Raw genomic sequence first — 144,179 nt, forward strand, 5'->3', positions numbered from 1 at the left:
AAAGGTGGATATACACTGTACTAGTGCCGACATTGTGCATGCTCTGTTGCCTGTGTCTATGTGCCTGTGGTTCTGTCAGTGTGATCATGTGATGTATCTGACCCCAGGAATGTGTCAATAAAGTTTCCCCTTCCTGGGACAATGAATTCACGGTGTTCTTATTTCAATTTCCAGGAGTGTAGTTTGTGGAAAATGATAATTTAATAAATCGAAAAGGTACGTTTAATTCTTTGGTTATTTTAACTTCTCCCTTGTCTGTGTCTCGGAACATTATTGGACGTGCCGTGATTTGTAGGCAACTCTGTATTCTGGGAACCAGTAAACCCTGCACCATGGTCGGTCTATTTTGAGAGATTAATTTCTGGACTTTGTCGAAATTAATACAGTACCTGGACACTGATGCTGCAGGGTGAAAACGCCAAGCACTCACTACAGCTTCTCTACGGCGGGCTATTATAGCTCTGACTATTTTAAGAATTTTCAGAGTCAACGATCGCTGAAATTTTGCCGAGCCATTCATTTCAGTTGCTGACTTCGACATCGAGAGGCAAGCAGAGAATGATTACGGAATGTTACTGCCTAATCATTTTGTTTTATAGACTTGAGAACTCAAACAGAAATTACGTTTATACCTTGGATTGTGGGAGATATTTGTGTTAAAGTATTGGGGAAGCGACTTCCGTCGCCCAAAAGTTTTCCGTTCAAGTGACAAGATATTATACAGTCACAATTAACTTCAGTTTAATGGGGAGAGAAGTTAAATTGGCAATCACTTAGGCCAGGACTCCGTGTATATTATTTGTGTGTATCTGTTTCATGCCACGACGGAACGAATACTGCTGCTACGACGTAGGGTGCAGACTACGCAGGTCCATCACACGCAAAGTTCAGACCAGAACCGCGACGAAGAAAACATGTAAAGGCACGACCTTTCTAACCAATTATCTTTCTGCATCTTTTACGCCACCAACTTGATTCTTGTTGTGAGTAGAAGTGGCAAGGACTCTGTTGCTGTTCTATGTAAAGAATAGTTTTCCATTGTCGCTGTCATTCTGTAGACGAACTTCGGTAGCTGTAGTTTGTGAAGCGCTACGAGATTTAATTGCGTATTAAATAGTGATTCAGTTTACTGACTGTGTTAATCAGAAAAGTAGAGATTACGAAATTGTTGGCAGCATTTCATGGTTTTAACTAGCACGCAGTTTAAAATGCAAGCGGAACAAGAAAGTGAAATGCAGTCAGCTAACTTAACGGACGCTACAGACGACCCCCTCAGCTGCGGCGCAGGATCTAGTAGATCCTCAGCACCCGCGATTGAGCCCCTCACTGCAATTATGCAAACGCTTAGTTTGCTATCTGATAATATGTCTCATATCATACAAGCTCAGTAACTACGGCACAAGCACAGTCAAATACGGCGCAAGCGCAAAAAGATATGGTAATTCAAGTCGATCAGATGGCACAATCGCAGTCAACCATAGCACAGGCGCAGTCTGAAATCCAGACACAGGTTGACTTAATTACGTTGATCGTGCTAAATCAAAACGAAATGCAAGAGACGATAGCTGACCTTATGAGAAAGCACGAGGCCACTTCGAATCAGTAACAAGAATTGCGACAGGCTCAAGACAAATTTCCGATAGAGATCAAAAACACAAGTGATGCTGTGGGTGAAATTATGAATCGACAGAATTAAGCAGAAGAAACAGTTGCTAGCCTCAGCAGAATAGTGCAAGATATTTTCTCAGGACAGGAAAACAAAATCAAAGAAATTTTTGAGTTACGTAAGCGTTACTTTTCGTATGAGATCGATAACTTGGCAAAGGCAAAGCAACAGCAGGTGATAGATCACAGGTGGCGTGAAATCTGCTGTCTCATACTTATCTGCAGATGAATGGCCAGAAGAGAATTTCTTTAAGAAAGGATTGGAAGGTGTTAAGACTCAGCTAGGCTCCTATTTTCAGAAATTGAAGGAGCAAATCGAAGAATCTATTAAGATGACCAAAGGAAAGCTAGAAGAGTATCGAGGGGGCGGTGAACTGTGGTAGTAAGGTACATGAAGCTCCACGACAGCAAACTTCGGGCGACGCATCCAGTTACGGAAATCCAAACGTGTAATCGCCATACTATAGTCCCCCATATAGCCCAAAAGAAGCCACTATGGGCGAGTACCTGTATTCTACAGCTAATATCGAAGTAAAAATGCTCGAGTATCGGCAGTTTCAGATATTTAATTTCGATGAGGGGACGGTAAATCCCGTAGTGTTCGTGCGAAGCTTTACCAAGGAACTGGACTGGTACACAGAAGGTAAGCTATGTGTCAGGCTATATCCAAGGAGAAGGTGCACAATGGGCAACAGACGCATGCGAATCTTGTCGGTAAAATACTGGTCGCACGGAATTCAACAAAGGTTGCATCAGGAAGTATTTAATCCTGAACAATTCTTATTCAAGCAAGGGACGTTAAGAAAGTACTTCGAAAAGTATCGCAAGAAAAGTCGTTACTTGGACGACCTGTTACCACAACAGGATATATATAGAATATTAAAAGCTAAATTACAGGTCAGTGTCAGAAATCAGCTTGTTAATGTGTCAAGCGAAAATTTGGAGGAATTTTTTTCTGCGTTAGATTCGATCCACTTGATTCAAGAAGACATGAAGTCCATGTCACGATTGAATAAATTTTATAATTATCACTCACAAGTGGCCTTGGAAATGGTAATAATGCACAAAGTACCAACCACATGGATAAAGCACATCCAAGCAATGTGCCAAATGGTAACCCAAACAATAGTTGGAAGAACAAAAATGGAAATGCTAGTGGCTTCCGACCGGCCAGAAACAAATTTAATAGAGGTGACCAGAGTTACAATCCAGTCCAACCTAATAACCAGCAATCATCAACTAGTCAGTTTTGGAACAAAAACTTGCCTCAACAGCAACAACAGAATCAGCCGCCGTTTATGCCAGGAGACTAGCACATGCAGGCGCCCATAATTACGGAGGTAACAGACAGCGCCAATACGGGCAGTGACGCGTGTCCAACAAACTAATCGTGACCGCCACGAGCCCCAGAGACGCGGTCAGGGATTCGAATAGGGGTACGACCAGCTGTTGCAGATGCTAAGGTATAACGATGCAAAGGAACTGCCGGAGGACTTGTGTGACGATATTTATCAGTGTGACAAGGTTTATCCTTTCGTGCCATTGTCGAAAATCCTTACTACGAGGCGTGTTTTTTAAGTAAGTACCGTTCTGCCACACCGCGGCCGCAGCGATGCGGGCGGCGTTCAGCGCATGCGCACTGGGCACCTACATCTGTTGTCTACGCGCTGACGCCATTACAGTCTGATTCTTCCTTGTTTACGTTGTGTGCTGAGTGTTTAAGATGCCTCCGGTAATCGTGAGTCCCGCCGACTGTGAAGTACGAGCTGTTATACGATTTCTTAATGCTAAAGGCCTAAAAGCGATCGATATTCATTGCGAGATCTGTGCGGTTTATGGAGAAAACTTTATGAGTGATGGAATGGTAAGAAAGTGGGTGAGACCATTTAAAGATTGCCGCACAAATGTGCGTGATGAACAACTGGGTGGGCGTCCTTCGGTGGTTAATGAAAGTTTGGTGCAGGAAGTGGACAATAAGGTGAGAGAAAACACACTCTTTACGATTTCCTCCTTGTGGGATGACTTTCCTAATGTTTCTCGTAGTGTTTTGTATGGCATTGTGACCGAGCTCTTGAATTACCGAAAACTGTGCGCACGTTGGGTACCGAAAATGTTGATGGATGCGCACAAAACCAAACATTTAGACAGTGCATTGACTTTCCTTCAGCGGTACCACAATGACGGTGATGATTTCTTAAGCCAAATTGTTGCGAGCAATGAAACATGGGTGGCCTACGTCACACCAGAATCAAAGCAACAATCCATCGAATGGCAGCATTCAGATTCACCCAGAAAAGTGAAGTTTAAGCAAACAATTTCTGCCTGGAAAATCATGTGCGCAGTTTTTTGGGACAGAAAAGGAGTATTGCTTGTGGAATTTCTGCCTCGTAATGAGACAATCAATGCAGCAGCTTACTGTAACACATTGCACAATCTGCGCCGTTCAATTCTGAACAAAAGACATGGCAAGTTGAGCAAGGGCGTCGTTTTGCTGCAAGACAATGCCCGTCTGCATGTGGCGAATCAAACCAAAGATCTCATCACATCTTTTCGATGGGAAACTCTTAGATCATTCTCCGTACAGCCCCGATCTTGCGCCCAGTGACTACCATCTGTTCCTGCACTTGAAGAAACACCTGATCGGTCAGCGATTTCAAGACGATGACGAAGTCAAAACAGTGGTGATTCAGTGGTTAACAAGTCAGGCAGCAGACTTCTATGAGGAGGGTATTCAAAAACTGGTACAACGTTATGGCAAGTGCCTCAATATTGACGGAAATTACGTAGAAAAGTAGAGTAAGGTACAGGCTTTCATGTAAAAATAAAATTATTGAGATATCTTAGCACGTCTTTTTTCTATTTCAAAACGGTACTTACTTTAAAAAAACGCCTCGTACAATCGAAGAAGTTCCAGGCACTAACATTAGACACGGGAGCTTCGGCAAATGTGATATCGCGTGCTTTGTTCCAAAAAGCTACTGCGAAAAGCAAAACTACCAGTTTCGCCAGTGGAGAACTGGAGAATTAGAGGAGCCTTAAGTACAAGTTCCCCCAAGTATTAGGATGCGGATACATCTGAAATTGTGAAATGCACCAATTACACATGCGTGCCTGACTGCTGGAAAACTGACTGTGGATTGTATCCTTCTCATTACTAGCATACGAGAGAGGGACGGAAGCGTCGACTTCTCAACGGGGAAAGCGAAATTTTGTGTTGACGGTGCTTTAGTGGAGGTAATACGGAAAGGAGGAGTACATGAGCGGTACAGCTGTACGGCCCGCTTAAGCTTGACCGTCACAAATAATAAACGCCAAAAAACGTTTTCCCAGAACACAATGAAAGTATCTGCATTTTCAGATCAAGTAATCTATAAACGCAGTTGCTACGAGGGCTATGCCGAAAGTTTTTAGCAGCCCATAAACCGTAAGGCGGAGGACAATGGGATTGTTTTCATTCGAAAGAGCAATGTTTTTCAACCTTGGGACGTGTGCACGCAGCCCCTGGCTAGCAGTGATCCCCCCAACAGCGTGGTAAGAAAACACAGGCAGTGCTGAGTCAGAGACGGTGCAGGATGAAGCTGTCGTGCCGCGGCTTTCCCCGCCATGATTTTTTACGATTATAAAAAGGGTTTAAGTGCCGAAGAATGCCATTCTTCTTTACTGCGTGTTTTTGGTGAAGCTTCCCCTTCTAGGGCCACAGTTGGAAATTGGTTTCGCGAGTTTTCGAGGGGTCGGCAGTCAATTGAAGATGAACCTTGTCCCGGTCATCCAACAACAGCTGTGACTCCTGAAAACAATGATGCTGTGTGGAAAATGATCAAAGAAGATCCACATCTTACATTTTGCGACATTGAAGGGATCCTAAATATTGGATCAACAACAGCACAGACCATCGTTCATAGCCACTTAGGCCTTACTAAGAGATGTGCCCGTTGGGTGCAACATTCCCTGACAGAAAGCCAAAAGGAAGCGAGAATGGACTGGTGTCTTTTCATGCTCGAAAAATTCAATGGAGGGGAGTCCCAAGAGACCTACAATATCGTCACAGGTGATGAAACGTGGGTCTATCATTATGACCCTGAAACAAAGAGACAGTCTTCTGTGTGGTGCTTTCCAGGGGAGGAACCACCCACAAAAGTTCGACGAAGTCGGAGCTCTGGAAAAAAGATGGTGGCAACTTTTTTCACAAAGATCGGGCATCTCACCTCTGTGACCTTGGACACACGTCGTACAGTCAATGCTGAATGGTACGTGATGACTGTCTTCCAAAAGTCATTGCCACATGGATGTCGCAGCATCTGAAGTCCAAGAGTGGGCACCTTCTGCTGCATCACGACAATGCATCTACGCACAGGGCTGCCAGAACGATGGACTTTCTGGAGAAGGAAAAAGTGTGAATGTTACCCCATCCCCCCTATTCACCTGACCTGGCCCCCTGTGACATCTTTCTGTTCCCTAAGACTAAGGAAAAAATTCGAGGGCAGTGATTTTCATCAGATGAAGAGGCCATTGTAGCATACGAGAGTGCACTAAGTGACATCCCAAAAGAAGCTTGGACTGACACATTTTCTAAGTGGTTTTGGAGAATGGAAAAAAGTATACATGCTAATGGAGAGTATTTTGAAAAGTTGTAAACTTTTTTTTGCAAATAAATATTTTTTCACACATTCTGTTAAAAACTTTCGGCATAGCCCTCGTATAACTAGGAATAAAATTACTGTTCCAATTATTCAGGTGTGTATATACATATGAGAAATTAAATGAACCTATTCACCTCACTGAGGAACAGCAGCAGCAGTTATCAAGCCTCCTATTATCTCATTCGGATGTTCTGAAGAAAAAGCCAGAATTATCAAAGGATGTGTGTTGTCACCTTAATGTTATGCCACATAGGACATACTGTCACAGCTTCTATCCGGTTCTCTGCTGTCGTAAGGAATTTGAGCTTCAAAAATGGTTCAAATGGCTCTAAGCACTATGGGATTTAACATCTGAGATCATCAGTCCCCTAGACTTAGAACTACTTAAACCTAACTAACCTAAGGACATCACACACATCCATGTCCGAGGCAGGATTCGAACCTAGGACAGTAGCAGCAGTGCGGTTCCAGACTGAAGCACCTAGAACCGCTCGACCACAGCGGCCGGCGGAATTTGAGGCAATTGCGAATAACTTGCTTTGCGTCTGAACCAAATTCATGCCTGCTGAATTGATGTTTAGAAAAAAAGAAAGAAATGGATTCGTAGATAAATCTCCGAAGACAGAAGATACTGAAATACATCGGGAAGGGAAAATTAGACAAGCTCTGGTTAATCTCACCGAGATGGCCAAGATCAGAAAAAAGGATTACGACTTCAAACTCAAACGGATGCAAACATTCAGCATCAGTGAAAAAATGTTGCCGCGAACACATCCGCAATCCTCATTATCTTCCGAAAAGAACCAGAAGTGGCAGTTATTGTACACTGGACCATTCATAATTGTGAAGGTTCCAAACACTAATGCGTATTTAATGGCGTATCCAGAAATTTGAAGTATCAGAGGACTGTATCCCCTTCAGGATATTAAGAAATATCATGTGAAGTGGTTAACCATGCGAAAAGGGCTATGATGATGCAACTCATAGTGATTAGGAATTAGGTAATGAGGAGTGATTAAATATAAAGTAATTGTGTTTGGTGTTGGACTTTGACGCACTCATAGTGAGATCAGAGTTACTAATAAGTAAGTGCACTGCATGTAATGATAGTGTTTATCTAGTTAACAAATTAATTCTTTTTATTGATGACCAAGTTAATTCTTTATTTTTATGATCATAGAATGTTTTCATGTGCTTTATCCACTCAGGTTCATGCATCATAAGTTAGTCTTTTGCGTGGGAGGAAATGTACCTGAATTGTCTGAACTTACCTGAAGGAGGTATTATGACTTACAATGAGGTTGAAATTTTAGGGACTTGCAGGAATCATCGATAATGAACAGTTTAAGTTTGCTGCATTCTTGCCACTTAGTGTAGTTGCAAGTTGGTTGGTAGGTAAGATGTAGATTGCGATTGGTTTGATGAATTTTGCTTTCAGAAAGATGAAATCCTTTATATATGTTTGCATAATTTATTTGATTTCAAATAATCATGAATGTAAGAAGAATTAATTTATCTATCTACTCTAAAGTGAATCCAGATTCGGACGTGGTTTGGAAAGAAATTAAGAAGGCGTAGGAGTTCGAGAGAGAAATGTGTGATGAAAGAATAGAAGTGGCGCGAAGGCAATATGATTTATAGTCTTCGTTGAAAACATTTCCCTAGTGAAATATTCACTTTGGATAAACGAAAAATTGTCTTGTCTTACTATGAAGGATGATATGGGATATCGACTCACAGAGAGAAGGATTCCTAAAACGAAGGATGATCTTTCTTGAATATCGGCTCACACGAAAAATTCGTATATGTCGAGTTACGTAGTATAAGTTAGAGAAAGTATTGGATGATCTGCCTACTTAATATAGTACAAGAACACCCGAATGTAATGAAACGATCATGAGCAGTGATTTACTTTGGAAAGACTTATTTAAAAATAGGTAAAATCGATTGTATGAAGAGTACACAGCAGTGGATCATACCTCTTCCGAATCTACTAAATTCGTGAAGAATCCGATAGAGAAATACGCTACTAACTCGTTCTTTAGCAGTATCTAAGGTAAAATGTCCGACTGATCCAATGTCTGAAATTATTTCATGTCCTGTTGGTCCTATCTGGTGACCTGAGGTTCGATATCATCCTACTTTCCTACAACCTGGTTCCAGGTTCCCGCAAGAATCGTCCTACATCACACTCCAATAATTCCAGTCAGCATCCAGCCATCCATCTGCCGACTAACTCCATCCAGCTCCATCAACATTCGTCAACTTCGTCTATTCAAGCCAAAAGATTGTTATTTTGTATTTGTTCACTGAACTGTAAACACACAAACTAGTTTATGCCATACCAATAATCTGAACATTCAAATTCTTTACCAAACGAAATTAGTTAAGATTTTAAAATATCCAAGGCAATTAGTACATGCTATTTTAGTTTTCTGTGTGTAATTTTCAAAATTTTAAGATCCATGTTGCCTATATATCGCAAATAGGTAGAGGTTCATTGTCATCTTGCACGGTTGTGTGGTAGAGCTAGATATAAGCCTCTCCACACGCCGGCCGGGGTGGCCGAGCGGCTCTAGACACTACAGTCTGGAACCGCGCGACCGCTACGGTCGCAGGTTCGAATCCTGCCTCGGGTATGGATGTGTGTGATGTCCTTAGGTTAGTTAGGTTTAAGTAGTTCTACGTCTAGGGGTCTGATGACCTCAGATATTAAGTCCCATAGTGCTCAGAGCCATTTGAACCTCTCCACACGTAGAAGTCAGCAACCTTGTACCAACCCATACTATCCTAAAGAGCATGTATAGAAATTCTTTGAAAATAGTTAAGGTACCAAATTTTGGCCTGTTTGCAAATGAACATGCTTAATAGTTATTCATTCTCAGTAAATTTATAATTTTGAGACAATCCCTTTTTAATTGGTAGCGATCAAATTTAATTGGCATTTGAAGTTTGTTGCTACCACGAGGGGTATTTGTAGTATCACCCTTTTCCTGTTACTTTGTCTCCTTAAGCGCAAATGTTTGTGTGTAACTGCGCAAGTGATCTACTGTATATGGAACAAAGACTCGTTACGAAAGAAAGAGAGAATCTCTGCCTCATGATATAAAAACTCTGGATATAATGTGAAACATTACGTGTGCTGCTTCTGATTTAGAAATTGCGGAGAGTATGATCGCAGCGGAACTGTAATTTATACTTGGAAGGATAGACAGCATTGGTCGTATATTTTTGTTTATTATCGCAAAATCGATTTTCTGTCACTTAGTGACAATCTTCAGTGCTAGAAGTTAAAAAATTTTTCACATTACGATCAGAGCGTATAAAACAGAAAATCAAAATTACATCTGCATGTGAACATAACACTTGTTAGGAACATACCTGTAATATATAACTTAAATTAGTAAGCACTGGTGTCAATAAGCTTACGGGATCACATAGACTGAGGTCGCTGTTTACATGCACTTGTCCAGCAGACCTCGGTGTGACGGGGCTTGACACGCCCTCTATGTGACATGTGCCACGTGAAGACATAGTTTTACTGGTTTTGCGAGATATTAACACTAAATAACTCTTGTGTATTTGTGAATCGTGCAGTAATTCAAATTTAAAATGTACGTACAACACATAGCAGACGACGGGGGAAGGAAATATCTAAAATACATTGGCGTATTGGTTTAAAATCTTATAAAACATAAAACAGATCGATGATAAGTTGTCAGAGTGTAGGACATATAAAAGAGCAAAAGATAATGAAAAAGAATAATAAATGAATAACATGAAATGAGGTGTAACACAGGTTAAAAAAAAAAAAAAAACATAATACCCACCATCTGGCGTGGAAAGTTAGAAGTACAACGTTCGTGATTTACGTAAAATGTTACGTTAAGACTAAGAAGTCAAATATATAAAAAATAATAACAGTACGAAACTGCCATTACTTAATAATTACAATGCCGTGAAACACAATGTTCATTACAAAAATGTTTGTAGGTGTGGATAAACAATTTTATCATATTTAACCGACATGCTGATGTACGTCTCGTTTGTCCCTTTGGGCAAGCTAGCAGTGTTATAACAGTGATTATAGTCTTCCGCATAAGCACTGGGTCAGAACCCATACATACATGACATCAAATATACACGGTTGCTTACTGTAAAACATAGCCCCATCATTTGGCGTGGGAGGTTAGAAGTACATCGTTCTTGATTTACGTAAATATTACGTTAAAACTGAGAAGTCAAATATATAAAATAGTCATAGTACGAAAAAGCCACTAAGTAACAATTCATATGCCATTAAATAATATTCAAAACAACAACAAGTTTTGAGGGTGTAGAGTATCAATTTTGTTATCATATTTAACGGCGTGATAATGTACATATCCTTCGTCCCATCACTGGTTGTACACTTCCGCATAAGCACTGGGTCAGAACCCATATGTACATTCACATGCTGTCTATCCTTCCAAGTATACCCATTATCTGGTCGTAGTGCACAGGACACTATGGAACTGTAATTAGCGGTATTGTTGGAAGCTGCCATTTTGAATACGTAATGTAACTTGATTTGATTTGGTTAACTATGATATTTCATCTCGAGCAAGAGGATAATGTATCCTGAAATGTACCTATGAAGCTCATTTATAGGAAACTATAATTTCGTGAATGGGAACCGTACGTTTGATTCTTTGGTTATTTTAACTTTTCCCTTGTCTGTGGCTCGGGATATTATTTGATGTGTCTTAAATCGTAGGCAACTTTGTATTCTGGGAAATCAGTAAAACCTGTGCAACGGTCATTTATGCTCTATTTTGAGAGATTAATTTCTGGACTTAATGGGGAGAGAAGTTAAACTACACTTTGACCAGCCGACCAAATTAAGACCCACAATGAGACCTTTCCAACACTATCAGATGCTGATAACGGAGTCTCACATGAGCACACGGCATCCACGTGTCCTTCAGTGACCACTCAACATCTCATGCTGTTCGTGTCCCCTTATGTATCGTACCAGACCTGGTAACAACGCTAAAAACGATCACTAAAACGCTCTACCTGTCACAGAGAATGGAAGCTGTAACCATTTACGTACCCACTGACAGTATGTGCACGTATGAAGTTAAATCTACATCCGACGGTGTTTTCTATGTGCTTAACATTTTTAGGTCAGGCATTATTCGTTCAGGTACAACATGTCAATATATAATCCCAAAGAGATTAGAGCCCACACAGAAGCATACCGACAATCCTTCTTTCCACGAACAATACGAGACTGGAATAGAAGGGAGAACCGATAGGGGTACTCCAGGTACCCTCCGCCACACACCGTCAGGTGGCTTGCGGAGTATGGATGAAGATTAGTTTTACTAAAGTTACATTTTACATCAAATGATTCTTATTATAATAGGGCTGCTTCAAAAATACTTTGAAAGGATCTTTGCTAATAGCTGCACTGTAACTGGTGGCAAAATTAAGCGGAACTTACAGATCTATCATGGTGCAGTTCCACCGAATCGCAATTTAGAGTCGTGCGCTAATGATTCTGCAATATTTTTTAAGCACTTGAAGTAATATATCAGTGAAAAAAAGATTGTACATGTTCTCATACGTTCATCATGTTCTGTTGACCCTGTCAACAAGGGGAACTATTAGGAATGTGGACTGAGTCAAATTACACGTTAACGACAGATTAGGTAACTTTAATTTTGAACTGTATAGGAAACAATCTTATCACTACTGCTTATCACTCTTCCGCCATTTCAATTGAATTTGGTAATCAGAAAGAGAGCTGCTGCTCTTAAAAATGCTGGCACCATCTCAGGCCGTACAGCTGCTCTTGCTACTGGCTTACTACTTACTTGATTGCAATGGTATACTGCAAAGGAAATGTTTACCCGCATCCGTAAGTACTGAGTCCTATTTACAGCATGTTACTACTTCCCAGACATCTTTGCAACGAACGCTGCTGTTTGCCACTTAGCTTACGTGCTACTAATATATTCAGAAAACATATAGTGAGATTTTTGGGGGAAATTTGTGTGTAGATGGAGAGGATAGGCTAATGGGAAGTGAAGGTCATGTGTCTATTGCAGTGGGCAGACTCAGTTCCACCGAGAGAAACTGAATTGCATGTGAGATTGTTTGGGCGAGACTCAGTATCTAAGAGTGAGGTACTTCTATCGACCACACCACACACCCAAACGTAACCACAAACTTCAGAGAAATACTAAGTTCTGAAGGGACCCAGGAATCTGTGGTCTCTAAAGGCACAGGATGCTGAACTCTGAAGGTGTTAGCGGAGTCCACTGAAACACCCGAGGGCGCCTGTGATACAATATTGGCTGTAAATATGTTTATTTTAGATTCATGTGGCGGCAGCACACATGGCCAGGAGTTGCTGACTCTGCCAGCTCAGTGGCGCCTATATTACAGTCTGAGGCCAGAGACCACACCTTCAGCAGGGGCACTGTCATGCAGGATGCCAACCCAGAGGTTTGCAGACATTGTCTGCTCAGCCAGGACGCCCGCAGTGGTGAGAGTTACTGTACCAACATGTTCTCAGAGATATCAGAGTTTTCATCCAGGTCAGTAGCCCACAGCTCCGCAAGGGATGATGGTAACCATGCAAAAGTATGCCCTGGCTTCCCAACAAGAGGTGTCCAAGACTTTGGTAGTCGCTCACAGGTAGAGCTAGGGTAAACAAAAATACACCACACTGATATTGTGCATGCCCGACAGCTAGGGAGAAGGAAGGAAGATGGGGTTTAATGCCCTGTCAACATCGAGGTCATTAGAGAAAGAGCACAAGCTCTAATTGTGTCAAGAATGGGGAAGGAAATCGGCTGTGCCCTTTTACGAGAACTATCCTGGCGTTTGCTTGGAGCAATTTAGGGCAGTCACGGAAAACCTAAATCTGGTTGGCCAGACATGGGTTCGATGCGTCATCCCCCAAATGTGAGTCCAGTGTGCTGAACACTGCAGCACCTCACTTGGTCGCAGCTAGCAGGTCACCTTCGATTGATCCCAGTGGGATGCTGGTTGACGACACTCAGATCTTAACATCAGTGGTAGCATTCCACGACAGTATAGTGCAGCAGCTGTCTCAGTTGAAGTGTCAACGCGAATGTTTGGCAGCACATTATGGAACAGCTTTGGTGTGGATCCACTGTAACTCTCAAGACTGTCACACCAACCCATGACGGACTGCTGACAACTGAACATAATCGAATATATTCTTTGCAAGTCCCAGTATTTATGCGGGCTGGCTGATGCTGATAATGTTAGTAATCTGTGACGATGACCGAACTTGGCCCAGTTTTGTAAGTTCATCAGCACTTTACACCTTTCTGTGGTGTCTCAATTGTGGCTTTCAGTTCTTCAGCTTGGCACTTTCTGTCACCAGGCTCAAAATCGTCATTGCATCAGATTTGTGTGTTATGGCATCTTTCAGTGCTGTCAGAATGACATTACGATGTCCTCCGTTGTCATACCTTACCCGTCAGCAACAATTAAACTACGCAAGCTTTTAGTCGCACCTCCATTGTTTCAGTTTAGCTTTCTATTTACTTGTACACAGTAGAACGTGTTGTGCGCCTTGCCGTCCGAAAAAGATACGTCGTTTCGAGGATAGCTGAAGATACTGGAATATTTACGTATGGCGGAATTGGTTTATATGGTCGAGTTTGCGAGAAAAACGTTTCATACAAAAAAAGTTTCAAATACACCAGCTTGTCAAGACAAGTCTTCATATCGCAGGAACGCAGAGGAAAGGACCACGACAACTTCTGACAACAGCGAGTTGCAGTAGCAGGGATTTGTCCAAAGGTAACCAAAAAAGTCTGTTTAAAATAGATATATGTGAAGCCTTCACTGCAAGCAATATTCCTCTTCGCAAACTTAGAGAACCTATCCTCAAAGGCTTAAATCAAAATATACCAGATGAATCAACACTGCGTAAAAATTACATACCGACAATATACGTAAATATTCTGGAAGAAATACGCAATGAACTCAAGGACAGCATTATCTGGATTTCAGTTGACAAAGCTACAGACACATGTGTGCCTTACATTGCAAATGTAATTGTTATTTTAAAACAGCCTTCTTCGTATTTGGCAGCCTGCAAAGAACTTGACAAAGTAAATCATTCTACGATCGCCAGATTTGAGAATGTGGGTATTAGAAAAGTATTTCTGGAATCTTCTGCAAATGAAAGGGTGTTTGTGTTTATTTCAGATGCTGCTCCCTATATGATCAAAGCAGGAAAAGCTCTGAGTATTTTATCCGAGTTTGATTCATGTGACGCGTTTTGCTTATGGAGTACATCCCTTTGAAGTAGTACGTTCCACGTGTGTGAATGTAGATAAACTGATTTCATCCACAAAGGAAGTGTTTTTGAAGTTCCCTGCTCGCACCAAGACCTACAAAGAAAAACTACCAAATGTGCCTTTAGGCCGGTATTACACTATCAAATTTCTTTGTCAAAGGTTTGATCAAAGATCTTTGACATAGCGCTAGAAGGGGGTATTACACTGTCATCAAATTTTTCGTCAAAGTTCAAGATGGCTGACAACAACTTGTTATTAACCGCAGCAGTTGTATGTACCGCAATTGCATTGTGTGCACATGCGGAAAAGAAGTGGGGGGAAAAAAGGAACCATACATACGAGGTTGACAGTCTTAAATTCCTGTGATTACAACTTGATAATAAATTCAGTTGGGAGGAGCACACCACAGAACTGCAGAAACGCCTTAACAAATCTGTATTTGCAATTCGAGTGTTAGCAGACATAGGCAACATAAAAATGAAAAAGCTTGCACACTTTGCCGACTTTCATTCCATAATGTCATATGGTATAATATTTTGGGGTAAATCTTCAAGTCAAACAAAAGTTTTCAGAGTCCAAAAGCGTGTAATACGTATTATTTGTGGAGTAAATTCACGGACGTCCTGCAGAAACCTCTTCAAAGACCTGGGTATACTAACTACTGCCTCTCAGTATATTTACTCCTTAATGAAATTTGTCCTAAACAATATATCTCTTTTTCCAACAAACAACTCAGTTCATACATACAATGCCAGGAACAAAAATGATCTGCACAAGGACTTAAAAGCACTTTAGTTCAAAAAGGGGTCCACTATTCAGAAGCACTCATCTTCAATAATTTGCCAGCAAACAAAAAAAAGTTAGTTACAAATAAAGATCATTTTAAAAGGAGCTTGAAAGACTTACTAGTGGCCAACTCCTACTCCATTGACGAAATTTTTAATACAAACAAATGACGTATTTATTCATACTATTAGTATTGTTATTTCAGCTTAAAAAAACTGACATGTTCCACATCCACGAGGATCTCCTCAGCACGGATCTATGGAACGAAAAACTAATCTAATTTGGGTGAAGCCGAGTGTTTTACGACGACACTATAAAAGCATTCAACAAAACTTGTTACATGAGTTTACAGTGGAAGACGTCAAGTCGTACATCAATTACTTAAGAATGCATGAGCATACATTTCTGTATGTGTTCAGTGAAGTGCATCCTCATATCACAAAGCACAATATTCACTTAAGAACTGCTACATCTTTAGAAGAGAGGCTCACTGTAACACCCCAGCTAGCACTCAAGCTTATTTCAAGGTGGATATTGAGTTTAGGTTCAGTTGAAAATTCAAGATTGAAAAATCAACCTGTTACACAGCTTATTTCAAGGTGGATATTGAGTTTACGTTCAGTTGAAAATTCAAGATTGAAAAATCAACCTGTTACACAGTTTACATCAAGCTGTAAAAATTTAGCTTGAATTAAAATAATTTTCCCAAGCTCGAAATAAACTGTAATTTCCCTGGAAGGCTGTACAGAAGATGCGCGCGCAGCATAGCTTCCATAGACGTCCACGGGAAGCGCCACAAGTGTTTATAAGCCTTGCAGTTGCACTGACTCTGCTAGGTTTACGGCCATTTCATTTTTGTAACGTGCGTTAATGATTGTTGACTGTTGTGAAGTTTGTTTTATACTGGAAAATATTTCGGAAAAGTGTTTGGCGTCCCCTGCCTTACTGCTACACCGGGTCTGAACAAGATATATAGTGTATTACAGGTACGCGGTGCATTTTTTCTCTAGTGGTACGTTAATATTACAAATGTTAAATATTATTACGTAACGTAAAGAAATATCATATTCTTTTACGTAGAAAAATTGAACCTGGATGAAAGTGAAATGGATTACCAGCTAAGAAAACATATTACAAGTTGTTCAGCAAAAAGAGGTCGTTTTAAACTAGCTCTCTAGTACGTGGCACCAATAAATTAAAACTTAATGTTATTTTACCTTTTTTAAAATCTCGCCTTTGTATATATATCGCCCTATTACATTTGTTTACTTGTAAATACTTGCGTGTGTCACACCATGAATGAATAATCATGAAGTGTGAAAAGTTTCTTTGCTAATACAAATAGTAATGACATGGTGAACGGGAAAAGTGCATCAAGAACCAGTCACTACATAGGTGTCAGTCTTTTTTATTTACGTAGCTTTGACTGGTCTTCAATTGCTCTTAATTTTGTTGTTCCCTAGGTGAAATAATACTGCAAGGCCTACTCGTACTTCTTACTTTTATTGTTACGCTATTTGTAATGTGGCTGAAATCTAGTAAAAGGCAATATTAAAATATGACAAGGAGAACATTTTTTGTTCTTTTACATTTCAGTTCCACTGAACTGGTAATTTCTTAAATTCATTTCGATTTCATCTTTTATTTCATTTTGATTCAGTTTTACTCACCAAAATATAATTGTGGATAGAATAAAACGTCTACATTTTTCTAAACGGTAGTTTCCTTATAAGCTTACAGTATGAGGTGTATGATTTCAAGTAATTGTTTCTTTATAATTCAGATTAAATGGTCCTGAAACTGTTAGAAATAGTGATGTGTGGCTTCTTCATTAAGTCATCGCAAAATTACCCAAATGTCATCTTTACTTTCAAAATTTCAAACAAAAAGTTATTTCAAATTACTTTAAAAACTGTTTTGAATGAAGTCACCAAAAGCAGCTGCTTACTCAGTGACGTTTATACTAGTTAATGATTCTTACTACATCAGTGAGTTTGAAGTTATTTTACTAATCTGGGGCATAAATTATATTTAGGTTGATCAGTTTCAACTTTTTACATTTTTTTTGTTTAGGTATGGCTAACATTTTCTTTTACCTGTTACAGGAGCATTATACCAGCAGAAGTCAGCGATATTTGATCCTGCTCTGGTCTGTGTGCTGGGGCCGGAGGGGCTTCAGAATAATTAAATTTTAAATTAAAACAATTTTAAACACTTTGAAAATAAAATTTTTTAAACATACATGTCTTGATAATTTTTTTCACACCATTTCCATTCTGATATTTATTTAATTAATTAGGTTCAATAAATTCAGATTAATAATAATGTAGCTTAAAACAAGCTGTAAATACCAGGCTGTATTCCATGTGTGTAGATACAGCTGGAGCCAAACTTGATAAGTCAAGCTTGAAATATAGCTTGAACTCTGCCAACTTTGATGTTTGTTTCAAGCTTGAATCCAACTAACAGGCCTGAATATTCCAGCTTTGATCAAGCTTATAAACTTGAACTTAACATCTGGAAACAAGTTTGATACCGGCTTACTGTGCTATCTGGGACTCCGATTCCTTGCTACAGGAGAGGGTTATGTTAGGTTAGGTCAGGTCTCCAATTCTCTTAATCTATATTTGTATTCAGGGTGCCTCACGTTGTAAAGCACCTCATCAGCTTCATACATCTCTATTAATTTTGTAGTTGTTGGCACACACCAATTGTATTTACCGGCAATGTTTATAAAAACACTACAGATGACAGAACGCTGCAGCGATGCTAGCGCTCCATGTGGTAGCATGTCACATTGCAGTGAACAGAAGACAAGCGATTTCTTTGATCAAATCTACAGCGAGGCCCTAGATTTGATCAAATATTGGACGACATTTGACAAAGTTCCTATTACACCATCAAATATCTTTGACAAAGATTTTTGACAAAGAAATTTGACAAAGAAATTTGTTAGTGTAATACCTGCCTTACATCCTGAACCAGTGGTAACTTGTTGGGGTACGTGGGTCAAAGCTGTGTTTTACACTGAACTTTTCGAGGCCATTAGAGGGTTAGTAATCGACTTCGATAGTCCAGAGGTTTTGGTAGTGCAAGGAAGCTGTTAATGATTCCCGTATTAAAACAGACGTGAATAGCACTCTTTTTTCCCCATATACCTGCAATTATTAAAAAGCTTGAAACACAAGGCTTGGCGTTGAATGAATCTATTGAGTTAATGAATAAAATTATTCTAGTGGACTGCTCATTGCAGGAGATATTTCCAGGACAACTTAAAAATTTGAAAGCATTTTAAACAATAACCCAGGCTTTGAACTCTTGTGCCAAATTGATAGTTTTATTAATGTAACAGGTGAACTTTTACCAGAAACAATAAGTGCCAATATAGCACCCAAATTCAAATACTGCCCAGTTACCACAGTTTATGTAGAACGGTTCTTTTCTGTTTATAAAAAATGTTCTGAGTGATCGAAGACACAATCTTACTACCGAACATTTGGAACAGTACTTGGTCATTTAGGTTTACAATAGCAGAAAAATGTAAAGTAAATTGTAACTGATGCTTTGGTCCAATGGTATTAATTAAAAGTTAATGCTGTGCAAAAGTTCATGTTTGTATGTTGTTTTTGAGCATGCCCTTCTGCGTGCGATATATCTCTAAGTTGGTCCTGTACATATCGACTGTTTCGCTGCGACTCACTCGCATCGCATCCGCTTGTTGCCTACAACAACAGCAAAGAAGGAACAGCTCTTGAAACGCGGTATTCGTCCCCATTTTGCAAATTTTTAGAAAATCCCAGAAAGGCACCTCTTCCTAACCTGTACCAGAAAGTATTCAAAAAAAGATTAAGCATTTTTCGTGCATAATTGCATGCATATTTTAAGGCTTTTATGATGCATATAATCCTGTCTCTACACATTACATACATTTTTCGTTGATAATGATGTGCTGTACACACATTATTTAGATATCCATGAAAACTGGTTCCTAAGATACTTATTTTTCTTCTTTCTATGTTGCCTCTGTCGACTCCTTATAATGCTAAAACAAATCCATAGTTTTATGTTACACTTTTTGTTCCTTATTTATATTAGTAAGCCACACAACAGTTATATATAAACTGGTAACTATGGAAGATTGGAATTTTACATTTACAGGAGAAGTAGAGTAGGCCTACACATACTGCTAGCAGAAGAGTGGCAACACTGGCGGTTGTAATTCTTATACTCATGTGATAACGTTGTTTCTCTCAGTATTGTTAGATATAATTACTATTAAAAACAGTCTTGATCACGATTTATTTAACAAGGTGACCGGTTTCGGGTCATCTTCAGACCATTGAGTAGGAACCTCTTTCTGTTGGAGAATCACTACTGAGTAGTGATTCTCCAACAGAAAGAGGTTCCTACTCAATTGTCTGAAGATGACCACAGTAGTGGTCGAAACCGGTCAACTTGTTAAATAAATCGTGATTAAGACTGTTTTTAATAGTAATTATTTATAGGACATTTATCACTGCTGTTCCCGTAATGCATTCAAAAGTAATTGTTAGATATGGTGGAACATTTGTTTCACAGAAATTCGTCCTCTCTGCGATGCTGTAAGTTCATCCAATGAATCGTAGGCCGGGGGTTCAAGGAGTTCTTTCTTGAAGTGGGGTTTTGTGCTGGTAACACTCAGTGGTATTTCCGGACAACATAATACAGGGTATGATAAATTGATTGTAATCTAGTGATGGTAGCTGGAAGGCAAAACTGCACTCCTGCTGGACCACGGTTCGTATCTTTTATCACTATACCACTGTATCGTAATTCTATTTTTGTTATGCCTTTGGGTTTTCCAATCTTAACAGTTCATGATTACGACTTTGGTGAGAGACTGAATAAACCCATTGTTCTCCCAAGTCCACACTTCTCTACAACACACTGTGCTTCTGTTTTCCCTAAAAACATGTGTCAGTGCGTTAGTCTGTACTCTTCAGACTGGAAAAATTGTAAAGCTTTCACTCAGACATTCTCGAAACTCATCAAGTGAGATGAGAACGTAAACTGCCTTCTGCTCCGAGATTATTAACACTTTTTGAAATCGTACTTTTATCCACTTGCCTTTAGTTCCACCACTTCACTGGATATGGGTGAACTGTAGAACTTTGGTATTTTGTATTCATGCCCACTTTTGGCAATCTGATTGATAAGCGTAGTTTTGCTCTATCAGGAGTGACACAGTTGCTATTAGCAGAATAGTGCTGCATTGTTAATAGTGCCACACGTCGCAGTTCTGCAGGAAATTTCTTTTTGCCGGGCAATCTCTTAATCCTGGTAATTGTTGCGGAAGGAACAGCGCAGAACTCAGTTTCCCAAACTGCATCTTGCAGTTTCACTACTTCCATTCTTGCATTGTTCAGGCTATTAGCCAACACATGCAATATCCCAAGTATGGTCATTTGTCTGTCCAGTTCACCTAATGGAATCTGCACTCTTTCTAGGTTATTATTTATAGTGTGCATGGTATTTCACATGTGCTACACTGATTCCATAGTTAGCTCCTGTACTACATAGACATTATTTAACAGAATCTACTCCGTGTTTGACAGCTGCATAGTATGCTATTCCGCTATTGTTTTAGTTGGTGTCCGATATTACCTGTACTTGCTCCATTGAGTTCTTCATACTAGTGTCTGTGGTACTACCTGTTAAATGATTCATCTGTGGCCTCAATTTACCATATGAGAGTAATTCTTGGTCCACACCTCACAATCTGGAGAACAGTGTTCTAGAATTTTGAGGCTGGTTCTGAATTGTATTCAGTACTTCTCCCCTGACGAAGTGTTGTCATATCAAAGTTACAACGATCCTCCTGCCTAAAATTGGCATGCACCTAAAAGAAAGGAATCATTATCAGTTCCCTCTCTCTTCTGGAAATGCGTAAACATGGGAAAACTGTAAAAATAACTTCTCTTCTAATTTCAAATAGGGGAGAAACAAAATTTCTAAACCGCATGATACATGTTACACCAATAAAATTATAGTAACACTAACAAAATATTTCTAACATGAAGACCTTATCACAAACTATTTATCCCAATTTCTGAATGTGTATCCCATCAAATAAAACCACAGTATTATGTTTTACAACCAATACACGAGAGGGACTGCAAGAAAGTTTTCTATAAGAGCCAATTAGCCACTGTTTTCATTTGCTTGCAATATCAACAGAAATTATGCATCTTCATATTTTCAGCAACACTAGATTAAGTGATAATTATTTGAGAAAAACCACCAGATTTTTGCCATGGTGCTAATTGCATAAATCTGGCACCAGACGCATTTAAAAAGCACCAGATTGTAACCCTGGCTCGACCAACTGCGTTTTCGCTGCTGTGAGCTGAGTCCCAACCAGCTGAAATGGTGTATGAGCAGTTATGATCATTTCTGTCTGTGTGTGACCCCGTGTCTTTGCAAATCCCGAAACTGTCAATCAAATGTTCAAAAATTGTACATGGGAAATAATTTAAAGACAGTGCTCTCTGTGAGAATCGTCATCAGTGCAGGTGAAAGTAATAGAATGAACTATATAAAAGCAACTATTACCATGTACAGTGGAGACAATAAACCCTGAAAATTAGTTACTTCTTATTATTGTGTATAATTCACAGTTCAGAGCATTTCTCCACTGCACTAACAACTAAACTTCCATCTGTTACATATTATAATATAGTTTAAGTTGGAACCAACAATGCGTTAAGACCATGAGCTCATGAACACAACAAGTTGCAAATCCCTCATCAAGAACACAGAAAAATTAAAAGTATTCAGAAGCATGCAACTGAAATCTTTGCTTTGAAGAGCAGTTACTATTTCGAAATGAATGCATCAGATATCACTGCTCAAAGTAAAAGTCTGCTTCAAAACAATCTGAAAAGGTACTCCCCAAATGCAGTTTGCGTGCACCCTTGTATAGGGCAAGATGATCTCCCAATTGCAATGTGTACAAGAGGTTTTCATTCAGATGGGCATGGCTAAGCAGAACGAGAGGTTAGGATTATATGGACAGGGAGGGGTGGTAGAAAGAAATGGACTAGAAGAAGATTGTAATAAATAAATACCTGAGTAATCCTATGTACTTAACTGGTTATCTATGCAATTACAGGTAAGTATTGTTAACAAACAAACAGCTTTTTTAAGTAAGTATTTTTATCAAACAGTTAATGGGAAGTTCGAAGAAAAATACTGTTTATTTCATAATTTTTCAATAAATTAGAATATTTAGTCCGATTCATAACCTCAAACAGTCAATTTTAGAATTTCGTAACTTATTTTTAGTGTTTAAACGGAAAGTGGAATCAAGATTGTGAAAGTTAAAATTCGTTAATTTTAGAACCAATGTGAAATTATTATTAAATTCTAGAAGTTTTTGTTATTGTACAGAAACGATTTTATACGAATTACAAATGAGTGCAAACAAATGACAGTGTGAAAGAAGTACATTTATATAATTAAATACGACCAAAAGATGTTGAAGCATCAACTTTGCCTATGTGAGCCAGTATGAGTGTGTCTCCAGATAGCTCGAGCAATGTGCATTATGACAAATGAAATCATGAACATACATTAGTGGAATCAATGTGTTTACAACTAATGTACTTGCAGCAGACTGAAATCGGAGGAAAGAAGATAATGCGTAATGAATGGCAACATCAATGACAATTTGTCCCACTACGCAATACAGCAACACAGTTAAACTCTCATTATCGTACAAATTATAAGTGTGTAAATATATTTTCTCCTTAGAATACTATGCACAGAGGAAATTTATATTATCAGTCATTCATGAACAGTGAAATTTCATCCTTCACCAATAGTTAAAAGCTATTACTTACACATGTAGTATATGTCTCAAACTTATCATTGCATGGACATATGAAAGACATGGATTTTCACCACCTTTGTAGCAGTAGTTGGTGATGGGTTAGGTTTTTGTTTACAGCATGAAATGATAATGAATAATCAATCATTTCATTAAAAAAACAACAGCCTTAAATATAAGTATTCTATGATATAGAAGTTAAACTTATTTGTCTGTAGATGAGTTTTTACTAAAACAATGTGGTGCCTTAGTTCTACTTAGTCTGCTGTGTGAAACGTGTACATAATTATGGAATCAGTCTATTCATCTTCAAGTGGAATTTTAAGGCACTTTTGAGTTCAGTACCTTCAAATGTTCATCTTCATTGAGACCATTTAACACAAGACACTTTGGCATTAAGTATGTGCATCCTTTTTTTTCCACCTACCCAGAATGCAACATTTCTCGTGCCTTGGCTCTAACCTCACACTTTACATTCATCTACAGTCCACACTACTGGTGAAGTAGTGATGTCACGTGAGCCTGAAGTTGGGTACAGACAGCTCCCAAGATGGTCACTCCTTAGCGCACTCTTACCTTATTAGCATTTTGCCCACATGTGTGTTACTTCAACCAGTATTACTCCAGCAGTAATAAGAATTAGCCAAAACTGAAAGAAAAAAACTTTTATGCTCTTGACAAGGGTTAGTATGTAGCAAGCATATTCTTACATCTGTCTAAGGCATTCTGATACAGTTGACCATAGGATGCCACTAAATAAGTTAAAATCATTAGCAGGGAGAGATGTAGTCAATGACTGTTTCGGATCACACTAGCAAATAGGGTACAAATAGATGAGCAGTTTAACTTCAGGTATGACTCAACGTATGGTGAAACAGTTACATGGGAGTAACACATGGTGAGGTATTTGGACCAACACTGTTCCCGATATATATAACAACATAACCAGTAGTGCTAGTCGTGAAGAAAGGTTTCTCTTTGATTACAGAAACGTTGTAGTCACTGAATGAACAAGAGAAATACTTGCAGTGAAAGCAAATCAAACCCTCAAGGAAGTTTACAACTGGTCAGTATGCATCAAAGCTAAATTAAACATAGAAGCCATGAATTTCAGTTTGAACGGAAAAAACACTTCACTGTATTTGCTAAAAAATTTCTTGCAGTGCATACTGGTTACACACACACACACACACACACACACACACACACACACACACACTTGCCTGAGGGAGGACTTGAACCTTTGCCGGAACCAGCCGCACAGTCCATGACTGCAGCGCCTTAGACCACTCAGCTAATCCCACGCCGCTACTGGTTATCAGTTAAAGCAGTGTGAATACAGATAATTGCAAAATGAATGTCATGGTTCTGTAGCACAAAGAATTGGCATAGAACAGCAGTATATTACATCATCTCATACACTCAGACATATACCTCGCATCCCTCTTATATCCACAGACCGTGCCACTGCACGTGTGACCACAGATAGGCCTACACAAAGGCTAGCAATGTTTGATAGTAATGATCTGTGCATATATTGGATTGCTGCACTGTGGCGACCTCTCTTCAAGTTGAGTAAGAAAAACACCTGATCCATACTTTGTCTGAACAAACCACCATCTCGCTTTATTAAATTCTTTGCCTAACAAATTTCCACTGTTTCCTTTAGCACAAAGTCCTATTAACATTAAGTCACCTCTAGAATTTCGTCATCATTATACATTATAGTGTGACCAGTGTCTATACAGTGCTCTGCCACAACCCATTAATTTGGCTGTAAGATGAATGTACTTTGAATGCTATGTGCATCTTTCATCTTTCTGAGTTTTGCAAGGTATCTTGTAAACAAGTGATCCTTAATGGAAACCAAAGGTGTTGTCATTAGTGGAAGGCTTTAATTTGCAGTTTGTGAGGCTATGTCCTAAACTTGCGAATGTACCATGTGTGGCAGGGAACACATGAATTTAAATATGTCAACTCGTTCCTAAAATCTTAGTACCTTGCATGTCAGTTGATAGTACTCATTCATTTCAAAAACTTTCAAGTGGGAATGCTCATCCTACAGATTACTCATCAGCAATGTTATGTGCGCTGTGAGCCAACATTCTGAGAACACCTATTGTCTGAGAAAGGAAAATACCACGACGGCTCCTTTGAAAGGGCAGAGCCTATTTCCTTACGCATTTCCTAATCTGAGATTGTGCTCCGTCTCTAATGACATCATTGTCGACAGAACACTGAAAGCTAAAAGATAGTGGAAATTATTTAAATGTAAATACAATTCCATATGACTACTTCTAATAAACTGTATGTCACACAGTGCCCTCGTCATTGTGATGAGTCACCCTGTTCGTGAAAGGAAAACAGCTCTCCTTGTCAATTTACACTGCAAATTTAATGTTTTGTGGGTGAAATTTACACTATGTGATCACAAGTATCTGGACACCCTCAAATACATACGTTTTTCATATTAGGTGCATTGTGCTGCCACCTACTGCCAGGTACTCCATATCAGCGACCTCGGAGCCATTAGACAACGTGGGAGAGCAGAATGGGGCACTCCGCAGAACTCACGGACTTCGAACTTGCTCAGATGATTGAGTGTCACTTGGGTCATACGTCTGTACGTGAAATTTCCACTCCTAAGCATCCATAGGTCCACTGTTTCCAATGTGATAGTGAAGTGGACACGTAAAGGGACACATACAGCACAAACGCGTACAGGCCGACCTCGTATGTTGACTGAAACAGTCGACAGATGAAGAGGGTCATTATGTGTAATAGACATCTATCCAGACCATCACACGGGAATTCCCAACTGCGTCAGGATCCACTGTAAATACTATGACAGTTAGGCGGGAGGTGAGAAAACTTCGATTTCATCGTCGAGAAGCTGCTCGTAAGCCACAAATCACGCCGGTAAATGCCAAACGACGCTTCGCTTGGTGTAAGAGTCGTAAACATTGGACGATTGAACACTGAAAAAGCGTTGTGTGGAGTGACGAATCACGGTACACAACGTGGCGATCCGTTGGCAGGGTGTGGGTATGGCGAATGCCCAGGGAACATCATCTGCCAGTGTGTGTAGTGGCAACAGTAAAATTTGGAGGCGGTAGTGTTATGGTGTGGTCGTGTTTTTCATGGAGGTGGCTTACAACCCTTGTTTTGCTTGGCACTATCACAGCACAGGCCTACATTGATTTTTTAAGCACCTTCTTGCTTCCCACTGTTGAAGAGCAATTCAGGGATCGTGATTGCATCAACGTGATCAAGCACCTGTTCATAATGCACGGCCTGTGGCAGGGTGGTTACGAGACAATAACATCCCTGTAATGGACTTGCCTGCACAGACCTTGACCTGAATCCTATAGATCACCTCTGGGATGTTTTGGAACGCAGACTTCGTGCCAGGCCTCACCGACTGACATCAATACCTCTCCTCAGTGCAGCACTCTGTGAAGAATGAGCTGCCATTTCCCAAGAAACCTTCCAGCACCTGATTGAACGTATGCCCACGAGAGTGGAAACTGTCATCAAGGCTAAGGGTGGGCCACCACAATACTGAATTCCAGCATTACCGATGGAGAGTGCCACAAACTTAAGTCATTTTCAGACAGGTGTCCAGATACTTTTGATCACATAGTGTGTTTAGTTTAAAAAATTCATGTCACTCCTCCTCACCATAGGGGCACACTACAAAGATGTCCTTAACTTATCTACAAACTAGCAGCGTCCAGCACCTTTTACTCAGAGTCACTTGTAAACAAACTGATCAACAAGGTAACAAGGCTCTGTCCAAAGCTACACTATCACTCTTGAAAAATACTTATTAAATAAAAGTATGTCTAGATCACAATATATTTAAACAAATCTGTAACCTCTTTATCAGAGCTTTTGCCAAAAGGAGAGAGGGAGGGAGAGAGAGAGAGAGAGAGAGAGGGGGGGGGGGACCATAATAAATAAGGAAACTACATCAAAACTTAATAATGAATCATAATTATGTATATGATGAGTATACTTTCTGACAACCAGCCTTTAAAACAAGGATATGTTTTTGCCACTGTCATAATTGGAGAGTGAATGTTACTCACTATTGGTCCCATAGGAATCCCTTACTTATGGATTTTTGGGACGTCTAATCTGGCTCTTGTTTATCTAGGGTGCATGCACAATGGCATGGTCCTTGTGTTTAAAAGGATGGAGGAGTCCTTTAGCTTCAGTCCACTGGCTCATTCTGAAGATATGTCCAAAGTATCAGATAAAGAAAAAGGTGGTTTATGGTTGCACAGCCAAATTCTAATAAATCAGAATGTCATCAGCTTTTTGTGCTATCAGAATCCTATCATCAGTGTGTAATAGCCTGATACTTTTAGTTACATATTATTCTTACGTACTCTCAATTTTTATCTCTGAAATTTTTTTCATGGGAACAAGAGTGCAAAATTAAACAATGAACTTCAAAAGAAGACTGTAAGAATAGTAACAAAAAGATAGGAATCTAGCTTATTGTAAAAATCTTTTCATAGTACTTGGGATAACTATACTATGTAAATATATTTTCCAATCAGCTATAGAAGTGAAAAATATTCTAGATAATTATTGTACCAACAGCCTTATCCATGACCACAGAAAGATATCTAAACTTACATTTAGCGACAATAAACACAGAACTCTAAACAGCACGTTCTACCAAGAATAAAATTACAAAATAAATTGGCAGAAGGAGATAAGGAGGTAACAAAGTTATCAAAAATAACATTTAGAAAGTATCTGTTGCACAATATGCTCTAACAGTGAAGGGTTTATAAGAGAAGTCAGTAGGGTCTGATGAAAATTTAACGTAAGTAAATAACAATAAAACATCTCTTAATTCGTAAGACAGTTTTCCACAATTTATTTTTCTTTTGTGGAAAATCTTAGACCAAAGCTCTCCAGTGCATGTTTCTAACATCTCATCCTCTTTCTGAGCTCAACATCTCGTTAATTCTTGTGGGATACTCACTCAATTTTTCAGACACGTAAATAGGAAGTTGCAGTAGACAAAATGGAAAACATTCATTGTCATGTTCCTTTTAGTGTGAATGCTGTGCATTATAAAATTGTGTGTGTAATGCATACAGTTATCAGTACTGGGAAATTAATGTACAGTGTAGCAACAACTTATTACACTATTAGGTAAGTTTTCTGCAAGAATATGTACGCAAAACTGAACGAGGCTGCATTGCTTTAATTGCACTTATTTTGTATTCGGAAGGATGAAATCTCCACCAGGCCACCATGAATTACATTTTTCGTTTTTTCATTAAATTATTTCTGGAAAGTGCTTCTGTAAGGCCACAGGTGATGAACTTTCTAATGTTAGTCAAACTAGAACCGTAAGTAAGTTACATATACACACATATGAAACTGCTTTTATTCTTTAAGTCATATACCAAGGCATGTCGAATATCCTTGTAAAAGTGATCTGTGGGATAAATTTGGACATTAAATACGTAAAAAACTTTTATTAGAACTTGACATACATGTCAGAAACAGTGCCTCTGAGCTTTCTAACTGAGTTTAGATACAATTTTACAGACTTTTATTTATGAGTAGATATTTCTTAACAGCAATAATCTACGCAAGTGTATCTGAGAAGCTCTCGTCCAGGAGACTTTGACGTTCTAATTGCTGGATGTAGAACCGTGCCGACTAAAGAAATGAGCCTCCATATGGCAGAGACCACAGGCCACGTGAACAGCCCTTCTAAGGCTGGTTGAGCACTTCGAAGTTGAAGCGGCAGTTCTCGAATTCGTCGATGTACTCCTGGCCGGGCTTGCCGTCGCAGGAAGGACCCAGGTAGTGGATCAAAGCAAAGTCGTGGCAGTCCACGTTGTCGTTCTTGTTGCAGTCCTGGAACAACGATGCCGTGAGTGCCATAATATTTACTTGTAAAAAAACTAATGTGAGCAACAAAGCTACAATCGGAAAATCTTTACAGTAGCACTTTGAATTAAGGGTAGTGATAGTGCCTAGAAAGGCAAAGGGGAAGTAGATTTTTCTCATTTAATCGACAATGATTCCAATCTCAAATCCTATGCCATTGCACTTAACGTGAATGTAGCTACTATGCTTATCAATGAAAAGGTACCCCTAATACCACGCCACTAGCTATGTGGAAACTTAGAGAGGTAGGCCATAGGACATCAAAGCAGCACATGCAGCGTGTTAGTTGCTACATGGCTGAAGCTAATTCCATTCCTACATGCCTATACATTTAATTTGGAATATACGAACCTTTATTTGCTGAATATCCTTTTTCGTCCCTAAACTATGTATTTTCAGTCAGTCATTGTGGACCTAATAGCTTTCTTTTATGGGGGGAGGGGGGGATCAGAAAAAGTGTTTCTATACTTCGTTTAGGAAAGCTAACATATAAAAAAATCTGAAAGTAGTTTCGCATTAGCTGGTTTTTGAAAACTGAACAGTTATACTTTCTACGCTGACACAGCAATAACAATGCCTAACTAATTCACGATACATACACTAGCGAAATACCCCTTCATTTTTCGTAAGCAGCAATTTACCCTGTTAATGTCAAACAGCCAGTCTGTAAATGAAAAAAAAATGTGATCTGTAAATTGTAAGAATTACTGCAGTCATATCTCAAGATACGAATCAGATTTGACACGTTAACTAATCACTGCCAGGTATGAAGGAAGTGGTCACTGGGAAAAAGAATGTAACTGTCCGAAGACTGAACTCAAGGTCTTTGGACTGGAAATCCAGCACTTAGCCACTAACGAACATCCTGAATTATTGCATTAAATACGCACTAAATGAGTTATTTCGACTACGTTTGTGGGCCAACTAATAAAATAATCATGTGATAATCGTTTGGTAGTAACATTGTGCTTTTTATATTCGTTCTTATGCTACAAAAACACAAATTGTACTCTGAAACGCTGAATAGTCTAACAATAGTAGACAACGAATTGTTATTGTATAGGCATTTCTAATGTATTATCACAGCACAAAATACTTTATTCACGCAGAAAGGAATAATTGTCTATTTCCACAAACCACCTTTACGATTTGCGTCTTCCATGTTAATTATAACCACCAACTGTCTGCGTCTTCATTTATCGGACATACTAGCGCCATGAAGTCAAGTTCATTACAGTTTTTGCAATCAATAGTGGAACAATCTGGATCTGTCCTTAAAAATTACGAAATTCATAATAGTTACGTTTTTTATAAATTACATGGATCAAAATTTAGTCTACAGAAAGTGGTGTGGAAATCAAATGGAGAAATCATCGCTGCAAATTCGACTTGCATCATCATGATTCTTTTTGATTAGATTAGATTTACTTTCATTCCAATTGATCCGTAGTGAGGAGGTCCTCCAGGATGTGGAACATGTCAGAAAAACAACAATACATGACAAATATTTACAACTAAAACAAATAAGCTAATGTACCATTCCACAGGTCCTAAGTGGAATGATCGTCATTTTTTAATGAACACAGAGTCATTTTACAAATACTAATGCACTGAATTTAAAATAAAAAAGTTTTTTATTTATTTATAAGGTAATAAACATGTAACAACTACTGTAATAATTATTTACAATGAACACATTACTGCTCTGAAATGGTGCAGAAGTTAGATTATACTAACACACACACACACACACACACACACACACACACACACACACACACACACATATTTTCAGTGAACACATTACTGCACTGAAATTCTGCAGAAGTTGTGTAGTACTTATATACAAATCAGCTGGTTTTACTAAGAAATTCATCAATGGAGTAGAAGGAGTTGGCCACCAATAAATCCTTTAGGCTTCTCTTAAACTGAATTTCATTGGTTGTTAAGCTTTTTATGGCTGCTGGCAAGTTATTGAAAATGTGTGTTGCTGAATAATGCACACCTTTTTGTACAAGACTAAGTGACTTTAAATCCATGTGAAGATTATTCTTATTTCTAGTATTGATTCCATAAATTGCACTGTTGGTTTGAAAAAGTGATATTTTTAATGATAAATTTCATTAAGGAATAAATATATTGGGAAGCAGTAGTTAGTATCCCTAGTTCCCTAAACAGGCTTCTGCAGGATGTTCTTGAGTTCACACCACATATAACTCTTACTGCACGTTTTTGTGCCCAGAAAACTTCAGCTTGGCTTGATTAATTACCCCAAAAAATAATCCCATATGACATTATGGAATGAAAGTAAGCATAGTATGCCAGCTTTTTCATTTTTATATCCCCTATGTCTGACAAAATTCGCATTGCAAACAGATTTGTTAAGACGCTTCAGCAGTTCTGTGGTGTGCTCCTCCCAGTTGAATTTATTATCAAGCTGTAATCCCAAGAATTTAACACTGTCCACTACTTCTATCTTCTTGTCATCGTATGTTAGACATATACTCTTGGGACACCCCTTACAAGTTCTGAACTGCATGTAGTGTGTTTTTTCAAAGTTTAGTGACGAAGAATTGGCTAGGAACCAGTGATTAATGTCCACAAATATTTTATTGGCTGATCTTTCTAAGACTACACTTGATTTGCTATTTATTGCAATGTTTGTATCATCGGCAAACAAAACAAACTTTGCATCTGGTAATGTTACTTATGAAAGGTCATTGATATACACAAGAAAAAGTAAGGGCCCCAAAATGGAACCTTGTGGGACCCCACATGTAATCAGTTCCCAGTTGGATGATGCCTGATAGCTTGATACATGTCTCTTTCCTAATAACACCCTTTGTTTCCTGCCAGAGATATAAGATTTGAACCATTTTGCAGCATTTCCTGTTACACTATAATATTCTAGTTTACTTAAAAGGATATTGAGATTTACACAGTCAAATGCCTTTGACAGATCACAAAATATACCAGTTGCCTGCAATTTTTTGTCTAATGAACTAAGCACATTTTCACTGTAAGTGTAGATAGCCTTCTCAATATCGGAACCTTTTAGAAATCCAAACTGTGACTTTGACAGTATGTTATTTGAGATAAGATGGTTATAAAGACGACTGTACATTACTTTTTCGAAAATTTTTGAGAATGCTGGCAACAGTGAAATTGGACGGAAATTTGATGCTATTTCTTTATCTCCCTTCTTAAACAGTGGCTTAACTTCAGCATATTTCAGCCATTCAGGAAATATTCCACTAATAAACGACTGGTTACACAGATAGCTTAATATGTTACTTAGCTCAGAATCACATTCTTTAATTAACTTTGTTGATATTTCATCATACCCACTGGATGTTTTTGATTTTAAAGATTTTATGATGGACATTATTTCTGTTGGGGTAGTGAGGGTCAAATTCATATTATGGAAGTTACTTGAAATGTCTGGTCTAAGGTAATCCATAGCAGCATCTACCGAACCTGACAACCCCATCTTTTCAGTAACAGTTATAAAATGTTTGTTAAAAAGTTCTGCAACACTATAAACATCTGTCACCAATGTATCATTTACTCTTAATGCTATTTGTTCCTCTTCATGTCTGGTTCTACCGGTCTTCTTCACTATATCCCATATTGTCTTTATTTTGTTATCTGATATGACTATCTTTTCCTTGTAATATATTTGCTTTGACATCCGTATTACAGTCTTTAATATTTTGCAGTATTTCTTATAATGTGCTGTAGCATCAACATTGGAAATGTTTCGGATTGACAGATACAGTTTTCTTTTTGTTTTACAAGATACCCCTATTCCTCGAGTAATCCATGGCTTCTTTGTAGACTTTGCTCTAACCTTGGCAAGTTTTGGGGGAAAGCAGTGTTCGAATAAGGTAAGCACTTTATTAGCAAAAATGTTATATTTTTCATTCATGCCATGAGCACTGTAAACATCAGTCCAGTGAATGTCTGAGGAGTGTCCTAAAATAATCAATTTTTGGCTTACTGATTACCCTCTTGAGCTCAGATTTAACAGATTTTATATCCTGTTCAGTATTAACATTTAACAGAAGGAACTGCATGTCATGGTCTGAGAGGCCACTGACTATTGGTTTTGTAATATAATTTTGTTCATTGGACTTTTCTATAAAGATATTATCAATGGCTGTTTGTGAGCAAGTGGCTATCCTAGTGGGGAACTTTACAGTGGGAATTAAGTTGAATGATAGTGTTAGTAACTCAAATAAGTTCTTATTGGGAGAGTCTTTAGGAAATCTACATTGAAATCACCAACAACCACTATTTCTTTGTTTTGGGTTGTTAAATGGGCCAGTACAGCTACAAGGTGGTTTACAAACAGATTAAAGTTACCTGCAGGTGCTCGATATACACATAATATTATGAAGGATTTTTTGTGAAATTCTAATTCTGTTGCACATGCTTCCATATGCTGTTCTAGGCAAAATTTATGAATGTCTATGTTCTTAAATTTATGACAGTTCCTAATGAATGTGGCAACTCCTCCTCTCTCCATTTCTGATCTACAAAAGTGAGATGCTAACCTAAACCCTGTAGCACTTAAAAGTTCTATACCAGTGGTCACATGATGTTCAGAGAGACAGATTATGTCAGCTGGGTTTGAAGACCTAATTCATCTATGCAGATAGTTAATTCATTAATTTTATTTCTCAGTCCTCGAATATTTTGATGCAATAAAGATAGTTGACATTTCACATTGACTGAGTTAAAATTGGGTGGAGTTAAAATATCTGCTGACAGTTGAAAATTCTTAACCAACGGCTGTTTATGCTGATGTAATAAGCTGGAATTATGTTTTTTTGATTTCTTTCTCAAACTGAAGGTTTGTCTCAGTTCTAACCTCTCTTAAAATTTGCTTTCTTTCTGTCCTCCCTACCCTAAAAAAGGGTCTTTTCTGAATCCTATAACCACTGGTATTTTACCACTCATGACAGTGCCTCCCCCCTTTAACTTTCCTGCTATTTCCCCAGCCAATTTACCCTTCCCCTTCCTGTTGAGGTGAAGGCCATGCCTAGTATAATCCCACCTATTGAGAGAATCAACATGAACCACACCAATGTGTCACCCCACACCCAACATGAGCAGCCGTTCCAGCTCCAAATTAACTCTTGACAGAAGAGTTCAAATGAGGTCGGTCATGGCGCCCAAGAACAGATACAAACTCAACACTAGTATGCTTCGATGCTGGTGCAATCTTCGCCAGGTCACACTCTATACTGTACCCAGGATCTCTGTCAATACTGTTACCTGCCCCACCCACTATAACCACGGTGTCTTCCTTAGTGAAATCTTTGCAAAGTGATCCTAAATCCTCTGTCACCTGCTCCAGACCAGCACTAGGTTTACCGAAGCTAAATTAAATAACATGAACAGAGTGCACGAAGATCTACTGTATTTCTGCATTCCAGTAATTATGTCACGAAACATGTGTTGGGATTTGAGCGCTATGTTACGCTCATATCCCAACGGAGCTGTTCCTTGAGTTTCTGGACCTGTGTTGAAGTTGGAAATGTTTGTTTGTATGTTTTTATAGGATACAGTTCTGGTTTCTTTCATCAGCACTAGTTCTAGATTACGTTAGTTCCTTTCAGGTGTTGACTACGCTGTCGGATGCCCAGGGCGGCAAATCTAAATGAGGCCTGCTGTCTACTTAGAAACTGGTGTATTTGTGTTTAAAATTTGTAAAAAAAAAGAACCAGTATAATGGCTGATAAGAAATCGAGTATTTATAATACGTGTTCTTATACTGTAGGAACTGTTATATATACTGCTGAAAAACAATACCCTAAAAGGACTGATTAGTTGCACCATGGTACAAAGCGTGATTGTGAGGGGTTATAATGTTACCGATTCCTTTACCACGGTCATGGCTCTCAGGATGCCTGTCTGTGCGTCCTCTGATTTTGCAGGCAGTAGCTGTGCTGAGTTTAGAGGTTAACAGTGTTTGCAGCATTCATTCTAGGATACAACGATGTCCCATCGAAGAGTTCGTTCTCGTGTTGAACAGTGTCCGCTATTTGAACGTGGCCACACTGCGGGCCTGTGGGAAGCTGGAAGAACGTATCGACGGATATATCGTGCTTATCTTCCGCAGTACACACTAACTGAATTGTAATGAGTGCTCCAGCGAGTAACAGACAGTGGGTCCTACAACTAATTCTCATCTTGATGTAGAAGATGAGAACGAAAAAAATATAAGTTCTCTGCGATTCCAAAACCGATGATGCTAGAGGGAACACATGAGAATGCATGAATTCGAAAAAGATTTAAGGAATGACGCGGCACTATCGTAACCTTGAACCCTGGACAACGCAGTATCCAATCCATGTTTTTCCACCTACTGTTCAGTATCTAACTGTATCCTCTGCTGTTCTCTACATTTAGTTTGCATACGTATGGAGCCTCTAACCCCAAACCGCCACAGATTCACTGAAAACATTCTGGCCTTGTTAGGAATTTGATTACACATTCTCTGGTTCTTGTGGGCTCCAAACGTCGCGGCTGCCGAATGAATCTGTGCCATCTTAGTTTGAGGCAAAACATGGTTGATAATTTCTACACAATTCAAGTAAATGTAAACGGCACGTTGCATCACAGCTGTTTGCTCGATATTGCTAATTATGTCTCTGGTGAGACAAATTTCTGCAGTTCGTTAAGATAGTTGAATATTAATGCACTTAAAGACACGATGATGCTGTTCTGCAGTGCCACGTCAAACTTTCCTTCAAACACTTATCTGTAGCTCGGCACGTCTTGTTTCAACGCTAAGCGTGCTTATGTTACCATTAATTAACCTGGTTTCCAGAAACTGATGATAATGAGCGTGTTTGTTTCGGCCTTCCCAAAGACTGAGACAAGCATTAAGGCCTTCTTGCACGTTCGTTTTAGCTCTTAACTGACGGCTTGTAGAACTTCACTTGCAGCGAAATTGATCCAAATATCGTTACCACAGCCACACCATCTGTAATTAACACTGTCAAAATTTCGCCTCGCGGTGCCAGTAATATTCCAATCCAATTCGACCGACCTTTCGTCACCAGTATCGATAAAATTCCTTGTCCACCTACACGGGCTCTTCATTTTGTTAGTGATAGTTCGATGATTTACTATTTACTTTTATTATTGTCTGTTTTACTTTCATTACTTTTTATTTCTCTGTAACATCCTCAACGTAGATACTATTCTCACTATAGTTTGAACAAGTATCTTCGTTTAGCACTTCTTGTCCGCCCTAGTACTGTGCATTCGAACACATTTGAAGTAAGGTGGAACTCCGTACACAGTTAATATCTGTATATGTGGCTTCTTTCAGATATGTCCAGAAGAACAGAATCCATTTTTGATCCAGCAGGCATTCCGAATTAGGACGCAAATGAATTACAGACATTGGCAGCGAGTGGGCATTGATGGAAATAAATGGGGAAAGTTGGTTGGTTGGATTGGAGAGGGGACCAAACTACACGGTAATCAGTCCCTCCGGTCTTGGAATAACTTATACCGATAAAACCTCACACTGTAAGAGGGAACTACAATGGCCATAAAATTACAAATTGTTGACAGAGAAGAAAGGAAGAAGGCGGAAGAAGAGAGGAGGGAAAGAAAGTGACTAGAATGGGGCATGAAGGAAGAAGCACAGGTAGACAAGAGACACTCAAGATAAAACAGACCCCATTAAGAAAGGAGTGGGAAGGCAGAGGGCAGGGATGAACCACCAAGCCCAGTCGAAGCCAGTCGAATCAGGGCGAAAGGGGGAGCAAGCTGGCCTGCCATCCCCTCCACCACTGATAAGGTTGAATGCCCCAGCCTTAAATAAAGCGATAAAAATCCCCATCACGAAGAAATCGTAAAACTAGATCAGCAGCTGTGGCATTGTCAGCTAATGGCACAGGTAGCGAGTCAGGAAGGCTAAAAGTCTGTCACAGAGCGGCTGAGTCGGGACATTCCAGTAAGAGGTGAACCGCAGTCAACATTGATCCACAATGACAGAGAGAGGGGTCCTCACAACGGAGGAGATAACCGTGAGTCAGCCAAGTATGGCCGATGTGGAACCGGCATAGGACGACAGAGGCTTTACGAGAGGCCCATAGGAGGACCGCCACATAGTTGTAGAATCCTTTATCGCCCTGAGCTTGTTAGGTGAAGAAAGAGTGTGCCATTCTACATTCCAATGTCCCAAATCCTGACAACATAATGCCGAGGAAAGGTCTATTTCTGGAATTCTAATAGCAAGAGAGGGCCCATTAGTAGCCAATTCAGCCAGTCGATCAGCACGTTCATTGCCAGGGATCCCAACATGGCCTGGGGTCCCAACATGGCCTGGGGTTCAAATGAAAACCACTGAGCGTCCACGTTGATCAAGGAGAGAAAGGGAGTCCTGCATAGCTATGACCAACGGGTGGTGAGGGAAGCAATGGCTTACAGCTTACAAACTGCTCAAGGAGTCACCACAGATAGTGAAGGATAGTCCTGAGCAGAAGGGGACATGGTCCAGTGAGCACAAGATGGCTACCAGTTCTACAGTAAAAACACTGAAGCCATCTGGCAAGGAACAAAGTTCCATGTGTCTCGCTTAGGTATTAGCATAACCAGTGTGACCAGCAAGCATGGTGTCATCAGTGTAAGTCTGAACCCTGGAACTGAGGAGAGTAGAATTGGTGGCAAAGGGCCTCCAGAGGGACAGAATCCTTTGAATTGATGGAGAGATCAAGACAGCTGTGGTCGAGAGACACACGATGGAGGGGTACATGTGTGAGCAGAGAAATGAGGCGGTGAAGGGAAGTGTTGGAGCTCAGAAAAGAGCGACTGAATGTGGGCAGCCATTGGTAAGCCCACACTGTGGCCGCCGCTGCGTGAGGTTGATTTTCATGTATGAATAAAGGAGACCATAACTAGGGTGCTTTGCGGTGCAGCGAATTCGGAGTGCGTAAGATATCAGCTGTTGTTGGCACAAAGCTCGCAGTGGTGAAATCCCCGCCTCTGCAAGAAGGCTAATCATGGGGCTAGTCTGGAAGGCACCACTCGCAAGTCGTACCTCACAATGGTGGATGGGGTCCCTGGGCCCCCTGTAGACGGCGCCCATAATAGAGGAAGTGATGTAGATACAAAAAATCGTCAGCATACAAAGAGGGGGACACTGTCGGCCCAGCAGCCGCCACCAGTACATTAATGGCGACGAGAAAGAGGGGGATGCTCAGCACAGAACCCTGTGGACTGTGGAGCCCCATTTTCTTGCCGATGGGAAGTGCTGTAAGAGGAACCAACTTGGACCCTGAAAGAGCGACAAGAAAGCGTTATAGATAAAAATGGGCAGGGCGCCACGAAGGCCCCATTCGTGAAGGGTGGTGAGGTTGTGGTGGAGCCATGTGATGTAGGCTTTATGCAGGTCAAAGAAGACTGCAATGAGGTGTTGCCAATGGGCAAAAGCGGACCAGATAACACAATCCAGTGGGCCAAGTTATTCACCATAGAGCTGCCACAGCGAAAACCGCCTTGAGTCGATGACAGAAGGTCGCAGGATTCAAGGATCCAAAACAGCCACCAACTCACCAGGCGTTCAAGGAGCTTGCAGAGGGTGTGGGTAAGGCTAATTGGACGGTAGCTATCCAACTGAAGAGGTGGCTACCTAGGCTTCAACACAGGAATAACATTGCTTTCCTGCCACTGGATAGGAAATACCCCCCCTCACTCTATGGACGGTTGGAAAGGGTCAGTATACGAAAGTGGCTAGCCATCGATAAGGGCTGGAGCATTTGGTTATGTATATGATTCAGTCCAGGAGCCATGTCGGGACAAAGGGCGAAGGTGCTGGCGAATTTCCACTCGCTAAATGGGGCATTATAAGGCTCCAAGCAGCGAGAAACGAAAGACAAAGGCAGTCGTTCCGAATGCTCTTCCAGGAGAAGGAACGTGAGCAGAAACTGTCGATGCAGAGGCTTGGGCAAAGTGTTTAGCGAAATGCTCGGCGACAAAGTCCGGATGGGTAAGGGCAACACCATGCACAGAGATTCCTGCAACGCCAGTGGGAGGACGATGGCCTAAAATTCGCCTGACTTTCGCCCAAACTTGTGAATAGGGTGTGTGCGGTCCTATGGCAGCCACATATCGTTCCCAGCAAATCTGTTTCTAAAATTAGATTAGGTAATGGGCCCAGGCGAGGAATCGTTTAAAGACCAGAAGGAAAGCAGTATAAGGGTGCCACTTGAAGCATTGAAGAGCACAATGGCGGTCTTTTATGGCTGCAGGAATTTCCGGAGTCCACCAAGGCACCATCTTCCGATGAGAGGAACCTGAGGGAGAAGAGACGGCTGAAACAGCTGCGGAAAGAGTGTCAGCAGTCAAAGTCTGTGTAGACTCATAAATACTACTATGTGTTAGTACAGGGGGGATGGTAGCAGAGGAGAAGGCACCCCAATCAGCTTTAGAGAAGGCACACCTGGGAGGGTGACTGAGCAAGATCTACTGAAGGAAGGTCAAAACAATGAGGTAATGATCGCTGTCACGTAAGTCATCGTGGACACCCCAGTGAATGGAGGGAAGAAGGCCGAGACTGCAGATGGAGAGGTCTATGGCAGAGAAAGTGCTGTGTCCCACACTAAAGTGTGTGGAAGCGCTGGTGTTTAGGAGACAGAGGTCAAGCCCAGTCAGAATAGCTTCAACTGTCCTGCCCAGGGCAGTAGTTGTGTGACTACCACAAAGAGGGTTGTGGGCATTGAAGTCCCCTAGAAGCAGGAAGGGAGAAGGGAGTTGCTGAAGGGTGGTTAGGGCAAGGGATGTGGGCAGCCTGTCAGGCGGGAGGTAGAGATTACAGGTTGTGATTGGAGTGGCCAGATAGACCCTGACATCAATTGCTTCCAGAGTGGTATGGAGGGGAACCTATGTACAAACAATGTCCCTGCAGACCAAGGTGCAAACAACACCAAAAGCCTGCAAGGGGCCAATTCATTTTCGACAGAAAGCGTGGAACCCCCGAACGGTGGATGAGTAAGAATTGATAAAATGGCTCTCCTAGAGAGCAATGCAAGCAGCAGAGCAGGAGGAAAGTAGGGGCTGCAACTTCAGCAGATGACACAAATAGCCATTACAATTCCACTGGAGGATTCTCAAGCTCGGGGCCCCATGCGCGCCACACACGTACCCACAATAGGAACTGTGGGCCCCCTGGGGAGAAGTGGGGAAAGTTGAAAACTTGTGCCGGACCAGGGTTCGAACCCGGATCTCCCGGTCCGGTACAAATTTTCAACTTTTTCCATTTATTTCCATCAATGCCTGCTCGCTGCCAATGTATGTAATTCATTTGTGTCTTAGTTCAGCAGCGAAGCCGAGGAATTACTTCTTTTATTAGCCACTTTCATCTGCGGGATACCATTTTGTTAAATTCTCTAACTAACTATTGGTACACACAAAATGAATAAAAAATTGCGCAATGCCGCCGCCTCATAAGTTATTATCTTCTGGTGCATTTTAGTGAATTAAGACTTACCGCGTCGGTTAACAACGCTAAAACGACGTTTTTATTACTTAACGAAATAGCTCCTTCATGTCCTTTGGTAGTCTAACACACACACACACACACACACACACACACACACACACACACACACACACACACACACACACACACAAAAGCTGCATTTTTCATTTATTTTGATAATAGAGCGACGTACCTTGCCGTACCGCGCCATGTAGAGCTGCACGGTCTCTAGGGCGCAGAAAGTGTGTGTGGTGCAGCGCTCGAAAGCTGGAACACGAAGCACACGTATTACACGTCGCTTATCAATAACAAAAGTAAAAATGTGATTTCAACGGATCTCCTCGGGAAGTGACTATTTTCAAAGACGCAAAGTATGAGCTATGAGCTGTATACAATATCGTCCCCATCAACAATGGTTCTCTTTGACAGCTATTGAGTTACCTGTATATAAGTAAGACATCTGCAACAACAACGGTGAGTGCAGCCAAACGAATGGACGCAAACTTTTTGTTTAAAAAAATCGCTTGATATAGTTCAAATACATATGTATATAAAGTCATCATCAGTATGAATCATATACGGTTTCCCGAGGTTTGTATCCAGATTTCGGTACCTGGTATTTCCCTGGTCAAATGCGCTGCACTGCTGTGTGTTTCTGCAGAGCACGATGATGTCATCACAGACGTTTCTGAGCCCACGAAACGGCCCCATATGTAGTTGATATACAAATATCTCCCAGCTGGGAGTGTAGAACAAAGGCTAAAAAGGAAAATAAAAGCTCTGGATCATCACTTACAAAATACAATGAATCAGCCTTCCTGACAGTACATTAAAACCACCTCCCTGATATAAAACTTTCTGGCAGATTAAAACTATGTACCAGACCGGGACTAGACCCTGGGACCTTCGCCTTTCGCGGGCAAGTGCACTGTCGCTGAACTATGTAAGTACGACTCACAAACCACCATCACAGCTTTACTTCTGCCAGTACCTTCTCTCCTACCTATCCTAGTAGTTTATGGAACAAAGTCAGAGCCCACACAGTATCTTAAGTCTTACCACATTTTCTTATTGTCTGCTGAAATAGAGGGCATATCAACTGAAACTAATCTCTGCCCTCCTCCTATGAATACAAAACACATTTAGGTGAACTGTGGCGAAATGAAATCTGTATGCCAGTAGTGCCACACTTTTGAGGGGCCTTCTGCCAAAGGAAGGAACCATTGGCCATTGTGCTGTGCCCTATTCCAAGGCGAGTGCAGTGTATTTTGTCCCAGTGGCCGGACATAGCCGATGTTTATTTCACCGCAACTTACTGTCTGTCACTTCCATCTACTTTTCTCATCTAAGCATACCTCAACAGCGAAAAGAAATCATGTAAGGGTACAGGACAATTTACATTTTAGACACATGATGATCTTCCTTATTTCAGATGAGGATGTGAGATTAATTTTTATTTCACTAAATAATTTCTGTATTGCTTCAGTTTAATGTCCTGCTATCTGTTCTGAACTATTTGCACATCAATTTTTTAGAAGTAAATGTTAATAATTTTCTAAACATGAATTGACTTTTACAATGATCCAATCAGCATTAACAGAAATAATGTAATATTCTATGGCTTCTTTGTCTGTCCCTCTCTTTACCATATTCTATAAAGATTTGATTTTATTGCTGATCTGTTTCCAACAACGATGTGCATGGTATAGGACTTGCAACAATTTCTTGATATGTTACAGTACTGTTTGCATTACGCAAGTATTTGTGGGCGTTTTGTGCAAGCGTTTTTTTCGTTGTGAGGAGTCTGATACCAATAGTGACCCATGGTTTCCTTAACGAATTCCCATTATTCCATTTAATACTCTTTTATGGAAATTACTTTCAAAAATTGATACAAAATCTTTAATAAATGTCTAACTTAGAGCTAGCAACAGGCTCATTGTGAACTTCACCTTGGTCACAACTTTTTAAGCTTTCTTTAAAATCTTCAGTAGTATTATTTTTAATCAGCCACATTCGTTTCTTTTACTGTTTCTGGCTGTACATGTGGCTATGTTAGCTAATGTGACTAATTGTGCATCGTGAGCTGACAATCAGTTTACCACACTACAGTCGAACGTTTTTGACTTTCGCGCGTTGTGTGACTATTTATAATGGTACTGCCATCTTGAGCAATATAAGACTGCAAATTTACGAATGATGCTACATGATAGGTAGCTAATTGGACCTTTATATTACTTTTCCTGTCAGACCCCCTCAAGAAATTTACAATACAATCAAGGTAATTTAATAATCCCTTGATTGCAAGTGATTCCGCGGGTAGTATGGTAAATTGTTAAACGAATCTGTAGGATAAACTCAGGGAAAACTACTGAACAGCGAAGTTAGTCCCTCTGCTACCCATCTATAATTATAGCCATATAGTTATGTTCATGAAAAATTTCATTAAAATTGTAAACATACGTAGAAGTGGTCTCCTGTGTCTGTCCCATGCCAAGTGTCATAGGTTATATTCTGCATGCCGTGCATCCGTAATCTAGCCGGAATCGTACAAATGCACTGTAAAGCTGCAGCGTGGCTCAGCTTCCATATGAAGCCGTCGTTATCAGAAGGATTTTCTGTTTACGTTGGTTCACATGTCCTAGGGAAGTAATGACGTACCACTACAATCTGAATCATACCTGGTTAGCACAGTACTAATCGTCTGATAAATGCCTTGATTTTAATTTGTAATGTGAAGTTACGGACTGATAGTTCTTCCCTCAGATTATCGTAACTGGGTACTCCATATGCTACGAATGTTTATAGAAAAAAAAATCACTTCAACTTCATCTTGCGTAGGGTACAGCATTCCACTTTTCTACAAAGTATCAGAACTATATATCGTGTGTATAAAGTTTGACGTCTCATCTTCGGAGGCAGAGCATCAGCTTAGCTTGAGGAGAATGGAGTAAGGAAGAAGCTGTCGTCATTTCCAAGGAACCACGCCAGAGTTCCGCCCTCAGGAACTAAGGGTAATTTCAATTAACGTAAATGTGGATAGCTGAAAGTAAATGTGAGCCCGATTTTTATTTAACGTGTGTTCTGGGTGTCTGCCACTGCGTCATCCACCTCAGCAATACTTTCAGGTAAAGCAAATATAACTTTTTTTTTTGTTGATAGCGGATGTGGTAGAACACCGACTGTTGGTTGAAATGAAAAAGGTTCTTCAAGGAACTGCAACGATTCACGTTTTTCTGTAACGGTTTTCTTTCAGATAACAAGAAAAAATTCGAGTCATTTCGAATAGGTACAGACTCATACGAGACAGGTACAGTTTGTTGTGAAACCTATCTACTTTCGTTATGTTGACGGGACTACATGTTTAAAACAGGTGGTAGGCATGAAACATCGTTCGAAATTTTACTGAGTACTTTCTCCAAAAATTGTTTCGAACAGGACCCCATACGACGTTTACGTGGTTGCCGTAACATCCTCTACCTGTTAACAACAAACAATCCTGATGCTCTCTATTTCATCATAATAGGTACAGAGATTGGTGACAACATGGTCATTATAGCTAGACCTAATACCGTAACATTCAAATTCATCCAAAATAAATGCAAATACAACTGCATAAGAAATTTGATAAACATATGCCGGACGCCTGCCTAACATACAGTCTGTTTCTTTCAAACTATGTAGGCGTAGATCAGATGTTACTTAAATTCAAAGAAATAGAATTGACAAAAAACGTGAGTTTCATGCCAATCAAACATTGAGAAGCGGAACAGATTCTCCATGGTACACTAAACACGTCAGAACAATACCACAGAAGAAAGGGATGCCCTGTTTAAAACAAAAGAAAAAGCAGAATCTCCAATATGGCCGACGTTTTACAGAAGCTCTAAGTTTAACGCAGACTTCATTGTACCCCGGGTCACATCAGCACACTAGACAGGAAATAGGAGTAATCATCTGAGTTACAGACCCATGTCACATTTGCAATAGGATTTTGGAGCACATTGCGTTCTAACATCGTTAAACACTTAGAAGAAAACGATCTGTTGATACATAGCCAGCTCGTATTCAAAAAAATACCATTCTTTGGCTCTTTATGAGAGCTATCGACAGGGTATCTCAAACTGGCTCCCTATTTCTAGATTTCCGTTATGGTTTCGAAACTGTACCTTGCCAAGTGGCTTGTAATAAAATAGCATGACTATTGAGTATCGTCTCAGTTGTGCGTCTGCGTTTGTGATATCAGAAAGATCCCAGTTAGTAGTAACTGATGGCGTCATCCACGCTGCCTGATTTGATATCTGGCGTTCCAAGAAAGCGTTGTAGCCACTTTTTGTACTCCATCTGTATAAATGAGCTAGGAGACAATCTGAACAGATCGCAGTCTGTTTCCAAATGGCGCTTTCCTTTACTGTCTAACAAAGCCATTAGGAGATCAAACTAATTGCAAAATGATTTAGACATAACATCTGTATGGTACGAACGGTGGCTATTGTACCGAACTATATAGAGTGAGAGTTCCTCCAGGAAAGTATTAAAAAATTCCATTAAACGTAGGTTACACGGTAAATCACACATACATGAGGGTTGTCGAGTCAACTAAATGCCTGGGAATTACAATTACAAACAATTTAAATTTAAAGCATCACATAGAAAACGTTATGGGGAAGCCGAACCAAAGACGGTTTATTACAGGCAGAGAAATTAACACGTATCTACTAAAGAAACTGCCTACACTACGGCTGGCCGTTCTCTTCTGAGCATTGTTGCGCGATATGGGACCCTTACCAGATAGGATTGACTTACCAGGTAGGAATGACGAAGGACATCGAAAAATTCGAAATATCAGCACGCTTTGCATTATCGCGAAATCGGGGAGTGCTACGGACATAATACGCTAGCTGAGGTGGACATCACTAAAAAAAAGCTTTTTTTCTTTGCACCGACATCTTAACACGAAATTTCCTTAACCAGCTCACCCCTCCGAATGATGTTTTTAATCCTACCTAAATAGTAATTGCAGTAGAATTAGAGAAATCATAGCTTGCACGAACATATTTATTCCAAGTGTAGCAATCTAAACGCTCTGAAAATGGCTCTATGAACCCTCTGCTAAGCACTTTAGTATGAATGCAGAGTTGTTATGTGCATATTGTTAGTATCGTTTGGTTCGACACATTTTGTGTAACGTTTTTCAGTGAGTATATTCGATACTAGCAGTGGGATAATCCTGTTCTGTGGTCTACACATTTACCACGCATGATTTCCTTACAAGGTAGGATAGAGGGAGTCGCACCGTGATATACCTGCTGAATATGGTGCTTGTTTTCCCCACAGCCAAAGCCCCGTGTGGGCATGTGCACTATCCTGATAAAAGAGGACTCTTCTGCACCGATCAATGTACACTGTGCAACACAAAGGATTACTTTTTCGGAAACCCGTATGCGACGTCAAAGTTTGAAATTTGGCTCAAAGGTACCTACAGTCTTCCTCTGTTACTGGTGCAGAAGCATGGCGCACCCCGACCTCACCCTCGGGATCGGCGAAGCTTCAACAGCAAGGTGTCGATACATGCAAGGGGGGGGGGGGGGGGGGGGGGGTAAGGAGAGGCTGGAGCTCAGAAGTTCACGTGAGGTCGAAGGAGAACGAATGTTGTCACGTTGGCACCAAGCTTCACCAAAATTCCGACCAACGCCACCGCGGACCTGTCGCATGATGGGAGAGATCATCACACCCCTTCTTATGCAAATTTCACCACTTCTTTTGGCGCGCCTGCGATGGAGATCAGAGCCGCGACGCACAGCGTTGAAAGCAAGCTGTTTTCTTATGGCTGGCCGAGGAAAACATTTCAGACACACCACCGCTCAGATCTGATGCGGAGATGGGTCAGGGGGTGACATGAAGGGCGTCATTGAAACCACCACATTCCTTGGGGCATTGATTCCTACACATCTTGCAGTCGTTAACGATAGCTCTCAGTGCGATAAGCAAGAGGACGACTTTCTCGACATTTGACACTGCTTACACCAACACCGACCCAAAGGAAGGTCTCGGCCCTTGTTGGTGACGTCACGTCAGCTAGGCACGGCGAACGCCACGTCTGTTGCAGGCATACTCATAATGGTGGTGTCTTCCTCTCTGACACAGGAAAATGTGTAACTACTGGCGGTAGTTGACCAACACACATTGTTCTGAGAGATTTCTGCAATCAATTAATTGTGCAATTCATTACACTTCTTTACAAATAATGTACTCCTGAACTTAAATTTCCACCTGTTTTAAGGATTGACATACAAAAATAACTTCATGGTCCAGCAGCAACAGAATTCGTGTTTTTTTAACTTATTTGTAAATCTGAGGAAGTTACGTTTGTACTGGGTTGCTTTTACAAGAAACTGTGAACATATTGGTGCTTTTCTTGTGGTATCTTGGTTGACTATGGGGTGAGGAGCACTGAATGTTAATGAAATATCTTGCGATTGCACACGTTGGAGGAGGGGGTGGCGGACAGAAGAAGAGGCAAAAGAGAGATACTTGTTTTATCAAATAAAATTTTTTTATCTTATAAAGTTTCTCCTTCAGTTGCAAGAGGGGTATATTGATCTTTTCTAATGCGCATGTTTAAAAAAGTTTAAGTTCAGCAGTATTTTCGATGTATGAAGCTATTTTGTTTCCTGTTTAGAATTCCTTTCGTTGAAAACGACTGTAATCTAATGACTGGCAACAGTTGGACATTTACACATGTAAATTAGTTAACATTTCCAGTGACTATGTCAAACGGAAATAAATAAAGGAACTAGTTCATTGTAAGGGGGTTGGCGTTTGGGGTAAGTTTCGATAACAAAATGGATCAAGTAAATATAGTTACTTGAATGTAAAATTTTCGAAGCTTGCAATGGGGCAAAGCATCTTCTCATATTGATCTACTTTTGTTTCGACAGGATTCAGTAATAGAGAACTATGATCTTCATTTGCAGCTTTACGATAGTAAGAAAATCTTTCATCTAAATAAAACTGCAGAATCCAAAACAATACCAAACTTTTGTCCAAAAATAAGGGATTTATAGTGATAAGCACTCCCAGGCGTTTCTGCCTGCAACAGACCTGGCGTTCGCCGTGCCTAGCTGACGTGACGTCACGAACGAGCGCCGAGGCCTTCCTTTGAGTCGGTGTTGCTTACACCCGCCGGACGATTCAACACTTCTCTGTTGACATTATAGGCCAGCAACTCCACTGGTCATCATCGCATCCCCTTTGATTGCAGTGCGACTGTAGATTTTGCTCTGATGTTCAAGGTGGAACCACTGAGGACCATTCAAAACCATTCGACGAAATCTGAATGTGATCCAAAGCGGCAAAGGGTGGTTATGCTTTTTCAGCCTCCTGTTTTGCGCCCTCCTGTAGCCCGACCACGGAGGGATGCGACATTGCCAAACATGTGAACAAAAGGACAAAGGGTTCGTCTGAGAACATGCAGTTGGGCAACATCGTCGGTACCAACCGCCCTCCTTTGTTGAGCACTTAAAAAATCGGCCTGTACAGTGATAAGCCACGACGAAGTTACAGGTGCTTGCATGTCGCTAGTGGAATTGGAGGTGTCAGGGATTGTGTGCTTGCAGGCGCCTAGGATTCCGTCATGGCTTGTCTAAGTACAGGCTGATTTTTAAAGCGCTCACCAAAGGAGGGTGGGTGACACCGAAGATGTTGCTAAACGGCGTGGTCTTAGAGTGATCCTTTATTCACAGAAGTGTCAATGACCACCATCCGATGATCACGCCACAGAAGGGCACATGGCTGAAAAGGTGTAAGTAACGTTTGCTTTTCGAATCACGTTCCAATTTCTTCCACCCTGTACATCAGAGCAGGAATTGCGGTAGCGCTACACTGCAAAGGAATGCAGTTCACGTTCTGTAGATAGCTGACCCACGATGTCTCAAGAGAAGGGTCGTAGAATATTTAATTAAAAGTAATTTAATATATTTATTGAAGTTAATTTACGACAGCCAGGAATTGACTCCAGGCAGTTCACTTGTCAGGCGAACATTATGCGACAGAACCATACACAATGTCGAAAACAGAAACTTGCTTTGGGTATCACTCTGGAAGCACTTCTAACATTCTGCGTGATGTCTGTTCTACACTCCTGGAAATGGAAAAAAGAACACATTGACACCGGTGTGTCAGACCAATCATACTTGCTCCGGACACTGCGAGAGGGCTGTACAAGCAATGATCACACGCACGGCACAGCGGACACACCAGGAACCGCGGTGTTGGCCGTCGAATGGCGCTAGCTGCGCAGCATTTGTGCACCGCCGCCGTCAGTGTCAGCCAGTTTGCCGTGGCATACGGAGCTCCATCGCAGTCTTTAACACTGGTAGCATGCCGCGACAGCGTGGACGTGAACCGTATGTGCAGTTGACGGACTTTGAGCGAGGGCGTATAGTGGGCATGCGGGAGGCCGGGTGGACGTACCGCCGAATTGCTCAACACGTGGGGCGTGAGGTCTCCACAGTACATCGATGTTGTCGCCAGTGGTCGGCGGAAGGTGCACGTGCCCGTCGACTTGGGACCGGACCGCAGCGACGCACGGATGCACGCCAAGACCGTAGGATCCTACGCAGTGCCGTAGGGGACCGCACCGCCACTTCCCAGCAAATTAGGGACACTGTTGCTCCTGGGGTATCGGCGAGGACCATTCGCAACCGTCTCCATGAAGCTGGGCTACGGTCCCGCACACCGTTAGGCCGTCTTCCGCTCACGCCCCAACATCGTGCAGCCCGCCTCCAGTGGTGTCGCGACAGGCGTGAATGGAGGGACGAATGGAGACGTGTCGTCTTCAGCGATGAGAGTCGCTTCTGCCTTGGTGCCAATGACGGTCGTATGCGTGTTTGGTGCCGTGCAGGTGAGCGCCACAATCAGGACTGCATACGACCGAGGCACACAGGGCCAACACCCGGCATCATGGTGTGGGGAGCGATCTCCTACACTGGCCGTACACCACTGGTGATCGTCGAGGGGACACTGAATAGTGCACGGTACATCCAAACCGTCATCGAACCCATCGTTCTACCATTCCTAGACCGGCAAGGGAACTTGCTGTTCCAACAGGACAATGCACGTCCGCATGTATCCCGTGCCACCCAACGTGCTCTAGAAGGTGTAAGTCAACTACCCTGGCCAGCAAGATCTCCGGATCTGTCCCCCATTGAGCATGTTTGGGACTGGATGAAGCGTCGTCTCACGCGGTCTGCACGTCCAGCACGAACGCTGGTCCAACTGAGGCGCCAGGTGGAAATGGCATGGCAAGCCGTTCCACAGGACTACATCCAGCATCTCTACGATCGTCTCCATGGGAGAATAGCAGCCTGCATTGCTGCGAAAGGTGGATATACACTGTACTAGTGCCGACATTGTGCATGCTCTGTTGCCTGTGTCTATGTGCCTGTGGTTCTGTCAGTGTGTTCATGTGATGTATCTGACCCCAGGAATGTGTCAATAAAGTTTCCTCTTCCTGGGACAATGAATTCACGGTGTTCTTATTTCAATTTCCAGGTGTATATCGTGTCTCCCCACCACTTTCGCGCAACGACGCTCTGAGCGTGTTTTTTAGGGAATTGACTAGTTTGAGCCTGGGACCTGTTGCTGGTAAGGAGACGTCAGACCACACATGACATGTAGAATTCAGAAGAGTTCAGTGAGACTAGCGATGATATAACCAAATAATTATTTCAGTGTCAGCTCCACTGCACTCCCTGTAAAAGAATCTTAATACTAACTAAATTTAGTGGAAGGGGTTCAAGGCTTTCCTATTTTTAGTTAGCTGGTAAAAGAACGTCGAAAAAGCAGTTAAGTTTACCATTGGAAATTTTATTCTACTCACAGAACATTGTTTATAAATTGCACTATTGATAAAAGGAAATGTTTTAATAAAGGATGGTAAAAACCAACTGCATTCAACAAAAATGTGAACGAATATTCCCTGAATGGGTTTCCAAGTTCTACAATGGATCGAACGATGACCTATGCCATATCACATCTACAATCTAGGTTTAAATTAAGTTTCACAAAAGAGACAACTTACAAAATGGCCTACAGTGACCCTCAATTATCTTTCATTACTTATCTAACTTGCCATAAATTACAGTGGCTGATGTGGCTTCTCAATAACTATATAATAGAAAAATCATCGCGTTTCAGATTTTTACTTCAAGTGGCAAATGTGAACACCATGAGCTTTAATTGACGATCGACACTAGTATTACGCAAAAAGGGGGTGTAAGAGATGAGACTTCTGCAGTACTGAGTGAAGCTTTATGCGCTGTTATGCGGCATCGCGTGCGTTGATTACCTTGTCGGTGTTCGTCAGGGGGCGGCAGACAGCACAGCTCCGCTCACCTCGACGTCTCTGAAGCAACTCCCACCTAACTTCTCCTTACTACAATTTACCGAAGTTGGTTTAAAAAACTATCTGGCTGTGTTTTCATCTGACCAATCAGGGTCTCAATGTTAACCTTAAGCTCCACCTACAAAAATTCTGTCTATACAATGAGAAACGTTATACTTTTCGTGGTGGGGGAATGTTTCTGAAGTTTGCAACGTAACAGAGACGCGAAAAAGTCTCACGCTAAAACTTGCAGTTGGGGTGGTCCTAGCGGTTATCTGGCGACGTGGGTGTCTGTCCCTTATCGTAGGGCCTCCCAGCTTAACACGGTTGTGCTCTCGGCTTCTGTTCTCGTTTCTCCCGTCGGAACTGCGTCTGTCCCACGGTGGGAAGGTATGACATGCATTTAGGCATTCTTGTGTTCGTCTGTGGTATTCCATTTGCTCACTCGTTACTCTTATTACTTTGGTTAATTTAATGTCACGATTTATTCGGAGCTATGTGACATACTACTGGATTTGCTTATCATGTCAGGGTTTTCATGGAAGGTTTTGGATTTGCCTGACACCTTACACACTGTTTTCTCGAGAATTTTGAGAGTCGAATGGGCCTGCTTCAGGAATGATATTTAAGCACTGAACTTCACGTACCGGAAGTAAAAAAAAATTTTGAGTAACTCACCATCTTCGGCATCCGGCGAGGTCCCCGGAACAATGGGTGAGCCAGCATCGAGCCAGTACGGCTTGGTGATCTGGAAGAGGCCGCACACGCCCTTGTTGCAGCCCAGCTTCGGATTGCACTGCGAAGAGGCCTCACAGATGCACCCGTAGCAAGAGTCGAACGTCGGGCGAGTCACGTTGGTACCTGGCAGTGGAAAGTAATTATGAATATGGGCGCTCTCAGCATTTGTCGTGCTCGAAAACTCCTTTTCTGAAGGAGTGTAAGTATCTAAATCAAGTAACTTCCTTTAAGCAATCTGTCACTGTTCGCTGATGACTCTGGAGTGTATAGCAAAGTGTCATTGTTGAGTGACAGTAGCATGATACATGATGACTTTGAATTCCTGTTTGGCGTGAAGAATGCGCAGCTTGCTCAAAATGTAGAGAAACGTGAGTTAATTCAGGAGAGGGAGGGAGAGAGGGAGAGAGAGAGAGAGAGAGAGAGAGAGAGAGAGAGAGAGAGAGAGAGAGAGAGAGAGAGAGTCGTGTAATGTCCGAATACATTACTAGTGGCGTACTGCTTGACAGTTACGTCAATGAAATATATAAGCGCAACGTACCAAAGAGACATGAAACACAGCTAGCAGCCAAGGTCGGTAGTAAGAAAGGCGAATGGTCTGTTTCTTAAAGGATGTCTTCTATGTCTTTTGAGTTGTACTAGAAGCTTTACTTACCTAAACCGGTTTTCGGGTTTATAACTCATCATCAGTGTATTTTTTTTTTTTTTTGTGGTTTTAGGGCGCACAACTTCAATGGTCATTAGCGCCCAGACTACGTTAGGAATGCACCGCGATGCACAATTTTAAAACAGCAACTAAAAGGGAAAACACGATAAAAGACAGACTGACAGGCACAGGATTAAAAAAACAGCATAATCAAATGTCCTTAGAGAGGTTTGTCAAGTTGATAAAACGAAGAACGCGAGCAGCTGCTCGCGGGTCATCCGCTAAAATGGCATCTAGAGCACATGGCAGGCCAAGATCAAGACGCAGTGTGTTAAAATCCGGACAGGACGTTAAAATGTAGCGGACCGTCAGCAATTGCCCACATGGGCAGAACGGCGCCGGCGCAGCCGTCAGCAGATGGCGATGGCTGAACCGGCAGTGTCCAATTCGTAACGGGGCCAAAACGACCTCCTCCCGCCGAGAAGGACGGGAGGAGGACGTCCAAGCCGCGGGAAGAGGCTTCAAGGACCGAAGCTTGTTGTCCGTAAGTGCAGCCCAATCGGCATGCCACAGCAATAAAATGCGCCGACAAATTACCCTGCTAGAATCTGACGAAGGGACACAACAAGAAGCTGTCCGAGGCTGGAGGACCGCAGCCTTGGCTGCGGCATCTGCAGCTTCGTTCCCAGGGATACGGACATGGCCAGGAACCCACATAAAGCTAACCGGAGAACCGACGTCCACCAGCTGCTGAAGAGAGCGTTGGATCCGGTGCACGAAAGGGTGAACCGGATACGGATCACTGAGGCTCTGGATGGCGCTCAGGGAATCGGAGCAGATGACATAAGCAGAATGTCGGTGGCGGCAGATGTAAAGAACAGCCTGGTAGAGGGCAAAGAGCTCAGCTGTGAAGACCGAACAATGGCCATGGAGCCGGTATTTGAAACTTTGTGCCCCAACAATAAAGGAACACCCGACCCCGTCATTGGTCTTTGAGCCATCTGTATAAATAAAGGTCATATTAATGAATTTCGAACGAAGTTCGACAAAACGGGAGTGGTACACCGAACCGGGGGTAACCTCCTTTGGGAGCGAGCTGAAGTCAAGGTGAACGCGAACCTGAGCCTGGAGCCAAGGTGGCGTGTGGCTCTCGCCCACTCGAAAGGTTGCAGGGAGTGAAAAATTAAGGTGTTGAAGGAGGCGACGAAAGCGAACTCCAGGGGGTAGCAGGGCAGAGACATACAACCCGTATTGACGGTCGAGAGAGTCGTCAAAAAAGGAACGATAAGACGGGTGGTCGGGCATTGACAGTAGCCGACAGGCATACCGACAAAGCAGTATATCGCGCCGGTAGGTGAGTGGCAATTCACCAGCGTGAGCATGAAGACTCTCGACGGGACTAGTATAAAACGCTCCGATCGCAAGTCGTAAACGCCGACGTTGTATGGAGTTGAGGCGGCGTAAGATGGACGGCCGTGCAGAGGAGTATACGAAGCTCCCATAATCCAGCTTGGAGCGGACGATCGACCGATATAGACAAAGTAGGACGGTTCGATCCGCTCCCCACGACGTACCACTGAGAACACGGAGGACATTTAGAGAGCGGGTACAACGGGCAGCCAAATAAGACACATGTGGAGACCAACTAAGTTTCCTGTCAAATGTAAGACCTAAAAATTTTGTTGTCTCCACGAATGGGACAGCAACGGGACCGAGTCGTAAGGACGGTGGGAGAAACTCTTTGTAGCGCCAGAAGTTAATACAGACCGTCTTCTCGGCAGAAAAACGGAAGCCATTGGCGACACTCCGGGAGTAAAGACGGTCAAGAGAACGCTGAAGACAGCGCTCCAGAAAACCTGTACGCTGCGCGCTGCACTAGATGGTAAAATCGTCCACGAAAAGGGAGCCTGATACATCAGCTGGGAGGCAATCCATTATTGGATTGATCGCTGAAGGCCCCATGTATGCATGGTGCGGAGAATGCCCGCCCTCCAACAGGTGTCGTAAGCATCTCCAAATCAAAGAACACAGCCGCGGTCGGGCGCTTCCGCAAGAAGTTATTCATAATGAAGGTCGACAAGGTAACCAGATGGTCAACAGCAGAGCAGCGCCTACGAAATCCACATTGTATATTGGTAAGTAGGCGTCGAGACTCGAGCAGCCAAACCAAACCAAACGAGAGTTAACCATTCGCTCCATCACTTTACAGACACAGCTGGTAAGCGAGATGGGTCGATAACTGGAAGGCAAGTGCTTGTCCTTCCCCGGCTTAGGAATCGGGACAATAGACTCGCGCCAGCATGCGGGAACATGCCCCTCAATCCAGATGCGATTGTAAGTACGAAGAAGAAAACCTTTACCCGCAGGAGAAAGGTTCTTCAGCATCTGAATATGAATAGAATCAGGCCCTGGAGCGGAGGACCGTGACCGGGCAAGTGCGTTTTCGAGTTCCCGCATGGTGAATGGGGCATTATAACTTTCACGATTCGAGGAGCGGAAGTTAGGTGGCCTAGCCTCCTCTGCCTGTTTGCGGGGGAGGAAGGCAGGGTGGTAATGAGCGGAGCTCGAAACCTCTGCGAAAAAGCGGCCGAAGGCATTGGAGACATCCTCAGGGGCCACAACGACGTCATTCGCGACAGTCAAGCCAGAAACTGGAGAGAGGACCTTAGTGCCAGATAGCCGGCGCAGGCTACCCCAGACAACAGAAGGAGTAAAACTGTTGAAGGTGCTTGTGAAAGCAGCCCATCTGGCTTTCTTGCTTTCTTTAATAATACGACGACACTGTGCACGTAATCGTTTATAAGTGATACAATTCGCCACTATAGGGTGGCGTTTAAAGGTGCGTAAAGCACGTCATCGAGCACGTAAAGCGTCTCTACATGCTGCGGTCCACCAGGGGACCGGTACGCGACGTGGAGAAGAAGTAGTGTGAGGGATGGAATATTCAGCAGCAGTGAGAATGACTTCCGTGAGGTGTGCGACCTGACTATTGCAGCTTGTGAAGGTTTGATCATGAAAGGTCGCCCTGAAAGAGAAGAGCCCCCAGTCTGCTTTGGAGATGGTCCAACTAGATGAGCACGGAGAGGGGGTATGCTGCAGGAGATGGATAACACACGGGAAGTGGTCGCTCGAATATGTATCAGAAAGTGCATACCACTCAAACCGGCGTGCAAGTTGGGTAGTACATATAGAGAGGTCTAAATGGGAATAGGTGTGAGATGTGTCCGAAAGAAAAGTAAGGGCGCCAGTATTGAGGCAGGCAAGATTGAGCTGGTTGAAAAGGTCTGCTAACAGGGAGCCCCTCGGGCAGGATGCTGGAGAGCCCCAAAGGGGATGGTGGGCATTGAAGTCTCCAGTTAACAAAAATGGTGCAGGTAGCTGAGCAATAAGGTGCATCATGTCTGCCCTGGTAACGGCAGACGACGATGGAGTGTAAACGGTACAAATAGAAAATGTAAAAGTGGGGAGAGTAATTCGGATGGCAACTGCATGCAGGCCAGTGTGCAATGTGATGGGATCGTAGTAAATATCATCCCGGACATGCAACATAACCCCTCCATGAGCCGGAATACCTACCACAGGGGGTAGGTCAAAACGCACAGACGTGTAGTGTGCCAAGGCAATTTGATCGCATGGGCGTAGCTTCGTTTCCTGGAGGGCTACGACGAATGGACGGTGCAAGCGGAGCAGCAACTTCAAGTCCTCTCGGTTGGAGCGAATGCTGCGAATATTCCAGTGAATAAGTGCCATCGTAAGAAGAGAAGGAAGATGAAAGAAGGGGTCACCTCGAAGGCCGCTGAGGGCCTGGCTTCGAGCGAGCACTGCCGCCACTATCAGTACGCGGACACTCATCATCCATTGGTTCTATAGGTTCATCAGCCATCTTGGTAAGATGGCCGGGAGGGGGTGCTTCCTCCGCCGGTGAACGGCCAGATGTTCGGCTACCAGCGGTGCGTCCAGGCGAAACGGATGACGGGCTGGGGCGGCAACCGCTGGGTGGCGCAGAAGAAGAAATGCGCCGTGGCGGAGAAGGAGAACTGTGCTTCCTATGAGCCTTCTTGGAAGGTCGTTTGGTGGAAGTAGTGGTCGATGGCTGGGAGGTCGAGGTACGTAGGAAGTCTGCACGGGACGGTTCCTTCTTGAAGGCCTGTGCATCTGACTTCTGGGTCTTCGTCTTAGCAGAAGCTGATGAAGGGGCTTGTGTCTGTGGGGTGATGGGAGGAAGAGGGGACGTCGACCGCGCGATCTTAGCACTGGCCGAACGGACGACCGTGGTGCTGAAGGTCAGATCGCATGTCTGGGTTGCCACCTCCCTGGTACTCCGAGGAGAGGCGAGGTATTTCCCCGCTGGGAGCAGCGTGGGCTTCCTACTAGCAAACAGCTTGCGAGCAGCCGAGGTGGACACTTTCTCTTTGACCCGAATTTCTTGGATACAGCGTTCTTCCTTATAGATGGGACAGTCGCGGGAGGACGCTGCATGGTAACCCTGACCGTTCACACAATGAGGAGACGGAGGTGGACAGTCACCCTCATGGGCATCCCTGCCACAAGTGACCCATTTAGCCGAATTGGAACAAGACTGGCGAGTGTGATTAAAACGCTGACACTGGTAGCAGCGCGTAGGTGTCGGGACATAGGGGCGAACAGAAATAACCTCGTAGCCCGCTTTGATGCGCGATGGCAGCTGAACACTATCAAAGGTCAAGAAAAGTGTCCAGGTCGGTACAAGGTCATTGTTGACCTTTTTCATGACCCTATGGACAGCCGTCACGCCCTGCTCAGCGTGGAAAGACTGAATCTCCTCGTCAGTCAATCCGTCGAGGGATCTAGTATAGACCACACCACGAGACGAATTCAAAGTTCGGTGAGCCTCCACCCGGACAGGGGACGTGTACAGGAGTGTGGCTCGAAGCAGTTTCTGTGCCTGAAAGGCGCTCTCAGTTTCTAGTAACAAGGTACCATTACGCAACGTGGTACACGACTTGACAGATCCGGCTATGGCATCTACGCCCTTCTGGATAACGAAAGGGTTGACAGAGGAAAAATCCTTTCCGTCCTCAGATCGAGAAACGACGAGGAACTGTGGGGCAGGCGGTAGTACTTTTGTCACTGGTGGCTGGTCATGTTTCCGTTTGTGGGCAGAAGTCGAGAGAGAAGAAGAAGAAGAAGAGAAATCCATTGCGGAGGAATCCCCATGATTGCCAGCGTCTCCGATGGCGCGCTCCTTCCTTGTGGGGACCCTCTCAGAGGGCACTCCCGCCTTAGGTGAATGTTTACACCTCAGGTCACACTTCCCGAGAAACAGACGGAGGGACCAATCGGCATGGTCAGAAGGTATCAGCTCAGGCAATCACCCCTCCCCGGGCCTGGCCTTTACCAGGGGGTACGTGCGTGCCTTGCTCGTCTACCCAGTGCGGGGAATTACGCGTTACCCCGTCACCGGCTACGCGTGCGAACGCGTGGGTCGGCCTTCAGGCGCGCACAGGGAGGAAGGAAGAAGAGGAAAAGGAAGAGAGAGAGGACAGACTGTCTCAAACGCCGAGGCGGAGACCAGAGAAGGCAAGGAGAAGGAGGCAAGGAGAAGGCAAGGGAAAGAGTAAGGAAGACAGTGAGATGGAGAAGAACAAAGAAAGGAACCAACCAAAGGAAGGAAAAAACGAGAGGTGAAAAACCAAAAAGACCACAAATATAGGTCGTGGAACCGTCCGTCTCCGGACGCAGGCGCTAACTACCCCCTTGAGGGGGATGGACTCCTTTTAGTCGCCTCTTACGACAGGCAGGAATACCTCGGGCCTATTCTAACCCCCGGACCCGCAGGGGGAATCATCAGTGTATCTCGTACAGAGGAACAAACATCTGAATATTTGCAGACTGAAGCGACAAACCAAAATTTGTACCAAGTCAGGACTCCCACTGACTAGGCAGATGTGCCACCCACTATGCCAGCCTGGCACATTGACTTTGCAAAACTACAAACACTACCCTAGCATGCCTTCCTCCTCAATCCAAATTCCCATTCACGCCTAAGCCCAATTGGTACTCCCCCTAAATTAGATTAAAGCACCTATATCTGCGTGGTATACCACGGTCGAGAGGTAGAGTCTTAGTAATCAAAAACGTCCTCGCTACCGGGTTCTAAACCCCCTAGCGCCTAAATTTTGATTAATGATCAGCATTGGTGGCCGAAGACTTCCGGCATAAGAAGTCACTCTCATTCTGCCAACGGCCTTGTCAAAGACGGTGGAGGAGCGCACAGAGATTCAGGGCACACTTGTCCCTGGTGTGGGAAACTGCCCTATAGGCAGAAGAATCAGCAATGATCAACGGCATGAGGATGCAGAAGGCAGTGGAAACCACTGCACTAAAGAGACATAGCGTTTATCCACATGACATGTGACCTGCAACTGAGGAAGTGTCATGATGATCTCTCCATTGGCAGAAGATTCCGTAATGGTCCCCCATTCGGATCTCTGGGAAGGGACTGCCAAGTGGGAGGTTAACATGAGAAAAAGATTGAGTAACCAACGAAAGGCTAACGTTCTAAAACTCGGGGCGTGGATTGTCAGAAGTTTGAACAGGGTAGGGAAGCTAGAAAATCTGAAAACGGAAATAAGACAAGGACTTCTGATCGGATGAGTATAGGGATGATATCAATAGCAGCAGAAAATGGTATAACGGTGTAAGACGTGTAAATTTCTATTGTCTACTGTCAAGCCACAATTTATGAAAGGTGTTTATATTTTATTAATAGGATTAAGTAGGAATAATTAATATTTGTCATGTTGGAAATAATTGTGGTAGCAGGGAATGTCTGCACCAAAGTATTGTTGGAAGGGGAGAGCACACATTGATATAATTTTAAAAAGGGCAGGAGAGACCGCGTATGGATACATTTTAAGAAAAGAGCGGGAAAGACCGCGCATTGATACATTTTGTAATTGTAGCAGGGATTGTCTGCACCAGAAAGCATTATTGGCGGGAGAGACCGCACTTTAGCGTTCGTATGAAGTCAGTAGTAAGCGAGAAGTGAAGCGAGTCGGTAGCAGGTCCGAAGCGACAGGTTGAGAGGAGTCGTGTGTGTGCGCCAGCGACCAGGTATGATTTAGAAGAGATTATAAACGGATGTACAGAGACATCAACTATTATCATAAGAGGAACTAATATAATTGAAATATTTTTTTGAGAAACTCAAGACTACTGAAGGTAGGTTTGCACAATGCTAGTTGTAAGATTATTCTAAAAAGTAAGTCCCATTTGAACGTTTGTGAAATTATTTCATTCAGAATGTAATTAATTTTTGCCAGCAATATTGCATTACTTATTATAATCCATCCCAAAAACCATCAATGTAAAACTTTGCAAAACTTTATTGTTGTCAAGAAAAAGTTTAACTATGAATTACGTAACTTCAGTCAAATTAATTAAAGAATAACGTCAGCTTTACTGTTAAAGAATAACGTCAGCTTTGGTAATAAAAACAGCCACTTATGACAGCATCTAACAGAGTATAGTAAAACAGAGTAAGTATATGTTTCGTCGAAATAATCAGCAAATCACTTTTAGTAAGTAGCATTTAAATTTGTATGCGAAGATTGAAAAAGAATTAATTTCAAAGGGAACATTTCATTTGTTATTATTAAGCAGGAGACAAATCCTAAGGGAAGGTTTCATGGGTTATTGAAGGGAAGGTTGCGTACAAAGAGAGAGAGATGGTTGGTTGGTTGGTTGGTTGTTTGAGGTTTAAGGGACCAAACAGCAAGGTCATCAGTCCCTTGTTTCAAATATGGTCCATTCCGCTAATGGGACATCTCAAGAAAGTCCGAACAATAACAGGGAAAAAGCTAAAAACATAAAAGGGCAGTCATGTTGTCAATGGTAAAAACAAAATGAGGGAAGTCAGCAGGAGAACGAACCCAACGCTATGCTGAAGCAGCATAGGCAAGACCACCTGTGACTTAAAAGGTGCAACCGCTAGAATGTCGAAGTACGTATGGGAAAAGGAGACTAACCAATCCTTAAAAAAAGGGTAAACACAGAGTAAAAGGGGAAGAAAAGAGGATCTCGGTCAGGGAGGTGAATCGGGAATCTCCGAACACGGCGTACAGTGGGAGACATCCAAACACTCACCGCCCTGCCCCAACACCAGAGAGACATTAAAAACCTTAAAACTGAGAATAAAAACCACTTTCCCGGAGGAAACCGAGAACCAGAGAGACCATCCGGGAATCGTCAGCCAACATCAAAGGTAAAGTGTGGGGGAGTCTGTACTTAGCACGCAGAGCCAAAAGAAGGGGGCATTCAACCACAATGTGGGCTACTGACTGGAAGGCTCCACAACCACAAAGTGGGGGTGGCTCATCACGCAAAAGAAAACCATGGGTCAGCCTGGTATGGCCAATGCGGAGACGACTCAGTGTGGTCGATTCCTTTCGGGAGAGGCGAAAGGAAGAACGCCACGGGCCTGGTGTCACCTTAATCGCACGAAGTTTATTAAACAGGGGAGTAGCCTCCCAAGAATTGGCCCATGACTGTGCGAAGTGGGATTTGATATGAAGCCGTAAATCCGCTGCAAGAGGGGTTACAGAAAACGGGGGGTAAGTGACTGCTCCCCCAGCCAAACAATCAGCGAGCTCATTACCTGGGATACCCACATGGCCAGGGACCCAATGGAAGTCAATGGAACAAGCAGCACGGTGAATATCAGCGAGATGGTCATGGATGGCAGAGACCAAGGGATGGCGCGAAAAAACACCAGTCAATAGCAAGACGGCCACTCATCGAGTCGGTACATAACAAAACGCGGTTGTGTTGGGACTGTTTAATAAAGGTAAGGGCCTGGGAAATCGCCATCAATTCCACAGTAAACACCCCACATGTTGGTGGCAGCAGATGATTTTACGTTCCAACAGAGGACGTGAAGGCATACCCCACATGATCAGCAGATTTAGAGCCATCAGTGTAAAAAACAACAGCATCCAAAAACTCCCGTAAAATTTGGCGGAAAAAGTAACGGAACACCACCGGGGGGATGGAATCTTTCGGACCTCTGCGGAGATCCATCCGAATTCGAGGCTGGGGGGGGGGGGGGGGAGCGGAGGGAGCGAGGAAGACAGGACAAAGAAGGAAGCTGAAAATCACGGCAAAGAGACGCAAGGCGGAGCCCAACCGGTAAACCCGCCCGTGGGCGGGAGTCGGGTGGGCGACGTCCATGGTCTGGGAACAGGATAGAATAGGAAGGATGAGTGGGAGAGGAACGGATAGCGAGTGCATAAGACACCATAAGCTGGGACCGCCGAACAGAAAGGGGGGGGGGGGGGGGAGATCCCAGCTTCAAGCAGGAGACTATCAACAGGGCTAGTAGGGAAGGCACCAGTGGCCAAACGGATACCATGATGGTGGACTGGATCCAGCACGTGCAGTGTGGAAGGAGCAGCTGAACCATAAACTTGACAACCATAGTCCAAGCGAGACAGAACTAGAGCACGCTAAAGACGGTGAAGGAGGGAACGGTCCGCACCCCAAGAGAAGTGGGCAAGGAAGCGAAGGACATTTAGTTTATGGAAACAGCCTACCTTCAGGAGTCTGATATGGGGCAGCCAAGTGAGCTTGTTGTCGAAAAGAAGACCCAGGAAACGAAACTGTGGGACCACAGGCAATCGTTGTGCATCGAGATAGAGCTCTGGATCAGGGTGGATCATAGTACGGCGACAGAAGTGGACCACCCGCGATTTTGAAGGAGATAATTGAAACCGGTGTGAGAGTGTCCATGCAGAGGCACGCCGTATAGCTCCCTGGAGCAGCCGTTCTGCAGATGCCATCGAGGAGGAACTAACAAATGCAGAAATCATCCACATACAGGGCAGGGGCGACCAAGGGACCGACAGAGGCCACAAGTCCATCGATAGCAATGAGGAAAAGGACACTCAAGACAGAACCATGTTGGATGCCCGTCTCCTGGGTCCGTGGAGAACTAAAAACAGTACCAACTCTAACTCTGAATGACCGATGGAACAGGAACTGGCGGATAAAAATCGGGAGTGGGCCCCGAAGACCCCACTGATGAAGGGTAGGTAAGATGTGATGGCGCCAGGCCGTGTCATAGGCCTTGCGAAGGTTAAAAAACACTGCAACCAAATGGCGGCGCTGGGAAAAACCCTGCCGAACTGCGGATTCCAAGCGGAGTAAATCATCGATTGGAGACCATCCCTCTCGAAAGCCACACTGGTAAGGGGACAATATATCCCGAGATTCGAGGACCCAATTGAGCCGACGGGCTACCATCCGTTCAAGTAACTTACAAACAACATTGGTCAAACTAATTGGCCGATAGCTGTCAACAGATAGGGGGTTCTTACCAGGCTTAAGGACAGGAACCACGATGCTATCCCTCCACTGAGAAGGGAAGTCACCCTGGAGTCAGATACGGTTATACACCCGAAGATGATGTTGCCGTTGTGGAGCACTGAGATGTTGAAGCAGTTGGTTATGAATGGAATCTGGGCCAGGGGCCGTATCATCAGAAGAAGATAGAGCAGAAAGAAATTCCTATTCAGTGAAAGGTTCGTTGTAAGATTCTGACTCACAAGGGGTGAAATATAAGGTGGAAGCTTCAGCCCACTGTTTCTGGTGAAGGAAAGCAGCTGGATAGGAGGCTGATGCTGATGCCACTGCAAAATGGGTCGCAAGATGTTCTGCAAGAACTAATGGGTCCATACAAAGGCCATATGGGAGGTGAAGGCCTGGGAGGGTGGACTGCCGATGGCAACCTTGGAGAGAGTGAAGTGTAGCCCATACCCATGACAGAGGGACAGTAGAACCAAGGGAAGAAACGAATCGTTCCCAACATACCCGCTTGCTCTGTTTGATTAAATAACGGGCTTTAGTGCAGAGGCGTTTAAAGGTAGTAAGGCTGGCTACGGATGGGTGCCTCTTAAAGTGTTGCAAAGCTCGACGGCGATCACGGATGGCAATGGCCGTACTCCACCATGGGACTTGCCGGCGACGAAATGGCCCAGATGAGCGCGGGACAGCAAGGCTAGCAGCGCGAACAATCGCGTCAGACACGTCACGTAGGACGTCATCAATACAACCCGACAAAGAGGGAGAAAACACGACCTGTGCAGTGTATAGAGGCCAATCGGCACGTTGGAAAGACCAACGAGGTAACCTGTCCACCAGGGAGCGGGAAGGGAGCGAGATAATCAACGGGAAATGGTCACTATCACAACGGTCGTCGTGTGGCGACCAGTGTAATGAAGGGAGGAGAGAGGGAGAAGAAAGATAAAGATCAATGGCAGAAAAGGTACCATGACCAGCACTGAAATGAGCAGGGGAGCCATCATTAAGAAGGCACAAGTCGTGGTCTGCAATAAACTGGTCTACAAGAAGACCTCGTCTAGACGGAAAAGCACTGCCCCACAAGGGATGATGAGCATTAAAATTCTCAAGGAGGAGGAAGGGAGGAGGAAGTTGCTGAAGAAGGGCAGTTAAGGCAGCAGGTGTAAGAGCCCTGTCAGGAGGGAGATAAAGATTGCAAACTGTGACCGCAGAGTCTAAGTGGACCCTAACAGCAACCGCTTCCAATGTAGTTTGAAGAGGAATCCACGTGCTAGCAATGTCTGTACGGACCAACGTACAAACGCCACCAGAAGCCCGCAGGGGTCCGACCCGATTTCGACAGAAATCACGGAACCCACGGAGGGTCGGTGAGTGAGCATCAGTAAAATGAGATTCCTGGAGAACCACACAAGCTGCGGAGTAGGACGAAAGAAGGGATTTCAATTCCGAAAGGTGACGATAGTATCCATTACAATTCCAGTGGAGAACCACAGAACGATGATTTAAATGGGGGCTGAACACGCTAAAGCCAGTCATACCGCCGGGTCCCCACCAGTCACCGACAAGGAGGGGGCGACATCCATGAACGACAGGTCAGAATCCAGTTGTGAAGTCGGGGAAGGGACCCGGTGAAACCAGAGGCTCTTTGTCCCAGGACTTATGTTTCTTCTTCTTTTCAGGCTGAGATCGAGGAGGGCTGTGTGGCATAAGGAGCCAGCTGCAGAAAGATCAGGAACAGAAAGAGACCGGGCGACCTGGGGGCCGACAGACCGCGGCTCTCGCGGTCGTCGCGCGGCAGCAGACCTTTGGCCTGGAAGGTGCCGGGAAGGAGCCTCCCGCGAGAGGCGCCCTTGACCGGCACACGCCGAAGGAGTGGGACACTTCTCCGGCTGGGGAGGGGGAGCAGCGGCCAGAGGAGAAGGTGTGGGAGCCACATGGGTGGGGGGGAGGAGAGGGGTCCGGGATGGGGGTAAGGAAGGGGGAGGAAGGGGTGAAGATGTAACCAAGGCGTAACTAGATGTCATGGACACAGGGTGAAGGCATGTATATTTCTTATGGGCCTCTGTGTAGGTTAAACGATCGAGGGACTTATACTCCTCTATCTTCCTTTCCTTCTTATATACTGGGCAATCTGGTGAATGTGGAGAGTGACTACCATGACAATTTACACACACAGGAGGGGGAACACAGGGACTCCCCTCATGGAGTGGACGTCCACAGTCACCACAGAGAGGGGCCTGTGAACAGTGGGAAGAAATGGTTCAAATGGCTCTGAGCACTATGGGACTCAACTGCTGAGGTCATTAGTCCCCTAGAACTTAGAACTAGTTAAACCTAACTAACCTAAGGACATCACAAACATCCATGCCCGAGGCAATTCGAACCTGCGACCGTAGCGGTCTTGCGGTTCCAGACTGCAGCGCCTTTAACCGCACGGCCACTTCGGCCGGTGAACAGTGGGAAGACGTGTCCAAAACGCAAGCACTTAAAACACCTCATAGGAGGTGGGATGTACGGCTTCACATCACATCGATAAACCATAATCTTTACTTTCTCAGGGAGGGTATCCCTTCAAAGGCCAGGATAAAGGCACCAGCATCAATGCGATTGTCCTTAGGACCCTTCTGAACACGCCGAACAAAGTGAACACCCCGCCGTCCGAGATTGTCCCGAAGTTCCTCATCAGTTTGAAGGATGAGGTCCCTGTGAAAAATCACACCTTGTACCATATTTAGAGACTGGTGGGGGCTAATGGACACAGTAATTGTGCCAAGATGGGTACAGGCACAAAGGGCCGCAGATTGGGTAGCTGAAGCAGTTTTGATCAGCAATGAACCTGACTGCATCTTGCTCAGGGAGTCCACTTCACCAAACTTGTCTTCAATGTGTTCCACAAAGAATAAAGGTTTGGTATTGGTGAAAGTATCTCCATCAGTCCTGGTGCAAACTAGATAACGGGGGAAAGGTTTCGCCCCTAGCCGACGGGCCTGACCCTCTTCCCAGGGGGTAGCCATGGAAGGGAAGGCCGAAGGGGCAAGAGAAGCAGCACTTGAAGAATCAGTTCCACGCAGAGAGACGGCCGCAGAAGAACGGGCAGAGTTTTGGACCCGTATGCGTTTCATGTGCATAGCGTCTGCCCTGATACCACCCACTCCGATCAGGGGCTCTCCTCACAGGCGCCACACAGCCACAGCAAGGGCCGTCTGGCACGGCGGCCATTGCCGGGAGTTCTGATGCTCCAGGATGACGAGCAACCACTCCAAAGCATGCATGAGGAGGTCACAGCTCAGGTATCAGAAGTGTGATTCCTGTGTGTTCAGGGGGCTCAACCAAAAGGGTACATAGCGACCCCACCACACGGGCTGGCTACCGTGCTGGCTATGCACCCTAGCATCAGACAACGACATGAAAGAAGAGGTGGAATGTACTAGGAGGGCGCACGTCGGAGACACTAGGTAAGGTGCTCTTCTCCAAATGGCTCACACTACGGAGGAGAAATTTTGTAATTGAGGTCAAACCCCGGAGGGGGACCAAGGAATGCCAAAAGGAGGAGGAGATTACGCAACAAAGCCGAATTGTAAAACCATGAACCAGGAGGATAGTGGGGGCCAACATAAGCAAGGACACCAAAAGAGGGAGAGGAGAGGGGGACGGGAAAGGAGCAAGGAGGGGAAGGGGAAGGAAATGCAGCCCTGGAGAGAAAGAAGGCTGCAATAGCTCGGGGCCCCGTGCTCGCCACGCACGTATCCACAAAAGAGTTGTGGACTCCCTGGGGGAGGGGGAGAGAGAGAGAGAGAGAGAGAGAGAGAGAGAGAGAGAGAGGAGATGGGAAGGTTCCAACGGGAGTAGGACTCGTTATGAATAGAAATGTAGGGCAGAGAGTGTGTTATTATGAATAGTTCAGTGACAGCGTTGTTTTTATCAGACTCTACAGGAAACCAACACCGAAAACGATAGTTCAGGTATACATGCCGGTGAAGAGATAAAGTATATGAGGATACTGAAAGGGTAACAGTACATAAAGAGAAATGAAAATCTGAGTCATGGGTGACTGGAATGCAATTCTAGGGGAAGGAGCAGCAGAAATGGCTACAGGAGAATATGGGTTTAGGACAACGAATGGGAGAGGAGAAAGACTAATTGAGTTCTGTAATAAATTTCAGCCAGTAATAACGAATACTCTGTTCAAGAATCACAAGAGAAGAAAATATACTTGGAAAAGGCCGGGTGATACGGGAAGGTTTCAGTTATATTACATCATTGTCAGACAGATTCCGGAATCAGATACTGGGTTCTAAGGCGTACCTAGGAGCAGATATAGACTCGAATCATAATTTAGTAGTGGTACAGAGTAGGCTGAAGTTTAAGAAATTAGTGACCAAGGATCAATACTCAAAGAAATAGGATACGGAAGTACTAAGGAATGACGAAATATACTTTAAGTTCTCTAAGACGATAGGCACAGCAATAAGGAATAGCTCTGTAGGTAGTACAACTGAAGAGCGACATCTCTAAAAAAAAAGGCAATCACAGAAGTTGCAATGAAGAAAATAGCTACAAAGAAGGTATCTGCGAAGAAACAGTGGGTAACAGAAAAAAATACTTCAGTTCATCGATGAAAGAAGAAAGTACAATAATTTTCACGGAAATTCAGAAATAAAAGTCGCTGAGGAATGAAATAAATAGGAAGTGCAGGAAAGCTAAGACGAAATGGCCGCATAAAAAATGTGAACAAATTGAGAAACAAATTATCATCGGAAGGATTGACTGAGCATATAGGGAAGTCAAAACAACTTTCGGTTAAATGAAAAGCAAGGGTGATAACATTAAGAGTGCAACGGGAATTCCACTGTTAAATGCAGAGGACAGAGGGGATAGGTGGAAAGAGTACTTTGAAAGCCTCTATGAAGGGAAAGATTTGTCTGGTGTGATAGAAGAAGAAACAGGAGTCGATTTAGAAGAGAGAGGGGATTCACTATTAGAATCAGAATTTAACAAAGCTTTGGAGGACGTACGAGCAAAAATAAAGCAGAAGGGATGGATAACATTCCATCAGAATTTCTAAAATAATTGGGGAGGTCGCAACAAAACGACTATTCACGTGTGTAGGATGTATGAGACTGGCGACATACCATCTGACTTCCAGAAAAATATCATCCCCACAATTACGAAGACTGCAAGAGATCACAAGTGCCAGAATTTTACAATCAGCTTAACAGCTCATGCGCCAAGTTGCTGACAAGAATAATAAACAGAAGAATGGAAAAGAAAATTGACGATGTGTGTGATGACGATCAATTTGGCTTTAGGAAAGGTGAAAGCACCCGATAGCCAATTCTGACATTGTGATTGATAATGAAATCAAAACCAAAGAAAAAACACGATACGTTCATAGAATTCGTCGACCTGTAAAAAGCGTTCGACAATGTAAAATGATGCAAGATGTTCGAAATTCTGAGAAAAATAGGACTAAGCTGTAGGGAGAGAAGGGTAACACAGTATGTACAAGAGACAACAGGGAATAATAAGAGTGGACGACCAAAACGAAGTGCTCGTATTAAAAAGCGGGAGACAAGGACGTAGCCTTTCGCCCCTACTGTTCAATCTGTACATCGCAGAAGCCATGATGGAAACAAAAAAGAAGGATATCAATGATACGATTCGCTGATGACATTGCTATCGTGATTGAAACTCAAGAAGAATCACATGATCTGTTGAATGGAATGAATAACGAGTACGGAGTATGGATTTAGAGCAAATCGAAGAAAGACAAAAATAATGAGAAGCAGCAGATATGAGAACAGCGAGGAACATTATATCAGGATAGATACTCAAAAACTAGATGAAGTTGAGGGATTCTACTGCCTAAGCAGCAAAATAACCAATGACGAACGGAGCAAGGAGGGCATCGAAAGCAAATTAGCAATGGCAAAGAGGGCATTCTTGGCCAAGAGAAGTCTACTTGTTTCAAACATTGGCCTTATTTTGAGGACGAAATCTCTGAGAATTTACGTTTGGAGCACAGCATTGTATGGTAGTGAAATATGTATGGACTGTGGTAAAACAGGAACAGAAGAGAATCGAAGCATTTGAGATGTGGAGCTATGGACGAATGCTGAAAATTAGGTGGACAAAGGTTAAGGAACGAGGCGCTTTTGCGCCGAATCAGAGAGGAAAGGAATATGTGGAAAACACTTATAAGAAGAAGAGACAGGATGATAGGACATCTGTTAAAGACATCAGGGAATGACTTCCTTGGTACTAGAGAGAGCTGTAGAGGGCAAGAACTGTAGGGGAAGACAGATATTAGAATACATCCAGCAAATCTTTAAGGGCGTTGGTTGCAAGTGCTACTCTGATACGAAGAGGTTGGCACAGTACAGGAATTCGTGGCCAGCCACATCAAACCAGTCATAAGACTGATGCCTAAAGAAAAAAAATGCCTGCGTTTCAGGCAGGATTCCCCATTTCGTTCGATGATGAGGTGCTATTCAAATCCAGTTGGAGGGACTCTGTAATGATGTTATTTTAGTGGGAATACCAAGTGGGCTTAGGCGTGAATGGGAATTTGGATTGAGTAGAAATGCATGCTAGTGTAGTCCGTGTTTTCTCCTCTCTATCAGATGCCACTGATGGATTACAAACCCGAAAACCTGTTTTGGCAAATAAATATTTCTAGTGCAGCTCATGGTGTATAGATGTCTTGATAAATACCTGAAAGCTGCTGAGCACCAAGCATTCAACATTTTTTACAAGGTATATTTCGTTTTAATGTGACGTAGCTCATCTGTGAAGGGGACCGTGTACAGAACACTATGTGTATGTGCAAAAAAGGAATTTGCACCATTTTTCGGAGACTACATTACTATAGACCCCCCTCTCTCACTGTCGACCAAGTTCCAAGGTTGGGGAAGGGAGTACAGTGCTGAATGATCGTTTGTGGTAAAGACAGCCTTACCCCTCATCGTCAAAAAAGGTAGTTGCTTCCCCAGGATACAGAGAGCTTAACATAGGTGTGAATAATGTACGGATCTGTCCCAGATACAACAGTGTAATTGTGTTATATATATTAGAGTCTTGCATGACCGAGTAAACGAGCACAAAATACGAAATGGGGCGAGCACACCCTAACTGGATAGACTGCCCGCACTAGTTCTAGTGACCGAGCATAGATACCGTGACCGAATACGTAGCACGTAACTTCGAACACATTACACGTGTCATTATTCGTGTGGTGTCTCTCTCTCTGTAATCATGCAGCGCGAGGAAGCCAGTGCAGTAAGATGTAAGATTGAAACCAATGTTTACACATTGAAGAAACTGGAAGGTCTAAAAAGCCTAGTATGGAGTAAATTTCTGTTGGTTGTAGACGAAAACAGTGCGTCTACTGGATACGTATCGTACATAAACTGCTCCACATTATCGTGTTTACAGTCGGGAACCACTCATTTAAAGAAACAGTTGCAAGAAACCTCACAAAAATACAGCTCCTTCACGGATATCTGCAGTAATAAAAAATAGTATTACAGCAAAGTGTGTTGCCATGTGTGCTACAGATATGAGACCTTTTAATGCTGTTTCCGGTGAAGGTTTCAGAGAACTAGGCCAAGAATTAGCACATCTAGGTGCGCATTATGGCGAAGTTAACGTGGCAGATGTCATGCCACATCCCTCTACTATAAGCAGACATGTCAAAGAACGAGCTGATGCAATACGAAACAGCATAATGCCTTCTGTTATTGCAGAAGTTATTAATAAAATATGTGCTGCGACAGATGATATGTGGACTGGTTCGCAAAATCTGGTGCACTATTTAACGCTTACAACACATTACATTAACACAGATTGGTCTGTTGTGAACAATGTTTTATTTACAACAAAATTTGCCGGGAGTTAAGAAGACGGGAGTAAATATTATGATAGAAATTGAAGAGAGGATGGGTGATTGGGACATTTCGCCGGACATCTTGCACACTTTTCTTTTTTTTTCTCCGACCAGGGTGCCAATGTAATAAAGGCTCTGGAAAATCACGAAAGGATTCCTTGTGCTGCTAATTGTATAAACACACACTTAGCCATAGTTTCAATGAAGATAACTTATTGCTAAATCATGCCCCGAACATCGCATCAACAACACTGCAAAATGCATTATAAGGTACATTAAGAGAAGTAGTCTCTGCTCGTCTTTGAAATCATCCTTGAAACTAGAGGCCTACACACGCTGGAACAGCTTATACACTATGCTCGAATCCTTACACACTATTATCATAGATCCTTCAAGTACTGTGTCATCACCACCCAGAAAGAGTTCCTTTCAAGGAATGGAGGAACAACAGATCATCCGCAGCAGATGAAGTAGATCTCTACATTTTAATGTACCCCGGAGATGATATCTTAAAATGGGGGAGCAGACATGAAACAGATCTGCCAGGCCTGGCTGCAGTTGCACGACGTATTTTATGTATCCCAGCAACAAGCGCACCTAGTGAAAGATGCTTTAGTGAAGCCGGCATGTTACTAACAAACCGCCGCAGCCAATTAAATGCGGAACACGTTAGTGATTTACTGCTGATAAACAATAACTATAATTTTGTTTCTGTTACAAACATGTGAAAAGTAAGACAAGTCACGTCTGTAAATGTTTAATGTTCTTTGTATACTTTCTTTATGAAGATGGTTGTCTTCTACATTACAGGGACAACACTTATTTAATGTTTCCTATTAATGAAAGGAAAAATATATCTTCTGTTTGGAAATGAGACACTTCTTCTATCCACGATTGTATTGAAATATCATTTTACTTCCCAATTGCTTTACGTTTGTATTGAGGAGTGTGTGAGTCAGAGAGAGAGAGAGAGAGAGAGAGAGAGAGAGAGAGAGAGAGAGTGTGTGTGTGAGAGAGAGAGAGACGTTGGATTTGCACAGTACGGTGCAGCGAGCCGGGGCGAGGCGAGATGAGACGTCAGCGGTGACCGGTCATGCTCTGTTATCCGCGTGTCCGGAATCCGGACAACAGACATGGGGCGAGTACGTGGCCGAGTCGAGTCGTGTGGGGCCGGACACGAGCGGCTCTGTCCTCCCTGTCAACAGGCGAGTTGTGACTAGAGATGGGCAAAACTGTTCTTTTCAGAGATTGGATCAGAACTGTTCACTCCCTGAAATGAATTAGCTGTTTTTCATGACTCACCACTCATTTACAAAAGAAAATAAATGAAAGGCACATTGCCCTTTAAACTTGGTTTATTCCAGTACTATACCTGTATTTTGATCTTATTTGATCATATTTTGAAGTAACATAGATAATGAGTAAGAATTTTGTATTGTTTATTGAAATTTCCACGATATGACAAAGTTTTTGATTATTGATTTATTTTGCACTAGCGTGGTTTTTTGGGTGATCGGAAAATGTTGTAGCTTGAGATTTACATTAACAATATATTTGGCTATAATGTATTAAAATTTCATTAACCTCATACAAATACATCGTAAGCCATATATTTTTCCTTTCGAAGACGCCTAAAATCGCAAAATCCGTACCAGAATAAGAAAAAAAAAATATAAATTTGACTGTAAAACGAAAGTGCTGCATATAGCCTTACGCAGAATAAAACAAGGAAAATATTGGTGTATCACATTTTGCGATACGTTTATCGGTTCGCTCGTAATTAAAGCGTAAATTCGAGTGTCCATAATAAAAATCCTATAGTAAGAGTAGTCATCAGGAACCTAATCTAATCAGTTTAAACAAATAAAAATAAAATAAAAACAATTGATGTATACATAACATAATAATGTAATATACATAGCGGTATTACTACGAAGAACAATATCCAGTGGGGACAAACTCCGATGCAGAGGCGCTGAGTCGAGCAGGTCGAGCCGCGAGCTGTATTACTGCGTGAGCTGAGACCGCAGAGACCAGAGTGTCACCAGAGTCGCTTTGCTCGACGCTCTGGCTAGAGTCGAGACGGTGGGGTGAGCGTTGAGCGGGCGAGTTCCGAGGGTGGGGGGAGCTCACCCGCTCCGAGACAAATCGTCCGCTCCCTTGCGAGCAGGTTTTTGCAAGTAGTTCCTATGTTATCCGCTAGGTGGCTCTCTGTCCTGTTGCTGGCATCAACTGCCCAGAGGGCAGGACGTGCGACTGAAACGATCGCCGACAGAGTGCGATGCGAAGTTAAGCTGCGCCAGACACTGCACAGTGCACACGGCAGACGACGCACAGAGACGGCCCGGCATATGTGAAACACAAAATCCAATGGGGCACTGCACAATGCAGGCAGCCAAGGTAGAAGCAGGGCAGAGGCCGGCGCTGGCTGTGTTGTGTGGCGTGCACTGTGCTCTGACCAGCAGAGGCGCTGCTGATATGCTCCGTCTCTCTCTCTCTCTCTCTCTCTCTCTCTCTCTCTCTCTCTGCCTGGGAAACGTTTGGAGCTACCGTTCTTTTTTTCTGAATCACTGATTGTTCACTCCTTTGAAAGATTGAACTCTATGAATTAGTTCAAGAGCGGATCCCCCATCTCTAGTTGTGACCGGTCAAACATTGAGCGTTGCAAAACTATTTTATATATATATATTTCGGTAATTGGCTAGTGCTCATGACACGAGCCTTATTCATTAAATGACAGGAATTTTATTATAGCTTTCACGAAGATATATTTTACAACGAAATATTGCCTTTTGCTTGCTTAATATTACGCCACAAAAATTTGATGGCCAAGAGATGCGACTGCACAGTAGTGTATACAATATTATCGGACCACTGTCTACGTACATAAAATAGAACGAGGATTTGTGTGTTTAGACGAAGTGTAAGGAAATTCTAACAGAAAGAAAGTTCAACGTTCATCAGAGTATCGACTTGCAGATTATCGTTGTTCGCGCTGGGCGCACGATTTGAATCACAGCATTCATGGGATGCTGAAGTGGTGGAGTATGTGTCATGGCACAACGAGAAAATTACTGTTCAGCTAGGATTCTCGATATTTATGATTCGTGCGAGATCTTTTGCTTCATTTTATTTATTTTTTGGTTTAGTTAAATTATCAGTATGAAAGAATTTTTTGAAGGCCGTCATGGCACACAGGTATTTTCAGACTATTTTTGGTTATAGATTTTTATGCAATGAACTACAGAATAAATATGTAGTCTGTTGAAACATACGGTCGTCATTGTCCGCTTCATCGTCGGATCCTGAAAATTTTTAAAGTACCTTTAAAATCAATAGAATTATATTCAACAAGTAGAGACTGTGGTCCTAACAGTTTACCAAAGGGTAAAGCAGGGTTAGAATTGGAGAAGAGGATTTATGTAAGACTGCCATTTCAGATGGAATGTTACATAGTTACTTACCCGAAAAATTAAATGGTTCAAATGGCTCTGAGCACTATGGGACTCAACTGCTGAGGTCATCAGTCGCCTAGAACTTAGAACTAATTAAACCTAACTAACCTAAGGACATCACACACATCCATACCCGAGGCAGGATCCGAACCTGCGACCGTAGCGGTCGCTCGGCTCCAGACTGTAGCGCCTAGAACCGCACGGCCACTCCGGCCGGACTTCCTTACCCGAAAGTTAGCTCTAGCAGGACAGTGCTCTGTTAGGTGTCGTCCTATTGCTAAGGAAGGGGGGGGGGCATTCCACTGCATTCACATCACTTTTCTGCTGTTTTACCCTATCATTTTTAGAGGGACCTAAAGTTTGGCGGCGGCTCTAAATAAATACTTACGCGATTTTGGCTGTCTTTAGTAAGTAAAGCAGATCGCTCTTCCCTGGTCTTCTCAAACTGAGAAATTTCACATTAACCCTAGCAATACCAGGACAGTTTCTATAACGCGCATCACCGGGGGAGGGGATTTGTGTCGACCCGAAAAAGAAACCAAATTCGTTAACTGTTGTTGAATTACATTACCAAAATAATTTTTTTTTAAAGCTACTGATGTGTATTGTCCAGAACGTGAAAATACCTCTTAGCAATATAAAGGCAATTTCAATAACGTGTAGGCCTTACTAGCAACTTCGTGCTCACAAAAAAGTTTTTTTACAAGCTGGGCATGGAATACCCCGCCTTCACCCCCCACCCCTCGTGACCCCTTGGTATTGCGAACAAATCATTGCTAGAGATGAAATGAAGTGATAGATGAAAGAAGAAATCCTACGGCCGACGGAAGACTAGAAAATGGACCTTTGTATTTTTAGCCTGACTAGCCGTCACCGAAACATGCGCCTGTGTCTACAGTTTTATAGCTGCTTGATTAAATATGTCTCTGTATGAAACGTTCCCCGTTTTCTGTTAACGCTGTCAGTTTCTTCATTGCAATCACTGTCACCACATCCGCTGTTTGGGACCACATCCTGCCAACATCTGGGCTTGTTTCCTCTGTCAGCAACTCTACATAGGCGCTACTCTTTTTGTACTATGTTACGCTGTCAATACCGTGAGATAAAAACTCAACGGAGTACGAAACACTTTACTTGGTGAAGAACGGGAACTTTAGTCAGATACTCAATGTTGTATCTAACTGTACCGTCTCCAGGGGTTTCCACTCTCTTTGAAGCTGGGTGTAAATTAGACCTGAATCTTTGCCTCCGCCGTTCTCCAACAGATGGCAGTAGCGGCAAGTGGTGGTGCAGGTGCGTCAACGTACGAGCCCCAAGCTCACTATTTGCGGGAAACTAATTTTCTGCTTAAACATGAAGAAATCTGCGGTTGAGGCTCATAAAATGCTGGGTAAGACCTGTGGTGAGGAACCTGGTAATGAAGGAACGTGCAGAGAATGGGTTCATCGCTTCAAGAACTGCGATCTTCATGTCAAAGAGCGGCATGGCGGTGAAAGAGAACGTTTCTAAAACTACTGAAACCGACGGAACCATCACAGGAGATCGTTGTCAAAGAAACTGGTGCATCTGAGCCAAGCACTGAAAGACAAACGGCTGCAGTCCACCGATAGACATGAGAAGGTGATTTTTCAGCATGACAGTGTTCGACCCCATGTCGCAAAAATCGTCAGAACGTACTTGGAGACGTTGAAATGACAAGTCCTAGTTTACCCGCCGTGTTGTCCAGACATTGCTCACTCACTCTAACCACTACCTTTTTCGATCAATGGCACACAGCCTAGTTATCTTGAATTTCCTGTCACATGAACAAGTGCATAATTTGATCGATTCGTGCATCTCCTCAAAAGACGTCCAGTTCTTCCACCGTGGTATTCGTATGCTACCCGAAAGCTAATCGTAAATGTTTAAGTTCTTCGCAATAAATCGTCTAACTTCGAGAAAAACGGTGGAGGCAAAGTTGTAGATCTAATATACGAAGATGTTCAGTATCTTACGCCACCAAACAACTTCTTTCCATTAAATGACATAAGATGTAATTTGTGTATTACAACAAGAACAACAGCGATTTACAACCTACAACAACCTACTACATAAAATGGCTCTGAGCACTATGGGACTTAACAGCTGTGGTCATCAGTCCCCTAGAACTTAGAACTACTTAAACCTAACTAACCTAAGGACATCACATACATCCATGCCCGAGGCAGGATTCGAACCTGCGACCGTTGCAGTCGCGCGGTTCCGGACTGCGCGTCTAGAACCGCGAGACCACCGCGGCCGGCCCTACTACATATTTCACCATTCTGCTATCAAAATGCAAACTCCAGGACAAATGAAGTTCACGAATTAAAAAGCCTGTATATCTTAATTCTCTCGTTTTTTCGATCACTAGAATTTTAGAACAATTATAATTAGTGATATTTAGAGAACCGATCTGGTGAATCCAGGTGATGATGGAAAGCAACTGTCCATGTGGACAAGAGCAGCGATCTGAAGTCCTGCTGTGAAATAGACATTTGTGAATTTCTCAGTTACATGTGCAATTACGGTCTGTTTTCGTTGAACGGTATTCTTTTAAGTGGATCATCCTATCTGAGTGTAACATACAGATAAATATAATAAGACAATAATTTACGATTTGGTTCACATTGTTTTTCAGGGCAAACGGTACGAGACATGCACCGCCGTTTCTTTTAAGGAGCTCGCGTCACTGTGAAGCACCTTGCATTATGCAACACTGCGACAATATACTCAAGCTTGTAGAAAGATATGTAATTAAGATAAATATGAAATTAAATGGAAGAATTACAGTTAACAGCTGAAGTACAAACAATAAGTTTAATATAAATCGATATCTAACGTATCTGTAATAGTTTCAACACCGTTCATTTTAATCTCGTTCTTTCAAAATCATTTTGTATTAGGCCTACTGCTCGGATACGGTAATGCATTCCATGGTTCTTCGGCTGTCGGTGGACACTTCCCACCATCTTTTACTCTTTTCATTTTCAAAATATGTAGCTTTGATACGTTTTGGGCCGCTCATTATAAATATTGTCTAGATAGGACAGCACAAAAACAGTGCTATCATCCGACACTTTGCTTTATACCAGCGAACAAACAGGAACCTTATTTGTATGCTGTCTAGACCGGGATACTTGCCTTTACTGTGCTCTAAGCTCCTTCGCTACATCGAGGCTGTTTACTAAAGTTACTGATGTCAGCGGTTTTTCTCTATTCCATTTCTGGAATATTTACTTCGTCTTCTTTAGTGAAGAAATTTCGGAAAACTGTTTAATAACTCCATCGTCATGGGGAATATTACCATTGGTATCTTGCAGTGAAGGAATTTATTGTGCCTAGCCGCCGCTGTACTTTACATACGAGCAAGTTTCGAGACAGAGTTTAGTTGCTGAAGCTTTTAAAAGCATCTCTAACTGAATCAGCACAAAATTTCGACCTTCAGTGAAACATTGCTTATCTTTGAAATTTGGTGCCCTTTCGGATGTGGCATGATTTTTTCGTTGCTTCTGCAACAGTTTTCTGACCTATTTTATGACCATGGGAGATCAGCATCATGTTATTAATTTTCTCGGTATAAATATCTCGATTGCCTCAGATACTATTTCTTTGAATTCGGGCCACATCCAGTGTACAGTGACTTAGTTGGGAAGGAGTGCTGACACTCTTACTGAGACCTCAAGGGACTTTTTATCTGTTTGGGTGTCACTTGTGTCACAAGTCTGTACGCGAGATTTCCACACTCCTAAACATCCTTAGGTCCATTGTTTCCGATGTGATAGTGAAGTGGAAACGTGCAGGGACACGCACAGCACAAAAGCGTACAGGCCGACCTAGTCTGTTGACTGACAGACCGCCGACAGTTGTAGACAGTCTTATGTGTAATAGACATCTATCCAGACCACAGGAATTACAGGATCCACTGCAAATACTGTGACAGACGGGAGGTAAGAAAACTTTGATTTCATGGTCGAGAGGCTGCTCGTAAGCCACACATCACGCCCGTAAATGCCAAACGACGCTTCGCTTGGTGTAAGGAGCGTAAACATTGGACGATTGAACAGTGGAAAGGCGTTGTGTGGAGTGACGAATCGCGGTACACAATGTGGCGATCCGATGGTAGGGTGTGGGTATGGCGAATGCTCAGTGAACGTCATTTGCCAGACTGTGTAGAGCCAGCAGTAATATTCGGAGGCGGTGGTGTTATGGTGTGGTCATGTTTTTCATGGAGGGGGCTTGCACCCCTTGTTTTGCTTGGCACTATCACAGCACAGGCCTACATTGATGTATTAAGCACCTTCTTGCTCCCCACTATTGAAGAGCAATTCGGGGCTGGCGACTGCATCTTTCAACACGATCGAGGACCTGTTCGTAATGCACAGCCAGTGGCGGAGTTGTTACAGGACAATAACATCCCTGTAATGGACTGGCCTGCACAGAGTCCTGACGTGAATCCTACAGAACACCTTTGGGATGTTTTGGAACGCTGACTTTGAGCCAGGCCTCACTGACCGACATTCCCAAGAAACCTTCCAGCACCTGACTGAACGTATGCCTGCGAGAGTGGAATCTGTCATCAAGGCTAAGATTGGACCAACACCATACAGAATTCCAGCATTACCGATGGAGGGCGCCACGAACTATTAAGTCATTTTCAGCCAGGTGTCCGGATACTTTTGATCACATAGTGTATATCGCCAGACTCACTCATTCTAAATACCAAAGTGGTAGTCTTTATTGTCACTTCCCCCAATGAATTTAGAAAATCTGATGGAATATTATGTATCACTCCTAGCTGTTTTGATTTCAACTCTTCCATAATTCTTTTGAAGTCTGATTCGAATAGCGGATCCCATATCTCTTTGATATCGACTCCTGTTTCTTCTTCTGTGACATCAGAGAAGTCTTTTCCCTCACAGAAGTCTTCAATACACTCTTTCCACCCATCCGCTCTCTCCTATGCATTTAACACTGGAATTCCCATTGTACTCTTACTGTTACCACCCTTGCTTTTAATTACACCAAAGGTTGTTTTGATTTTTCTAGATGCTGAGTCATTCATTTTGACAATCATTTCTTTTTCGATTTCTTCACATTTTTCATGCAGCGATTTTGTCTTCCGTTCCCCGCACTTCCTATTTATTTCATTCCTCGGCGACATTTATTTCTGTATTCCTGAATTTCCTTAAACATTTTTGTACTTCTTTCATCTATCAGTTGAAGTATTTCTGCTGTTACCCATGTTTTCTTCGCAGTTACCTTCTTTGTACCTATGCTTTTCTTACCAACTTCTGTGACTGCCCTTCTTAAATGTGTCAATTCCTCTTCAACTGCATTGCTTACTGAGCCATTCCTTATTGCTGTAACTACAGCCTTAGAGAACTTCAAGCATGGCTCGTCATTCCTTAGTACTTCCGTATTCCACTTCTTTGCATATTGATTCTTCGTGACTAATTTCCTAGATTTCAGCCGACTCCGTACCACTAATGAATTGTGATTCGTGTCTATATCTGCTCCTGGGTACACCTTAAATCCAGAATCTGATTTCGGAATCTCTATCTGACCATGATGTAATTAACTGAAATCTTCCCTTACCACCAAGCCTTATCCAAATAAACGTCATCCACTTTTTATTCTTGAACAAAGGATTCGCCATCACTAGCTGAAATTTATTACAGAACTAAATTAATCTTTCTCCTCTGTCATTCATACAGACATCAAAAAAAGTTTTTCATCACCTCAGTTCCGAGAGTTCCGGAACCTGTACACAAAATTGGAATAGAGATCAAGATAACCATCATTTCCGCTCTTTTTATTGCTCATGAAAACCACACATTGCGTATTTTACCACCATACAGCGAGACCTTCAGAAGTGTTGGTCCAGATTTCTGTACATACCGGTACCTTTAATGCCCAGTAGCACGCAGTCTTGCATTGATGCATGTCTGTATTCGTCGTGGCATGCTATCCACAAGTTCATCAAGACGCTGTTGGTCCTGATTGTCCCACTCCTCAACGGCGATTCGGCGTAGATCCCTCTGAGAAGTTGGTGGGTCACGTCGCCCTTTTCAATCTATCCCAGTTATGTTCGAAAAAGTTCATGTCTGGAGAACATCCTGGCCACTTTAGTCGAGCGATGTCATTATCCTGAAGGAAGTCATTCAAGATGTGCACGATGGGGGCGCGAATTGTCGTCCATAAAGACGAATGCCTCGCCAACATGGTGCCGATATGGTTAAACGATCGGTCGGAGGATAGCATTCACTTATCGTACAGCCGTTACGGCGCCTTCCATGACCACCAGCGGCGTATGTCCACCCCCACATAACGCCACCCCAAAACAGTGGGGAACCTCCACCTTGCTGCACTCGCTGGACAGTGTGTCTAAGGCGTTCAGCCTGACCGGGTTGTCTCCGAACACGTCTCCGACCACGTCTCCGACGATTGTCTGGTTGAAGGCACTCATCGGCGAAGAGAACGTGATGTCAATCCTGACCGGTCAATTCGGCATGTTGGGACCATCCGTACTGCGCTGCATGGTGTCGTCGTTGCAACGATGGACCTCGCCATGGACGTCGGGAGTTAAGTTTCCCATCAAGCAGACTATTGCGCATAGTTTGAGTCGTATCATGACGTCCTGTGGCTGCACGAAGAGCATTATTCAACATGGTGGCGTATCTGTCAGGGTTCCTCAGAGCCATAATCCGTAGGCAGCGGCCGCTCACTGCAGTAGAAGCCCTTGGCCGGCCTCAGCGAGGCATGTCATCGACAGTTTCTGTCTCTCTGTATCTCCTCCATGTCCGAACAACATCGCTTTGGTTCACTCCGACACGCCTGGACACCTCCCTTGTTGAGAGCCCTTCCTGGCGCAAAGTACGAGTAACAATGCGGACGCGATCGAACCGCGGTACTGACCGTCTAGGCATGGTTGAACTACAGGTAACACGAGCCGTATACCTCCTTCCTGGTGGAATGACGAACTGATCTGCTGTCGGACCCCCTCCGTGTAATAGGCGCTGCTCAGGCATGGTTTTTTACATCTTTGGGCCGGTTCAGTGATATCTCTGAATAGTCAAAGGGACTGTTTCTGTGATACAGTATCCACAATCAACGTCTATCTTCACATGTTCGGGGAATCGGGGCGATGCAAAACTTTTTTTGATGTGTGTAATACCAAGCCCACACTCTCCTTTAAGACTTTATTCTACTCCTTCCCCTGTAACTACATTCCATTCCCCTGTAACTATTGTATTTTCATCTCCCTGTAAGTACTGAATTAGGCGTTCAGTATCCTCATATACTTCATCTCTTCGGCTTGCAACGTCTCCCTGTAAGTGCAAATATGGAAAGGGAAAAATGTGTTGTAGCTGTAAATCATACTATCTCTGCCAAATAATTTTAAAATCAGGCATCGAATCATTCCCTGAACTACAAGCCTACAAACGACATCTATCAGAAATCTAAAGATTTTTCAAAAGAACTGGCGATACAAAGGTGGGATGAACTGTATAAGAAAACCAACGTGAATATGAAATTCTCCAAATTCTCCTCATTATTTAAAATGAACTTTGAAAAGGCATTTCCAAAAGTACACATGTCTGTATCACCATCTCCCAAAAACAGATGGGTAACAGCAGTTATTAAGAAGTCCTCCCAAACACTTAAATACCTCATTTCCATGAAGAAGTGTCGCAATGATCCAGAATTATTAATTTTTTTCACAGATACAAAAAGATCTATAGGAAGGCGCTGATTGCTACAAAAAAGTCATTTAATAACAAAATAATATATAATGCAGAGAATAAAAGCAAAGCAGTTGGGAAGTTATAAAAAGGAAGCAAGGAGAGGCAAACAAATGCAGAATAACATACTGCTAAAAGGGGGTGGGGGAATACGGTAATAAATGATCCACAACATAATTTTTCAAGTATTGCAGAGAAGTTACAGCAAAAATTTCCCGAAATAAACATAACTACTGTAAATAATGTTGCACTAAATACAATGATGTTACTTCGAACCGCAGAGAATGAAGTCACTTCCAACCGCAGAGAATGAAGTCAAAACTGTTCAAAAACTAAAAAGTCAGTACATTTAGATGAAGTACCGATGTGTGTGCTGTAATAATGCACAGGGATTATACAAGGGGCCTTAACAAATATAATAAATGAATCCTTCACATCAGGGACATTTCCAGAGCAGTTAAAACAGGTTGTGCCTTTGCTTAAGAAAGGTAATGCAGAAGACATAGAAAATTATCGGCCGATTTCCCTGCTGTCAGCATTCTCAAAAATAATAGAAGCAATTATGACAGACAGATTAATGAATTCTTGAATAAATACAATCTTTGAAGCGAATCATAGTTTGGTTTCCAAAGTGGCAAAAATACGGAGTCAGCTGTAGCAGAATTCACAAAAGTTGTAAGTGATTCTCTTGATAAAGATGAGTGTGTCAAATGGCTCTGAGCACTATGGGACTTAACAGCTGAGGTCATCAGTCGCCTAGAAGTTAGAACTACTTAAACCTAACCAACCTAAGGACATCACACACATCTATACCCGAGGCAGGCTTCGAACCTGCGACCGTAGCGGTCGCGCGGTTCCAGCCTGAAGTGCCTAGAACCGCTCGGCCACATCGTCCGGCGATGTCACAGGCATATTTTTCGATCTTCCTAAGGCCTTTGATACAGTCGACCACAAGATTCTGTTGAATAAATTAGAAGCATTAGGAATAAGAGGGGTAGCTAATGACTGGTTTCGATCATACCTAGCAGATAGGGTACAAAAAGTAGAGATAACACATACTTCAAATAGATCTAAACACTTATCAGAACCAAAATACATTACTATAGGGGTTCTGCAAGGTAGCATATTAGGACTAATACTATTCCTGATATACATCAATGACTTTCCCAGTAGTATTACTCATGGTGAAAAAATTCTGTTCGCTGATGACAGCAATATTACAGTCACTGAGAAAACAAGGGACCTTCTTGCAGAGAAAGCAAGTTTATGCTTGATCAGTAAAAATAAAGTGACATTGAACACAAAGAAAACTAATGCCATGAATTTCAGTTTGAAGAGGAAAAATGACAAAGATAAATTAAATGTAGATGGCACCTCTGCAGACTGTGCAACAAATGCAGAATTTCTAGAGACGCATATTGATTTTTCAGCTGAAGTGGTGTGAACACATGAAGGTACCTGCAAACAGAATGTCATCGGCACGTTATGCCCTTAGAATACTATCATCATTGTGTAACATGCAATGTCTTAGTTACATACTATTCGTATGTACACTCAGTTCTTAGCTATGGCAGAATTTTTTTAGGGAACAAATGCACAAAATGTGAACAAAATTTTCAAACTCCGGAAAAGAGCCATAAGAATAATAACCAAAAATAGTAGTAGACCTCATTACAAAGATCTGTTCAAACCACTGGGAATTTTAACTTATCCATGTGAATACATTTACCAGTCGTAGACATCAAAAATAACATTGGTAAGTACTGCACAAACAGCTTTGTCCATGACCATGGAACAAGAGGTAAACTGAACTTACATTTACCAAGAAAAAATAAACATAAAACTCAAAACAGCATTTCCTACCAAGGAATAAAACTGTACAACAAATTACCAAAAGAGATTAAAGAAATTGCAAAAATACACTTATTTAAAAAGGCAGCTAAAAAGCACCTGTTATGTAATATATTTTATGCATTGAAGGATCACTTAGACAAAACAGTAGAGGTTTGGGAAAAAGTGTTATACAAATAAATGATTATAATGATTATAAAACGTCCAACATTGCACATAACTTCACACTAGCTTTTTTCCCTTCTTTTTCCTTTTCTAGAAATACTTACCCCTCAGCTATGGATAGTACATCACTAACACCTCTTCCTCTGTCTGAGCTCTACGTTTCATTCATTATAGAGGAATGTTGACTCAGTTTTTCAGGATTGCAAGTGAGAATATGTGGTACAGGGAATGCCCCAGAGATCGGGCGGTGGGCGAGTGTGGGCGGCAGGGGTGAAGCATTATGAAACAATGTGTGTATAGTGTGTGCAGTGACTGATAGTGAAATATATGGCATTACATTATTTAATAATTTTTTTAAAAAAGTATTTATACCAGGAGTAAATCTAATGATTATCTCTAACTAGAAGTCTGTAAATGTATGCGCATACGAATTAGCTTATTTTAAATTGGTGTTAACTTGTAAATACTTTAACACTTCCTACATCCTTATAACGAGATATACGGATAAATAAAGCTACTACTAGTCCCGTATAACTTTTATATCTTCACCTCCCTAGAAGTACTGAATCACGCATTCAGTATACTCATACTTTATCTTTTCGGCTTGCAACGTCAGCACGTATACCTGAACTATCGTTGTCGGTGTTGGTTTGCTGTCGATTCTGATGAAAACAACCCTATCACTGAATTGTTCGCAGGAACACACTCTTCCCTGCCTTCCTATTCATAACGCATTCTCCTCCCGTTATACTAATTTCTGCTTCTGTTGATATTACGATGTACTCATCTGACCAGAAATACTTTTCTTTCTATTCCACTTCACTGAACCGTCCAGTATGTCTAGACGAGCCTTAACATGTCCCTTTTCGGATTTTCTTGCTTGCCTAACACCTTCAAGCTTCTGACATTACACCCTCCACCTCTTAGAACGTTATTCTTTCGTTCGTTATTAAATCTTTTTCTCAGGTCACGTCCCCCTTGGCAGTCGCTTCCCGGAGATTCGATTCGCGAACTATTCCAGAATTTTTTGCCAATGGAAACATCATCATGACATTTTGTCAGTTATAGGCCACGTGTCCAGTGGGTACACATTGTGTGTTTTTAATGGAGTGGTTTGCATTGCCTTCCGTATCCTCATGTCGTTGAGCATTGCTGATTCTTCCGCCTTCAGGGGCAGTTTCCCATCCCAAGGACAAGAGAGTGCTCCGAATCTCAGTAGCTCCTTGACACTCTTTGACTATGCCATTGGTAGAATGTCACTCCTTACGCCAGAAGTCTTCGGCCGCCAGAGCTCGTTATTTTTATTCAAAATTTAAGCGATGGCGAGGTTCAAACCCTGGACCGTGAAGTTTTGATTAGTAATAAAAGACACTACCCCCTCAGACTACGTGTAATATGGTCGTCATTTGTTGACAATATGAGGTGCGTGCACCTTTCGCCTTTAAGCGGCGTTAATTCTGTTCTAATAGTTTATGTCTGGAGGAATATCAGGCCATTCTTCCTCCTCAGTAATCGAACCCAGAGAAGTAGTGATATTGGACGCTGAAGTCCGGAGCGAAGCCGATGTTGTAACTCATCCAAGGGTGTTCCGTTGGTTTCAGGTCAGAACTCTGTGGAGGTCAGCCAATTTGAGTAATGTTACTGTCCACGTCACAGTTGCTGCTTTATTGCAGGGCACATCGCCTTGCTGAAACGAACGATCACCGCCTCTGAACTGTTCGTCATCTGTATGCAATACACTGCTGTAACATGTGCTCATACCCTTCCGCAGTCAGGAAATTTTAAAGCGCAGTAAGGGGATCACACCAGAAACGCGAGGAACACCCCCTGCTGTAATATCACCTCTTGCGTATTTCACTGTGGCTCCACACATGATGGCAGGTAACTTTCTGCAGGCTTTCGCCCAGCCTAAATCCTTACAGCCGACTCTCACAGGGCATAACGTCGTTTATAAGTCCGTTTCACTCTTTCTCATTCATCCATTGCACAGTGGCGTCGCTCTAAGCCACTTCAAGCGTCACTTAGCACTGATTACAGAAATGTGCGGCTTATGAAAAGCTGCTCGATCCGTGTATCCCCATTAACTCCCTACCCACAGTCATTGTGCTAGCTACACTGCTGGTAGCACTTTGGGAGTCTAATGATTTTTCCGTTGACGCCATGCGACTTTTTTTTTTTTTTACAGCCACTCTTCGCAAGCTCGACGGTTGCCGACTGTCAGTACATGAGATCCGCCTGCTCTGAGTTTAGGTGCTGCTGTTCCTTCGCGTTTCTACTTCACAATCGCACTACCAGCTGCCGGCTGTATAAGCTTTGGAAGTGCTGAAATGTCCCCTATGGATTTCTTGTTCAGGTGACGTCCAATGACTAATCCACGTTCGAAGTCACTGAGCTCTCCTGACGTGCCTACTCTGGTGTTACTGCTTCTGCACAGGGGACCTTTTTTATGTTGTGTCCAAAGAGTGATAGCCTTTGGCGATTTTTTCTTCTGGAGTGGCAAGGTGTGAGAAATGGTTTCACTTTACTGTGTATTCGTTTGCAAAGGGGCTTGGGCTCTCTGTGGGTCCTTGAGTCCTTTGAGGGCAGTCGTACGAGTGATGGACAGTAACTGCCACGAATAACTGAAGATTGCATCATCTTTGATGGTCCTGTGGGGGTGCAATAATAGCTCGAGGCACCTTGTATTTGTGCCAACGTTGTGGTACGGCCGGGCCTACATTCGCAAGTTGGCGGACATTTCCCCGTTACTCGTCTAATTTGTGAAAAAGACGAGTTTCCTGGTCTTATCTTCTCAGCGACGTACTTTTCTCCACTCATCTCCTATCTTTCTCTCGTGCTGCCCCACCGTGGGGCGCCTAGACTCCATTTCAAACATCTGTTTTGTAATGGTTGCGAACTACGTATATTGGAGTCACATGTTGTTGCCCAAGACGTCGAGCCGTACAGCAGGGAGGGTTGTACCGTTGCTCTGTAAGTTTTAATTTAGTTTACGGGTTTAAATTCCTGATCGTGAAAAACGGCGTGAGTGCCCGTATCATCTTCATGATATTCTGTTTTTCTATCTTGTATGTGTGAGGTAAAAGTCACCCCTTTATCCAGTATCATTCCCAGGTATTTCGTCGTCCAATTCCACGGTATTGGCTGTCCATTTATGGTAAGTCGCGTCCTCAGTTCCAGCCATTTCTTCGTAAACAGTATTGCTGCAGTTTTCGTAAGGTTTAGGGTGATTTTATTGTTCTTTGCCCATTTTTCGGTGACAAGTAGTTGCTGCATCCTGTTGACAAGTTGTTCGATGTTCCTCCCAGATGTTAGGAAGGCCGTGTCACTGGCGTACAGACTGGCGGTGACGTGCTGAATGGTGGGAATGTCGTCAATATACAAATTAAACAGGCATGGTGATATCATCGCTCCCTGTGGGATGTCAGGTAAGACAGTTTTCAGTGACGATTTCTTCCCATCTATTTGTACAAACAGACGCCTATCCTGCAGAACGCTATCAATCAGCTCCATGTAACAGTCGGGGAGACGGGTTTGATCGACTAGTGTGACTATAAGCTTGTCACGCCACACCTGATCATATGCCTTTTGATATCTAGGAAAACTCCAACTGTGGAGTTCCGACTATTCATGTTGAGTTGTATGGACTGTGACGCGAAGCAGCTGAAGCTCCGCCGATAACCGTGGCTGGAAGCCAAACTGTTCATGGTGGATGATATTTTCTTCCAGATAGTCTGAGACGCTGTAGTAGCACCCGTTCCAGTATTTTGCATATTGTGGGCAACAGACTAATTGGGTGGTAGCTGTCTGGCAACGTTGGGTTTTTTCCTCTTTTGGGAATAGGAATCGTCTTCACCGTCTTCCAGTCTGCAGGGAAGTAGCCGTTGAGTAAGCAGCTGTTGATAATTCGAGTTAAGAAAACGATGGCCTTCCTCGGAAGATGCTTAATATCGGCGTTGGTCACAGAGTCCTTGCCTGGCGCCGAGTTGATAGTCTTCCTGATGAGTTTTATAATTTCAGCGGGAGTACTAAGAACAGGCCTCTGCTGTGTGGGGAGCTGGCGATAGTTGGCTATTCGCTATCTGATACGGCCCTCTTCCCTTGCATACTCTGCATCCTATGGGGGCGCAGCGGTCATGTGGTGTTCATTTACATCGGCATACAATTCAGCTTGGCCAAGAGAGTCGTTTAAGAGGCCATCGGGCCTCGTATTGCTCTCTTTGGTGGTCTCGGTTGGCGTAGTGCCCTGACAAGTTGCCACTCTTCCCTAATCTGTAGAAACATTTCGTCCATCTTTGTTTCCCAGAGGTCTTGCCGCCATTCTTCAGCTCGGCGGCGTAGCCGTCTATCTTCTGGATTTCTATATCGTTGCCATCGTTTTCTTTGAGTATTCAGGCGATGCTTGAAGTCGGGAGATGAGGAGGCAATGTTTCAAATCGATGAAGTTCTCGTGCTAGTTTCTGTAACGGGTGGTTGTGATTTTGGGACAATGGAAGGAAAGCTGTACGATCCATTACGGCCATGAGGTCAAGATGGCAACCATCCTGTGCTTTGTTATTACACTTTTCAAGCAGTTGCTCGTCACTACTCATAACCCTTCTATTTCAATGTTCCACAGACACTCATCACTGACGTATCAGCGTGTGTTAAACTGATCGAAATTGCTGAAGGGTTATTCTTTTAATTATAACTTTGAAGTTTATAAGTTTATTTATATTGCAATTTCTGTTCTCGAGGTCAGATCGTACTACACTGTACGAACACCTTCAATGCCGATATTGGAGCGCTGGACGTGGACGAGGCATAATGGTACTTACATTCGTTCGACTACTTCATTTGCTTGCTCTTGGCTAATTGAGCTTGACTGACATCTTTCCAGACGCTCAACGACCAAGTGCTGGGCCTACATGCGTGCCATCCGTTTAGAATCAATCGAATATTGATGGTACAATGCTCGACGCATCTTCCGAAATTTAGTTCAATTTTTTAAATGATGCCATCTTCAGTTTGAATCTGTCCATTCTTCCTGCAGGCTGCTGTTTTTCCAAAGAGTGTGATGTATCCATGCACAAGTTTTGTAGGAGTTAGAATATCTATTGCGTGCGTAAATGTAGGTGAATCAGCGAATGCACTATTACACCACTGTTACCATTACGTTGTGTCGATCTATTCCGCCGTTGGGCTGGAAGGATTAGTGACACAGAGCAGCTCGTAACATTTATACTTGAATCGAAGGAACAGTTACTGGAACTGTGACGAAAGGCACTTCTTCATAAGCAGTTCACAAAAATACAGTATTGTACGTGGCTGATGTGGTACTTTGAACTGTGGAAGGACAATAAACGTAAAGCACAGATGATTCATCTCTTCTTCCCATCTGTAGCGTAAGATTTCGTACACGAAGAGGATATCACATCTCCACGCGACGAACGAATAAGGAAAGACAGTGCGTGAGAAATTCAAGTGCCTGCTACACGAGCACCTTCGGCGACCGGTGTTATTACGAACGACTGCGTGAAAAAGGAGAAGCGCTGGCGAGGTCAGAGCTAGCTGGAGCGCCGTATTTGGAGTTCCACAAACCTCAGACGGGGCGGTAGCTTGTGTACCTGTGGCGACAGTACCTGGAACAAACTGACCGTCTCAGTAAATGGAAGGAAAATGTGCCATTCTTAGGGCAGTACTAATGGAATAAGGTAATATCCGAAATAAGAATAAAATGGTAAGGTACTTGGTACAAAGTTAACTTTTTATATCTCTTGGGCTAGATAGTTCGGTTCGTATTGTGTGTGTGTGTCTCTCAACTATACGCTGTACACAGATACACTTCCCTCGCCCGATTTGAAGAAAGAGTGTCTAATAGCTACCAGTAGATTATTCAGATTATCGCTATTAATGTATTTGAATAGAAACAGATATGCACTTTTATAAAAATTACGTCAGTGGGTTCATGTGTAACCTATTTCTAAGGCTCTACGAAGAATACGAAAGAGATGTTAGAAATGGGGATGGTACAGAGAGTTACGTGAAATCGGGAAGAGATAATTGGTAAACATTTTTAAAAAGGGAACCGTAAAAGGAGGACTTAACACTTTGTCTTAAAATTACACCAAAACTACATTTTATAAACTTTTTTGTAGGTTAATAAGTGTCACAGATCATACAAATCATATCAAGTATTTTATATCTTTATTTTATTTTTTCAGTATTCAAATTCACACACTGGTTGTGGCCTCGTTGAACATGAAATTATTTTCTGCATGTCCTAGCATCTGTTGTTGCACGACACTCTTATCATAGGTAAGAACCTATTTTGTTGGGAATGAAAGCAGTTTTTACAGTAACTTTACTAGTACTGGGGAGTATTCCGTATTCCCTCCAGCGGCATACATATGCACACAGATGAGCTGCCTTGTCTCGCGGCAGAGTAACGCGGAAACCTGCCACGGGTGCGGTGCGGCGCGGAGCGTAATACGGGCAGACCCACTGACCCACGTGTTTACTCGTACTTGCCGGCGGCAATAGGTCGGGCCACTTAGTTCTTGCGCTGAGATCGGCCAACGCGGACTCTGTTTTCGCATCGCGCGGAGCTCATGGTTCCCCGTGGTAGTTTCCATCAGTCGCACTTGTGCTCTCGCCTTGCTGGACTCAGTGGTGTACAGATTCTCTGCTCCCCGTAGTTTGACCCGCACGTCGAGTTCTCTTCCTTCCTGGTTTCAGCTCCCAATTTCCCAGTAGTGCATACACCGTCGACAACAATAGACACGTCTGTGTCAACAGAACGGTTTGTCACGCCAGTGCAGATACAAAAGACTGTTTTTATTATTTCCTTCGATAGCATAAAATATTTACACCTTTATGATTTCATCATGTTATTATGAAAAATGTGTTAGATTATTAAATACAACAATTTCAAATCACGACATTAGGAACAGACTTCACTAACATTACTGAAGCTCGTACCGCGAAAGATATCAAATATTATATACAAAATAACAGTTGTAAACCCTTGCGCAAAAAAAAAAAAAAAGGCTCTGAGCACTATGAAACTTAACGTCTTAGGTCATCAGTCCCCTAGAACTTAGAACTACTTAAACCTAACTAACATCACACACATCCATGCCCAAGGCAGGATTCGAACCTACGACCGTAGCAGTCCCGCGGTTCCGTACTGAAGCGCCTAGAACCGCACGGCCACCGCGGCCGGCTAAACCCTTGCAGGAAAGAATGATTTAAGAGATCATAACCATCAAATGCAACACCAGAAGGCAAGGGGGCTACTGTTTTCTCTCGCCTTATCCACAGAAATGGAAAGAATAACTGCAATTAATAATAAGATATTAATATTAAACATGATTAAAATGGCACTTGTAAGGTGCCTCTTACGTGAGGAAGACATTTTTACCAGTTTTAATAAATTGTCTTATTGATGTATTCACGATAGTTAGGAAGTGCTGTAGTCCGTAGCCGGCCATAAGTCGGAGAGCATTTCCCACGCTGGCTGGCTAGGTGACGAAACGACCATATCTCGCGCGTAGTGGGGTGGGGCTCGGCGCTGGACTCAGCAACAAGCGTCAGCCTGGGAAATATACATGACGGGAAGTACCGCCATCTCGGCGCCAAAGTTACCGATTTTGTTTATTTATATTTAATAATTAAAGTCATTTATGACAACATGAATACTAGGAGCAGCCTCTGGATGTTTAAAACTATTTATCATAATTTTGCCTCGTTAAAATTCACACCAGTTCATTAACAAATGCATATCTTAGTAAGTACGAACTTTAACGGAAATCCACGAACTGTGACGAAACTAGTAAGAGATACGGACTGCGCGCCGAAGTCGGCAGTCGGCGTTAAGAGCACTTCCTGTCTTGTTCGATGGTAGCCATGCTCTCGGTTACGAGTAATTTGTGACATTAATGTTTCATTATTGCTCTAATAGGACTAAAAGTGATACTACGGCATTCTGAATGTTAATTTCGAGTAAATAGATACCCCAAAGTTGATCGACAGCAATTTTAGATAATTAGCTTCCATCGACAGAGACATCCAATGCGCCAATGAAGAATCTGCACGGGACATTTGCACAGGTAGGAGGAAATCCGACGACACGACCCACCAGGGCGGATCAAGGAAGGTCCGACTTACACTCGCAAATTCCGGGTGGAAATCCTGACCAGTTATACTTTACGTCACATATACCACCCTCTACGGACTCGCGGCTAAGCTAAGTAATAACAGTATCAGTTTAGAAGCGAGAGGATCTTGCACACTGCACACAACGGCTGAGAAAATATTGTAACTGATCAGCTTATCTGCCAGAGCACAGATATCAGCAAGGATGCCAATGTTCAGTCACCTCGCGGGAGACAAACCATCAAATTTTGTTTACTTACGACATTAAGGAACAAACAATACACTTAGTCTTTCAGTACAATTAATTCAGAACTGCACTTTGCCAATAAAGGCTCGTTTACGATGTTTTATATGAACTGTTTCATACAGTACGTAAATATTTTCACACTTAGAAAAAATTGTTTCGGGGGAAGAACTTTTTTTCGTGTTTTACATAATACACAACGTGAGAGGCACCCACTTGCCTTTCTCATACTGTGGCATCAAGCAGTCAGGCCTGCAAGATGGGTGGTTTGCCAAGCGAGTGGATTCTTCCTTAATTTATTGAGCAACATGAATTCTCGTATCTTACTATTTAGTTACAAATTATCCTCCTGCATGAATAATACGCAACGGAAACACGCATCTGACTATCAGTGATTTATAGAACTCTGACTGCACACTACGCACTGGCAATACCACACTTACTTTTTGTCTTTGATTTAACGGCTTTTATATAAATTCGGGACATTATGATAACATACAATTTAATGAAAAAGGCCACCAATCTCTTTCTATTCACTATTTGATTTATTCCTAAACACACAAATTCTACAACCTAGAACAAAATCACAAGAGAAATTCCGCCCAGTGGGCATGGCTTTACTTTAGTGAATCTCTATACTATGGTCTCGTAATCTATTTGCCCCAACAGTGCACTCCCTGGATCGGATGGTGGATCTTTTATTATACCTCACACTTCGCCTCTCACATTCATCCTCACGAAACTTTCCTCCAGATCGAGCGATACAGAAGGAACAAGCATAACCCACAAATCTTTCGAAACTACCTTGCTACTCCCATGCAAAAACACATACCCAAATTACAAGACATACACAACACAACAATATGAAATATTACACAACGAACGATTACAACTTCATCACTTTCCGCTTTCCCACTTCAATCAATATCCATCCCAGTTTCACACGACACTGCCCCACTTTGTAATTTTACTTTCCTACCGTGAACTCTGGAGATAAACGCACATCTTCCTGTGCAATGCAAGCCAAGTGGCGTTGCTGGAAAAACGGCCGACTCACCTTGATTCTCTCTCAGAGTTTAAATTTAGCGTCACACGGAATGATATTTCTTAAATACTTCAACTTATGATACACACGCTATTTCTTAAATATTTCAGCTTATTGTACACGCGCTATTAATTCTTAAATATTTCAGCTTATTGTACACACGCTAGTATCTCAACTTATAACTACACGTGGTCTCATTGTGACCGTTGGTTTACTACAATCCCCTTAAAATTACCTGCCTCACTTTGTAATTTTCCCCACAAAAGTTCCTAGGAAAGAGAAATGATTAGTTCTAACTACTCTTAAATATTCCACATCCATACCATGCCTCCACACTTTCATTACGGAGCACAACAAAAAACAGGTCTTCACAGCAGAAGGTTCAGCGCCAGAGTGCCGAAAACATGGCCGTATTCCGGTTCTCTCGCACCTCTGTCGAAGTGGGAGAAGCACCTTGCTACCTTATTGGTCAGCCACCTTTCAGACGCTCCAAAGCTCTGGTAACTTCCATCTCTTTGATCTCACCAAAGGTAGCCAAAGGATCGACTCAAAGATGATCATATATTCCGATTCACTATCTGTGGTTAGCAGACGACCATACATTTATTCATTTCACAGATCTCACCAAACTGGATGTAGGGATTTATTTTGAGGGAGTGCACATGTGATCAATTAAATAAATAAATTGTCATTCTTTCCCACACTGGTATCCGGCTTCGCTGTATTAATTGAAATTGAGTTACTTTTACACAAAAAATGTGTTGTTCTGACAAGAATTTCGTACCTATTTTCAATGTTGGGCGGTACTGTACCCTTTCAAACGTCGTAGTACATATCATTTTGACACTTACATAGTTTGAAGGAACTGATTATTTGCTATTTTAGAATCAAGAGCTATTAGTTATCACAATAATAGAGGACGATATCCGCCGATCAGTTAAAATGTTTCCCCTCTACGGGAAAAGATGAACATAGTGAAATTATGATTGCAGGTCGTAGACACATGGACGACGACATATGGAAGTCTGGGTCTGACTGTGATGCGTCCTCTAAGGGCCGTAGTCATTAAGGCGATCGCTCGCGACAAGCGGGAAATCTGGGTTCGAGTCCCAGTCGTCATTCCATTATACAGCTGGAGGTTGTTCACATTCGCAACTGCGAATACATTTCATGCAGTGAGTCACAGGTGCTAAATTATTGTTCAAAGTCACCTCGTCATTCAAAGACACCACATTTTATGGAAGCCAAAAGTAAACGTGTAACAATTGCTATCTTAACTGAAAGTTTATTCATAAATTTCGTATCCAAGAGACGAACTAGGAGGATTTATATGGGAGGGGTTGCATTTATCATTAGTTTTCGAAAACAAAGCAGTATTTCTCACAAAATCAAATTGAGAAATTTGTTTATTAATCAACAAACATGCAAATACTTGCAGTTCATAACAGGTACCTACTACGTAGGACAGAATAAGTTGTGTGAAAATTATTTCTTTCATCTCAGACAGGTAACGTTTAGGTACAACGAAATACTTCCTGAACTCTCAATTTTTTTTTTAAATTTTTGACATTGGCTGGTAACATTAGATAAAGATAGCGAAGAAGTTAAAGATAGCGAAGAAGTTAAAGATAGCGAAGAAGTTAAAGATAGCGAAGAAGTTAAAGATAGCGAAGAAGTTAAAGATAGCGAAGAAGTTAAAGATAGCGAAGTGGAAGCTTTAAGCTTTCAGAACCGAAGGCAGTCTGGCATTTTCAGTTGCTAAGAGAATGGCGGCGAAAAGTGAAATATCTGAGAGTTTACAGCACTTGGGTCTAGGTACACCTGCTGCAATTCAGTATCCGTGTTCTGGTATTCTTCAGACTGATGCCGAACTAATTCTTCTGTATGTATGGTGGCGCAGGATGCGAGTTTGCTTGGTGAAAACCGTTCTTTCCCTGGGGGCAGGGAGGGAAGAGGGAATGCCAGCAACCGCCTTTCCCTGCCTCTCGTTGCATACGACTTTGTTTCTCATATTGTTACCTGAGAACGTAACTATTTCTCTGTTGTAAGTCATGCGTTGTTAGCTGGGTAGCACGCAGTCACACGTTGTACGGTTTAGCACTGTACAGAATGTGTGTTTCTCTTAGAACCGAAATTCTGTTGTCCGATAATAGGTGAGCGGAGTGAGATGTAAAGAAAATCTGCAAGGGGTAAACTGAAGTATATTTCCGTGGCGTCACAAAGTCAAAGTTATTTTGTAATACTGCGGCAATATCTTTACGAACTTTACAAATGTGCATTCTTGTGTATCTAAATTTCAGGCGAGAAATTTCCGCTGCTACGAGTGAAACACCCCATTCATTCATTCATTCCCGTGAATACATGAAGCCGGCCGGGGTGGCCGAGCTGTTCTAGGCGCTACAGTCCGGAACCGCGCGACCGCTCCGGTCGCAGGTTCGATCCTGCCTCGGGCATGGGTGTGTGTGATGTGCTTAGGTTAGTTAGGTTTAAATAGTTCTAAGTTCTAGGCGACTGATGACCTCAGAAGTTGAGTCCCATAGTGTTCAGAGCCATTTGAACCATTTGATACAATGAAGAACGAGATTATTCAGGAATATGCAACAAGGAAACATATTCACTAAGAAAAGACAGGTAAATCATAGAAATATAATCTGTATTCTTTATTAACAACAGAATATCGTAATAGTGCTTAATCGTGTTCATACTGAAGATAATTACCTTCAACAAATTAGGAAGAACGATGCTACGGAAAGGACACACTAAAGAGTTGCAATCTCTCTCTTAAATGTAGCTTAGTATTTACTTTATTTCTCTGTTGCTTTTCGAACAAAATAGTTACGTACATGCTGACTGATTTCCAGCAATAGAGCGACAAATAATATGAATCAATTACTGACGCCATCTTGCACGCTAATTGTTAGAGGTACGGTGGGATCTTTCAACAGGTACCAGCCACGAGGTAACCATTCAACAGGTTAGTAAGTGGGAAGCAATGAACTGTTTTAGGTATTAAGAAGCTTCCATAGAAGAGTATTTTGAAAATTTTCGCTGCCAGAAAACTAGTAAATGAGTGCAGTTGTGTTTCAGCAACACACACACACACACACACACACGCCGCGTCAGCAAGTCTAATCGTGCTGGAGGGAGACCAAACGTAACAAGATATTGAAATTATAGCCAGACTCGTCCAGTAGTCCTCTAAAATAATTTAGAATTCGTGGTGGAGGTGGTGGTGCTGGGACAGGATGCATGTGTACTATAATCTCTCATCCAACCCTATTGTGTCATACTGCACGCTAGTGGAGGTGTAAATACGTGTGGTAACGACAGTGCAGCGTCTGAACGGAGTGTATAATAACTGAAGTTGACTGCTGTTAACAGGCTAAATATTAAGACACACGAAAGTGTGCGCGCATAGCGATAAAAATTAGGGAACAAATACTTTGAACCCGTTACTTGGAAAAAATTTAGCGGTATGGCGGCATCCGCATCGGAAAATGCTTTTATGGTATTATTTAACATCATTAATCTGTGTGGAAGGCTCTAATAGACCCAGTCCCAAAGGGACTATATTCCTTTCCGAGGATTGAACTATCAAATTAATTTTAGATATTATTTAATGCTTCTTTTTAAAAGAAAAGTCTAAGTAGGCTGTTTAGGTTTTTATGTTGGTAACGCCACGTAGCGCTCTGTATGAAAATCACTGACTGTGCTGTGTGCAGTCTGTGGCTGGTTGGCATTGTTGGAACATTCGCTTGTGTAGTATTGGGCAGGTGGATGTTAACAGCGCGTAGCGTTGAGCAGGTAAGTGATTCATGAAAGATATAGGTTATTGTTAGTCAGGGCCAGATTGCGTTCTGCTAAAAATAGTGTGTGTCAGTTTTGTGATGATCAGAATGAGCAAAGACAGAAATATCTGAGTACGTTCAGTTTTGCTCAGCTGTTTGAAACGATAACGTAAGAGATTTACCGTCACAGTAATTCATAATTTTTCCAAGGGGGCGTTACAAAAGGCGGTTGTGAAGAATTAAGTCAAAATTGGTAACTAATAGTACCAATCACAATCACACCTCGAAATATATCGACATCTCGAAATATATCGACATCTCGAAATATATCGACATCTCGAAATATATCGACATCTCGAAATAAATCGATATCTCGAAATAAATCGATATCTCGAAATAAATCGATATCTCGAAATAAATCGATATCTCGAAATAAATCGATATCTCGAAATAAATCGATATCTCGAAATAAATCGATATCTCGAAATAAATCGATATCTCGAAATGAATCGATATCTCGAAATGAATCGATATCTCGAAATGAATCGATATGTCGAAATGAATCGATATGTCGAAATGAATCGATATGTCGAAATGAATCGATATGTCGAAATGAATCGATATGTCGAAATGAATCGATATGTCGAAATAAATCGATATGTCGAAATAAATCGATATGTCGAAATGAATCGATATGTCGAAATGAATCGATATGTCGAAATGAATCGATATGTCGAAATGAATCGATATGTCGAAATGAATCGATATGTCGAAATGAATCGATATGTCGAAATAAATCGATATGTCGAAATAAATCGATATGTCGAAATAAATCGATATGTCGAAATAAATCGATATGTCGAAATAAATCGATATGTCGAAATAAATCGATATGTCGAAATAAATCGATATGTCGAAATAAATCGATATGTCGAAATATATCGATATGTCGAAATAAATCGATATGTCGAAATATATCGATATGTCGAAATATATCGATATGTCGAAATATATCGATATGTCGAAATATATCGACATCTCGAAATAAATCGACATCTCGAAATAAATCGACATCTCGAAATAATTCGACATCTCGAAATAAATCGACATCTCGAAATAAATCGACATCTCGAAATAAATCGACATCTCGAAATAAATCGACATCTCGAAATAAATCGACATCTCGAAATAAATCGACATCTCGAAATAAATCGACATCTCGAAATATATCGACATCTCGAAATAAATCGACATCTCGAAATATATCGACATCTCGAAATATATCGACATCTCGAAATATATCGACATCTCGAAATAAATCGACATCTCGAAATAAATCGACATCTCGAAATAAATCGACATCTCGAAATATATCGACATCTCGAAATATATCGACATCTCGAAATATATCGACATCTCGAAATATATCGACATCTCGAAATATATCGACATCTCGAAATATATCGACATCTCGAAATATATCGACATCTCGAAATAAATCGACATCTCGAAATATATCGACATCTCGAAATAAATCGACATCTCGAAATATATCGACATCTCGAAATAAATCGACATCTCGAAATAAATCGACATCTCGAAATAAATCGACATCTCGAAATATATCGATACTCGAAATAAATCGATACTCGAAATATATCGATATCTCGAAATATATCGATATCTCGAAATAAATCGATATCTCGAAATAAATCGATATCTCGAAATAAATCGATATCTCGAAATATATCGATATCTCGAAATAAATCGATATCTCGAAATAAATCGATATCTCGAAATAAATCGATATCTCGAAATAAATCGATATCTCGAAATAAATCGATATCTCGAAATAAATCGATATCTCGAAATAAATCGATATCTCGAAATAAATCGATATCTCGAAATAAATCGATATCTCGAAATATATCGATATCTCGAAATATATCGATATCTCGAAATATATCGATATCTCGAAATATATCGATATCTCGAAATATATCGATATCTCGAAATATATCGATATCTCGAAATATATCGATATCTCGAAATATATCGATATCTCGAAATATATCGATATCTCGAAATATATCGATATCTCGAAATATATCGATATCTCGAAATATATCGATATCTCGAAATATATCGATATCTCGAAATAAATCGATATCTCGAAATAAATCGATATCTCGAAATAAATCGATATCTCGAAATATATCGATATCTCGAAATAAATCGATATCTCGAAATAAATCGATATCTCGAAATAAATCGATATCTCGAAATAAATCGATATCTCGAAATAAATCGATATCTCGAAATAAATCGATATCTCGAAATATATCGATATCTCGAAATATATCGATATCTCGAAATATATCGATATCTCGAAATATATCGATATCTCGAAATATATCGATATCTCGAAATATATCGATATCTCGAAATAAATCGATATCTCGAAATAAATCGATATCTCGAAATAAATCGATATCTCGAAATAAATCGATATCTCGAAATATATCGATATCTCGAAATATATCGATATCTCGAAATATATCGATATCTCGAAATATATCGATATCTCGAAATATATCGATATCTCGAAATAAATCGATATCTCGAAATAAATCGATATCTCGAAATAAATCGATATCTCGAAATAAATCGATATCTCGAAATAAATCGATATCTCGAAATAAATCGATATCTCGAAATATATCGATATCTCGAAATATATCGATATCTCGAAATATATCGATATCTCGAAATATATCGATATCTCGAAATATATCGATATCTCGAAATATATCGATATCTCGAAATATATCGATATCTCGAAATATATCGATATCTCGAAATAAATCGATATCTCGAAATAAATCGATATCTCGAAATAAATCGATATCTCGAAATATATCGATATCTCGAAATATATCGATATCTCGAAATATATCGATATCTCGAAATAAATCGATATCTCGAAATAAATCGATATCTCGAAATAAATCGATATCTCGAAATAAATCGATATCTCGAAATATATCGATATCTCGAAATAAATCGATATCTCGAAATAAATCGATATCTCGAAATAAATCGATATCTCGAAATAAATCGATATCTCGAAATAAATCGATATCTCGAAATAAATCGATATCTCGAAATAAATCGATATCTCGAAATATATCGATATCTCGAAATATATCGATATCTCGAAATATATCGATATCTCGAAATATATCGATATCTCGAAATATATCGATATCTCGAAATATATCGATATCTCGAAATATATCGATATCTCGAAATATATCGATATCTCGAAATATATCGATATCTCGAAATATATCGATATCTCGAAATATATCGATATCTCGAAATATATCGATATCTCGAAATAAATCGATATCTCGAAATAAATCGATATCTCGAAATATATCGATATCTCGAAATATATCGATATCTCGAAATAAATCGATATCTCGAAATATATCGATATCTCGAAATAAATCGATATCTCGAAATATATCGATATCTCGAAATATATCGATATCTCGAAATAAATCGATATCTCGAAATAAATCGATATCTCGAAATAAATCGATATCTCGAAATAAATCGATATCTCGAAATAAATCGATATCTCGAAATAAATCGATATCTCGAAATAAATCGATATCTCGAAATAAATCGATATCTCGAAATAAATCGATATCTCGAAATAAATCGATATCTCGAAATAAATCGATATCTCGAAATAAATCGATATCTCGAAATAAATCGATATCTCGAAATAAATCGATATCTCGAAATAAATCGATATCTCGAAATAAATCGATATCTCGAAATAAATCGATATCTCGAAATAAATCGATATCTCGAAATAAATCGATATCTCGAAATAAATCGATATCTCGAAATAAATCGATATCTCGAAATAAATCGATATCTCGAAATAAATCGATATCTCGAAATAAATCGATATCTCGAAATAAATCGATATCTCGAAATAAATCGATATCTCGAAATAAATCGATATCTCGAAATATATGTATACGTAGAAAAAATCGGTAGCTCGAAAAATATCGATGTACCTAAAAAATGTAAGTTTTTATTTTGCCTCAAAGCACAGACCTCCGGAAAAACACCGACCTCCGGAAAAACACCGACCTCCGGAAAAACACCGACCTCCGGAAAAACACCGACCTCCGGAAAAACACCGACCTCCGGAAAAACACCGACCTCCGGAAAAACACCGACCTCCGGAAAAACACCGACCTCCGGAAAAACACCGACCTCCGGAAAAACACCGACCTCCGGAAAAACACCGACCTCCGGAAAAACACCGACCTCCGGAAAAACACCGACCTCCGGAAAAACACCGACCTCCGGAAAAACACCGACCTCCGGAAAAACACCGACCTCCGGAAAAACACCGACCTCCGGAAAAACACCGACCTCCGGAAAAACACCGCACCGACCCCCCCGGAAAAACACCGACCCCCCCGGAAAAACACCGACCCCCCCGGAAAAACACCGACCCCCCCGGAAAAACACCGACCTCCGGAAAAACACCGACCTCCGGAAAAACACCGACCTCCGGAAAAACACCGACCTCCGGAAAAACACCGACCTCCGGAAAAACACCGACCTCCGGAAAAACACCGACCTCCGGAAAAACACCGACCTCCGGAAAAACACCGACCTCCGGAAAAACACCGACCTCCGGAAAAACACCGACCTCCGGAAAAACACCGACCTCCGGAAAAACACCGACCTCCGGAAAAACACCGACCTCCGGAAAAACACCGACCTCCGGAAAAACACCGACCTCCGGAAAAACACCGACCTCCGGAAAAACACCGACCTCCGGAAAAACACCGACCTCCGGAAAAACACCGACCTCCGGAAAAACACCGACCTCCGGAAAAACACCGACCTCCGGAAAAACACCGACCTCCGGAAAAACACCGACCTCCGGAAAAACACCGACCTCCGGAAAAACACCGACCTCCGGAAAAACACCGACCTCCGGAAAAACACCGACCTCCGGAAAAACACCGACCTCCGGAAAAACACCGACCTCCGGAAAAACACCGACCTCCGGAAAAACACCGACCTCCGGAAAAACACCGACCTCCGGAAAAACACCGACCTCCGGAAAAACACCGACCTCCGGAAAAACACCGACCTCCGGAAAAACACCGACCTCCGGAAAAACACCGACCTCCGGAAAAACACCGACCTCCGGAAAAACACCGACCTCCGGAAAAACACCGACCTCCGGAAAAACACCGACCTCCGGAAAAACACCGACCTCCGGAAAAACACCGACCTCCGGAAAAACACCGACCTCCGGAAAAACACCGACCTCCGGAAAAACACCGACCTCCGGAAAAACACCGACCTCCGGAAAAACACCGACCTCCGGAAAAACACCGACCTCCGGAAAAACACCGACCTCCGGAAAAACACCGACCTCCGGAAAAACACCGACCTCCGGAAAAACACCGACCTCCGGAAAAACACCGACCTCCGGAAAAACACCGACCTCCGGAAAAACACCGACCTCCGGAAAAACACCGACCTCCGGAAAAACACCGACCTCCGGAAAAACACCGACCTCCGGAAAAACACCGACCTCCGGAAAAACACCGACCTCCGGAAAAACACCGACCTCCGGAAAAACACCGACCTCCGGAAAAACACCGACCTCCGGAAAAACACCGACCTCCGGAAAAACACCGACCTCCGGAAAAACACCGACCTCCGGAAAAACACCGACCTCCGGAAAAACACCGACCTCCGGAAAAACACCGACCTCCGGAAAAACACCGACCTCCGGAAAAACACCGACCTCCGGAAAAACACCGACCTCCGGAAAAACACCGACCTCCGGAAAAACACCGACCTCCGGAAAAACACCGACCTCCGGAAAAACACCGACCTCCGGAAAAACACCGACCTCCGGAAAAACACCGACCTCCGGAAAAACACCGACCTCCGGAAAAACACCGACCTCCGGAAAAACACCGACCTCCGGAAAAACACCGACCTCCGGAAAAACACCGACCTCCGGAAAAACACCGACCTCCGGAAAAACACCGACCTCCGGAAAAACACCGACCTCCGGAAAAACACCGACCTCCGGAAAAACACCGACCTTTGCTTTCTAGTACGTGTTGCTGTCCCTAGAAAAGAACTCGCGGAGGATGTTAATACCGGTCGCTATAGCTGAACATTTTCTTTTAACAGATAACGCAAGGCAGAAAAGACCGTTATGGGACATGTCAGCGTACAGAATCAGGAACAGCTATTTCTCAAACGTTTCTCTAGTAAAAATAGGCATAAACCATAAAAACTTGCTCTAAAATTGATACAGATGTACAAGTTGTTATTGCTTAGGCGTGAAAATGAACTGGGAGATTCCATAGCAGCAGCGGCTGTGGCAGCAGCAGTACCCTGCATTAGGAGAAGCGCATCGAACGTTTCTTAGATTTGATTCAGATCCACTTTCGTAGACAGAAAAAAAAAGATGCATGATTGTAGCATACGATTTGATGTTTTGTTTCAGTGTCACTGACGGAACTATTACAAATTCTACGTTCAATACGACTAACTCTACATCGTAGTTTTAAACTAAAGGATTTGTACCAGGGTGTATACGTAGACAAGGAAAAAAAAATTCCGATTTTTCCCGGATTTCCTGGTTAAAAATACGCTTTCTTCCGGGTGAAAATACACTTTTTCTGTGTTAAGACCTTTGATGTGCAGCAACATGTACGCTGCATATTTTCGTATTACGAAGGTATAAATCTGAATTCCAGCAAACACCGCACGTCACTTTCCAAAGCACTGAAATCGAGATTGCGATGCGTTTTATAAGCCAGACATCTCATGGCACGTGATCTCAACAGCTGATGACAGCATAAGACACGTGATGCAGTCAGTCAATAGCAAGATCACTCTTGTAGCGCGAACACACAAGTAAGGAAAGTTAATGGTTTACATTAATATACATAGCATTCACACATAAGAAGATTAATAAGCTGGAAGTTTCCACATATAATCTTTTTTGCGCATGTTACACTTTAATATACATCACACAAATGTACCAGTACATTTTTAATAACGATGTAAATATCTGATCGTCTGGGCTCGAAATTATTCTAAATGGTCGTCCTCAAAGAGTTTATTTTGAAATGAGAGTAACGCTCTGTGATTCAAGAAATTCATCGTACATTCTCGCACATAGTTCATCTTGCGGAAACGGAAATTTGCTTTTCACACCACCAGTCGCAACATTTTCCCGCGGCCTCTTAGAAATAGGTTCGTTTCAGCAGTTGACAGAGAGCTCCAGATAACGGGCGTCAGCGCGCTTGCGCAGGAAACCCTATGTTCCTACATGTAAAACATTAGAAGATCTTACATTATGACATAAAACAAACAAGGCATCAGAGAATACTTTAAGAGCATCGGAATTTCGTGAACCATACTAAAATGCATAATTCGGCTTAAAGTGCACATTCTTAAGTCCAGATTCGGATGCAAATTTTCTTGGAGTACCAGTACTGTATTCTCATGTTTGGTTCTTGAAACGCAGCGAACAGTTTAAACTAGCCCACTGTGTGAAATTAAATACATTGTTTCAAATAAATTGACTGCCTCAGCGGAGAAGATTTATAAAAAGCCAAATCTCTTTATCAAACCGACAAAAATAACTTCATAGTTCTGCAAGGCTATTAATGCTTGACTGTCAGAAAGATAAAATCTGAAACTAATAGCATATTTTAGCCTTCCGTAATTATGCGAACGTATTGTAATTCATTTGCTAGCTCCCGGCTACAGAAATCCGTTTTGTTTTCATTTAACGTGAGAGCACGAAACAAGAAACCACTGAAGGTTAACACAGGTCACGTGGTGGCGACCCTCCTCCCCACCACAACTCGGACTGCTCTGTGCATCAGCCACGGATCTACGATATTTCCGAACCGGGAAAAATACTAGTGGCAGCCAGCCACATTTCTGTAACCAGAAGGTTAGGTTAGACTGCGCATACCCAACATTCCGCCCGCAACTACTCAAACGAATCTAACTTAAACAGTTGTCACGTCACGCTCATCGGAGGCAATTTGTTGTTATTAAGCATTGCACAGTCTTTCTAAAGCCTTTGACACTGTGTTTTGTTGTTGTATATGGCGCATTTCCTTTGCAACTTAAATTTCATTCCCGTTCTATTTTTCTCTCTCGTTTATGTTTTGTTGCTGCAGAATTATTCTACAGTAGCGGGATACAGTAATATCCTTTGTTAGAGTATCGGTTCTTACCATCCAAAATCACAAAAATTTAACTGAAAACTACAACAACGAAAAATTCCCGGAATTCTAAACAATTCCCGGGTTTTTTCCCGGTTTTCTCCCGGATGAATAAATTCCCGGGTTTTTCCCGGATCGTATACACCCCTTGTGTACTAGATGAGATTTCAAAATTTTAGAAGATCGATAGAGCGCACTGCCTTGAGCGATTGCATCTAACATTTGATCTTTATTTTCTTTGCGGTGTCAATTTAAATTCATTCAGTAGTTTAGCGAATGTAGACACGAAAAAAAAATTTCTCTATGGAAGAGTCGGGGGGGGGGGGGAGAGAGAGACTTACAAGCACCTACTACCGAACACGAATTACTTGATAAATTATCAGAGTCAGGCACAACAGCAGTTGAATGAATGTGGATAGAGTGTTTCCCAATTCCTATTACAGGCTTCTAGGGGTCGTAGAATGGACTCGCCAGGACAAGGAAAATAAGGGTCGGAATTTATTTATTTTTTGTTTTAGGGCGCAAAACTGCTATGGTCATTAGCGCCCGGTCAGAAGGGACGGAAATGTAGCGTTTGAATGTTAAACAAGTTTTAATATCGGATCACTTCCAGATTTCCTGCATCTCAGTACGCACACAGAGGAGAACCGTCAATTCACATAAGCGGCTTGGTACTGCATATTTGCTATGAAACGACATTACTGTACCATGGAGAAAGAATTTGAAGATTTAGGTGACAACGAAAGAACAAAAAATCATAACGATTGACTGACTCGTTTAATTATTCTGTACATCAAGGAACACTGTGCTAAATTTGTAGGCAAGGTGCACGTGAAGAAGATGGTGGTATGCATAGTAAAATTTCGTAAGTTGCACATTTATTCATCGTTAGTTGCAACCGTTTTCAATGGAGATCTCATATTTTACTGCAAGTCAAGGGGTATGCCTGGACTGATTTTTTTAATTTAAAACTCACTGTTAAATTTATGAAGGCAAAAGGAGTGCAGGAACGAAAATTAGAACATTCCGAATGGAGTGCAGGCTTCGCATTTTAAGTGGACTTCAATGGACACTGCCCACAGTAACACATTGCAAGATAACTTCTTTCCAATTTGATGAGGATGAATTTCAAAAGAAAAGGAGGGTGAAGGTTCTAACAACCCTACCACAACAAAGGTCAAACTTTAATAATGATTGTGATGTTGCTCACGCTGCTAAATACTGCATTTTCGGGCAACAACAGTCATTATGTGACAGGTGTCATTAGAGCAAAGTTAATAAAGTCATTTCATGTAATAATCAAAAAACTAGGCACTCATCTTTTTGTGTTTCCCACGCTGATCTAGTCATAAAATCATGGCTCAATCGTTGAAAATCTAGGTGGTTATGATTCCAAGCTCGGATGTAAAGAGGCCTAGGTTTTATTCTGCTATATTCAAAAGTTTTGTAGATGCGCTTCTCAAACCATTCTTGGAGATTACACTTTTGCTGGACAATGGTGATGTAAAAAAATAATCAGCACTCCGAAATTAAGTTACACTTCCTTTTAATTGCTTTTATTGCAATATCACGCGACACACTAAACATCACTTCACAATACAAAACATACTTGAAAACATCTTCCTCACAGTCACTGTTTAAGTTCACATTTTATAAGCTGACGACAATATTCGGCTTTCCAACATGACGTCCACGTCTTGACTTTCTCAAGGTCCGACTCTCAAACAAGTTAACAACTAACTAACAATCGCTTACGCGCCCAAAAATCAGAGTTACAAGTACGTCAAAGATCATAGTGACAAAAGAAAGAATACACATAAGAATAATATCATTGCAATATAAACATATCGATGTATCACAAATGAAATCAAACCCGAATGTTGTCTCAGAAATATGTTAAGTAGTTAACAGAAATACAGCAGAATATTACTGGTATCGAGAGGTTCAGGTGATGTGCCGTAATGGTTGCGTAATTCAAGTACCATTACAAGGTCCAGTTCCCTAAGCTCACCAGCGTTACTGAAAACTTGAGGTTTGAAGAATTCATTGTGTCCTTGAAAAAATTACCAGAATGGTTTTATAAAGGTTTTGAGGACACGGTCAACCTTACATCTGTTTTCGAGCCGTTTTAAGAGGCCGTTTGCCGTTTCATTTGAAGACATCCCTGTGTACGTGCAGACGTAAATGATTGACCTGCAAGGTAATTCCAGTTATGTCTTTACGTTAAAACTGTCTAGGACATCTAAATTGCTTCATTCAGGCGTAGTTTCCAAGGTTTTAAAAGTACTGCCATATTTCGATTGACATTGTTTGAAAGACCTTTTTGTGATTCTGAAACAAAGTCAGTCACGATTACGGGGGAACTTTATGCAAAACTGTGAAATTGTTAATATCTGCCCATATGCCGACAGTTTGTACCACATAAAAATTGTGCTGAAATATCGTTTGGTTTTGTGGTCTACGTTGTTGACGAATGTGAATCATAAAACCAAGCCGTATGAAGGGCTGCTGCACTGCCATTTAAATGCGGCGCGTTCGCAGTTTTCCCCTCTTCCCTCTCCTCGTTCTCCGACAGCATGTCGTGGCGGTATGGGAAATATGCAACAAGTCTGAGCCTTTGGTACTGATTCCTTGTCACGGCCCGCGAGCCGAAATCTCGGAATTTTAAAAAAGTTGTGAATATATGAGTATGTAATTTCAGATAGTTTAATCGAAAATGTAGCATCCACATTCATATTAGTAACTTAAAAACATATACTTTGCATATACTATCTAAATATGTTTACCGGTCAGGATCAATGTAAACTGCCTTTATATTATAAGTGGATAACTATTAGTCGTTTGAAGTACTGTACAAGTTCTATGCACTTCTTGTCAAATGCAATTATTGGAGCAACAGGTTTTCAAACATCTATCCAGTTGTATCAAAATTAGCAATTTTAGTGTTATGCTCACTCTTGGAAAAATTTTTGCGGACGCTCATGGCTCATTGTCAGACAGGAGTTCGATCGTGTCTCCTGCCACATGGGAGATGTAAGGTGTACTGAAGTTTCGTCAAATGGTTCAAATGGCTCTGAGCACTATGGGACTCAACTGCTGAGGTCATAACTCCCCTAGAACTTAGAACTACTTAAACCTAACTAACCTAAGGACATCACACACATCCATGCCCGAGGCAGGAATCAGGATTCGAACCTGCGACCGGAGCGGTCGCGCGGTTCCGGACTGTAGCGCCTATAACCGCTTGGCCACTCCGGCCGGCGAAGTTTCGTCAACACGTATGTTTGCAAAGACCTTTTTCGTGAATTACTTACCTGTAGCATAATCCGAGGTGAGATTAGGTTAGATTAAAAGTGATAGTTTGGTTTTGAGTTGAAGCTAAAAGATTTGTCAATTTCTTTCAACACAATGCGAATTCCACAATTACATTTTACGTCCCCGACGAAAGTTCTTGTTTCCCGTAGTGGTCTGATGCTTTCAAGTCTGTAATACGTTTGAAATCGTTAATGACATTTCCACGGAAACTTTCTATTACCATATTCTTCACTATTTCAGTCACCTTTGTCTGCTACTGTGCCAAATCTGTCGTCGTGTCTCCGACGTGTAGGTGTAACTCTTGCTGACGTGCAACGAACGAAGTCAGGGACATTATTTCTATCCGTTTCAGACTTTCCTAAGAGGGACGTACACTTCATTTACTACTGAAAACTACACAGTAATACCGTCAAATATCAGCTATTGATAAATCACTATATGCCTACGGAGGACTAGAGATGTGTTTAGTTCCTGTTTACGTGGTACAATACACATATCGCATGCAACGGTCGGATTTCAGTCCTACCATAACACTGAACGAGGACCTGACAATATGAATTTTAACATGAGATGGTGACTTTCTATTTAGATTATTTGAACTGCGTAAAAGTACAGTTTTAGGCGAGATTTTAACTAAGCTGTCCTGATAGCACGAAAAGTAGATTTAAAGCCTTGTTTGTGTATGATCTTTGTCGCTCTAAAGCCAGGAAATACAGTAATGCCTTTAGAGCTTAATGACAATTCATCTCATAATAGTCCAAGATTTTAAAGACAAATGTAGCTTTACAGAGGTGGTCCGTATATTAGCGTACACCTTTTTACAGACGTGACATTTGCAAAGCCACTAAGTGCCTTTTCTTGTGTTTATTGTAGTCAGTGACGTGAATGTAGTGTTGTTAATGGCAATGAATAATATGAAGTCCAAAATACTTTACAGTTACTGAACACATTTAAAAACCCTATTTTTATTTGTATGACGTAAGAAAACTTATGTTAGTCGTAGGTTAGGTCCTGTAGACTAACCTTTCCAGGTGAAGTAAATGAAAAATAAATATGATACCAGATGATTGCATTTTCATCTGAGTTCTGCTAGGTCAAGGCTATGGTGAGAATGAAGTAGTAGCACCCGAGGAAGAAAAGTCTGGAGACTAAATTTGGCTACTTGGCTTGGGAATGCCTTTCGTACCGTACGTCACTTCATATCACAGACACCACACTGACGGTAGCTAATAATAAGCAGTCAAGATTCAATTGTTTCTTCCAGCTGAAAATTGCACAATTGTCAGAGTTTAAAATATAACTGTAAATATTCCCAGAAATTTAATCTCATTCTAGATATTTTGTTTGAATGACAGGTAAAAATTATTGTAATGAACCGCTGACTTTTGGTGGCACGAGGCCACTTTGATCCGATACCAGCATCTTTGTAGCTACACAGGTAAATATTTCTTAGGAAAATATTTCTTAAGATCAAATCTCGTTTGCTCGCCGCTTATTGAAGCAGCATTTCGCCTGGGCATCAGCTACAGGTAACTGGACTTTCTCAGTAAGAAAAGTGTACAACGGCCATATAACTCTTAACAGAACATGATTGCCATCAGTACGGTTATTCCCGAATTTACGTTCTGGATATCCACCAATGAAGCGAGATAAGCAAAGGCAGCGAGCGAAAACAGGTGCATCAGTCGTTGAATGAGCGAGTACTCACTGCTAGCAGGAACCGTGGCTGCAGCGGCAAGCAGGGGCAACAACACCAACATAATCACCAGCTGACCCATGTCGAAAGTCGCCGCAAAGTACTTCGTCATGTTGCAGCGGGTGTAGAAAGCACTACGATCTAGACCACTTCGCCGCTACGGTGCGTGTGGACACCCGGAAAAGTTGGCAGGTCATCCACGCAGCCGCTGCTGACCGCGGCGACATCTCACGGCGAAGTGGCCAACTGGAGCCGGAGGCGGTGTCTTCTGCGCTGACGTCACAGCTGCCTCGTCCCTGCCGCCGAAGGACGACGCAGCTGGAATCCGTGCGAACCGGCTACGTGCGTAAGCGTGAGAGAAAAGAAAGCCGTCATTTTCTTCATAGACAAGGAGGCACTACGTAAAAATTTTGCTTAATACAATCTTATTTTGTGATGCAGAAATTTATAAAATAAAAAATTATATTGGAGCTATGAGTAACGCAGTTCGTACGGCAAATGGGGAAAATACAAGTTGTCGCAGACTGCAATTAAATGGACTTCATTTTACTATACCATGATCGACTTCAATGGTTCAAGTCTCAGCATCAGATGTACCTGATACATCAGTGTTCAGTATGTTCATTCTAAGACCATTTCTTCCAGATGACAGTTGGCTATCTGCTGCCGGCCGATATGGCCGAGCGGTTCTAGGCGCTCCAGTCTGGAAGCGCGCGACCGCTACGGTCGCAGGTTCGAATCCTGCCTCGGGCATGGATGTGTGTGATGTCCTTAGGTTAGTTAGGTTTAAGTAGTTCTAAGTTCTAGGGGACTGATGACCTCAGAAGTTAAGTCCCAAAGTGCTCAGAGCCATTTTTTTGGCTGGCTGCTGAATCACACTTGTGCCTATTCCAGTCTCACATAAGCCGCTTGGGGTGACGCTTCATGAGTGGTGCTGTGAGTCCCCAGCATAACAGTGCACTTTAGTGAAGGGCAGTTGATGTCAGTGAGAATTGATCCTAAAGAGAACATGCCGCACGTCCATCGATGTGTATGTATCAGGTATATGTGATGATGCTAGAAATCTGCAAATCGGTTATGCTTTAGTAAAATGAAGACCATTTACTTGTAGTCTCAGGCAATTCCTTTTTTCCTAACAAAATTATGTGTTAAAAAAACATTCATCTTTCTTGCATGGTTTCACATTTACTCCATTTCCTTTTATGTTCAACGTGTTCCCCTTCTTCATCAGTACACCTTTAGATTCTGTAACTATCTAAAACCTGGGAAGTGCTCATCTTCCTAGATTTGCGAAAGACGTTCGATTTCACACCGTGTAAAAGAAAAACGTTTTGACTAATAAAAAGCAGTGCCTTATAATGAACGGCTAATGTTCTAAGAAGGCTTAAGTAACTTCAGGTGTGGCCCAAGGAAATGTAACGTAACTGATAATGCCCTTAAAACATATGTACGTAGACAAGTTACTAGATTGGATGAGCAGCCCTTTTAAATTATATTGTGAGGATGGAGTTGTCAACAGGAAAGTAACGTCGCTCTATGGTACGAGAAAAAAAAGAACAACTTACGAAGTATTTCCACTTGCAGTTCTTTTCAAATGTCGTTAAATGTAAGACAGTGCTAGTATACAAACGCAATAATACGACAGTAAGATTGTAGCAGCAGCGACGTGGTTCTCAAAAGTTTCTTGTTTTTGAAGTAACAGTACAAAACATTTTTAAATTGAACAATCACGTGAAATCAGTGATAGGAACGGCGAATAAAACACAGATTTATTCCGTATCTGCTAAACGAAACGCATATAGTGCTCTATTGCGGCCTATTCTAGAGTAACGTCTAGTGTTCGTTGTCCCCATGAAGCGGGCCTGACGGAAGACGTCGAAAAAATTCGGAAACGCGTTGCTGAGATTGGAATAGGGTGGTATATCCCAAATAGATATGTAATAAATATGATCAGAAAACGTAAATGGGAAGCTTCGGCAAAAAGAAGAAATTTCTCCCACGAAGCTCTGTCGCTTATGATTAGATATTCAGACCAAAAAAGTGCAACAATTCCTATTCCTCTGTCGCACGACTCTCTTAAGTCCCACGTTAAGAGATGGACACATGTTTGGAGGCATATTTGCAGTCACGTTTCCTTCCTTCTATACACGAATGGAATCGCGTGGCAGACATAGGACCAAATATTCTATGCCATAGGTGTATGATGGCTTTAAGAGTATGTGTGTATATATACACTGAACAGCCAAAGAAACTGGTGCACCTGCCTAATATTGTGTAGCTCCCCCGCCAGCACGCAGAAGTGCCGCAACACGGCGTACCATAGAATCAACTAATGTCTGAAGTAGTGCTGGAGGGAATTGACACCATGAATCCTGCACGGCTGTCCACAAATCCGTAAGAGTACGAGGGGTGGAGAGCTCTTCTGAACAGCACGTTGCAAGGCATCCCACATATGCTCAATAATGTTCATGTTTGGGGAGTTTGGTGGCAGGCGGGAATGTTTAAACTCAGAAGAGTGTTCCTGGAGCTACTCTCTAGCAATTCTGGACGTGTGGGGTGTCGCGTTGTTCTGCTGGGATTGCCCAAGTCTGTCGGCTTGAACAATGGACATGAATGGATGCAAGTGATCAGACACGATACACGATGCTTACGTTACGTGTCGCCTTTCAGAGCCGTATCTACACGTATCAAGGGTCCCCATACAACTACACACGCTCCACACCATTACAGAGCCTCCATCAGCTTCAACAGTCCCCTGCCGACATTTAGGGTCCATGGATTCGACCAGCACACGTCGACCCCCGCTCGATACAATTTGAAACGACGCTCGTCCGACCAGGCAACATGTTTCCAGTCATCAACAGTCGAAAGTAGCTGTTGACGGGCCCAGGCTAGGCGTAAAGTTTCGCGTCGTGCAGTCATCAAGGGTATACGAGTGGGCCTTCGGCTCCGAAAGCCCATATCGATGATGTTTCGTTGAATGGTTCGCACGCTGACACTTGTTAATGGCCCAGCACTGAAATCTGCAGCAATTTGCGGATGCGCTGTACTTTTGTCACGTTGAACGATTCTCATCAGTCGTCGTTGGTCCCGTTCTTGCAGGATTTTTCTCCGGCCGCAGCGATGTCGGAGATTTGATGTTTTACCGGATTCCTGATACTCACGGTACACTACTAAAATGGTCGTCCGGGAAAATTCCCACTTCATCGCTACCTCCGAGATGCTGTGTCCCATCGCTCGTGCGCCGACTATAACACCATTTTCAATCTCACTTAAATCTTGATAAGCTGCCATTATAGCAGCAGTGATCGATCTAACGACTGCGCCGTCTTCTGCCTGTTTACATATGTCTGTATTTGAATACGCATGCCTGTACCAGTGCCTTTGGCGCTTCAGTGTAAAAAGGATAGAAGCCGCAAGTTAACTGCTTCATGCGTTCTCAATTGCCGCTTTTATGTGTTAATCTTTGGTGACTATACGTCAACCTTAATCACACACCACAGTAAAAAGTCCTCAGATTCCGGCAAAGTGGATGATTTCCATATTTGCAATGCTTTTATCTACAATAAACTAAGGCCCAATCCTCCAAAAAACTGTTTTCCGAGTAACAGCAAATAAAACAATTTCGGATTATCTGAGCTTGGCTCGAAGGTGGCTTACCCAACCCGCAGTATATCACGAACTAAATGGAATTAGTAATGCACTGATCAAGAAATAGCTCATACAACTGCCTGTCTTTTTAATTTTCCAACAACCTTTGCAACAGACACGGAAAACATGCAATGAAGTCTGTATAGTGCACGTAGGTATGTTAAGGCTAAGGCAAACACTTGCCGGCAGCATGAAATGTCTTTCGCATTTGTGATGAATAGCATATACGCCACATTCATAAATCGTTTGCCAGGTGAAAATTATTTCTTGTTTGGTTAAACAAACCAACTACAAAGTATAATGCGCTCATCTGTCAGCGCAGTGGAAATCTTTCATTTTTATATTTTTTTTTTTCAGTAATGGCTACAGAATTACTTCAACCCTCGTTACTGACAAAAACACTTTTTTTAATTTTTAAATGCGAAGTGATTTTTTTTTTACCATTACATACGTGGGTCGAGTAGAGATTGCATGTTCCTGTCACATTAACACTCGTAACCAAACACAGTTTTTTTAATTGCTGAATTTATTTCACTGGGGCATGGATAAGAATCACTAAACCGACTTATGAAATTAAATTTCTATAATATACCCGCCTCCTCCAATTTTTTCAGTTGACTATTTGTCCATTCACAGTATGTACAGGTTATTTCACGGGTAAGGATATCAAAAATTTAATTTTCTACAGGCATGTTTATGTCTTATTCACATTTTTGTGAGCAAACTGTAAACAGAAAGAACCCGTTCATAGCTTCGTTTGACTTCATATAGAACTATAAGTGTTTGATATTAAGTAGTCTACAACGGAAAAAGTTCCAATAAACTAGCCGCACTGTTAAAATGTGTTCAGAATTTCTTGAGCTTCGGATGACGAGCGATGCAAAAGCGGAAGCACTCAAGACAGTGCTTGTTTGTAGCATGAACTTTACGCGACTCGAAAAACATCGTTATTCCGACTATTCGTAAGACAATGGCCATAATGTGTTCCAGCCTGTTTACACGACGTAGCGCCGTACTATCATCTGTAACCATTTCTGGATTTCCGCCAATACGTACCTGACCTTGCAGAACCCAGACACGTATGAGTAAGACTGGCGTGTTATAAAACGAATGATGTCAACAGTCTTTTGTTTGTTGGTTTAAAAACAAATGTGGTTGATTACAATCTATTTATATGTCGTGTTCCGTAAATCTCATTATTTAAGTGAACCTTTTCATCGTTAGTCTTCAAGGATGAGAAACTGATCGAGTTATACTTAGCGAAGAGAAACTGTTGTCATTAATTCTGGTCACACCTTGAATAAATGTCAATTCTGCTACACAGGATGGAGTACCTAAGACAAGCCACCCCATATTCATCCAGAACGAGTAAATACCAGGTGTGTTGTTGTTGTTTTTGTTGTGGTCTTCAGTCCTGAGACTGGTTTGATGCAGCTCTCCATGCTACTCTATCCTGTGCAAGCTTCTTCATCTCCCAGTACCTACTGCAACCTACATCCTTCTGAATCTGCTTAGTGTATTGATCTCTTGGTCTCCCTCTACGATTTTTACCCTCCACGCTGCCCTCCAATGCTAAATTTGTGATCCCTTGATGCCTCAAAACATGCCCTACCAACCGATCCCTTCTTCTAGTCAAGTTGTGCCACAAACTCCTCTTCTCCCCAATCCTATTCAGTACCTCCTCATTAGTTATGTGATCTACCCATCTAATCTTCAACATTCTTCTGTAGCACCACATTTCGAAAGCCTCCATTCTCTTCTTGTCCAAACTGGTTATCGTCCATGTTTCACTTCCATACATGGCTACACTCCATACAAATACTTTCAGAAACGACTTCCGGACACTTAAATCTACACTAGATGTTAACAAATTTCTCTTCTTCAGAAAGGCTTTCCTTGCCATTGCCAGTCTACATTTTATATTCTCTCTCCTTCGACCATCATCAGTTATTTTACTCCCTAAATAGCAAAACTCCTTTACTACTTTAAGTGTCTCATTTCCTAATCTAATCCCCTCAGCATCACCCGATTTAATTTGACTACATTCCATTATCCTCGTTTTGCTTTTGTTGATGTTCATCTTATATCCTCCTTTCAAGACACTGTCCATTCCGTTCAACTGCTCTTCCAAGTCCTTTGCTGTCTCTGACAGAATTACAATGTCATCGGCGAACCTCAAAGTTTTTGCTTCTTCTCCATGAATTTTAATACCTACTCCGAATTTTTCTTTTGTTTCCTTTACTGCTTGCTCATTATACAGATTGAATAACATCGGGGAGAGGCTACAACCCTGTCTCACTCCTTTCCCAACCACTGCTTCCCTTTCATGCCCCTCGACTCTTATAACTGCCATCTGGTTTCTGTACAAATTGTAAATAGCCTTTCGCTCCCTGTATTTTACCCCTGCCACGTTCAGAATTTGAAAGAGAGTATTCCAGTTAACGTTGTCAAAAGCTTTCTCTAAGTCTACAAATGCTAGAAACGTAGGTTTGCCTTTTCTTAATCTTTCTTCTAAGGTAAGTCGTAAGGTTAGTATTGCCTCACGTGTTCCAACATTTCTACGGAATCCAAACTGATCTTCCCCGAGGTCCGCTTCTACCAGTTTTTCCTTTCGTCTGTAAAGAATTCGCGTTAGTATTTTGCAGCTGTGACTTATTAAACTGATAGTTCGGTAATTTTCACACCTGTCAACACCTGTTTTCTTTGGGATTGGAATTATTATATTCTTCTTGAAGTCTACCAGGTGTAGAAGTATGAAACCGGAATTTCCCTATAGGTGATGCTAGCCGTGAGTGCGGGGGTCGTGAGACCGCGTCTGCAGCGCCATCTGCTTCCTGTAACGGCTGATGGCGAATGTCAACACACAGTAACCCAAGTTCCATACATCGGTAACCGTTTCAAACCCTGTGACTTACGAACTTAAATTTGCGGACAGCATTGGTTTTCTGTTATCGTTTGAAGAAAACTGCTGCAGAATCGCATCGAATTCTTGTCGAAGCTTGCAGTAAACGTGCTCAAAACACGGTGTTTCGGGTGGTTCAAAAAATTCAGAAGTGGTTTAACCGCATCATCGTTTTGGATGAGACGAGTGGTGAAGATCTGCAGAATGAAATCGAGATCGATGACCAAGCGAATTTCGTAGTGGGCTCAGGGTTGTATGAGAAACTCGAAGGTGTGGACACGGTTCAATTAAGTGCCGGTTGTTTACAGCGTCAGTCGAGTCTAACGACTGTAACCTGATTGGCTATCCCGCGCCTGACAAGACAATGTGTTTCTCGTACAAGACGCCACGTCATCCAGCAGTATTTCCTGGACACCGAGCGAGATGTCGCAATGATACGGCACCGGACTCGCATTCGGGAGAGCGAGGATTAAGTTCCTCTTCCGGAGATTCAGAATTGGGTTTCCCACGGTTTATCTAAATTGTTTAAGGATAAATGTCAAGACAGTTGCGTTGAAAAGGATACAGCCCATTTCCTTCTTCGTTGTAACTCAATCCGAGCTTCTGTTTCGTCTCTCATGATACGGTCGTCGACAATACGTTAAACTCTAAACTTTTCTTTCTCGCCTTTGGGCGAGAGCGAAGAGCCGTTATCGGCAACCGCACGTGGAACTTACTCAGCGTGACCTAGATAAGTTTAGGGTACCACACTTTAAAATCTCTGAGGGGTTCCAGAGATTCTACTCCTACCACATCGAAGTCTAAAATTCTCTTATAAGCCGAGTATCACATCTTAACGACACACCGCCTGTCCTACAGGTCATTAAGGTCCTGAGTGCTAACGTCGAGGATGTTTTTCACGCATAATCGACCATCTACTCAAGATGGGTTTCAGAAGCATCGTCATCGTGAGAGCTCTTCTGCTTAGGTGCAGCAAGATGTTCCGATCTGCCAGTGGCATCTGTAAATGTTCTTCACGGTCTCTAAAACTGGGCGAGAGCTTTCGCTTTTAAAACTGATGGGGGCTGCATGCGATGAGTGGTTGCCGCTAGATAGTTATATAGACTTTACTTTCACTCTAATTAAGTTGTCCTGCCTTGCTCAGTTGCGTGTAATACAACGTTGATAACTGTCAGGTTATGTCTTTCTACATGCAACTGAATAAAACCGTTTTTATTATGCCATACATGTTTCGCATTTCCTTATTGAAAGGCATTATCAGTGGCAAAGTTTGCAGATACTACTATACGCGTACCAGCAAGATAAGCTTGAAGATATTCGAGTTTTTCTCTGGCATGTACTTTTCCTCTAATCTGGTCACATGCTGGAGGTCGCACTACTATAATTTCACTTATGAAACATAAGCACATTTTCAAGCTACGGACTTTTTTCTTCTCAGTTTTCATTTTCTTTGCGCTAACTGCTGAGAAGCGCTATTAGTCTTGTGTCACTAGTTGTAGATATTGTAACTAAAATTGTCAGATACAACCTGGAACTATGGGACAAATCACTTCACTTTTACGAACACCTATGACAATACAATCACAAACCACCTCTAGAGAAGAATACATGCAAATAATCAGAATCAACAATAAAAAGCGCCTCCTACCCCCGTAAGAAAATTATCACATACAAAAAACCAAAGCAGGAGAGAAAACCCTGCTGAATGATCAAGCAGGCATAACAAACAAGTCACTGTTTATATTAATAGATAAAATAATAGAAAGCACTCCAACAAAGGATTATTATCATAATAATACTACCTAACCCCTATCCACTCACTCGTCCATAAATGCCTCACAGAAAATTTAAACCTAAACTCAAATGAGCTGAACACCAAAACACACACACACACACACACACACACACACACACACACACACACACACACACACACACACACACGCACCAAATGAGAGAGAGAGAGAGATACAAAGAATAGAAATGAACAGACGTTAGTTTGCAGCGTACACTTCGTTAAGTTGGCAACACGTACGTAAACTAACCAAACGGGAAGAGACATAAAGTGAAGACATAGTAGTTACGACTTAAAATCACATATTTCGGTAAAGTATCTACAACTAGTGTCATAAAACTAATAGTGCTCCACAGAAATTAGTGCAAAGAACTTGAAAATTGTGAAGAAAAACAGTACGTAACATGAAATTATGCTTATGTTTCATAAGTGAAGTTATAAAGTGATATTCAGCATGTGACCAGATGAGAGGAAAAGTGGATGCCAGCCAAAAAGTGGAATAATTGTAAGTAATGGCTTATTTGCGTAAAAATAAGACGTGAACTATTTTATAATCTACAAATATCGCTTATCCAAACAGAACTGTACCATTTCTAGATTCCACTGAAGATGCCTTAAAGTAAAAGGTGAAACGCGCCTGGAACATGTAAAATATATTGCAGGAAGAAAAAGGCGATTTTTATTTGCAAATTGTACATAAATTCTTTTTTACTCCTTAGCTCCAGGTCTCCCCAGGCGGCAAAGAATCAGTTCAGTTACTCTGGGTAGCTTTCCTTGTGTTTATTGTTGCATGTACTGTGGAAGTTGGTTTTCGTTAGCTTGGCAGCGTCATTGACAGGTAAAGAGGAGGTTGTGGTTTCGGGTCCCATCTCAGGCATAAATTTACGTCATAAATTTCCCGACCAAAGAAAAAGCTGTCAGAATGGGAGGAGGAAGTGAAATGAAACTTCAGCGGTTGAGAGGGTACGTGATGTTATTTCAGTGATTACATAATCAAACCAAATTTACAAAGAACTGGCGAGCATGAGCCAACTTATAAGCGTGATGCTGAACCCCCTTTGGCCGCGCACTGATTTGGTTGGGACGGTTTCATATAGCTGTTGTATCCTCTCCTGAGCCAAGCTGGTCCACAACTGTTGTAACTGGTCCGTCATGTCCTGGATACCGCTCTGGGATAGAGTAAACGTCCGATTTGTCCCACACGTATTCTGCCAGGGCCAGATCTGATGATTTTGCTGGGCACGCGAGTACCTCAAAATCTCGCAGACAGTTCATAGGGAGGGGACTGATGACCTCCGATGTTAAGTCCCATAGTGCTCAGAGCCATTCGAACCATTTTAGTTCATAGGGACACGTGTCAGTTAGGGGCGAGCCATGTCCTACTGAAAAATGGCAGCTCAGTACTCTCGCGTGAGAGGTAACGCATGGGGTCGAAGGATGTCCGAAAAGTAGCGTTGTGGCATCGGAGATCCGTCAGTCACTAACAGTCGTGATTTAAAGTCATACCCGATGCCTCCTCTCATCCTGACGTCAGAAGTAACACACTTGTACGTCTCCAAAAGATTGGAAGAATGGAACCTCTTCTCATGTCACCGCCACGCTCGGCGACGATGGTCAATCAGGTTAGTGCAGAACTGTGATTCATCGGTTTACAGGCGACTCTTCCGGATTCTATCACCAAAGCAAACGCAACCGTTTGCGTAACGGTGTTAACGGCAGCCTACGCATGGAACGGATGTTGCTAGTCTCCGACCAAAGTGCAGGGTGACACAGAGTACTTAACTCTAGGCAGTCCATTACTTGTTCTCCAATGGCAGGCGCGGGTGTGAAGGGGCTCCCTTAGGATGATCAGACGTTGTCGACTGAAACCTTGACGGTTAGTATGCCAGCCGGCCGGAGTGGCCGAGCGGTTCTGGGCGCTACAGTCTGGAATCGCGCGACCGCTACGGTCGCAGGATCGAATCCTGCCTCGGGCATGGATGTGTGTGATGTCCTTAGGTTAGTTAGGTTTAAGTAGTTCTAAGTTCTAGGAGACTAATGACCAAAGAAGTTAAGTCCCATAGTGCTCAGAGCCATTTGAACCATTTAGTATGCCAGGCCTCAAGTTCCCTTGCAGTAAAAAATCAGGCCATTGTGACATCTGAATACCGCACAAATCTGGATATTGCACAATTCCACTAGCCGACCGAATGGACATCCACAGTGAAGTACCTTTGAAATTACGTTAAATGCTGATAACATGGTCTCACATGAGTATGCTACATCTCCGCGTCCTTCACAGTGATCACTTAACATTTGACGCCGTTCATGCCCATTATCTACACTGCCAGATCTGGCAACAGCACTAAACACGAACAACACTGAGGTACTCTGATGGCCGTTTTACCTGTCACAGACAATTGCAGCCGCCAGTGGTGTGTACGTGACCGAAGTTACACTGACATCCAACCACTTCTTCTGGGTGATTCACTTTTTATGTCAGGCAGTATAGTAATAGGTATGATCATATACAGGGTGACTGAAGAGTAACTGTACACAATTCGTGAGTGTAGTGTATGCATCAAAATAAGCGTAAAAGTTACATAAAGTTTTCTCTGAAATTGCTTTATTTCAGAGTTATGTGGTAGAGTAAGGATCACAAGTGCAACACAAAGAACACAAAATTAATTCTTCTCAGAGAGCAATGACACGAAGGATCCCGAAATTCAACACAATTATGTACTGTATATTTACCGCAGAACATGTTCAAAATTATGTCCATGTAGATGAAGACAGTATGGTGCTCGACGTCTTACTGCTCTCGGAATGTTGCAGGCTCCGTTCATCTCATTCTGTACTGTTGCACAGCCCTTTTCAGTTGCAGCACTATGCACAACCTCCTTGAGATGGTTCCAAAGGTAAAAGACCACGGAGTCAAGATATGGAGATGTGATGGAACGAGCAAATGGTCCTGCACGACTTACCCACTTACCAGGATAAGCAACATTCACATACTCTTGCCTCCCAACTGATATGTGCAGAGGCACCATCGTGCACAAACCATAAGTTGATTCGTATAGCGAGTGAGACATCGTGAAGCAGGCCATCCAATTCATGTTCCAAAAACTGTTGATACACTCTGCCAGTTAGACGCTTTGGAATAAAATGTGGTCCGAGTAACTGACTGTTCACTATTCCATACTGTAAGGGGTTCATTACTATTCGCTAGCGCACTTGAGCAGATGTAATTTCGATGGATTGCTCAAGCGCTGCCTGCGATATGGAATATCTATGCTACAATAGAATGGCACGTCAGAGCAGTGTTGGCAGTAAGTCATGTTTAGTAGCTCACAGAGAGCAGTCGTGTTTTGTAGCTCGCACAGAGCACTTGAGTTCTGGAGTTCGGACAGGGCAGTGCAGCGGTTGACTTGTGTTGGGCCGGTCGTGCAGAACGATGGCAGTGCCTGAGCGATGTAGTATAAGGTTAATAAAAATATTTAACCACAATTGTAATGTTAAAGTCCCATGTAATTCCTTGCAGAAATGTTTCAATAATAACTTTTGTTCTGTAGAAAACTTTTGCCAGTCATTTATCTGAGTTTAAAGATTTTACGAATTTTTCTTGTGCATACTCATATCGTTTAAGCAAAATAAAATCAGTTGTTTTCCTACAAATGTTTCAATAATAACGTTTGTTCTGTAGAAAACTTTTGCCAGTCATTTATCTGAGTTTAAAGATTTTACATATTTTTCCTGTGCATACTCATGTTGATTAAGCAAAAGAAAATCAGTTGTTTTCCTACAAATCAAAATCTAGTGGCCAGCATTGCACTGGGCTGTGCCAAAAATTTCTTATAGGAGCAGATATATAGATAGCGTTATCCGGCGACATCATTGTGAGGTAAGAATTTTTCAATTTATTCAGGATGATTTCACAGGGCCATGACGCAGCGCTGCTGAAGTCAAAACTTATTAATCTCGATATGCATTCAGTCTTTAATGGAAGGTCACATTAAAACTTGAAATTTTATTATTGGAAAGAAATTGTTTATTGGGAACTTAAACGAGATATTTTCTGTTACACTAAATGTGAATATTATAATTATTTTTCTGTTGGGTTACAATACCTAATGTTCACTGTAAAACGATGGTGATGTCCCTCCACTGTAGTTATACGAGATTCTCATACACCCAAACATGCATGTTATTAGCGTTCATGATACCTGCATGGGTAAAGAGGCTGTCATCCACAAACAGAATTCAATAACTGAACAGTGGATCAGGAGCATGGGGCTCGATAAACCACTGACAGAAATTCCAGTGTCTAGACTAGTTGACAAATGTCAATTCCTGCACCTTCTGCAGGTGAAATGGGTGAAATTACTGTCTCTGAAGCAGGTGCCATACAGTTGATTGAAGAACCTCTACTGTGGCAGTTATGTGACGGTTATTTATAATCGGATCATCATGTACCATTTCCTGGATATCCTCAACACTCCCTCCATCCAGTTGAGGATGGCCTTACCGTAGTGCAGCACAAATACAGTATTCCCTTAAACGCCTGTCCACAGATGTGAAAGTCTGATGGTTTGGTACTATTCTATTTGGAAACATTTCCATATACCTTCTTCTTGCTGCTCATGCATTACCTACCACTGCGCCATAAAGGGGGTGTATATTTGTGTATTCACCTTTTGAGTACACCATTGTACTGTACACAACACCTGCTGTCTATGGACTACCAACAGATTGAATGTACATAGTACTTTTGGTGACACTACACTACAACAGCGCCATACAGTACAATGGAGCAGATCGAAATCAAGTAAACACAAAGGCATTTTGTGCCAGTATCAACTGAGCAGTGTAGGCAGGGTGTACAAAGCAACATCAGTTGACAAGCAGGTGAACACCACATATCACAGCCATATACTGTCTCATGTTGTAATAGTATTGGAACAATGCCGATTTGAGCCATTTTGTTTGTGTGGGTTGCATACATCCAGGGGAAAGCATACCCTGTCTGCTTAACCTACTGTTATACTACTTGATTTAAGACTCCCTGAGATTGATTTATAACTTCCTGTGGATAGTCCATCCTTCTGAGAGACCTCCACCCCTCCCCCTCCTCCCTGGCCCAACCCTCTGGGAAAAGGCAAACTTTCTTGTCACCCCCTGCCTATTCAGAGTCTTTTGCCCCCTCTTGGGAAACAGTATTGAATCTTCTCACACAACACATACATCCACTTCTGTTGCCACTCAATCAGCATACTGGTTACTTTGCTATTCACCCACCCAGAGGGTGCCACCACCATGACTTGTCCCTACACCTGCAGGCAGCAGCCGACAGGTCAGAGCATTCATTGTGTTTGGTGGTCACATGAGGCTAAGCCACATCTTCTGGTCAGCCAAAGCCTCGTGCCCTCTCCTGCTGCTGACCGCAGCACACTGTGACACAAAACAGGTGTGGCTTGGTTTCTGCCCTCAACGTACACTCCCAAGTTTACAAAAGCCACTTTATCCAACCCGAAATGGGGATGTTCTTGTCGATGGGATAGGCTATATTCCCCTAAGTATTCGTTCACCAGGTAAAAATAAATAAATAAATAAACAAATCTGTCACGTCCTGTACCACAGGACTTGAATATTAAACTCAGGTTTGGCTCATGATGGAGTGCTAAGAGTATGTTCTACATCTATCACAGGATGCCTCCTCACTTTCGAACTCTCTTAAAGTAGCTAAATGCCTAATCATCTACTAAGTCTCTTAAGGAAGCAACGCAGAGAAGTTGAAAATATTAGATTAATACTATGTATTGCTTTATAAATTCGGTAAAATAGCTGATTTTACTATAATGGTCATCTGACCTTTGTAGGTAGGAGGATGAAATTTGATAAAAAGATCTCGCAGCAACGAAAAAACGCCTGATTACCGCTCCAAATCGCGAATCATATCTGTGTTACTCTCGCCCATGCATCTACCCGCCTGGCAGCACATCCGTGATATCAAATTGATTGACCAATTAATTAAATTGATCATGAAAGTCCCTTTGCATGGTTATTAATTTTTTTCATGCAGTCATATTACACTCTCCTGTTAACCTTTACAGATGCTTCTGTGACGTCTCTGGGAGCTTACCACAGGCTAGTTACTCACTTCCCCTGATACCAAAATGGGGGTAACCGTCGTCAAACAGCTGCAGATGTTGTTGTTGTTGTTGTGGTCTTTAGTCCTGAGACTGGTTTGATGCAGCTCTCCATGCTACTCTATCCTGTTTAAGCTTCTTCATCTTCCAGTACCTACTGCAACCTACATCCTTCTGAATCTGCTTAGTGTATTCATCTCCTGGTCTCCCTCTACGATTTTTACCTTCCACGCTGCCATCCAATACTAAATTGGTGATTCCTTAATGCCTCAGAACATGTCCTACCAGCCGATCCGTTCTTCTAGTCAAGTTGTGCCACAAACTTCTCTTCTCCCCAATCCTATTCAGTACGTCCTCATTGGTTATGTGATCTACCCATCTAACCTTCAGCATTCTTCTGTAGCACCACATTTCGAAAGCTTCTATTCTCTTCTTGTCCAAACTAGTTATCGTCCATGTTTCACATCCATACATGGCTACACTCCATACAAATACTTTCATAAACGACTTCCTGACACTTAAATCTATACTGAATGTTAACAAATTTCTCTTCTTCAGAAAGGCTTTCCTTGCCATTGCCAGTCTACATTTTATATTCTCTCTCCTTCGACCATCATCACTTATTTTGCTCCTCAAATAGCAAAACTCCTTTACTACTTTAAATGTTTCATTTCCTAATGTAATTCCCTCAACATCACCCGACTTAATTCGACTACATTCCATTATCCTTGTTTTGCTTTTGTTGATGTTCGTCTTATACCCTCCCTTCAAAACACTATCCATTCCGTTTAACTACTCTTCCAAGTCCTTTGCAGTCTCTGACAGAATTACAATGTCATCGGCAAACCTCAAAGTTTTTATTTCTTCTCCATGGATTTTAATACCTACTCCAAATTTTTCTTTTGATTCCTTCACTCCTTACTCAATATACAGATTGAATAACATCTGGGAAAGGCTACAACCCTGTCTCACTCCCTTCCCAACCACTGCTTCCCTTTCATGTCCCTCGACTCTTATAACTGCCATCTGGTTTCTGTACAAATTGTAAACAGCCTTTCGCTCCCTGTATTTTACCCCTGCCACCTTCAGAATTTGAAAGAGAGTACTCCAGTCAACATTGTCAAAAGCTTTCTCTAAGTCTACAAATGCTAGAAACGTAGGTTTGCCTTTCCTTAATCTAGCTTCTAAGATAAGTCGTAGGTCAGTATTGCCTCACGTGTTCCAATATTTCTATGGAATCCAAACTGATCTTCCCCGAGGTCGGCTTCTACTAGTTTTTCCAGTCGTCTGTAAAGAATTCGTGTTAGTATTTTGCAGCTGTGGCGTATTAAACTGATTGTTCGGTAATTTTCACATCTGTCAACACCTGCTTTCTTTGGGATTGGAATTATTATATTCTTCTTGAAGTCTGATGGTATTTCGCCTGTCTCATACATCCTGCTCACCAGATGGTAGAGTTTTGTCGGGACTGGCTCTCCCAAGGCTGTCAGTAGTTCTAATGGAACGTTGTCTACTCCCGGGGCCTTGTTTCGACTCAGGTCTTTCAGTGCTCTGTCAAACTCTTCACGCAGTATCATATCTCCCATTTCATCTTCATCTACATCCTCTCCTATTTCCATGATATTGTCCTCAAGTACATCGCCCTTGTATAAACCCTCTATATACTCCTTCCACCTTTCTGCTTTCCCTTCTTTGCTTAGAACTGGGTTTCCATCTGAGCTCTTGATATTCATACAAGTGGTTCTCTTTTCTCCAAAGGTCTCTTTAATTTTCCTGTAGGCAGTATCTATCTTACCCCTAGTGAGATAAGCCTCTACATCCTTACATTTGTCCTCTAGTCATCCCTACTTAGCCATTTTGCACTTCCTGTCGATCTCATTTTTGAGATGTTTGTATTCCTTTTTGCCTGCTTCATTTACTACATTTTTATATTTTCTCCTTTCATCAATTAAATTCAATATTTCTTCTGTTACCCAAGGATTTCTACTAACCCTCGTCTTTTTACCTACTTGATCCTCTGCTGCCTTCACTACTTCATCCCTCAAAGTTACCCATTCTTCTTCTACTGTATTTCTTTCCCCCATTCCTGTCAATTGTTCCCTTATGCTCTCCCTGAAACTCTGTACAACCTCTGGTTTAGTCAGTTTATCCAAGTCCCATCTTCTTAAATTCCTACCTTTTTGTAGTTTCTTCAGTTTTAGTCTACAGTTCATAACCAATAGATTGTGGTCAGAGTCCACATCTGTCCCTGGAAATGTCCTACAATTTAAAACCTGGTTCCTAAATCTCTGTCTTACCATTATATAATCTATCTGAAACATGTCAGTATCTCCAGGCTTCTTCCATGTATACAGCCTTCTTTTATGATTCTTGAACAAAGTGTTAGCTATGATTAAGTTGTGCTCTGTGCAAAATTCTATCAGGCGGCTTCCTCTTTCATTTCATAGCCCCAGTCCATATTCACCTACTATGTTTCCTTCTCTCCCTTTTCCTACTACCGAATTCCAGTCACCCATGACTATTAAATTTTCGTCTCCCTTCACTATCTGAATAATTTCTTTTATTTCATCATACATTTCTTCAATTTCTTCGTTATCTGCAGAGCTAGTTGGCATATAAACTTGTACTACTGTAGTAGGTGTGGGCTTCGTATCTATCTTGGCCACAATAATGCGTTCACTAAGCTGTTTGTAGTAGCTTACCCGCGTTCCTATTTTCCTATTCATTATTAAACCTACTCCTTCATTACCCCTATTTGATTTTGTATTTATAATCCTGTATTCGCCTGACCAAAAGTCTTGTTCCTCCTGCCACCGAACTTCACTAATTCCCATTATATCTAACTTTAACCTATCCATTTCACTTTTTAAATTTTCTAACCTACCTGCCCGATTAAGGGAGCTGACATTCCACGCTCCGATCCGTAGAACGCCAGTTTTCTTTCTCCTGATGACGACGTCCTCTTGAGTAGTCCCCGCCCGGAGATCCGAATGGGGGAGTATTTTACGTCCGGAATATTTTACCCAAGAGGACGCCTTCATCATTTAACCATACAGTAAAGCTGCATGCCCTCGGGAAAAATTACGGCTGTAGTTTCCCATTGCTTTCAGCTGTTCGCAATACCAGCACAGCAAAGCTGTTTTGGTTAGTGTTACAAGGCCAGATCAGTCAATCATCCAGACTGTTGCACCTGCAACTACTGAAAAGGCTGCTGCCCCTCTTCAGGAACCACGCGCTTGCCTGGCCTCTCAACAGATACCCCTCCATTGTGGTTGCACCTACGGTACAGCTATCTGCATTACTGAGGCACGCAAGCCTCCCCAACAACTGCAAGGTCCATGGTTCACGGCGGGAGGCTCCAGAGTGATGTAACAGCAGCTTTCATATACTCACTCACTCACACACACACACACACACACACACACACACACACACACACAGAAATAGAGAGAGAGAGAGAGAGAGAAGAAGAAGAAGAAGGAGAAGAAGGATGTACCTAGAAGGTAAGTATAACATTACACTATGTGGGTGAGCAATTCCAATTTGACTGTCTAGAACTGGCTGGTTAGTTGATTGATTGGGGAGGAAGAGACCAAACAGCAAGGTCATCGATGGCAGAAACCAAGGAAGAAACAATACAAGCAGCACAGTCTAGTCAAGGTGAAGGGAAAACTGGCAGACAAAGAGGTAAAAGGAATGATGGGCAGCAGGAAGAGGAAAGAATGGGGAGGGGGTAGGGAGGGAACAGTGAAACCAGGGGCGCCCCAGAAACGCTACATGCATTGGGGCACCAGCAGTGCCACCGACCCTTTCTGATACCACACCATACCGTGGTCCTGGCACAACGGGGACAACACCAGGGGATGAAGACACAAGAAAATGGGAAACAAAATGGTACAAAAAACATGCAAAATGTAGGAGAGAAAGGGGAGGGAGAACCCAATGACCGTGGGAGCAAGGCCAACATTGAGAGACTCCAATTCTCAAAGAAAATTCAAGGATTTAAACCTGCGAGAACAAACCATGTTCAGAGAGAAAACATAAGACAAACATAACCATGCAAGGGTGATCTGCTAACACCCAGGAGAAGGAATGTGGGAGGTCATATTTAGTGCGACTATCCAAAAGGCAGGGGCCATCTAGCAAAATATGGATCACTGTGAGGGGGCAGCTATTTGTGGGGTAAAAAGCCATGGGTCAACCTGGTGTGACTGTACAAAGATATGGCAGAGGATGATCACTGTGAGGGGGCAGCTATTTGTGGGGTAAAAAGCCATGGGTCAACCTGGTGTGACTACAAAGATATGGCAGAGGATGATAGAGTTCCACCAGGAGAGGTGGAGGGAAGAACATCATGTGGTGGGAGTTCCCTTGACTGCACAAAGTTTATTAGACAGGGGTGTAGCATCCCAAAAGTCGGCACATGAATGATAAAAAAGGGATTTCATGTAAAACCGTAAATCTGCCCCAAGAGGTGTCAAGGGGAATGGAGGATAGGTGCCCCCCCCCCCCCCCCAGCCAGAAGATCAGCAAGTTCATTACCCTGGATAAATATGTGGCAGGGAACCCAAAGTAAATCAACTCAACAAGCAGCATTGGCAAGATTGGCGTGAAGGTCATGGATGGCTGAGACCAAGGCATGCAGGAAAAACAGCAAGCAATAGTTTGAAGGCCACTCATTTAGTCCATACATAATAAAACTTAGGTGAGGGAGGATCGTTTAATAAAGCAGATGGTCCAATAGATGTCAACCAATCCCACTGCTATAAACATCCCACAAGTGGCAGGCACGAGATGGTGTTCTACGCCAACAGAAGACGTGAAGGCATAACCCATGTGATCAGTGGATTGAGACCGATTGGTGTAAAAAACAGTGGCATCCTGAAACTTCCATAAGAGCATTCAGAACAAACAATGGAACACCACTGGAGTGATGTAGGCTTTCAGAATCCAGAAGCCATCCAAATCTTAGGCTGAGGAAATATCCGATAGTGCGGGGGGGGGGGGGGGGCGGTAATCAAGAGACAATGTGGTCAAAAGGACTAAGAGGGTAGATGGAAATCACAGTAGAGAAAAGTGAGGCAGAGCCCAATCGGTAAGCCCACCCTATGGCGGGCATTGGGCGGGCGACAGCCTGAAGCTGGGAAAAGAATAGAATAGGAGGGGTGAGCAGGGGAAGAATGGATAGAGAAGGCAAAGGAAACCAGGAACTGGGACCGATGAACCAAAAGGGGGGGGGATCCTAGTGTCAAGCAGCAGTCTATTGACAGGGCTAGTGCGAAAGGCACCACTGGCTAAACAGATATCATGATGGTGAACTGGATCCAAAAGGAGCACCATGGAAGACACAGCTGAGCCATAAACTTAACAACATAGTCCAGACAAGGCATAACTAATGCCCAGTAAAGGTGAAGAGAGGTTGAACGATCCATGCCCCACGAGGTATGGGCAAAGAAGCGAAGAATATTGAGTTTATGCAAACAGCCAACCGTCAGGTGAGGGATATGGGACAACCAGATATGTTTGTTGTCAAAAAGAAGCCTCAAGAAACGGAACTGGGTGACCACAGTCAAGTGTTTGGCGTCGAGGTAGAGCCCCGCATCAGGATGGACCACAGTATGGAGACAGAAACACAACATCCTCGACTTAAGGGAAGAAAATTGAAAACTATACGACAATGTCTACGTGGAAGTACGCCAGATGGCACCCTGGAGTTGTTGTTCGAAAAAGGCCATGAGTCCTCCGGGTAGAAGCCAGCCCAAACACAAACATCATTCACAAACAGACCACAGGTGACCAACGGTCTGGCAGAGGCCACAAGTCCACTAATAGCGATGAGAAAATGAAGGAAACTTCCTACATACTCCTGTGGAACACCATTCTCCTGGGTCTGCTGAGAGCTGAGAATGGCGCCAACCATAACTCTGAATGACTGATGGGACAGGACCTGGCGAATAAAAATCGGGAGGGGCCCTGAAGACCCCACTTACAGAGCATAAGGAGGATGCGATGACGCCAAACTGTGTTAGAGGTGACATAAAAGTTTTCTGGGTTTGGTACCGCGTCATAATGTAGAAAACTACTGCAGCTATAGAAAAACCAACGTTTCGGCCACGATTGCAGCGGTCTTCTTCTGGGTCTAATGGTGCGTTCTAGCTATGCAGTGTCCTTTATATTTTGTTGTTAATGTTCACTGCGCATGCCATTACGTCATTGTTTTTAAAAGGTAGATAGTTTCATTGGTCACTTAAGGAAGGAGAGGGAACTTTATTTTAATAGGTTATTGCGGTGGTGACCTCTGTTGTCCATTGGCTCTTGTGTTATGTGCCATGATTGGTGGCCACCGTCGAATGAGAAGTTTGCTGCTGTTTACGAACTGCTGGACGTCGGCCGCGCGGCAGCAGTTACTCGCCGGTAGTGCTCGTGCCTCGTGTTGACAGTGCGGTCTGTTGGGCTCTGATTGCTGGCAGCCAAGATGGGGCAAGCCTGAGTCCATCCTCCCTGTTCATGTTGTTAGGGTGTTTAAGTAATTCGATGGCCTGTCTGATTTTGCATTTCGTCATAATTGGCTGCTTGGCCAACACACAGGCTTCACTGAATTTTATTACTTTTCCGCAGTCATGGTGATGTTCTGCCACTGCGGATTTGTTGTGTTGCCCTAGACGAATATAACGCTCGTGCTCCCGAATGCGCGTTGCTATTGGCCTACCAGTCTCGCCAATGTATGCCTCTCCACATTCGCATTCCACCTTGTAAACGCCTGCAGTGTGTAACGCATGTTATAGGCCTTAAGAAGCTTGAAGAAAACTGGAACAAGATGGCAGCACTGAGAAAAGGTCTGTCAATCTTCAGTTTCCAATTGATGCAGATGATTGATCAAAAAGCCGGCCGAAGTGGCCGTGCGGTTAAAGGCGCTGCAGTCTGGAACCGCAAGACCGCTACGGTCGCAGGTTCGAATCCTGCCTCGGGCATGGATGTTTGTGATGTCCTTAGGTTAGTTAGGTTTAACTAGTTCTAAGTTCTAGGGGACTAATAACCTCAGCGGTTGAGTCCCATAGTGCTCAGAGCCATTTGAACCATTGATCAAAAAGCTGTATTAGTAAAGAGATAAAAGGATGCGAGATTCAAGGACCCAATTGAGCTGATGAGCAACTATCCATTCTAGTAACTTGCAGGGGACACTGATAGGGCTGCCTTAGGAACCAAACACTGTCTCTCCATTGAGAGGAGAAAATGCCTTGGAGCCAAATAATGTGAAACACCTGTAGGAATGTTGTGGTTGTAGAAGTTTGAGGAGTTGAAACAACTGGGTATTGATGGAATCAGGGCCATGTGCTGAATCGTGGGAAGAAGAAAGGGCCAAAAAAAGCTACCATTCTATAAAAGGTTCACTGTAGGATTCTGCCTGATAAGAGGTGCTAGATTGGAGTCTGACGCCAATACCATCCCAAAATGGGCCATGAGGTGTTCCTCAAGAACTGATGGGTCTATACAAAGGCCACCTGGAAGGGTAATGCCCAGAATGGAAGACTGCACTGACAACCTTGGAAGCCATGCGTGTCGGCCTTGCCACGGTTTGCGCAGCTGCTCCCATTGGAGGTTCGAGTCCTATTTGGACATGGGTGTATGTGTGTTTTCGTTAGTGTAAGTTAGTTTAAGTTAGATTAAGTTGGCCTAGTGACCGATGACCTTGGCAGTTTGGTCCCATAGGAACTTAACACAAACTTCCAATAAAAAACAACCTTGGAGGATGTTGAGTGGATGGTTCAAATGGCTCTAAGCACTATGCGACTTAACTTCTGAGGTCATCAGTCGCCTAGAACTTAGAACTAATTAAACCTAACTAACCTAAGGACATCACACACATCCATGCCCGAGGCAGGATTCGAACCTGCGACCGTAGCGGTCGCTCGGTTCCAGAATGTAGCGCCTAGAACTGCACGGCCACTCCGGCCAGCGATGCTGAGTGGAGCCCACACCTGTGACAAAGGAACAAAAGAACCTAGAGAGGAGAAAAAGCATTCCAAACACACCCACTGGCTCTGTTTGATTTAGGAACAGGCATTGGCATGAAGACATTTGAAGTAATAAGTCCAGCAGAGGACAAGAGCCACTTAAAATGTTGCAAGGCGCGATGACGATCCTGTATGTCAGTGGCAAAGGCTGTGCTCCACCATGGAACTGACCAATGGCGAACTGAGCCTGTAGATCGGGCAGCAACAGAAATGCCTGCAGCACAGTTTATCTTATTGGACAGATCATGTGCAACTTCATTAATTCAACCAGACAGAGAAGATGTAAACAAGACCTGGGAGGGATATAGAGGCTAATCAGCAGAATGAATAGCCCAGCTGGATAAGCTGGCCATTGGGAGGTGAGAAGGGAACGAGAAAATCAATGGGAAGTGGTCACTATCACAGAGGTCATCGTATGGTGACCCATGTGAGGATGGAAGAAGGGGAGGGAAGTGAGCGAACGGTCAATGGCAGAGAAATGGCGTATGTGGCACTAAGATGAGGTGGGGAGCCATCATTAAGAAGGCAAAGGTCGTGATCTGCAAGACATTGATAAATTAGGAGCCCATGACTAGACAAAAAAGCATTGCCCCACAAAGGGTGACGAGCATTAAAATCCTCAAGAAGGAGGAATGGTGGGGGGAGTTGCTGAAGGAGGGCAATTATGACAGCAGATGTAATTAGCCTGTTAGGAGGGAGACAGAGATTGCAAACCCTGACACACTAGAGTCCAAAATAAAATCAGACGGCAACTGATTTCCATACGGTAGGAAGGGGGATCACTGTACTAACAACATTCATATGGACCAACATGCAAATGCCACCAGGAGCCGTCAAAGGGCCAGTCCAGTTCTGACAGAAAGCATGAAACCCAGGAAGGGTTGGTGAGTGAGCATCAGTAAAACGAGATTCCTGGAGAATGACACAAGCTGCCGAGTAAAAGGTAATAAGTGACTGCAGCTCTGGGAGGTGACAGCAGTAGTGGATATCTGAATGGGAGGTGAACAAGTTGGGGCCAATCATGCTACTGGGTCACCATTCATCGCCATCAAGGATGGGGCGACATCCATATATAAGAGGTTGTGAGAGGGAGGTGGCATGTCCAGGGGGACCAGGGATACCTTGTCCTAGGACATGTTTCTTCTTCTTCTTCTTCTTCCTCATTTTCTTCTATTCTAGAGATTGAGGAGTGTAGCACACACAGAGAGAGCAGGCTTCTGCAAGTTCCAGAACTGAAAGAGAGTGGGTGACTTTTGGACACACAGACTGTGTGTTCCATGGCTGAGTTGTGGGAACAGGCCTTTAGTCTGAGAGATGCTGGGGAAGGGGTCCTGGGAGGGATCCCCATCATTGACAGGCACTGAAGAAAGGAGATACTTCTCTAGCTGGGGATGGGGAGCAGCACCTGAAGAGGAGGGTATGAGAACTGAAGGAAAGGGTAGAGGAGAGGGGGCAGGGCTGGGGTAAGGAACAGGGAGGAGTGGGGAAGGACATAACAGAGGCAATGGCAGAAGTCACTGACACAGGATAAAGTTAGTCATATTTCTGATAAGCCTCAATGTAAGATAAACGATCAAGGTATTTATACTCCTATACCTCCTTTTCCTTCTTATGAGCCAGGCAATCCGTTAAGTGTGGAGAGTGGCAGTTGTGACACTTAACACACATGGGCCACGGAACACAGTGGCTCCATCATGGTTGGGTGTCCACATTCATCACATAGAGGGTCCGTCGTATAGTGGGAAGACATGCCCAAACTGCAAGCCCCAAAAACACATCTTGGGTGGTGGGACGTACAGTTTCACATCATACTTGTAACACATAATCTCGACCTTCTCCAAGAGGGTATCACCCTCAGAAGCCAGAATAAAGGCGCTGGTATGGTATGATTGTCCTTACAACCTTTCTGAACAGGCCCAACAAAACGAATGCCTTGTTGTTCCAGATCGGCCCGGAGTTCTCATCAGTTTGAAGGATGAGGTCCCTATGGAAAATGATTCCCTGAACCATATTCAAAAATTAGTGAGGAGTAATGGATACTGGGACGTCGCCAAGATGGTCACAAGCATGATGGGCTGCAGGTTAATGCAACAGAAGAAGTTTTGATGAATAGTGCACTCGACTGCATTTTACTGAGAGGCTCCACTTTGCCAAACTTATCTTCGATATTTTCCACACAAAATAACGGCTGTGAGGCAGTGAATGTGCCCCATATGACCTAGCGCAGACCAGGTAGTAGGGAAAGTGTTTCACCCCAAGCTGGTGAGCCTGACCCTCCTCCCAGGGTGTAGCCAGGGAAGTGAAGGCTTCAGCATTGTAAGAAGCAGCATTCAGTGATCCATTATCAACTGAAGAGATGACTGCAAAAGAGCAGCCAGTATTTTGGAGCTTGATACATTTAATACACAAAGCCTCCACCATGATGCTACCAATCAGGGGCTTTCCCCATGGGCTCAACCCATGCACTGCAAGGACAATCTGGCACAGTGGCCGTTGCTGGGAGTTCTGATTCTCCAGAATGACAAGCAGCCATTACTAGGCATATACAGGGAGGCAACGTCTTTGGTATCAGAAGTGTGATCCCTGTGTTGTCACGGGGCTCAGCCAGATGAGTACATAACAGCTCCACCGCACGGACTGACTACAAGTGCTGGTGACCTAACAGGACAATGTTGGGTTAAGTGGAGGGGGGCTACATCAGGGAAGGATGAGGAGAAGGAAGAGGGGTGAGGTAGCCACACCATAGATGCTACGGAGGGCGTTTTTCCCCAAATGGCTCACACTGCAGAGATGAAATTTAGAAGTGGAGGTCAAACCCCAGAGGGGTCCAAAAACGCCAAAAAAGGAAGTATGAACAAGAAAAGGCAAGGAGAACAAAACCGCAAGGCATACAGGACACCATGTGGCTAGTATGGTCGACATAAGAAAGACCACCGAGAGAGGGGAAGGAGTGGGCAAAAGGGAAGCAGTGAGGACAGGGAGTGGCAAGGGGAGGAAGATACAGCCCAGGAAGAAAGACTGGGCTGCAATAGCTCAGGTCCCGGCGTGCGCCACGCATAAACTCACGAAAGAACCGTGAGGCCCCTGAGGGGGGGCCATCTAGAGTTTGGATGGTACAAAGGAAAACAGTGCTTGGCAGGATACACGTAAATCCCAAAAGCATGTGGACAGTGGTCACTCACTTAGCAGAAGGAAGTACGGTGCACCAGAAATGGCAGGGTGTGAGACCATCTGAGAAATGGCTATTAACAGCTCTTAGAAATTCAAAAATAAAATCTCTGTTACATAATAAAACAAATCTGAATACATCGGTGAGCTCAGAAAAGGAGGTGCATCCAATGAAACAATATCATAACAACAACATCTTAAAAAATACAGAGGATTATAATTTACAGTGACTGAACATGTTCACACAGTACCTTAGAAGCAACAGCTTTTAATGATTTTTTGAGATTTCAACAAACGATACCTCAGATGATAGTGTTGTACTATAGCTAACATCCCTAAAGCCACGTATTTATTAATATTTCATTTGTTGATATATTACGTTTTTATATCCTTTTCATTATGTAAATGTCCCTCAGAACATCGTAACCTCCACAATAACATGGTAACTGAATACACGCTACCTCATAGACTGCCATGCTTTACTTCGTTTAACGAATAGATTATATTATCTATTATTATATAGTATTTAAATATAAATACAGCCACTATGAAAAAACCAATGTAAATTAAAAGTGGTTACATGCATGTGTTAGCTGACACCACTATTGAAAAGAATACCAAAGACACTTCTGTCAAGCAGACATAAATAATTGTTTAAACAATATTTAACAACAGTCTGTTGTTATTTAACTTGAGTGTGCTTGCTCACCATTTTTTATTTATATATTATTTTATATATTACGTTAGTGCGGAAAGCTTGAGTCAAAACCATGTTTGTAGAATATAAGAACGATGTCTTTTTGGTGGTGACGATCTTCGGCCAATGGAGAGGCAGACAGTGGCGGAACACTGATGGAGTCAAGTGGCGACTGAGAGGAGATTTTTGAGGGGTGTACTCAAGAGAACGATGCTGCACACTTTTGGGCGAGTTCTTGAAGAAGGCAGACATACCTGTGGTCACGTGTGTTATTAGGTCGTGTGGATGATAGATTGTGGACAGTGAACGGCGGCTAAAATACTATAACTTTTGATGGGACTTTCACTGTTTCGAGGTCTGAATGTGCTCCCATGCAGAACTTTTTTCCAGTTGCATTACGGAACTGAATATAGAGTGGGTATGTGTTCCTACTGATTGTCTTACGTGTGTTAATTTGTCAATCGTTATACCGATCACTGAATTATTTGGAGCTGGTGAATGTTTCGTGCATTGTGATCATGGAATGGTCTTAGTTTTCGCATGTCTTTGATGACTGTTTAGTTTGGGGATTGTGCTATCATTCTTATAACGCTCTCAATGCATTTTCACTGCATTTAATAAGTTTATTGTCTGTCTGTATTATAATTAGTTATCGTTGGACCAATTTCTGCTTGAGTTTTCTTTCTTGACTAAACTTTATTCAACATAATCCTCTGTCATTTACATCAGTTATAGACGTTACAATAGAATATTTTTTATTAATTATTCATTTATCTTTTAATATGTCTGTTTATTTTATTAATATCCAATTCTAGCCAATGGATAGACTACTTGACTGCAGGATCGTAGTTCTAGGTTATTTGCAGCGAGTTTACTGCTCGGCATGTGCTGCTCGACCCTTCGACATTATCGACCTATTCATTTTAAAATGTCGTGTGTAGCCCAGTTATCTAAAGTACGAGTAACTGCAGGTAAAGTCGCAGTTTTGCTTGTATGAGATTCTGGTTACAGAGCTAATAGCGTGATATCCATTAGATAACGTCGCAGAAGGACGATTATATTTTAACGTCCGATCGATGACGGAACCATTATAAGGAGAGAACAAGCTCGGATATGGTAGTGGTTGGGAAGGAATACAGTAACATCCTTTTTTTAAAGAATCATGCTAGCATCTGTCCTAATCATCGTAAAAATGTCGAACGGGCATTTCATGCGCGCTGCTCTCGAATGCAGATTAAATCTGCATTTTAAAGCAGTTTGGAAGCGTCCGAGAAGGAGCCACTATCAGGCTGATATTTGCTTCCACGACACAGTTTTCCCACGGAACCAACACGGCTTTAAAAAATTGGGAATTTTTGTGAGTGCGTACATTTTTTGGTAGTGTGGAAGTTTTACTTTGCATTACCCGCACGGGATGGATGTCGAGAAACTTATTCGCTGTAAGGATTCTGTTGCACCTATACACAGAAAACAAACTAAGTGCTCGTAAGGATCTTTCAACATTCGAATTGCAAGAACTTCGGAATTTATGGCCATGTAAAATATTTCGATTCTTATTGTGTTATCCACCAATCTGTGCAATTTGTCGGCTTTCTTCCATGATTCTATTTTACGTTTCGGAATATAAGGTAGCGTTGCACCGTTAGTGGCAAGAGGTGTTCGCGGCGGATGTATTGCCCAACTACTTTTCTCTTGTCGGTGATATGGTCTCTTCCTGTTCATATGTTGCAACCAAGATTTGCCGCTTGCAGGAATATTGTGAAGCTTTGTCGGATAAATTGTCTTTTCTATAGAAATTTGCTGTTTTATGAAGCACCCCGGAACAGCTAAGTGCACAGTTATGTACAGAAATTCATTGTGGGAATTATCCACCACAAAATTTTATCGTCCAGACAAAATTTGGCGCATTTGTGATATCATGACAGATACGGTGATCAGCAACTTGCGATTGTTTGCTGATGACGCACTAGTGTGAGGGAACGTATCATCGTTGAGAGACTGTAGAATGATATAGGATGACTTAGAATTTCTATTTAGTCTGACGAATGTGAGCTTGTTCTAAAGATTGGAAACTATAATGTAATGCAGATGAGTAGGAAAATGAATCCTACGATGTTCGAATACTGTATTGTGGCGTGCTGCTTGACACAGAATAGGAAAGAAATGACGAATGGTCGACTTCGGTTTCCGGCAGATTTCTAGGAAAGTGTGGTACGTCTATAAAAGAGGCTGCGTATAGGAACACTAGAGCGTCCCATTCTTGAATACTGCTCGAGTGCTTGGGATCCCCTCCAGGTCGGATTAAAGGAAGACATCGAAGCAATTCATAGGCATAATGCCAGATTTATTACTGGTAAGTTCGATCAACATGCGTGTATTACGTAGACGCTTCGTGATAAATGCTAATCTCTGGAGCGAAGACGACGTCCTTTTCGCGAAACACTAGTGAGAAATCGTAAATTTATGTAGTAACAAACTGCAGCGTAGTGACAAAAAACTAATTGAGTAACATACCTATAATCATTACTTAATCCAAATATTGTATACATAAAACAAACACGTATTACGAAGCACTGAAGATATTCCACAAATAAGAAGAAGAGAAACGCAATGCAAATAGCCTTTCCGTTAGTTGCATAGATGGGCCATTTCTCTAAGATTACTGAGAAACTTAGAGAACCGTCATTTGTAGATGACTGCCGACTGATTCTATTGCCGCTGACGTGCATTTCATGTAAGGACCGCGAAGACAAGTTAAGAAAAATTAGGGCTCATACGAAGCATACAGACATTCGTTTTCCTCTCTCTCCATTTGTGAGTGTAACGGAAAAAGAAATGAGAACTAGCTGTATAAGATACACTCCGCCATGCTCCATACGGTAGCTTGCGAAGTATATATGTAGATGTTGATCAGTGAGACATATTTTGCTGTGGTCATTGTCTGTAGAAGGTTATTCCTTGTAGAACTCCGTAGATTTATTTTTTAACTCGTGAGCCCTGTTCACTAAAACAACCTGTGCTGCATTTTTGCGCCTCAGTCTGCAAGAGAGGAACAAGTATTTCGTGTAGAGAACAACGATACAAACTATAACAGGCTATCTATTTAGTGAAGAGCATCGAAGTCTCACTTTTTAGAGATTAAAACCTCAATAAAATACGACCATTGATGATGCTACAAATGCGCCTAAATATCTTTGAGCAATAAGAAAATGCGTAGTTTTTATGAACCGTTGGAACCCAAATCCCATAATTTAGTCTGCTACTTTTAGAGTATTAGAAACTAAAGGATGACTATTCAGAAGTTAATTTTTTAACATCGTTGCTACTATCCAGGGCGTTTAGGCAGACTCCAATGTCTCATACCCCTTCGCATTTAGCCGGCCGGGGTGGCCGAGAGGTTCTAGGCGCTTCAGTCTGTTCGCAGGTCGCAGGTTCGAATCCTGCCTCGGGCATGGATGTGTGTGCTGTCCTTAGGATAGCTAGGTTTAAGTAGTTCTAAGTTCTAGGGCACTGATGACCTCAGATGTTGAGTCCCATAGTGCTCAAAGCCATTTGAACCGTTTTTGAACCTTCGCATTTATTGTTGTTCTTTGCAAAAATGTTCGGCAAAAATAGTTTGTTGTAACAGGACTTCTTGTCAGGTGAGTGCAGGCTTGTCAGTTGACTGGTGGGTCATAAATACAATACAAATAGGGGTAATGTACGAGTGGGATTAAAAATAGATAAAAAAAGGAATGTGGGAAAGATACTACGAACAGCATAGTGAATGCATTAGCGTTGCCCAGACAGAAACGAAAACGCCCGTCATAGTAGCACACATTTATATTATACCAACGAGCTCCGCAGGTGGTAAAGAGATTGAAAAACGTGTTATGATAACAGACATAATTCCGAAAGTTAAGGGGGATGAAAATTTAACTGAGTCTGGTGACTGGAATTCGGTAGTAGCAAAAAGAAGAGAAGGAACAATAGTAGAACATGGACTGGGAAAAACGCATGAAAGGGGAAGCCGCATGGTAGAACTTCGCACAGAACTAACCATTGCCGAAACTTTGTTTAAAAAACATGGAAGAAGACTGTATACGTGGGAGAAACTTGGAGGCACCGGAAGGTCTCAGATACAGTGTGACTATTATTGAACTATATGAAAAAAACGTAAGTTTGTTACAAACTACGGAGTGCACGCACTTTATTCAACATGTAAGCGTCACTAAAAATGTTCGGATTTAGGTTATTACGTGTTCGATATGGCTGCCACCATTGGCAATGACGTGGCGCAGTCGAACAGCGAAATTCATGATCCGCTGAAGTTTCGAGACATCGATGCTGTCGATGACCTCCTGAATGGCTGTTTTCAGCTCAGCAATGTTTTTGGGGTTATCGCACCGCGAAAATGAGTCGCATGTATTCAGATCCGGAGAATATGGCGGCCAATCGGGGCCCATGCCAGCGGCCTCTGGGTACGCCAGAGCCAGAACGTGGTCTCCAAAGTGCTCCTCCAGGACATCAAAAAACTCTCCTGTTTCGATGGGATCGAGTGCCGTCTTACATGAACTAATCTTGCCGAAGTCAGTGTCACTTTGTATAATGGGGATGAAATCTTCTTCGAAAACCTACACATACCTTTCGGGGATCACCGTGCCATCAAGGAATATCGGACCGATTATTCCGTGACCTGACATTGCACACCACACAGTCAACCGTTGAGGGTAAAGAGACTTATCGATCGAGAAATGCTGTTTCTCAGTCCCCCAAATACGCCAGTTTTGCTTATGAACGAACCCATCCAAATGAAAGTGGGCTTCGTCACTAAACCAAACCATGCACACGCATATTAATTCCCACCATGCCTCGCGGCCAACCTTGCAGTTTGAACATCCTAACGCAAACCATTCAGAAGGTATGACGATTTTATTCCATATTGTTCAACAATTGTCAACCTGTACATTGTATAATGGTGGGACACATTTAGAAACCAGATATTTAACTGCAAACATTTATAGGGCAGATGTGGAGTCTGAATATAATTTATTAGTTTAGAACTGCAGCCTAAAACTGAAGAAATTGCGAACAGGTAGGAAATTAAGGAGATGGGACATGAACAAATTGGAAGTACCAGAGGTTGTTGAGAGTTTCAAAGGGACTATTACAGGCACCAATTGACGGAAATAGGGAAAAGGAACAGAATGGGAGACGAATGGGTATCTGTGATATACTCAATAGTGACGTAGCCGAGGACCAAATAGGCAAAAATACAGGGCTCAGTAGGAGTTCTTGAGTGCACACGACATACCGAATTTTAAAAAAAAACCGAAGGGGAGAACCATAAAAATGCAGCTAATGAAACAGGCAAAAGGAAACGTAGGCGCATAAAGACTGATATTGAGTGAAAATGCAAATTGGCTAAGCAGGTGTGGCTAGAGTAGAATTCATGAGTATGCAAAAGACAGAGGCTGCCTATAGGAAGATTAGAGAGACCTCTGGAGAAATCAGAATATCAAGAGGTGTAACAAAGAGAGGTCCCTAGTGGTGGGATCGGCTTTCTGAAGCCATCTATATGGACATGTAGGTTAAGGTCCCAGGGGCCACAACCTGCAGCCATTCACCCAAGTAAGTCCTCGTTTGTGACTAATTAACGAAAAAAGTTTCGGAGTTTTGTGTGATGTGATAGAGTTGTCGAGAAGCAGCATTCAGCAAATCGGTTGCACAGAGTAATGGCTAAGGTTTTGGCCTCCCAGACAAAAAGTTGTCGGTTCGAAATTCAGCAGATGCTCACTAAATTTTTATTTTAAAATCTTATTCGAAATGACGTTGGTCGCTGTTTTTATTCAATTAATTGGATTAAAAGTAATTTTTTACTTTTTCAATTGCTCTTATTTTCGATCCTAACATTTTTTCCACTTGTAATTTTTTTCATATAATTTTATTCATTTTTATGTATTAACTTCGATTTAATTACTACCGTTTTCTCATCCTATATTTTTGTCCATGTTATTGCATTCATACTTTGCGTTTCTCATTTTGCTTGGATTTCGTTTTATTTATAATCCCTTCTTTCCTTTAAATCTGAATCCACGCTACTTTACCTATAACACAACAAGATTTTGTTTTTAATGTTTGTTTTACGGTTACTGTCTAAAGAAATGTACATATTGTAAGGAAAAATACAATTTTGACACCATCGCACGGTCAATATAAACAGACTATTTCGTCTTTTGTTTTTTAACCAATACGTCGCCAGTTTCAAATGTTTAAATGTTGTGACAGATAAATAAGAAAAAATTAAATTCACTTGAACAAAGATTCCAAGTGGAAAAAGAATGACTGGAAGAAAAAATGAAAGCAACTGAAAAAGTTAATATGGTCATTAAAGTGGTGACAAAGCGTTAAAAATAAAAAAAATTAAATTTATCCCAAATGACAATACAAACAATGACCAAAGTTGTTTTGATAAAGATTTAAACATAAAATTTTAGACAAAACCTAATGCTTTTTCGAACCGATAATATTTTGCATGGGAGGCCGAAACCTTAACCATTATGCTGTGCAACCGATTTGCCGAATCTTTCTTTTTTTACAGCTGAAGAACATCACGTGAAATTCCGAATTATTTTTCGACGGTTGCTCCCAAACTAGAGCCCACCAGGGTGAACGGCTGCAGGGCGTGTTATACCTGGTATCTTAACCCACATAACCATGCATTTGATTTCAAAAAATCGATACCGCCACTGGGGGTCTCTCCTTGCAAACAAAGAACGGAAACTTGAAAAGTGTTCATAATACAGAGAACGGCTGTACAAGGGAAATTAACATGAACACAGTTTTATGTAAATGGAAGAGGAAGTAAATGAAGATGAGATCGGAGATGTGGTACTGCGGCAAGAATTTGACAGAGCACTTAATGACCTACGTCGGAATAAGGTTGATGGAGTAGACGACATTCCCCCAGAGTACTTGAAATCCTTGGAGGAACCAGCTATAACAAAACTATATCACCTGCTATGTGAGATGTATGACGCAGAAGAAATACTGCCTGACTGTAACTTCCTGGCAGGTCAAAACTGTGTGCCGAACAGAGACTCGAACTCGGGACCTTTGCAAACGTGGGCGAGTGCACTACCGTCCTTTATTTTTGGTCGTTTAATTTGTTTGGGTCGGACGTTCTATGATGCTTGTTCAAGTTATTCAAGTTAATCGTTGATCCATTAACTCAGTTTTTTTATTACAGAGGGCAGCTAACCCTCTGACCGAACACGCTGAGCTACCGTGCCGCCGTGCCGGCAATTAGACATCGGCATTCCGTGGAGATTGCCGCTCATCTGAGCTACGCAAGCAGACTCGCGACC

The 144,179-nt window shown here is 42.4% G+C and overlaps 1 protein-coding gene across 1 annotated transcript; it reads right to left on the bottom strand.

Annotated features, from left to right (window-relative positions):
- Positions 1-28,777: 28,777 nt before the first annotated feature.
- Positions 28,778-110,731, bottom strand: LOC126237263 (lysozyme-like). The gene is made up of 4 exons (XM_049947187.1): positions 110,493-110,731; positions 51,782-51,964; positions 40,910-40,983; positions 28,778-29,180 (listed from the first exon to the last, which is right to left on the bottom strand). The coding sequence occupies exons 1-4, from the start codon at positions 110,590-110,592 to the stop codon at positions 29,034-29,036; spliced, it is 504 nt and encodes a 167-aa protein (XP_049803144.1). The 5' UTR covers positions 110,593-110,731; the 3' UTR covers positions 28,778-29,033.
- Positions 110,732-144,179: the final 33,448 nt, after the last annotated feature.

Source organism: Schistocerca nitens, chromosome 2 (assembly GCF_023898315.1).
Source record: "Schistocerca nitens isolate TAMUIC-IGC-003100 chromosome 2, iqSchNite1.1, whole genome shotgun sequence".
NCBI lineage: Eukaryota > Metazoa > Arthropoda > Insecta > Orthoptera > Acrididae > Schistocerca > Schistocerca nitens.

Coding starts and splice junctions, on each gene's coding strand:
- LOC126237263 (XM_049947187.1), bottom strand. CDS start 110,592: ATGACGAAGTACTTTGCGGCGACTTTCGACATGGGTCAGCTGGTGATT. Junction 40,984..51,781: donor CTCGCCGGATGCCGAAGATG/GTGAGTTACTCA, acceptor TTCGTGTTCCAG/CTTTCGAGCGCTGCACCACA. Junction 29,181..40,909: donor ACATGGCGCGGTACGGCAAG/GTACGTCGCTCT, acceptor TCGTTGTTCCAG/GACTGCAACAAGAACGACAA.